The sequence below is a fragment of the Sminthopsis crassicaudata genome, chromosome 4 (assembly GCF_048593235.1).
Source record: "Sminthopsis crassicaudata isolate SCR6 chromosome 4, ASM4859323v1, whole genome shotgun sequence".
NCBI classification, from domain to species: Eukaryota; Metazoa; Chordata; class Mammalia; order Dasyuromorphia; family Dasyuridae; genus Sminthopsis; species Sminthopsis crassicaudata.
In genome coordinates this window covers 237,096,603-237,240,781 of record NC_133620.1, presented here as the reverse complement: position 1 = coordinate 237,240,781, position 144,179 = coordinate 237,096,603, and the positions used below count along the sequence as shown (strand labels likewise).

Here is a 144,179-nt window from a genome sequence, read left to right as displayed (position 1 = left end):
TCTTTAGCATTTAATATTTTGACCACTCTAATTTTTTAAATTCTCTTTCCTGTCTAGATTTTTTTAACATTGCTCTCTTAGTTGGCCTGTTTGGCCACTCTTTAGAGTCTGAGATTTTAAATGTATTCATATAGCATCACTGGGAAAATATTGAGAATATACATCAATAAATTAACAAATCAATTTTCCTTTTTGAAAAAAATCACCAACAAATGCAAAGATTTCAAGATAATTAACACAATAATAAAAATCATATATGTGTATGTTGGGAGTTTGTATTATTATAAAGGAGAAAGCTAGTCTTTGACTGCAGGAAGGATCAAAAATGTTTTAATTATGGTTTCTGCTTTAACAGGTTTTTTAGTACAAAAGAAGAAACAAGAAACAAATATGTTGAATGTTAAATTATTAAAATGAGATAAAGACAACAAATTGCGAAAAGTCACAAGGCAGTAAGTGGTAAATTGCTAAGTGAATTATGCAAATAGTAATTGCTCTAGGAATTCAGAGGGAGGAGAGATCAGAATTGGAATGATCAGAGGAGGGAATTTAAAGAATTGGGATTTGAACTGATCCTTGATGGAAGGAAGAGTAACAATTTAGATTGATGAGGGTATTCAGGGCAGAGGAAAGCACTTGAGCAAAAACATGCTATAAGAAGATAGGTGGTTTGGGGAATGGCACAGAAATTCATTGCTTTTTGTCTCTTCATTTTCAGTCCATCTTGTATACTGAAACTGCCAAAATATCTCCCCCAAAGTCCCTGTATTTTCCCTTGATCAAGTATTTGTCCCATTTTCCCATGATCAAGTATTTGCTTAATACTTTCCTTCTATATATAATGCCCTTTTCTCATCATCCATCTTAGAAAGATAGGAAAGAATCAGATTGTGAAGTACTTTGAATGACCAAAAAGATATTTTTATAATTTATCTTGGAGAAAATAGAGAGCTATTGAAGTTTATTTAATTGGAAAAGTGTGATATATGGACAGATCTATAAGTAAAGAACATTACCAACCAGTGCTTTACTGGATCTGTTTCAATTTCTCTTCCTCTTCCTATTTCTTTTTGCTTCTGCTTCGTTCCCTTGTGTCTTTCTCTGTATCTCTCTATGTCTCTTTCTATTTCTCTGTCTCTTTTCTGTCTCTCTCTGTCTCTATCTTTTTCCTTCTTTCTCTGTTTCTACATCCATCTGTTCCTGTCCCACTTCCACTTCTACCTATTTCACTATAATTGATAGAGGTATTGATCTTGCTTTCTCATGTCTCTGCAAAGAATTAGAATGCTACATAGTCTCATATGTAGGCTAGGCCCATTTGAGCTATAGAAATCAATTCATTGTAATCCTTTTTAGAGGAATAATTGCATATTTTAAAATCATTGTTAGATTTTTGTAACAAAATAGTATTTTTAATAGAATCAGGTTTTTTTTTTTTTTTACCATTTTACTCTAACTATATATTCATTAATATACCCTCTATCAATCCATGCACCTGATTATTAGATTTGTTTCTCTTTTAAACATTCCTTAGTTAGTCTAAATGTTTGCTTTGCTTCTTTTTGAAATGGGTGTTTTCATAATATTCTATTTTTCCTATTTGGCCTGAAAAATATTCTTTTCAAGCAAAGTTAGATATGTATTTTGTAGTTTTAAAGAATTTACACAAACAAGGTAGTACTAACTATTTTTCCTAGAGAATAGGAATTTGCCTATATTTTAACCACTTGACTATATTTTAATCTCACTACCTCTTGGCCTGGCTTTAGATTATGAGACACTGTGAGATAGTGAAATGAACATTGTACCACTCTTGTATCTTTCAGGAGCAAAGTTTCCCTTTCTGTCTACCACTCTCTATGCATTGTTTCTTCTATTAACATTGATATTTAAATTTGTATCCTCAGGTTTTACACAATGTTTGAAACATGAATGGTACTTAAATTGCATTCCTTTCTTTCTTTCCTTCACAGATCAAGTGGAAAAGAGTCTGATAAATAAATTATTTTCATGGGAATGAGAGGAACAAGCATTTTCCATCTCCATTCCAAAACTTCTAGGTGTATAGATTGTAGCGTGTTGGATAACAGGTAGTTTTCCATTCCCTTTCCCCTATTCTTCTGGTACCCATGAAAAGGAAACTTCAGCTCCCATATTCAAAACTTTTTAATCACTTAGACCATTTGCTCTTGGTGCATATAAATATACAAAGACCAAAAGTCAGGGAGTCTGTCCAATCTTCCAAAGCAAAGTTAGACAGTTCTTACCTAATTACCCTACCCTCTTGTGACCCTCTCTTTCAGACTTCTCCTTTCGCAGAGGTTGAGTGCTTGGATTTGATGATATGACCTTCTTTATAATACCCCCTCCAAACATCTAAAATGTAATGAGGTGCTAATTGCTAATTACAGCACTAATATATTCAATTGAAAATTAGAATTGGCAGTATTCTTGCTTGAGTGGTGTTCAGTGAAGGTTGACTATTTGCCAATTTGCATGAATAAGATTTAAAAGCAAAATAATGATTGAAGGGTAGGAATAAAATATTTGGTCAACTTGCCAAGTCAGCTATGTTTGGCAAGAAGTGAAACAGGGAATGTTTCAAGTAGCAATTATCATCATCCTTGAAATCAAACATACTTGTAATAACAACAGAATCAAGGTGATGTGGTTCAGTTGGGCAGCCAAAATGTGGAGTGTGGTTTTTTCTAAGCTATGAACTTTAAGAAGATCAATCCAAAGGACTGAGGGAAGAAGTGCAGTGAAAAGAGAATTGAATTTGAAGCCAGTAGAACTAGGTTTGAATAATGTCTTTATTGCTTATACCTAATACTACTTTGGGTAGGCCATTTACTTTCTACATATATAAAATAAAGGAGATGATCAAGATGATTTCACTTTTAATAGATTTTTAAAAAATCAGTCTTGATCTTAGATTATCCAGGCTTTTCTCCATATCCGTGTCCCCTTTCAAAGATCCATCCTTTATAAATAACTTTTTCTAAATTAAAAAAAAACAAAAGAGAAAAAGAAAAGAACAATCTGAACAATTTGTAAAATCAACCAACATACTGAAAAAAGTCTCATATTATATGTGGTGTTCCATATTTTACAGACTTCAAACTTGGTAAAGAAAGAGGAGCAGAACATACTTTTCTCTCTCTTCTTTGGCGCTGTGCTTAATCCAGATGTTTTCTAAGGTCCTTTTAAAGTACTGATTCTTATGATTGTATGATTCTGTGCAGTTAAATATGGGAGTATTCAAGCATAATCCATTTTTTTATCTTAAGGGACAATTATTGGGTCTGAAATCAGAATTCAAATCTGGGTACAAATCCTGGTTCTTCTCTGTGATTCTAGGCAAACATATCTGGACTCAGTTTTGTCACAACAATAATAGTGAACCTTATGACCACTTTCAGTTCTAAATCTACGATTTTGTGATTCTAAGAAGCAAAAGGTAGTCCAGAAAAGTACAGTGCTCTTCCTACTGGATCACAAAATCTCAAAATTGTCTACAGAAGGATTATAGGAGGTAATTCCTTTTTTTCCTAAAGATTGTTAAAGTATTTCCAGTCCTCATAAATTGCTTTCATCAGCCACTGATGAAAATCTTTCTTGATTTTATACTTTTGGCCTAGATACAAATCAGAATTCTATTTATGAAGCTATAAAGAGGTCCTTCAAACTCCAGTAGAGATGTGTTCCCTTTTAGAGTAACCCTTTCACCATGACTCAGTGTCCAGTGTTCCATTCACATTGTTTTGTACATTAGATTCTTTAAAAATATAGATTCTGGTAGGGGATAAGAAGATTATTGTACTGAATTGTACCTAAAGCTACTCTGCAGGAGATACCAGTTACTGTAAGATGTGATCTCTGAATGATATGAACACTTTAGGGAATCTAGCATCCTAGGATGTTCACCTTTCTCTGACATACTTTTTCTACATCATTGGGAAAGAAGAATATCTCCAGCCCCATCTTGCCCACTCAATTGCCCATATTAATACAAAGCCGATCAGAAGTGAGAAAAGTCAAAGCTTTCTTTATCCTTTATTTGAACTTCTATTTTGTGTTCAGTAGCAAAATAGGAGGTTTTATGTAATTGCATGCTGGAATCACAGTGCCTACCCATAAATTCTTGGCCTAGAAAGTGGTAGAATTTAAGTGGAACTGTGGTTAATGTGAAAGACTGTACCATGTTATCTGGGAAAAAAAAGGCTTCATTATTTACTTCTTACTTTTGAAGTAGCAATTGACTTCCCTTTGGCAATTTCAATTATGTATTCAATCAGTTCATTAAAAAATAATTGTTTAATTGGGAAAATATTTTTAAAGTTAAAGATTCTGACAAAGGTCTCATTTCCAAAATATATAGAGAACTGACTCTAATTTATAAGAAATCAAACCATTCTCCAATTGATAAATACTTAAAGGATATGAACAGACAATTCTCAGATGATGAAATTGAAACTATATCCACTCATATGAAAGAGTGTTCCAAATCACTACTGATCAAAGAAATGCAAATTAAGACAACTCTAAGATACCACTACACACCTATCAGATTGGTTAAGATGACAGGAATAAATAATGATGAATGTTGGAGGGGATGTGGGAAAACTGGGACACTAATACATTGCTGGTGGAGTTGTGAAAGAATCCAGCCATTCTGAGAGCAATTTGGAACTATGCCCAAAAAGTTATCTAACTGTGCATACCCTTTGATCCAGCATTGCTGCTATTGGGCTTATATCCCAAAGAAACACTGAGAAAGGGAAAGGGATCTGTATGTGCCAAAATGTTTGTGGCAGCTCTTTTTGTAGTAGGTAGAAACTGTAAGGTGAATGGATGTCCATCAATTGGAGAATGGTTGGGTAAATTATGGTATATGAATATTATGGAATATTATTGCTCTGTAAGAAATTACCAGCAGGAGGAATACAGAGAGGCTTGGAGAGACTTACATGAACTGATGCTGAGTGAAATGAGCAGAACTAGGAGATCACTGTGTACTTCAACAACAATACTGTATGAAGATATATTCTGATGGAAGTGGATATCTTCAACATAAAGAAGATCCAACTCACTTCCGGCTGATCAATGATGGACAGAAACAACTACACTCAGAGAAGGAACACTGGGAAGTGAATGTAAATTGTTAGCACTACTGTCTATCTACCCAGGTTACTTATACCTTCGGAATCTAATACTTAATGTGCAACAAGAAAATGGTATTTACACACATATATTATATCTAGGTTATATTGTAACATATGTAAAATATATGGGATTGCCTGTCATCAAGGGGAGGGAGTAGAGGGAGAGAGGGGATAATTTGTAAAAATGAATACAAGGGATAATATTATAAAAAAAATTACTCATGCATATATACTGTCAAAAATTATAAATAAAAAAAATAATTGCTTTGTGTCAAGAATTGTGCTAGGTGCTGATGATATAGAAACAAAAGTGAAAATAGTCTCTGTTTTCTTAAAGTTTACATATATATTTTGGTAAACAAGAAATGTATTAATATGGGTGTATATGTTATATATATGTATTGATAGGTCTGTTAAAATGAATGGAAATGCACATATACAAAATGCATTTGTATTAATATATGTATATATTTACTTATTCATATATTCTTTATGTATATGTGGATAAAAATATGTGTAAGTATATATACACAAGAGAGGTAGGACTGAATTCTGATTTCATTGGTATACAGAAATCCCAGGTGAGGAAATTATCTTTACCAAGTTAGGTCAGCACCTTCTCTGCCATTTATTATTTTAGAAAATTGTGAACTCTGAGAAATTATATAAATTGCCCAGAATCACACACCCAGTAAGTGTTAGGTCTTCTTAGTTCTGAGAATTGCTCTCTATTCAATATCCCAGTATACAATATACATAAAACTACTATATTGAAATTAGGGGAGAAGGCTAGCAGTTGGAAAGTTTAGGGATGAGTTTTGAATGTTGATAGTTCTACATGGTTATAGCATATAATATTTAAAATATAACCAAATATATTCAATCTATTTGCACCAATATCCACTAGAGATACTATATAATTTTATTTATCTGCTTTCTCTCTCTCTTTTTTAGGTATCAAAATTGTTTGTCTCACAGAATTGGATTGTTAGCATACCTTATTTCCACTTTTTGGTAAATAATTTAATATTAGAATTGATAATTCTTTGTTTAATGAAATTAACTTATATATTTTTTACTCTTTTGTTTTCCTCCTTGAGAGCTTTCTTTTATTTATTCATTTATTTATCAATCAATCAATCTATCTATTTATTTTTCTTCTTTTTGGCCTTGAGGCTTTTCTACAATTGAGTTATTTGAATTCTTTGTTTTTTGTTCTCTTAATTTAGATATTTCATATTTTGTAAGAGTTCAATACTTGAATTTAGTGAAAACTATTTTAAATGACTTGTCCAAAGTCACATGGTAATTGAATTTTAAAATGATTAGATGTAATCGGCAAAATTATTCCTAAATAATTATTTTATTTATCATTTGTTGTGAATTTTCCCTTTTCATTTTGACATTAGCCATCTGTTTTCCTTTACCAGATTATTTAATAGTTCATCTAGTTCAGTATTTTTTCTTCAATTAAAATATTTTTCTTTTTTTTGTTGTTGCTTTTCAATTTCATTTTTCTCTTTGATATTCAGAATTTTCATTGTTCTATCTTTTTAATTGCATGTCCAATAAATTGATGTTGCCCTTTATTTTCTAGGTTCAAATGTTTAGGAAGATGCATTTTCATATAATAATTGCTTTGCATATATCACTAAAGTTTTGGTATATTTCCTCATTTCTATGGTTTTCTTTAATTTATTGTTTTTTTGTGATTAGTTCTTTGACCCACCAATTCTTTTAGATCAAAATATTTACTTTATCTTTTAGTTTAAATCCTTTAATCTAAAGTTTTTTTGTGATTGTAATTTTAATTTTATTTTGCTTCAAAAATATATGTTTAATATTTATACTTTTCTGTTTTGTTAATAAAACTTTAATACCCTATTGAGTGGTCAACTTTTTAATAGTGCCACATAGAAGGGGAAAAATTGTCTCTATATATTTGTTTCTAGTTCCATCCAGTAATTACCATATTTTAATCTATATTCTAAATTTTTCTTCAGGCTCTTAATTTCTTTATCATTTTCTATTTGTTAATTTTTTCTAGATCTGACAGGGGTAGGTACATTGAGATCCTCAATTTTGTATATTTCTGTGTATAACACACACATACATATATATATGTCTCTCTATGATTCAGTTAACTTTCCTTTTAAATTCTTGTGCAAGTATATCTGTGGTATACATTCTAGTGTAACTCCTCTTTATTATATGAATAAAATGATATATTGTTGAATTAATCTTTCTAATCCATTTTATTACCCTATTCCACTTTATAGATGACTTCATTTCAATCACATTTACTGTTACAATTTGCTTTAAACAATATCTTGCTTTATTTACTCATTACTCTTGCAGCCTTTGTCAACATTATCTTTTTTCTCCTGATGCTATGTATGTCATTGTTGTGGGGTTACTCCTTTCTTCTGGATTTACAACCCTTGGGTTTCATTAGACTAGTAATTTTTGTTCATTGTATTTAACATTTTCTCCTGTTTAACCATATTTTTGGATTCAATTTTTGGTTTGACATTTTTTTTCTTAGGTTAACTCCCTCTTGCATTCTTGGATGAGTTGAATAGAGTTTGTTTGGTCCTATCCCTCTTGTAGTCTGGGTGCCATTACTACTGATAATCTAGATGGAATAGTTTACAATATGTTCCCCTTTCTTGCATCAATCTCTGATTTCTCTCTTAGACAATTAGTGATCTAGTGTACATTCTGTCCTTGTCTAATCTTTCTCTTTCTTTTCCTTATATGAAGTTTAATTTTTAATGGATCCCTTACTTTTGCTTTGGTTCAGACACAATCAAGTGGACTGCTAGAGAACACGTTAGTCCTATATCTCTTTTGGAGTTTCTCCTATCTCTAACTGTGCCTCCCAATGATATGGAGCATATAGTTGGATCTTGCCAATGTGGGCTACATTTGTTTTCATTTCTGGTCTTATAACAGAGGATTAGCACATGACTTCAAGTTACAGTTTATTGGAGTTTAGTCAGCTTTGCATTTTTCATGTTCAGAACATTAATTGGTTTTGTGTCTATTTGTGGGAGTTTTCATTGGCTTCTAGAGTGCTATTGCTCTCCTCACTTCTATGGGTTTCTAACCTGTTTATTGGTATTCATGCTAGCCTTTGTGATACAGTCTCTTTTACTGCTTTTAACTTCTCCAGATTGTTTTTTTTTTTTTTTTCTGACATTTATGCTTATTTCCTAGTGTGATTCTATTCTCTACCTACTTTTGATTCTGAATTGACTACATTGGAGCTGCCTCAATTCACTGTCTCAATTCCTCTACCCAGTTCTCATGGCTTCTGCCTCCTTTTTGTTTTGTTTTGGACTATATGGAAGAGCTTTTTTTCTTTTTCGTTGTCCATTTTTGTTTTCCATTTCCATTATTGTTTGTCTTTTTGTGTTAGTTTTTAGAACATTTCCTCGAGTCTCTATGGGAAATCTAGTTTTTGTAAAAGCTTTTGCATGTCCATTTTTTCTAAAAATCACTCGTATATTAATTTTTCCCTTAAACATGTAAAATAACTTCATTAAAATTTTCCTCCAAATGTGCATTAAGAGATACACTAGTATAATGGAAATTATGATATTTGAGTCAGAAATCCTCTATTTGAATTCTAACTATGTCATTTGCCTCCTTTGAAACAGAGAAATCACTCTGTCCTTCAATTTCTTTAACTATAAATTATTAAATGGAAGTTCTTTTTAATATGGGGTCCCACTAACTTATTTAAAAACATGTCTTGTTAACTATATTTCAATGTAATTAGCTTCTTTTGTAATCTTATGTATTTTGTTTTATTCAGAGAAGGTAATATAGGCTTTTCTAGCCTGCCAAAGGGTCTGTGAATCTAAAATGGTTAAAAACTGTTCTAAACTGTGGAGGGCTGAAACTCCAAAAAGGTATGCTTGAATAAGACAACCAAGCACTTAAGGCTAATTACCTATTTGATGTGAGATAATGGCTCTATATACATATTTAGATGAGTTGGTAATGTAATGGCTCTCCTCACCATTGGTGCTTGCTGAATGTTTGGTGTTGAGATAATAATAGGCAAGGATTGGAGGGCTGGGAGAGAAAAGTCAGAGTTACTTGGCAGTAGGATAAGGAGGAGAGAGGCTGGAGATTCTGGACTCCAGAATCCAGAATACATCTTTGGCAAGCCACATGGCAGCTTGCCTGCCTCCTTCACTTCTCCCCCTAAAGACCAAGGACTTTGATTTATCCTGATTCTGGCTGACCCTCAGGCCCTCCAGGTAGCCCATACTTTATACTAATTGATGCTCAAGGTCTCTTCTAGTTCTCCCATTCTCTCTGGTATGAACATTGCTTTAGCCTTTCCTAAGGCATACTGTTATAATTTAAACATGGGTATGTCTCAGCAACTTTAAAATATTTTGAATCTAGAGCACTTAAAATCTAGATGCTATAAGTTTGAAGAGTTTCCTTCCCAAAAGATTGGTCATCAGGTGGTGATCTACATGAATGGGTGTATGGCACTGGAAAGAGGGGGCAATCCATATGGGTGAAATCAGGTATTCATAGGTTCATAGTTTTAGAGCTAAGTCAATTTCAATTTATCTTTATAATGTATAAAACCTGAAAGTGCCTATAAAACATAAAATATGTTCCCTTCTTAGGATTTTCCTTAAGTTAGTTGATTGCTCTAATCTCCTGAAAGTTGGAATGAGGAATAAGGAGTATATAAACCAAGCCTATAGTTTAACCTTAGACCATGGAGAAGCTGTTTTCTAACATATAAATCTCATTCATCCTAAGCAGAGGGCTCTAAAGACCTCAGAGAAACTATAAGAGCAATTCACTATCCTGAGGAGGACACACCCAGTAGCAGCACTATTGTTTCCCAGATTCTCTCACCATGTAGATAGATAGCCTTCAAGTTTTGTAGCTCATAATTAGTTATTTATGGCCTTCCACTCTTGGAGATTTCATATGGACATCCAGCCAAGATAGCGGAAAGGAGGCAAGCAACTGTTTGCGCTCCGTGTTTTCTCTCAGATTTTACTTCATGACAGGCCTCAGAATTAATGCTTGACCAGGAAAGAAACTCACAAATAATCACCAACAGAAGACATCATTGAAATTCACCAGAAAAGGTCTATGTTTGCTCAGGGGAAGGGACAAACAGACTGGGCACAGACTGAGGGCAAACAGCAAGAGGGAGGCAGGCAGCTCACATAGCTCAGACCAGAGGGGGAAGGGGTGCGATCTCTTCTATTTCTGTGAAATGACTTTTACCTCAGTGTAGATATTCCGTCTTGGCAGCAAGCCAGGAGCAGCAGAGAAGGTGCAAACACCAGAGGTAAAGAATAAAACCCTGGAAAGCTAGCATCTCTCAGGACCTAGCCACCCCCACCCCCAACAAAAGTGACTCAGTGCATTCTCAGAGCCTCAGAGCTCAGATACAGCACAGCCATTGCTGTGCTGCTAGTGCCTCGCTGCTGTCTTCCTCAGTCTGTAGAGGAAGTCCAGTAACACTGTCCAGCCCCTCCCCCACAAGACACAGACAATTGTTTCTCTTGTCAATATGTTTTCTTCCATTCACGCTCTGACAAAATGAAAAATAAAATTTAAAAGAGCTCTAACCCATTGACACCTTCTATATGGAGAGAGAGCAGACTTCAAACCCTGAGGAGACTAAAAGCAGATTATCTCCAGAGGAATCCCCTAAGGGGGATATGATCTGCTCCTCAATACATAAGACTCTCATACAGGAAATCAAAAAAGCTCTCACAAGAGATCTAGAAGAGAAATGGGAAAAAGAAAGGAAAGCTAGGCAAGAGAGTCTGGAGAAGTCATTCAGAGTGGATAAAGAGGTCAAATCATTGAGAAATAAAATTAGTGAGTTGGAAAAAGAAAACAGCTCTCTAAAAAATAAAATGGATGAAATGGAAAAAATTCATAGAAGAAAAAATCTCACTTAAAAACTCAATTGGACAATTACAAAAAGATATTAAAAAAGTGAGTGAAGAAAATACATCATTGAAAATTAGAATTGAACAAGTAGAAATGAATGACTCAAAGAGAAACCAAGAGGTAATCAAGCAAAACCAGTAAAATGAAACAATTGAAAAGAATGTCAAGTACCTTATTGGAAAGACAACAGAGCTGGAAAACTGATGCAGAAGAGACAATTTGAGAATAATCAGACTCCCTGAAAAATGTGAGAAAAAAAGAGCCTGGACACTATTTTCCAGGAAATTATCAAAGAGAACTGCCCAGACATTTTAGAAACAGAGGGTAAAATAGACATTGAAAAAATTCATCGATCACCTACTGAAAAGGACCCTAAAATCAAAACACCAAGAAATCTAGTGGCCAAGTTCAAAAACCATCAGACAAAGGAAAAAAATATTGGAACCTGCTAGAAAAAAGCAATTCAGATATGGAGGAGCCACAATAAGGAAAACCCAGGATTTAGCAGCATCCACATTAAAAGAATGACGGGCCTGGAACACGATATTGAGAAAGGCTAAGGAACTTGGTATGCAGCCAAGAATAACTTATCCAGCAAAAATGAGCATACTTTTCCAGGGAAGAATATGGACATTTAATGAAATAAATGAATTCCATCTATTCTTGATGAAAAAAAAAAACAGATCTACACAAATGTTTGATCTATAAATACAGAACTCAATAGATTTCTAAAAAGGTAAAAAGAAATCTTGAGAACTATATTTCTGCCATAAAGATATGTAAAGAATATATGTATAATTTGTCCTAGAAACCAGAGGTGGAAAGGAAATTATATCATTAAAAAAGGGTAAAGTGGTGGTACTACATCTCTTGAAGAAGTAAAGGTAACCTATTATATCTGAGAGAAAGAAAGGAGGGGGATGAACATAGTGTGTATCAATAGACATATTTGATTTATGGTGAAACTTCTTTCACTTCATTGAAAACTGGGAGAGAAGGAGTAAGCTAAGGGAAAGGGAATACAGAAATTGTGAGGAAAAAGGGTAAAATAGGGGGAGGAACTGTAAAGTGGGGAAGAGATACTAAAAAGGGAGAGCTATGTAAAGCAAGTGGTATTCAGAAGTTTAATACTGGGTAGGCGGGTAAGAAGGAAGGAAAGGAGAAAAGCATAAGCAGGGGTTAACAAGATGGCAAGCAATATAGAATTAGTCATTCTAACCATAAATGTGAATGGGGGTAAACTACCCCATAAAGAGGAAGCAGTTAACAGACTGGATTAAAAGCCAGAATCCTACTATATGTTGTTTATAGGAAACACACCTGAAACAGGGTGATACATTCAGAATAAAAGTAAAAGGGTGGAGCAGAATCCATTATGGCTCAGTTGAAGTCAAAAAAGCTGGGGTAGCTATCCTCATCTCAGATCAAGCTAAAACAAAAATTGATCTAATTAAAAGAGATAAGGAAGGGCATTATATCCTGCTAAAAGGTAGCATCAATAATGAAGCAGTATCAATATTAAATATATACACACCAAGTGGTACAGCATCTAAATTCTTAAAAGAGAAATTAAGAGAGCTCCAACAAGAAATAGACAGCAAAACAATAATAGTGGGAGATCTCAACCTTGCACTCTCAGAATTAGATAAATCAAACCACAAAATAAAAAAGAAAGAAGTAAAAGAGGTAAATAGAATACTGGAAAAGTTTCATATGAAAGATCTTTGGAGAAAGCTAAAAGGACTACACTTTCTTCTCAGCAGTTCATGAAACCTATACAAAAAAATGATCATCTACTAGGACATAAAAACCTTAAAATCAAATGCTGTAATGCAGAAATAGTAAATCACATCCTTTTCAGACCACTATGCAATGAAAATTACATTCAATAAAAAGCCAGGGGAAAATAGACCAAAAAATAATTGTAAAGTAAATCATCTCATACTAAAGAATGATTGGGTAAAACAGCAAATCACAGACATAATTAATAACTTCACCCAAGAAAATGACAATAATGAGACATCATACCAAAATAAGTGAGATATAGCCAAAGCACTAATAAGGGGAAATTTTATCTCTAGTGGACTACTTGCATAAAATAGAGAAAGAGGTCAACAAATTGGGCTTACAACTAAAAGTCCTAGAAAAGGAACAAATTAAAAACCCCCAGACAAACACGAAACTTGAAATTCTAAAAATAAAAGGAGATATTAATAAAATTGAGAGTAAAAAAAAACTATTGAATTAATTGATAAAACTAAGAGTTGGTTCTATGAAAAAAACAACAAAATAAACAAACCCTTAGTAAACCTGATTTAAAAAAAGGATAGAGAAAAAGCAAATTGTTAGTCTTGAAAATGAAAAAGGAGAACTCACCACTAATGAGGAGGAAATTAGAACAATAGTTAGGAGCTACTTTGCTCAACTTTATGCCAATAAATTCGATAACTTAAATCAAATGGAAGAATACTTTCAAAAATATAGGTTGCCCAGATTAACAGAGGAAGAAGTAAGTAGTCTAAATAGTCCCATCTCAGAAAAAGAAATAGAACAAGCTATTAACCAACTCCCTAAGAAAAAATCCCCAGTACCAGATGGATTTACATGTGAATTCTACCAAACATTTAAAGAACAACTAACTCCTATGCTATATAAACTGTTTGAAAAAAAAGGGATTGAAGGAGTCCTATCAAATTCCTTTTATGACACAGACATGGTACTGATACCTAAACCAGGTAGGCTGAAAACAGAGAAAGAAAATTATAGACCAATCCCCCTAATGAATATTGATGCTAAAATCTTAAATAAAATATTAGCAAAAAGACTACAGAAAATCATCCCCAGAATAATACATTTTGAGCAAGTGGTATTTATACCAGGAATGCAGGGCTGATTCAATATTAGGAAAACTATTAACATAATTGACCATATCAATAACCAAATTAACAAATACCATATGATCATCTCAATAGATGCAGAAAAAACATTTGATAAAATCCAACATCCATTCCTACTAAAAACACTTGAGAGTATAGGAATAAATGGACTATTCCTTAAAATAATCAGGAGCATATATTTAAAACCATCAGTAAACATTATATGTAATGGTGATAAACTGGAACCTTTCCCAGTAAGATCAGGAATGAAACAAGGTTGCCCACTATCACCATTACTATTCAATATAGTACTAGAAAGGCTAGCCTTGGCAATAAGAGTCGAGAAAGAGATTCAAGGAATCAGAGTAGGAAATGAGGAAATCAAACTATCACTCTTGGCAGATGACATGATGGTATACTTAGAGAACCCCAAAGACTCTGCTAAAAAGCTATTAGAAATAATTCAGAATTTTAGCAAAGTTGCAGGATACAAAATAAATCCACTTAAATCCTCAGCATTTTTATACATTACCAACACAATCCAACAGCAAGAGATACAAAGAGAAATTCCATTCAAAATAGTATAAAATATTTGGGAATATATCTACCAAAGGAAAGTCAGAATTATATGAGCAAAATTATAAAACACTTGCCACAAAAATAAAGTCAGATTTAAATAATTGGAAAGACATTAAGTGCTCTTGGATAGGCAGAGCAAATATAATCAAGATGACAATACTCCCTAAACTAATCCATTTATTTAGTGGTATAACAGTCATACTACCAAGAAACTATTTTAATGAACTAGAAAAAATAACAACAAAATTCATATGGAAGAATAAAAGATCGAGAATTTCAAGGGAAGTAATAAAAAATAAATCAAATGAAGGTGGCCTAGCTGTACCTGATCTAGAACTATATTATAAAGCAGCAGTCACCAAAATCATTTGGTATTGGTTAAGAAATAGACTAGTTGATCAGTGGCATAGGTTAGGTTCACAGGACAAGATCGTGAATAAAAATAGCAATCTAGTGTTTGACAAACCCAAAGATCCCAACTTTTGGGATAAGAATTCATTATTTGACAAAAACTGCTGGGAAAACTGGAAATTAGTATGGCAGAAACTAGGCATGGACCCACATTTAACACTACATACTAAGATAAGATCAAATGGGTCCATGATTTAGGCATAAAGAATGAGATCATAAATAAATTAGAGAAATATAGGATAGTTTACCTCTCAAACTTGTGGAGGAGAAAGGAATTTGTGCCCAAAGGAGAACTAGAGATCATTACTAATCACAAAATAGAAAATTTTGATTACACCATATTAAGAAGCTTTTGTACAAACAAAACTAATGCAAACAAGATTAGAAGGGAAGTATCAAATTGGGAAAACATTTTTACAGTTAAAGGTTCTGATAAAGGCCTCATCTCCAAAATATACAGAGAATTGACTCTAATTTAAAAGAAATGAAGCCATTCTCCAATTGATAAATGGTCAAAGGATATGAACAGACAATTTTCAGATGATGAAATTAAAACTATTTCCACTCATATGAAAGAGTGTTCCAAATCACTATTGATCAGAGAAATGCAAATTAAGACAACTCTAAGATACCACTCCACACCTGTCAGATTGGCTAAGAAGATAGGAACAAATAATGATGAATGTTGGAGGGTATGTGGGAAAACTGGCACACTGATGCATTGTTGGTGGAGTTGTGAAAGAATCCAACCATTCTGGAGATAAATCTGGAATTATGCCCAAAAAGTTATCAAAATGTGCATACCCTTTGACCCAGCAGTGCTACTACTGGGCTTATATCGCATGGAAATACTAAAGAAGGGAAAAGGACCTCTATATGCCAAAAGGTTTGTGGTAGCCCTTTTTGTAGTGGCTCAAAACTGGAAAATGAATGGATGTCCATCAATTGAAGAATGATTGGGTAAATTATGGCATATGAATGTTATTTAATATTATTATTCTGTAAGAAATTATCAGCAGGATGAATACAGAGAGGTTTGGAGAGACTTACATCAACTGATGCTGAGTGAAATGAGCAGAACTAGGAGATCATTATGCGCTTCAACAATGATACTGTGTGAGGATGTATTCTGATGGAAGTGGATATCTTCAACATAGAGAAGAGCTAATCCAATTCTAATTGATCAATGACGGACAGAAACTGCTACACCCAGAAAAGGAACGCTGTGAAATGAGTGTAAACTGTTAGCATTTTTTTTTTCTTCCCAGATTATTTTTACCTTCCAAATCCAATTCTTCCTTTGCAACAACAACAACAATAAGAAAATTCAGTTCTGCACATATATATTGTACCTAGGATATACTATAAGATATTTAATATGTATGGGAATGCCTGCCATCTAGGGGAGGGGGTGGAGGGAAAGGGGAAAAATGTGCAGGAGAAGGAATACAAGGGATAACATTGTAAAAAATTACCTATACATATGTACTTTCAAAAAATGTTATAATTATAAAATTAATAACAAACAAAATAAAATAAAATAAAATAAAAAGAGATTCCATATGGCCTAGGTTAAGGTAGCCTTTGTTGTTTCCCTCCAAATTTGACAGTCTATCTGTACATTGGCTGTTGATTGAGAATGGCTTTTTACAAGGTCCAAGTGGATTTTACATTTTCTTTGGAGTTGTTAGAGAATCCTACATCAGGAATTGGTATAGCATAGCTTTTTCCCAATGAACTGAATTTGGAATGAAATGGCCCTACTCATCTAACATGAACAATCCTAGGATGTGATTCTCAATCTTTTTATAGTTTTGCAGCAATGTGTGCATGTTTTATTGTCTTTTTTCAGGCCAACATTATAGTGGAATCTACCCAGAGTCTGTTGAATAGTGGGGAAGAAGGAGTGAATGTATTCTTAAAATTGCTGGACCCATAATACCCCTACTTGTAGTAGTCCACTCAGGTAGGGAGTTACCCCTGAACAGACCTGCTTGTCATCATTGCCCGATGAATATAAAGGAATGCTTCTCAGCTATCATAAACCCACCAAACTATTTTATAGTATAGCCTATTTATTTCTGACAACTAAAATTGAAGTGTCAGATCCAGGGTTTTAAGAAATTCTAGTTATGATTGACATGGACTGTTCTATGATCATTATAGACTCAATTTTAATCTAGGAGAAAGTATTAAATAAAATTTGGTATTAAAATAATGTATGAGTACCCAATTTGATTTGGATCAATGAGGCAACCCAAGAGACCAAACTTTTGTGGAGTTGAGTGTGGAAAAAATATGAAATCATTCCATAAAATATAAACCACTTTTCCCATTAATTATGAAAACTGGTTGAGAAGGGAAGGGACGCAATTCATCTGGAGAAGACATATTTCTCCCATAACAATACCTATTTGCCTGTGGGCATTGAAAGGATAAGTTATTTGTCAAAGATCACACAGCCTTTTGTATTAGAAGTAGGACTTAATTCATGAAGTTATAAAGAGTTGGATACAATTGAACAAGAGCATCTTTATAACTCTAAAGTCAGTTTTTTTAGCCACTATATTAATAGATAGTTTAAAATAATTTTTATTTCATTGGCTTGCTTGGATATTCTTTTCCTAAATTTACTTATGTTGTTCCTTAAATTGAATTTCTAGAATTCTCTTCCTTCCCTTCCAAAAAATTATCATAGGAAGACTAGTATTCTAATTATAACCCTTTCTGGATTTATCCACGTTTGTCCTTGGAAAAAAAGATTCAGAGACTATTAACCTAATTATAAATAAAGCCATTTTTATTCTTATAGTAATATAGACTGTTTTCTATAGATAAAGCCTTCAAGATCCCAGGATAACCTTTATTTCACAAGAAGGCCTTAAATGACAACTTTGTTGGAAGAATTACTAGCCATTAATACTTGGATTTTACTTGTCAGTTTGGAGTGGGGGCAGTTTTCATTCTTCTTTTTGTGATCTCTCAGTTTCCATTTTAAAAATTGCAATTCTTTTTGCTGAATGAATAAAGTTTGGTGTTTGAGTACTGTATTATACAAAGTGCTTGAAGAGTGGTAAGCTATGGAAAAGGATTGCAGTTGCATCAAGGTCAACTTTTAAGCACTATGATCTACACTATGATATCTGGGTCCACTGAGCACAAATGTTCTCAAATCCCACTTGGACTTTGACTATTATCTTCTGTCAGTTGGAAATTTATTGCTGTGACAATGCCTCTTATGTAATTCAGAAGTAGTATATTTTTTAGATTATGATGACTTGCTGTGCATGGGTCTTGAACAGAATACAAAAATGGATTTTTCATCTGCACTGTATATGGTAGGATCTAACAATGGTAACACATACAAATTCAAATTCATATTTGATTCACTTACCAATCATTTGGTGCACACAAATGGCCTTGACAATGGGTTATTAACAGTTCTTTCTTGTGAATTATGGAACTTATCTCAAATTAATGTCTTTAAATAATTGGAGGAAAGATGTACTTTCAGCTAGAGGTTAGTGAAAATAATATTTTTTTTCTCATTAAAGTACACAAACACCTTAAAATCTAGACATGAATGTTTTGGTGATCTATAGTCTCCAGGTTGAGCACCCTTAATTTAGATTATTGCATTTAAAAATTACAGTTATATTAAATTTTCAGTTTTGCATAGAAATCTATAATTAGAGGTAGAAGAGCCCTGAGAGGTCACTGAGTCCAACATTTTCAACAGACAGTAAATGTCTATATTCTTAATTCAAAGGCCACAGTATCATTCTGCCTAATTATTAATAGTCTTCCGTGTATGTATCATATTTAAATTGGCAGCTTTATGAAGGTTGGAATTATTTAAACTTGTGTTTGTCCTAGAGTGCCATGTACAACACAGTGCACAAGTTACATGCTATGTTTTTCTGTCTCTGTCTCTGTCTCTCTCTCTTTTTACTGAAAAAGTGATTAGTGAGCCTAGCAGTGGCATACTATCTACATTGTTTAGGCTCTACTCAAAAATATAGTTTTGAGAGATCAACTCAGTGATATTAGAGACATGAATACAGCTGGATGGAATGTATTGTGCTAAAATGTGGGGGGTGGAGAACTACTAAAGAAACCAATTATTATTTAAATAAAAATTTCACTTAAGCACAGTTTTTGTTATTGTTCAATCATTTCAGTCATATTCAACTTTTTGTGATCTTATTTGGGATTTTCCTGGCAAAGATACTGGTTTAGTTTCCCATTTCCTTTTCCAGTTTATTTTACAGAAGAGTAAACTGAGGCAAACAAAGTTAAATGACTTACTTAAACTCACCCAGCTAGTAAATGTCTAAGTCCAGACTTCAATTCAGAAAAATGAATCGCCGTGACTCCAGGCTTGGCACTCTATTCACTATACTATCATCCCTCTTTAAACACAACACCATTGGTATTAGCAGGAGGTATATTCTGGAAAATCATTCTAATATTCAGTGTTATAATAGTATCCTGTCATTTATAGAATAATATAAAGCTATTATACATTATGACTGATGTTAAGTGATCATTAATATCCTTAGAGCCTTGCTTCCAATTCAGCATTGATATATTTCTGTTGATTCTTCTATTCTTTCTTGTCTTGTCATAATTGATCTGCATACATTTTCAAGACACAGGAAAAAAAATATTTAGATTGATAGAATCAATTACCTGAAAGAGACTTAAGAGATCATGCTACCCAACTCCCTTAATTTTTATAAAGGAGAACATTCAAGACTAGAGAGATAACTAAATTGTGAAACCTTTTGAGAGCTGGTAGGGACTGTCTTTTGCCTTTTCTTTGATCCCCAAACTTAGTACAATGCCTGGGAAATAGTAGATTCTCAATAATTTTTTTTTTGATTGCCTAACTTGTTCAAAGTCATATAGATGATAATAGAATTAAGAGCCCAATGTTACACAAACAATAGTCACAGAGCTAAGACTGGAACCATGTTTCTCTAACATTAAATTCAATGCTCATTCCAATATATGACATTGTCAGATTTTGAGTTTACAAGATGACAGTCTAGTAATAAAAGTAAATGACATTAACTGGGTGCATAATGGTCAAATCCATTGCTTTGACTTTTTTTCAGTAAGTGAAATGTAAAGGGCTGAAACTCTTAAAATGTGCGCTTGAATCAGACAACCAAGCACTTTGGGCTAATTACCTATTAGACAATAATTCCACTAGCATATGTTTGGAAAAAAATTGCCCTACTCACTATTCTGTGCTGGCTTGATTTTTTGGTATATACAGATAATCATAGGAGGGATTAGAGGGTGGAGTGAGAGAGAGGAGAGAACTTCACTTGGACCTAGGATGGAGGGGAGAAAAGTGTGGAGATTCTGGCCTCTAGATCCTTGGCAAAACTCCTGGCAGTTTTGTCTGGCACCTTCACTCCTCCCCCTAAAGAACAAGGATTTTTGCTTATCCTAAATCTGGCTGACCCTGAGGCCTCCAGGGAGCTAGTCTGGACTTCATAGTGAAAGGTCATTTTTGTAGATAATTATTTCTGAGAACTTTTGGTATAGTGTATAAAATGCTGAACATGTAATCAGAAAGACTGAATTTGAATTCTGCCTCAGATGCTTACTAGTTGTGTGATTGGATAAATCACTTTACCCTTTGGTGTTTCAAAGTTATTTTTCTGTAAAATGTAAAAAATGTTAAAAAAATTGTATTAAAAGCATTTACCTCACAAAGTTGTTCAGTATGTCAAATGAGATAACATTTTAAGATTTTGTAAACCTTAAGGTATTATATCTATCCTTATTATTATAACTCTTATTCATTCATTCATTGAATAGATTCAGCTAGTCTATTCATCCAATATTTATCTGCATCTATGATCTCACTGATGTAGGCACCTCCTAGTTGCCTATATCTCCATAAAAAGCACAAAATGACAGGATCATACAAGGCTGAGAGGGGTTTTAGAGCTAATTGAGACTAACATTCATTTTTACAGATGAAGAAATTGGAATTCAGACCAGACTACATAGGTAGTAAGTGTCTGATGTAGAATTCAAAAACCAAGTCTTCTTACTCTTAAGTCCCTCCAAAAATGCAGATTGGCAACTTGTCAATAATGTGTAGCTTTAAATATGTAGATTGACCTGTCCCTATTCACATAGCTAATATATATCTGAGACATAGTTTGAATTCTTATTCTCTTGACTTTAAGACTGGGCTTCTCCCCACTTCCCTGGGCTGCACATACCATATTAATTCATTTTAAATGATCTCCTTTTTCAAGTTTATTGATTTCTTTTGCTAGTGAGCTTTATAGACTATGTCACTTTGTATTCAAGTATTCAGAAGACTTTTGTGCCTGACAGTTTTTTAACTTGTTTCTTCTGATACATAATGACATATTTGGAAGACCAAAATTTCTTGTTCCTTCACAAAACCTTTCAGACTTGTTTCTATTTGTCAATCTTGAGACTAACAAACTTTTTAAAAAATACATAAAATACATTTAGAAACTTTTTCAATAGGCTATTTGATGGCCAGACTCTCTTTAAAAAACATTTGAAAAAACATGACAAAAAGTAATAAAATATTGTTCTTTTACAATATAGTTTTTTTTAATGGCAAAGACATATTTACTGATGTGAAAGATAGGGAAAATAAGGGAATTTGTGCAGCTGTCTTTTGTGGTAGAATAAACATATTAGAATAATTGGGTAAATAGAATGCTATGCTTTACTTTATGTGCTTTTGGAAGAGAATATTATGATATTATTTAAAAAGACAATACTCTTAAATTAAATTTAATGCCTTATCAGGGTGAATTATTTTATCATTATATTTATAGCTATTACCTTGGTGACCTTGGGAAAATATTTATGTCTGTGAGGCATCATTTTTCTTATTTATAAAATAAAAGGGTTGGATTTTATGACCTCTAAAATTATTATTATGATTCCAAATCTCTGATTCTCTGATTTAGAAGGTTTGTGTTATAAAAGATAAAATATAGATTTTGATTTAGGAAAGCCAGGGTTTAAAACTTAAGTCACTGAAACCCTGTGTCTCAGTTTCCACATTTGTAATATGGAGATAATCATACAAGTTGTAGCTTCCTTTCATGGTTGTTATGAAGCTTAAACACAATAGTATATGGAAAGCATTTTACAGGATTTAAAGTGACTTATAAATATCAATTTATTGTCATCATTCAGAAACATTTGTTAAAGGTCTTGTACTATGATTGTTAAGGATGACAATGTACTTTAAATTTTATTGCTTTAATGGTTAACATATCCTAGTCGTTTTCCTCTAAGGACCTATTAATATGTTCCTGAGGGAACTTCCCTGATTTTTACATTGTACTCCCTCTGGGAAGATTTGCATTGCACTCATTCTACAAATTAGAAAAATGGGATAGAAAGGTGAAGGAACATGTAGTGCTTGGTGGTAGTGCTGGAAATAGTATATCAAGCCCTTAGGCAGCACTTCAATCATAAGCCACCTAGTTTTCACTGATAAGATAATGATTCTTAATTTGGAATGTGATGGTGCCAGTCATAGTAAAATCTAAAATTTGCCTTATGATATGAATTTTGAGAGTTATTTCTATGTGCTCCATCTTTTTTATGCCATTTATTATAATTTTGCCAGGATAAAAGGTAAAATGAATAAAGACACATGTCCACATTTCTAACTCCTCTCCATTCTGCAGCTTTCCTCTTTTACATGCAGAATTAGATCCACTGTGGGTACATAGGATTCATAGCTGATGGTGAATTTTTATGGTATCTACTCTCCTTTTATTGATCAACAAACTGAGGTCTGCAGAGTTTAATTTACATCATCTTAGTATTTAGACCCGTGTTCCTGAAATGATTATATAGATATAGATTATGGATTAAAATTTAGAGGTCAGTTAGTCTAGAACATTTCTTTTCACAGAAAAGTTAACAGTAGTCCATAGATGTTCCTCACCTTGTCCAAGGTTACACAGCTAGGAATTAGCAAATATAGGGCTATGCAGGCCATACTAGTACTCTAGTGGTGGATTCTAAATATGACCTTCCTACTTTAGTAGGCAGCTAGATGATGCAGTAGGTAAAATAATAGAATAGGAATCAGGGAAGCCTGAGTTTTAATCTTGCCTCAGATTAAATTGTATGATCCTGGGAAAGTTGTTTACTTTCTCTGTGCCTTAGTTTTCTCATATGTAAAATGAGGATAGTAATAGCACCTACCTCACAGAATTGTTATGAAGATCAAATTAGTTAACATATTTTAAATGCTTTGTAAACCTCAAAGAGAAATATAAATGTTGCAGTGATGATGATAATTATGATGATGATGATAATGATGATGAAAATATAAGTAGGCATGGAGAATCATTTCTAGAATTCCAGAAAATAGTCATCTGAAACTTTGCCCACCAACATGCCACATCCCCTGTAATTTCCTGATTGGTGACTTACCTTGATAATGGGAATAGGATTGGGCAATCCTTTTGAAGCATGATCTTATTTTTTTTTCTTTAATGGAATTTTTTTATTACAACTTTTTTATTTACAAGATATATGCATAGGTAATTTTTCAGCATTGACAATTGAAAAACCTTTTGTTTCAACTTTTCTCCTCCTTCCCCCTACCCCTTCCCCCAAATGGCAAGTTGACCAATACAGGTTAAATATGTTAAAGTATAAGTTAAATATATGTATTCATGTCAAAACACTTATTTGCTTTACAAAAAGAATCAGACTTTGAAATAGTGTACAATTAGCCTGTGAAGGAAATAAAAAATGCAGGTGGACAAAAGTAGAGGGATTGGGAATTCTATGTAGTAATTCATAGTCATCTCCCAGAGTTCTTTCCCTGGGTATAGCTAGTTCAGTTCATTACTGCTTTATTGGAACTGATTTGCTTCATCTCATTGTGGAAGAGGCCCACGTCCATCAGAACTGATCATCATATAGTATTGTTGTTGAAGTATAATTATATACAATTATATACATATACATGTATATACAATGTATATACATATACAAATATATATATGATCTTCTGGTCCTGCTCATTTCACTCAGCATCAGTTCATGTAAGTCTCTCCAGGCCTTTCTGAAATCATCCTGCTGGTCATTTCTTACAGAACAATAATATTCCATAATATTCATATACCACAATTTATTCAGCCATTCTCCAATTGATGGGCATTCAGTCAGTTTCCAGTTTTTGGCCACTACAAAGAGGGCTGCTACAAGCATTCTTGCACGTACAGGTCCCTTTCCCTTCTTTAAAATCTCTTTGGGATATAAGCCCAGTAGTAATGCTGCTGGATCAAAGGGTATGCACAGTTTGATAACTTTTTGAGCATAGTTCCAAATTGCTCTCCAGAATGGCTGGATGTATTCACAATTCCACCAACAATGTATCAGTGAAGCATGATCTTATTGACAGAGGGTGCCTACTTTTAGTAAAAAAAGAACTGAAATGCTTTACTAGGCATTCCTGATAAAAGGAGATATCATGAAGTAAAAGGGGTAGGAGAAAAGATAGATGTGACAATTTTCCTTTCTTATATAAGCTTTATCATACTCATTATCTTGTCTCAGTTTAACTCTGGGCACAGTAATTACTGTTCACTTATTCAGTAATGTTCTTTGTGACTCTTTGTACCATAGCATGTGAATTCTGTTCATTAGGATTTCTTGGAAAAGATATTGGAATTGTTTGCTATTTTCTTCTCCAGTAGATTAAAACAAATAGAAAATAAGTTATTTTCTAAGTGTTACATAACTAGTAACTTAGGCCAGATTTGAACTCAGATTTTCCTGATTCCAGATGCAGCACGCAATTCATTGAGTAACATAATCTGCCTCATAGCTAGGCATAGTGGTACAATTGCTAAATGATCAGGAAGTTGAAGAGGAAAGACTGGAGTTGATTTTAAAGAGGGAAGGAAAACAAAGAATATGAAGTGTCAGACAAAGATACTGAGAAAAGAAAAAAAAATGCATTTAGAAATCCAGATTGAGACATCTGAAAGTGGAAATTGTAACCTAAACTAATAATATCTAGCATTTGTATAGCACTTAAATGTTTGCGGTATATTTTATGTATGGTATTTCATTGGGTTTTCATAAAATCCTTGCAAAATATATGTTTCAATTATCATTTTAATCTTACAAATGGGGACTTCCGGCCAAGATGGCGGCAGTGGAGGCAGACAGCTGCTTGAGCTCTGTGTTTTCTCTCAGGACTTACTTCATGACAAGCCTCGGAGTTAATGCTTAACCAGAAAAGAAACCCACAAATAATCACCAACAGGAATTGTGAGGAAAAGGGGTAAAATAAGGGGAGGAACTTTAAGGTGGGGGGGATACTAAAAAGGAGAGCTGTGAAAAGCAAGTGGTGTTCACAAGTTTAATACTGGGTAGGCGGGTAAGAGGGAAGGAAAGGAGAAAAGCATAAGCAAGAGTTAACAGGATGGCAAGCAATATAGAATTAGTCATTCTAACCATAAATATGAATGGGGTAAACTCCCTCATAAAGAGGAAGCAGTTAGTAGACTGGATTAAAAGTCAGAATCTTACTATATGTTGTTTACAGGAAACACACCTGAAACAGAGGGATACATTCAAACTAAAAGTAAAAGGGTGGAGCAGAATCTACTATGCTTCAGGTAAAGCCAAAAAATTAGGGGTCGCCATCCTCATCTCAGATCAAGCAAAAACAAAAATTGATCTAATTAAAAGAGATAAGGAAGGGCATTATATCCTGCTAAAAGGTAGCATCAATAATGAAGCAGTATCAATATTAAATATATACACACCAAGTGGTACAGCATCTAAATTCTTAAAAGAGAAATTAAAAGAACTGCAAGAAGAAATAGACAGCAAAACTATAATAGTGGGAGATCTCAACCTTTCACTCTCAGAATTAGATAAATCAAACCACAAAATAAATAGGAAAGAAGTCAAAGAGGTGAATAGAATTCTAGAAAAGTTTGATATGATAGATCTTTGTTGAAAGCTAAATGGAGACAGAAAGGAGTATACTTTCTTATCTCAGCAGTTCATGGAACGTATACAAAAATTTATCATATACTAGGGCATAAAAACCTGAAAATCAAATACAGTAAGGCAGAAATAGTAAATGCATCCTTTTCAGACAACAATGCAATTAAAATTACATTTAATAAAAAGCCAGTGGAAAATAGACCAAAAAATAATTGGAAACTAAATAATCTTATACTAAAGAATGATTGTTTAAAACAACAAATCATAGACATAACTTCACCCAAGAAAATGACAATAATGAGACATCATACCAAAATGTGTGAGATACAGCCAAAGTCGTATTAAAGGGAAGTTTTATATCTCTAGAGGCCTACTTGCATAAAATAGAGAAAGAGAGGGCCAATGAATTGGGCTTACAACTAAAATTTCTAGAAAAGGAACAAATTAAAAATCCCCAACAAACATGAAACTTGAAATTCTAAAAATAAAATGTGGGATTAATAAAATTGAAAGTAAAAAAAACTATTGAATTAATTAATAAAACTAAGAGTTGGGTTCTATGAAAAAAACCAACAAAAAAAAACCCCGTAGTAAACCTGATTTTAAAAAAGGAGAGAGAAAAAGCAAATTGTTGGTCTTGAAAATGAAAAAGGAGAACTCACCACTAATGAAGAGAAATTAGAACAATAGGAGCTACTTTGCTCAACTTTATGCCAATAAATTCGATAACTTAAATGAAATGGAAGCATACCTTAAAAAATATAGCTTGCCCAGATTAATAGAGGAAGAAGTAAGTGGTCTAAATAGTCCCATCTCAGAAAAAGAAATAGAACAAGCTATTAAACAACTCCCTAAGAAAAAATCCCCAGGACCAGATGGATTTACATGTGAATTCTACCAAACATTTAAAGAAAAACTAATTCCAATGCTATATAAACTATTTGAAAAAATAGGGATTGAAGGAGTCCTACCAAATTCCTTTTATGACACAGATATGGTACTGATACCTAAACCAGGTAGGTTGAAAACAGAGAAAGAAAACTATAGAGCAATCTCCTTAATGAATATCAATGCTAAAATCTTAAATAAGATATTAGCAAGTAGACTTCAGAAAATCATCCCCAGGATAATACACTATGATCAAGTAGGATTTATACCAGGAATGCAGGGCTGGTTTAATATTAGGAAAATTATTAATATAAATTACTATATTAATAATCAAATTAATAAAAACCATATGATCGTCTCAATAGATGCAGAAAAAGCATTTGATAAAATCCAACATCCATTCCTACTAAAAATGCTTGAGAGCATAGGAATAAATGGACTATTCCTTAAAATAATCAGGAGCATATATTTAAAACCATCAGTAAACATCATATGTAATGGCGATAAACTGGAACCTTTCCCTGTAAGATCAGGAGTGAAACAAGGTTGCCCATTATCACCATTACTATTCAATATAGTACTAGAAAGGCTAGCCTGGGCAATAGGAGCCAAGAAAGAGATTCAATGAATTAGAGTAGGAAATGAGGAAATCAAACTATCACTCTTTGCACATGACATGATGGTATACTTAGAGAACCCCAAAGACTCTGCTAAAAAGCTATTAGAAATAATTCTGAACTTTAGCAAAGTTGCAGGATACAAAATAAATCCACTTAAATCCTGAGCATTTTTATATATTACCAACACAATGCAACAGCAAGAGATACAAAGAGAAATTCCATTCAAAATACTGTTGATAGTATAAAATATTTGGGAATATATCTACCAAAGGAAAGTCAGGAATTATATGAGCAAAATTATAAAACACTTGCCACAAAAATAAAGTCATATTTCAATAATTGGAAAGACATTGAGTGCTCTTGGATAGGCCGAGCGAATATAATTAAGATGACAATACTCCCTAAACTAATCTATTTATTTTGTGCTATATCAATCAGACTCCCAAGAAACTATTTTAATGACCTAGAAAAAAATAACAACAGAATTCATATGGAAGAACAAAAGATTGAGAATTTCAAGGGAAGTAATAAAAAAAAAATTAAATGAAAGTGTTATAGCTGTACCTGATCTAGAACTATATTATAAAGCAGCAGTCACCAAAACCATTTGGTATTGGCTAAGAAATAGACTAGTTGATCAGTGGAATAGGTTAGGTTCATGGGGCAAGATAGTGAATAAAAATAGTAATCTAATGTTTGACAAACCCAAAGACCCCAACTTTTGGGATAAGAATTTATTATTTGACAAGAACTGCTGGGAAAACTGGAAATTAGTATGGCAGAAACTAGGCATGGTCCCACATTTAACACCACATAACTAAGATAAGATCAAAATGAGTCCAAGATTTGGGCATAAAGAATGAAATCATAAATAATTTAGAGGAACATAGGATAGTTTACCTCTCAGACTTGTGGAGGAGGAAGGAATTTGTGTCCAAAGGAGAACTAGAGACCATTATTAATCATAAAATAGAAAATTTTGATTACACCATATTAAAAAGTTTCTACACAAGCAAAACTAATGCAAACAAGATTAGAAGGGAAGTAACAAATTGGGAAAACATTTTTACAGTTAAAGGTTGTGATAAAGGCCTCATCTCCAAAATATACAGAGAATTGACTTTGATTTATAAGAAATCAAGCCATTCTCTAATTGATAAATGGTCAAAGGACATGAACAGACAATTTTCAGATGACGAAATTAAAACTATTTCCACTCATATGAAAGAGTGTTCCAAATCTCTATTGATCAGAGAAATGCAAATTAAGACAACTCTGAGATATTATTACACACCTGTCAGATTGGCTAAAATGACAGGAACAAATAACGATGAATGTTGGAGTGGCTGTGGGAAAACTGGGACACTGATGCATTGTTGGTGGAGTTGTGAAAGAATCCAACCATTCTGGAGATCAATCTGGAATTATGCCCAAAAAGTTATCAAAATGTGCATACCCTTTGACCCAGCAGTGCTACAACTGGGCTTACATCCCGAGGAAATACTAAAGAAGGGAAAGAGACCTGTATGTGCCAAAATCTTTGTGGCAGCCCTTTTTGTAGTGGCTACAAAGTGGAAAATGAATGGATGTCCATCAATTGGAGAATGGTTGGATAAATTATGGTATATTCATTTTATGGAATATTATTGTTCTGTAAGAAATGACCAACAGGAGGAATACAGAGAGGTTTGGAGAGATTTACATCAACTGATGCTGAGTGAAAAAAGCAGAACTAGGAGATCATTATGCACTTCAACAATGATACTGTATGAGAATGTATTCTGATGGAAGTGGATATCTTCAACATAGAGAAGAGCTAATCCAATTCCAATTGATCACTGATGGACAGAATCAGCTACACCCAGAAAAGCAACACTGGGAAATGAGTGTAAACTATGAACATTTTTTTCTTTTTTGTTTTTCTTCCCAGATTATTTTTACCTTCCGAATACAATTCTTCCTTTGCAACAACAACAACAAAATTTGGTTCTGCACATATATATTGTACCTAGGATATACTATAAGATATTTAATATGTATGGGAATGCCTGCCATCCAGGGGAGGGGGTGGAGGGAAGGAGGGGAAAAATTCAGAACAGAAGGGAGTACAAGGGATAAGGTTGTAAAAAATTACCTATGCATATGTACTGTCAAAAAAAGTTATAATTATAAAAATTAATAAAAATGAATGAAGTTCAAAAAAAATCTTACAGATGACTTAATGGTAACTCCAGTATCTGCCCACTATGCCACCTAAATTGTCTAAGAACAACTTCTAAGCTAATTTTTCTACCCTGATTAAAAGCATCTGTTTCTATCTAACATACTTACTTGTGGTACTTTGATCATTTGTTAGAATACAGAAAAATGTGCTATCTTAAGACAGTTGTCATAGAACTTGCACAAATTTATTCAGAAACTTGAATTGACTGGTATGGAAATTACTTCTAGATACTTCTAGTGTAGATAAAACTACTCCAAACATTCAATCAAGTCTCATTGTATATACTTTTATCCTGTTATGAGTCCTATTTCTTAGGAATCTCTAAATCTTATAAGTCAGAGAGTCAATATAGGCTCTGGAATACCTATATGTTGGGTTACATTCTTATTATATGATCAGCTTACCACCCTTTCAGGTCACACATAACTAGGGTATCTTTTAGCCCTTTACTTGCATACAAATCTTCAGAAGTAATATAGTACAATTTGCTAATATCTATACATATGTGTTATATATAATACTGTACTAATAGGGATATTATAAAACATATACAACAAAAATTAAAAAGGATAAAATAAAGATAAGACAAAGAAAATCTTATATTTTCATTAACAAAACTTTTTTGCTATCATTAAAATTTTTTCTTCACATTATTATATATTTTTGGAATAAAGCAAGAATTTCCATAGGCATAGTACAATACAAAAGATGATTGTACATGAAACTGCAAATCTACTAAGCAAAACTTGTTATTACTTTCAAATACATACCAAAATTTTCACACAAATTTCTTTTTAATTTTTTTCTATATTCACCCTACACTAGACATAACTATTATTAGACACTGATAGGTATACACATATATAGAAATTATTTTATACATATTTTTACTTATCAGCCTTCTTTCTGGATGAATATATAATTTTTCTTCATATGTCCTTTATAATTAGTTTAGGTATTTATAAAGGTCAAAGGATTATTCACTCAAAGTTCTTCTAATATTGCTGTTATTATCCACCGTTTTTTCTTAGTTCGGCTCATTTTTTTTTTTCATTATTTTATCCAAGTCTTTTCCTAAAATTAATCAGCCTATCATTTCTTATAGCACAGTATTATTTAGTCATAATCACATACCCCAACCTCTTCGGCCATTCTAGAATTGATGGACATTCTTGTAATTTTTAGTTGCCACCACAAAGAGAGGTGCTTTAAGTATTTTAGAACATATAAGTTCTTTTCCTTTTTTCCTAAATATCTTTGGAAATAGACTTAGAAATGACATGTCTGTGTCAAAGCTATATGTTGTTTAACATTACTACTTACAAAATATCTTTAGTGATAGTCAAGGCTTAAGTCTCTTTCCTCATACCCTTCCAATTTCTTTGTGTGACCTGGAGCATAGGGATGACTTGTAAATAATAATAATTTTGTTAGTAGTTTATAATTCAGTTAAATTGATTAATGCAGCTTGCCCAGCAGATAATTTTTATATAGAATTTTCAAATTTTAAAATGCATGACACAGTAATCAAATAAGAGGTCATAGTAGTTAATAGCCAGAAGAGCTTTTCAGCAAGAGTTATCTCTCTCTGTATGTATATAAATGTGTTTAGTGTAAAATAAATAAATAAAAGCAGATTCTCTTTGATTTCAATTCAGACGAAAGTTTTTTATATAAATCCATTTTTATTTCTTCACATGGTTCCATGGTTCTGTTTAATTCATGGTGTCATTCCTTAATTTCTTATTCGTGTCTAGAGCTTTGAATTTTTATATGAGTATGAAAAATAACAAGAAGGCCAATTTGTTTGACTTGAATGTGTAAGGAAGGAGAATATGGTTGCAAAAGTAAATTGTGATTAAGGTGTGATGACTTAAAATGCCAAGAGTAGTTTATTTTTGATGTTAGTTATTGGATTTGATTGAGTAGATAGAGAGATGACATGATGAGATCTGGGCCCTGAGAAAATTTGTTTGGCAACTTTGAGGAGGAGGCACTACAATTGGGAAAAAAAAAAGCCTGGTACAATGGAAGTGGAAAGACCACCTTATAATCAAATTATATAACCTCATTGACTCTTAGTTCCCTGATGTATAAATTGAAGTGTTTATAATGGCTGGCTTTTGAGTTTTCCCTAGCCTTAGATTTGTGATTCTTTGAACATCTGAGAATTAGGTCTGAGATCCTAATGATGAAACCTAATTTTTGAATGTCAGTGAATTCTAATCATGTAACCTTAACACAATTGATGTGGCTTTCCACTGAAGCTGATATATATACTTGCAAATCTGCTCTCCTCATAGAATTGCTATTCAAAAACAAAACAAACTACCAAATAACAATAGAACAAACATCTTGTTATTGTTGTTCCACTATTTTCAGTGAAGTCAGACTCTGTGACCTCATTTGGAGTTTTCTTGGCAATAACACTAAAGTGGTTTACCATTTCATTCTCCAGCTCATTTTTATATATGAGGAAACATAGGCAAACAGAATTAAGTGATTTGCCCAGGATCAAACAACTAGCAAATAACCAAATGGCAAAATTTTCCCAAGGCTGTTGTTGCTTCTGAATTATCAACCATTTGTTCTCATTGTTAAAAATGAAATAGAGTTTTCCTTCCCCCCCTTCTTTTTATGATAATGTAACAAATCCTCTGAAGTGGTAGCATTATTTGAATTCATATTGCATATTTCCATTGGGCTGAAACTGATTTCCACATTTTATATAATTATAACTTCAAATAATATAAGATTGAATACATGTAACCACTTCAAATTATTCATTATTTGCATCAATTGGGACCTAGCTTTAATTATAATTATAATAAGAATAAGAATAGGACACTTGCAAATATTATGTAGCCTTTAAAAATGATAAATACCAAAAATTTTTAAAGAATGGAGTTGTATTATTTTTACTAGTATATATGTGTACATATGTATCTACATATTTTTTGAAGTATACATATGATATATTTTCCTACTTAATAAAATTCAGTGGTTTCCTATTGTTCTCAGGATGAAATATAAGCTCTTCTATTTGACTTTTAAAATTCTTTGAAGTTTGAGTATAACTTTTTTTTTTTAAACTTACACATTATCCTACTTCCCTTACTCTGTAGTTCAGCCAAACCAATTTTCCTACCCTGACTTCCTTACTAACTAGGATACTCTATGTCTCTCTCTTCTCTGTGGGAGGACATCCTTCACGCATGGAAAGGACATCCATTTCCTCCCCAATTTCAGCTTAAATACTATATGTTTGCATGATGGATTTTCTTCCCAAACTCTCCCCCAGCTACTACTGACCTTCCCCAATTTACATTTCATTTAATATATATATATAGATAGATAGATAGATAGATGCATATATATATATATATATATATATATATATGCATCTATCTATCTATCTATCTATACACACACACACACACACACACACACACACACACACACACACACACACACACATATATATATATATATATATATATATATATATATATACTATATATAAATTTTATGTCTTCTCCAGAATGCTTTTAAATTTTTTTTGTCTTTGTGCATAGAATGTAATAGGTGTTAATAAATGCTCATTGTTTGATATACACAAAAATTCAAATTAAATCATCTCCCTGAGGTTAATCTTAGTCAACTACCCATAGTTATTATTTTTCTTTTGAGATTATCTTTCATTTACATGCACATATCTTTTCTGTTCATTTCATTTCACATTGTTCCATTTGTTAGAATACATTCCTAGGGTACTGGGACTTTGTTTTTACATTTTTCTATGTCCCTAACAAATTACATGGTGCTCAGTATATAGTAAGGATTAATTAGTGTTTGTTGATTGTTATTGAAAACCTTTTATCAGCAAAGGGTATGATTCAATATTTCCCACTAAGAGTTAATGAAATAAAAGACAATAGGTTTACTCATGAATTAAGAGTAATTCTTATATTTGGTCCTGAATCATAGGTCATGGCCCAAGACAATTATCTGATGTAAGACATAATCCCTTATTGGGCTTCTGGGTCCCATAGCTCACCTGACAATTTAGTGTTCTGTCAAGGAAACCTCTATAATATTAGTGTATAATTAGGATTAAATCACTATTAGTCTACTTCATTTCCAGAATCTTCTCAGAAATTTAATGGAAATGAATCTGAGAAAGCATAAAATAAGCTAAGAGGACAAGGTAATAGTTCTTCTCCTCTCATCCCTTTCCTCATCCTTATCCACTTCTTCCTGATCTCATATACACCTTGACCCCATTCACAGGTAAAATGTGATTGGTAAAAAAATCTTTCTGGTTTAAGCTCACTGGATAAATATAGATAGTTTCTTCCTTACCAGGAAATGGAATGTAAATGTTTCTAGAAGCATTCTATTCAGGGGCACTAGGGTAAAATCTGGCTATTTGGCAGTTTCTGATTCAAAATTCAAGAGCTCTTTAAGCTAAATGTCATGACATTTTTTTTTAAACCTGGGAAAACACCTTCCTTTGTCCCATCCTCTTCTATTTGAGATAACTGAAACTGTCATAAATTTTAGAAAATGCACTATTACCTAACTCTGTTAGATTTCAATGTCAGTGAATCCAGTATCAATGATCCCTTAGTAATGGGGTATGGGAGGAGAAGTACTGAACCACACAAAGTATATTGGGGTTTCAGGATTTTCTATATATGGTCCACCAAACTTTGGGGTTTGAGGGTTGAACTCTAAAAAGCTATTGTGGTTTCAGAGTGCTATTGCCAGATGTCTCAAAAGAATTTGTAGGCAGAACTTGAGCTTGGAGGAGTGGAACCAAGATGGCAGAGTGAAGGCAGGAACTGCTCCAGCTATCCCAGTTTCCCAGTTTGAAACTAAGCCTCTGAACAGAGTCTGATGAAATGAAACCACTCTCCAGCTCAGGGTACATTGGGAAAACTTTTAAAAAGGTCAGTCTCACTTGAGGTGAAAAAAAGGTGTTCAGCCCAGATCAAATGGAGTCTGGGAAAACCAATGAGAAGGTTTTAATCACAGCAGTTCAGCAGCTGAGATCCTTGGTCCTGACTCATTAGAGAGCAGACCAGTGGGGCATCCTCTAGTCTCAGCTCAGAAGTCAAATCCTTGGAAACCAGACTTTTCCTGGAAAGAGTAGCCAAGCTAACTCCTAAAAAAATAAGGGGATCCTGTGACCCAAACAAGGCTCAGACCTGCTTAGAAAAGTTGGAACAGTACCCTATTAACTGGATGAGCAAATCTTGAGCATAAAAGTTAAAAAAAAAGAGGTAATACCAAAAGAAAAGGAAAGAAATTGAGAAATAAACAGAAAAAAATTTGACCAAGAAAGCTACTAAAATTACAGGGAAGACCAAAACACCAACCCAGAGGAGAACAAAATGTCCATAGAGGAAATCTCAAAGAGTATTATGAATTGGTCTCAAGTCCAAAGAAGCTTCTTGGAAATGCTCATAAAAGAGAGAGAAAAGAAATGAGAGGTATGCAAACGAGAGTCAATAGCTTGGAAAAGGAAAACAATTTTTTAAAAAACACAATTGCCCAAATATTAAAAAAAAAATCACTGATGAAAATAGCACCTTCAAAAGTAGAATTAGTGAAATGGCAAAAGAGATACAAAAGCTAACTAAAAAACACACACACATTGAAATTAGAAGGGGACAAATGAAAGCTAATGACTCTCTGAGGCATCAAGAAACAGTCAAACACTAAAAAGAATGAAAAATATGAAGAAAATGTAAAATATTTCATTGGAAAAACAGCAGACCTGGACAAAAGATCTAGAAGAGACAATTTTAAAATTATTGGTCTACCTGAAAGCTATGACCAAAAAAAAAAAAAAAAAAAAAAAAGCCGGTATAACATCAAGAGATCATCAAGGAAATCTTCCCTGATGTTCTAGAAACAGAGGGGGTAATAGTCATTGAAAGAATCCATCTATCACCTTTGGAAAAAAGATGTCACAAAGAAAACCCCAAGGAACATTGTTGCAAAACTCCAGATTTATAATCTCAATGAAAAATGCTGCAAGCTGCCAGACAAAAGCAATTCAAGTATCAAGGAACAAAAGTCAGAATTATGTAGTATCTTGAAACATCTACAATAAAAATTTGGAAGACTTGGAATACCATATTCTGGAAGGCAAAGGACCTAGGGTTGCAACTAAAAATCAACTACCCAGTATTACTGAATATAATCTTTCAGGGAAGGTAATGGATCTTAACTAAAATAAGAGAGTTTCAATCATTTATATTACCAGAAACATATTTGACAAAGAAAGATATTTACAGAGTAAAGACAAAATTTTGGAGCAAAATTTATTATGCTTCAGCAGAAGGAATAAAAGGAAGGAGTAGTAATTTTGATCTAAGATAAAGCAAAAGTAAAACTAGATCTAATTAAAAGAGATAAGGAATTTATCTTGTTAAAGGGTTCTTTAAACAATGAATTAATAATTATATATTTATATATGCACAATGGTAAAGCACCCAAATTCCTAGAGAAGATATTAAGCCGGTTACAGGGAGGAATAGACAGCCAAACTATATTAAATGGGGACCTTAATCTTTCCATCTCTATCTAACCATAGTCTATCTAGCCAAATTTAACCACAAAATAAACAAAACAAAACAAAACAAAACAAAAAAAACTAGGGAGAATAATAGTCATAGAAAATACACTTTTGTTTTGTCAGTACATGGCACTATACAATAATTGATGATGTATTTAGGCTTAAAAACCTCACAATCAAATGCAGAAAGGGAGAAATAGTAAATGCTTCCTTTTCAGACTAGAATGCAAGCAAAATTATATTTACAAAGGGCCAGGGAAGGAGAGATTAAATCAATTGGAAATTAAATAGTCTAATTCTAAAGAATGAGTCGGTCAACAACAAATCACAGAAGTAATCCATAATTTCATCCAAGAGAATAACAACAATGAGATAACATATCAAAACCTACAGAATGCAGTGAAAGAAGTTCTGAGTGGAAATTTTATATCACTAAATAATTAACATGAATAAAATAGAGAAACAGGAGATCAATGAATTGGGCATGGAATTAAAAAAGCTAGAACTCCCAATTAAATACAAATTAGAAATTCTGAAACTTAAAGGAGACATTAATAAAATGAAAACTAAGAAAAGTATTGAAATAATACAAAAACTAAGAGTTTGTATTATGAAAACAACAACAAAATAGTTATACCTTTGGTTAATTTGATTAGAAAAAGAAAAGAAAAAAAAAACACATCACCAACATAAAAAAGTGAAAACAATCAATTTACCACCAATGAAAAAGAAATCAAAGCAATAATTAGGAGCTAATTTGCGTAACTATTGCAGCAAATCTAAGAATCTAATAGAAATGGATAAATATTTACAAAAATTATGAATTGCCCAGATTAACAGAAGGGGAAATAAATTACTTAAATAGTCACATTAAAAAAAAAAAAAAAAGAAAGAAAGAAAGAAATTAAAAAAGCCATCAATGAATTCACTAAGAAAAAATTCTCCAGAGTCAGATGAATTCACAAGTGAATTCTATCAAGCACTTAAAAAAACAATTAATTCAAATACTGTGTAAACTATTTGGAAAAATAGGAAAAGAAGGCATCCTGCCAAAGTATTTCTATGATACAAATACCTAAACCAGGAAGACCCAAGACAAAGAAAAATTATACAACAATCTCCCTAATGAATATTGATGCAAAAATTTTAAATAAAATATTAGTAAAAAGAGTATAGCAACTTATCATTAGAATAATGCCCTTTGACCAAGTGGGGTTTATACCAGGAATATAGTGCTGGTTCAATATTAGGAAGACTATTGCCATAATGGACCATATCTATAACAACAAGAATAAGAACAACAACAACAACAACAAGAACAATAAAATAAACCAGAAATTCTAAGATAATCTCAATATATGCAAAAAAAGCTTTTTTTTTTTTTCTATTAGAAACACTAGACAGCATAGGGATAAAGGGAGCTTTCCTTAAGACAATAAGCAGTATATATCTAAAACCAACAGCAAGAATTATTTGTAATGGAGAGAAATGATACATTTCCAATAAGAAAAGGATGAAACAAGGATGCCCATTATCACCATTGTTATTCAACAATGTTGGTTTTAGTAAAAAGAAAAGAAAAAAAGAAATTAAAGGAATTAGAATAGTCAAGAAGGACACAAAATTATCACTCTTTGCAGATGATATGATTATAAAGAATCCTAGAAAATCATCAAAAAACCTACTGGAAACAATTCAGAGCTTTAGCAAAGTTGTAGAATATAAAATAAATTCACACAAATCACCAGCATTTCTGTATATAACTGGCAAAAGCCCATTAGCAAGAGATAGAAAAATAAATTTCATTTAAAATAACTATAGACAAAATAAAATATTTGGGTGCCAAAATAATGCCAAGACAATCCAGGAACTATATGAAGACAATTATAAAACACTTCTCACACAAATAATGTCATATCTAAACAATTGAAAAAAGATCAAGTACTCATGGGTAGGCCAAGCTATTATAATAAAAATGACAATTCTACCTAATTTGGTCTACATCAGTGGTCCTCAAACTTTTTAAATAGGGGGCCAGTTCACTATCCCTCAGAGTGTTGGAGGGCTGGACTATAATAAAAACAAAAACTCACACTCTGTCTCTGCCCCTCAGCCCATTTGCCCATAACCCGGCAGGCCACATAAATGTCCACAGGGGGCCGCATTTGGCCTGTGGGCCATAGTTTGAGAACCCTGGTCTATGTGTTCAGTGCCAACTAATCAAACTACCAAAAAATTATTTTAAAGAGCTAGAGAAAAAACAACAACAACAACAACAACAACAACAACAACAACAAGAAAAATCAGCTGGAAGAAGCAAAAAGGTCAAGAATATCAAGTGAATTATTGAAAAAAAAAAAAAAAAAACAGAAGTTGGTGGCTTAGCAGAAGTAGACCTAAAACTTAATTAAAAAAATAATAGTTATCAAAATCATTGGTACTGGCTAGAAGATAGAATGGCACATCAGTGGAATAGTTTAGATCAATGCCTATAGTAATCTAGTATTTTAAAAAATTCCAACTCCTGCTTTTGGGATAAGAACTCACTATTTCACAAAAATTGCTGGGAAATCTGAACAATAATATGTCATAAATTCAGCATAGACTCACATTTCACACTACATACCAACATAAGGTCAAAATGGGTGCATGATTTGGGCATAAAGGGTGATATAAGCAAATTAGGAAAGCAAGGTTTATTTTGCCTATCAGATCTTTGGAAAAGGGAAGAATTTGTGACCAAAGGAGAACTAGAGACCATTATGAAATGCAAAATAGACAACTATGATCACGTTAAATTAAAAAAAAGTTTTTGCACAAACAAAAGCAAAATAAAGAAGATTCAAAGGGAAAATACAAAATGTTCACAGCCAGTGCTTTTGATAAAGATCTCATTTCTAAAATATATAAAAAAATTGTGTCAAATTTATAAGTCATTGCCCAATGGTAAAATGGTCAAAGTATGTTAGGATTCTTACAAGGTGCTAAGTCACTGAAATGGATAGAGATAATAATTATCTAATTTAGCATGGTTCACTATGATTGATCTGACCTTGCAAGGAGATGTTATGGGCCAGAACTTGAAACAAGGAACTGAGTGGATTTGAGGAGACAATGGTTAAATCCAATTTAGCATTGATTTAATCCTACAACAAATAATGGGTTCCTAGTGATGAAATGATTGATATGTATTCAGTGTGCAGCATATAAACAAGAAGCTCTCAGGGCCAGAGAGGACTTTGGAAGATTCAGGAAACTCTCAGGACTTTGGGAGGACTTCAGGGAAACTTTGGGAGATTCAGAGTCAAAATTCATTTCAATTTCCACCTTTGTGCTGACTGGAGACATTGGGAGTACGAGAGGCTGAAGCTGGCTGGAGAGATTCAGAGGGAGCTCTTGGAATCTTAGGCCTCTAAGAAAGCTAACTAGGCCCAGGAAAAGATTCATTCAGGACTTTGAAGGACACAATAAAGGATCTGGATTTTAACTCTTGGCTGGAATTATTGGGATTATTGAACTGAACTGAAACTAAGGCTGCCTCCAGAAGCTCTCCAAGAAACCTGCTCCAAGAGAATGATTACAAGTTAGAGAAAAGTACACTACAAAAGGATATGAGCAGACAATTTTCAGATAATGAAGTTAAAACCAGCTGTAATCACATGACAAAATGCTTTAAATCACTAATGATTTGAGAAATGCTAATGAAAACAATGCTGAGATACCATTTCAGATTGGCTAAAATGAACAGAAAAGATATAGATAAATGCTAGAGAAGATGAATATGGAAGCTACATATTTGAGGATAAAAACAACAAAGAATAGCATAATTCTGGAAAAATAACATCATGCATACTGAAATTTGAATGAGTTAAGCCTTATGATGATTGCTAAGGAAAGTACAAAAGACTTTGAGAATCATGTAGGGAGATGATTCTGTGAATTAAATAACATTTGTGAAAGTGATATAGGATGGACAGAATTACTAAATTCCTATTTTGCTTTTCTGTTCTTTAAAAAAAGGAACATGAGTTTAAGACTAATAGAACAATAACAAAAAAGTGAAACCCAATCAATCAAGCAATCAAAAAAGATTTAAGTCCTTACTATGTGTCATGCCCAAATGAGAGGGATAAAAAGAGAGTCTCTATTTGCCTATTTCTTCTAGTCACTAAGTCCAGATGAATTAGAGAAGGCCTTGGTTTCATCCTGTTTCAGACATCAGATCTAGGCATCCCTTAGCCTTCATTTCTCCATTTATGAATGGGATATAACAGCTCTTGGTTAGCTGAGATAACAGTTCTTAGTCCCTAGTCCTTATTGAGATAATGAAGGTATGAAGAACTTTTCAAACCTTAAGTGCTATATATAAGGGGCACCTGTAGCATGATGGATGGAGACCTGGCCTTGGAGTAAGGAACACCTGAATTTTACTTCTATACCTGACATTTACTGCCTGTGATATTCAGACATGATTTAACCTCTCAATATTCCCAGTGATTATTTAGAACTATCAACTGCAGAAAATGTATCCTCTGTTGGGGGAATTTTTCTTTAAGAACTCTTCAAATTGATGAAGGCAGCAGCTAGGTAGTAGAGTGAATAGACTACTAGGTTTACAATGATTAAGGCTTCCTGAATTAAAAACCATCCTTAGATACTTACTACCTATGTAAATCATTTAACTCTATTTGTTTCAGTTTTCTAATCTGTAAAAAAGGAAATGGCAAACCACACTAGTATCTTTGCTAAAAAACTTCCAAAAGAAGTCACGAAGAGTTGGACACAGCTGAAAATGGCTGAACAACAACATAAAAATAAAAACACGAAATCACAGATCTGTCCAGCAAAAAAGTAATATATAAAGGAGATTTCTATTATGTATTCTATAGGGATAGATTAGATCAAATTACTTCAAAGATGATTTTTATCAAATCAGAGGTTCTATGTTCTCTGATTTATTAATTATAGATATTGATAGATTTTTTAATCATTGCCCTCACATAAGTTTTCCTGCCCATAACAATTTTGAATGTGTACATTTAATATGTGTGTGTATCTATCCATCCATCCATCTATCTATCTATCTATCTATCTATCTATCTATCTATCTATCTATCTATCTATCTATCTATACATATCTACATGCACATATTCTGGCCTGGAAATATTTCCTGTATAAGAAATTTTAGTCCACAATCAAATACTGTGGCAAGTTTTGATTTAATATCAAAGAAGAATGGCAAGTATGTTGGAGCTTTCTGATCTTTGATATATTAGCCCCTCCCTCATTCAGCTTCTTTGTATTTTAATATCAGTCTCTTTGCTGTATAAAACATAGGCATCTGCAGGGGTTCCTATCCTGCTGACTTCTCTGCAGTAGCATAGAAAAGCTATTCTTCTATGCTATGTGATTAAAAAGACACATTTCATTTGAACTGGACCAAGGAAGCAACAGAGGGGGTAGGTACAATTTACCATGTCTCCAATTATGCCAGCAGTCTAACTCAGGGTGGCTTTTTCCATTCTCAGCAAATTTTTGCTCCAATTCTGAACAAAATGAATTTGATTTTCAAATTGTTATCATGCAAGACAGTCAGAAGCAAGCATGGCTGAGAGAGCAGAAGAGATACAGAATGCTTGCTTTCAGAAAAGATCTTTATAATAAATCTTTTCCATTTCATTTTATGTGGTTTCATAGTGATTGTGTTTCTATAACATAGTGTGAATTTTATGGAAAAATTCAGTGGGTTTTTTTAGAGATCTATTTAAAAATAACAGAAAAAAAAAACATTTTCTAAAGCATTGCCAAACACTTGCTGATCAGTATAATATGGCATATGGGGGTGAGGGAATACTTTGGTTGGGGGATTGGGAAGAGGAAAGCAGTGGGAAGATTATATAAAGGGTTGTGAAAATAACAAGGAGGTATAAAATAAGAGTTTTTGGAATATTGTATGACAAGCAAATTGTGGTAGAGTGGAAAGAACATTTGGATTTTTTTAAGGACCTTGATTCAAATCCTGACTCTGTCTGTCACTACTTTTGTGATTTGGGACAAATCATTTTAGTGCTATGGAAATCAGTTTGTTCAGTTATAAATAAGGTCATTGAATTGTTAATGTATCATTTCAATTGTCTGACTCTTTGTGGCCCCATTTTAGGTTTTCTTGGCAAAAGTTTTATATCACTTGTAGTGGTTTGCCATTTCCTTTTTCAGTCCATGTTATAGATGAGAAAATTGAGGCAGAGTTAAGTGACTTTCCCAGGATCACATATCTTGTGTCTGAGGCCTGCATTGAACTCAGGAAAATGAATATTTCTGATTCTAAGACCAATATCTACTGTGCTACCTAACTACCTTTAGGTTTTGAACCAGAAGTCACCTAAGGTTTCTTTGATTTAAAAGTCTATGATTTTGAGGTAGAATGCTATATTGGATAATATGTGGGACTTAAAGTGAGGTAATCTGGATCCAAATCCTATCTCAGATACTTAGAAACTGTGTCATTTTGGGCAAAATCTCTTTGAATTTCAATATATTTATTAGTTAAATGAGAGTAATATTAGCAACTACCTTATAATATTATTAGAAGGTTAAATTAGGTTAATGTATGTAAAATGCTTAACAAACCTTTATCTGATGAGTAGACATATATGTATATATGCACAAACACATGATGCATATATAAATATATGTAAATTTAATTTGTCATTTTCATAAATTCTCTTCCCTATCAACTTTTATGAAGCACTGTACCATCTCTCCCAAATACTACATCTCTGCCCCATCACTTAGGGCTTTTTAGGAAGCAAACCTGGAGTGAAAAGAGTCTTTATATGCAAAGTAATTTAAAATATCACAGGCATTGAGAAAATCTATTCCTGTGAAGAATTATCATTACAGTTTGTCTTAGTAATAGATAAATCAGGGTACTCTCCTTCCTTTGATTAGAAACTATCACCTCTATCACTGGAGTCAATGGAGTTTTCACAGACATTACCTCAACTGAACCACAACAGTTTTATGAACTGGACAAGACAAAGAATATAATTCCAATTTTGTAGATGAAGACCATGAGGTTAGGAGAAATTATATGACTTTCCTGGGCTATTGTGACTACTAAGGGGCAGAGCTGGGACTTGCAACAAGGCCTTATGATTTCAAATAACACTTGTTGCTTTGGAAGTTAAAAAACAAAATGAAAAATAAATTGATAAATATAAATAATTAACATTTGTTGACTCAAGTAACTAATCACTGAATTGCAATAGCTGAATTATGCATTGTAGGATTTGTTTTAAGTCAAGTATTGGAACTGCTGTAGGCTTGGTTTTAAAGCTTTCTCTTAGTTCAGTTGTGATGTTGGAATGAATTGAGATACTCATGAACCATTGAGCATTTAATAGAGAAGTTTTACTTTATTGAAACATATACAGGTAGGATAAATAGCAAAGATATAGTAGAACTTAACTTTTTATCAATGTACTCCCCTTCTCCACTTAGGAATAAATCTGGGATGTCATTCATTAGGATATAGTAGCATATGCAGTCTCCATGCAGTACTCTCCAAGTGTAAAAGGCTTTGAAGTCACATGACTTAGTCTATTTATAGATATTAGACAGGAACTTACGTCAGAGAGGCTGGGTGCAATGAGAATTTTTTTTCCCTTTAATTCTTTTTTTTTTGGTCTTTTATTTATTTAAAACAAATGCAAAAAGAAAAGAAAAAAAAAACATTGCCATGTGCACAGTAAAACTTGAGAGGATTCAAAATATAAAGTTATGAATTTTCTTTTCAAGAAAGCTATGTAAAAATTCTTATACATGATATTCAGAGGTGTTTTGCTTCCTTGTAAGTTTTTTTATTTTTGTTTTCTGTTGTATACTTTTTGCTTTATTCTCCTTTCCCCCCACCCCCTGCTTCATTCCTCTGCCCCAAGAAGGCTACAATTAAGCATGGATATATAAGACACATACATGCATATAAACACCTCTACATAAACACATCTCCATCCAAACACACAAACATATGCATATACACATAAATATACAGGGATATTTATAATCATATACCTATATAAACATAATATGTTCTTATATATTTACATGAGGGTACTATGCTTCTTTGTGTCCTGTTTTTTGAAGGTGGATAACATCTTCCTCCATAAGTCTGATTTTCCATATTTTTCTAAATACAACAACTTATCATTTCCTGCATCACAGCAATATTCCAACCTGATTCTGTCTAGTTATTTATTATTTCTTTCTGATTTTTGAATTTTTTTTTTCCTGAGGCAATTGGGATTAAGTGACTTGCTCAGAGTCACACAGCTAGGAAGTGTTAAGTGTCCAAGACCAGATTTGAACTCAGGTTCTCCTGACTTCAAGGCTGGTTCTCTATCTATTGCACCACCTAGCTGCCATGATTTTTGAAAAATTTTATACCCATATATATAGTTCCCTCTTCAATCCATTCTCATTGACAATAGGGTTCCAAATCTCCTCCTTTCCAATTCCTCTGTATCAGTTCTTTCTTTCATATCTCATATATATGAGATAATTACTCAACCTTTTCCTACAATTTTGCTTTTTAAAATCACATCATACTCAGCTCTATACCAATCTTTCTTCCAAGCTACTCCATTACTAATGACAACCTTACCATATGGTTTACATTTCCATTATCAAAAGTAAACAGTCTGTCCTTATTGAATCCCTTTTAATTAGCCTTTGATGTTTTCTTTTTATTTCTCTTGGATTGTATATACCACATTTTCCATTAAGCTCAGTGTTTTTCGTTGTTGTTGTTGTTGTTGTTGTTTTGTTTGTTTGTTTTTTGCAACAAAATCCTGAAAGTCTAGCAATTTATTGAATATCTATTTTCTTTTCTTGATTAGGATTAGTGAAATATTTTCAGCTGCAACTCTGGTTCTTTTGCACTTCAATAGATAGTGTTCCAAGATTTGCTATCTTTCTGTGCAGTTTCTAACAGATTTTGTGTGATTCTAATTATGGCTCTGCAATATTTGAATTGTTTTTTTTTTTCTTGTTGCTCATAATATTTTCTTGTGGAATTGGAGATTTTGGAATTTGGCTATGATATTCCTGTAAATTTGCCTAGTAGGTTCTCTTTCAAGTTCTGATTAGTGGATTTTTTTGTTGTTTCTACTTTTTCTTCTTGTTAGAACAAGATCCTAACACTTTAGAATAATTTCTTTAGTTATTTCTTGTATTATTGTAATAAGATTATTTTTGTGATCTTAACTTTTAGACAGTCTGATTATTCTCATGTGTTCTCTTGATATTTTCTCCACAGCAGTTGTTTTTCTTATGAGATGTTTTAAATTCTCTTCTAATTTTTTATTCCTTTTTTTTGTTGTTATTATCTTTTTAAAATTAATTTTATGATTATAACATTATTTGACAGTACATATGTATAGGTAATTTTTTACAACATTATCCCTTTTACTCCTTTCTTTTCTGAATTTTTTCCTTCCTTCCCTCCACCCCCTTCCCTAGATGGCAAGCATTCCAATATATATTAAATATGTTATAGCATATCCTAGGTACAATATATATGTGCAGAATCAAATTTTGTTGTTGTTGTTGTGGTTGTTGTTGTTGCAAAGGAAGAATTAGATTCAGAAGGTATAAATAACCTGGGGAGAAAAACAAAAGATGCTAACAGTTTACACTCATTTCCCAGTGTTTTTTCTCTGGGTGTAGCTGATTCTGTCCAATATTGATCAATTGGAATTGGATTAGCTCTTCTCTATGTTGAAGATATCCACTTCCATCAGAATACATCCTCACACAGTATCATTGTTGAAGTGCATAATGATCTCCTAGTTCTGCTCGTTTCATTCAGCATCAGTTGATGTAAGTCTCTCCAAGCCTCTCTGTATTCCTCCTGTTGGTCATTTTTTACAGAACAATAATATTCCATAACATTCATATACCAAAATTTATCCAACCATTCTCTAATTGATGGGCATCCATTCATTTTCCACTTTGCAGCCACTACAAAAAGGGCTGCCACAAACATTTTGGCACATACAGGTCCCTTTCCCTTCTTTAGTATTTCCTTGGGAAATAAACCCAGTACTAGCACTGCTGGGTCAAAGGGTATGCACAGTTTGATAACTTTTTGGGCATAATTCCAGATTGCTCTCCAGGATGTTTTTTTCTTTACCAACTCCACCAACAATGCATCAGTGTCCCAGTTTTCCCACATCCTCTCCAACATTCATCATTATTTGTTCCTGTCATCTTAGCCAATCTGACAGGTATGGAGTGGTATCTCAAAGTTGTCTTAATTTACATTTCACAGATCAATAGTGATTTGGAACACTCTTTCATATGAGTGGAAATAGTTTCAATTTCATCATCTGAAAATTATCTGTTCATATCCTTTGACCATTTATCAATTGGAGAATGGCTTAATTTCTTTTAAATTAGAGTCAAATCTGTATATTTTGGAGATGAGGCTTTTATCAGAAGCTTTAACTGTAAAAATGTTTTCCCAATTTGTTACTTCCCTTCTAATCTTGTTTGCATTAGTTTTGTTGGTACAAAAGCTTCTTAATTTGATGTAATCAAAATTTTCTATTTTGTGATTAGTAATGATCTCTAGTTCTCCTTTGGCTACAAATTCCTTCCTCCTGCACAAGTCTGAGAGGTAAACTATCCTATGTTACTCAAATTTATTTATGGTCTAGTTCTTTATGCCTAAATCATGGACCCATTTTGATCTTATCTTAGTATGTAGTGTTAAATGTAAGTCCATGCCTAGTTTCTGCCATACTAATTTCCAGTTTTCCCAGCAGTTTTTGTCAAATAATGAATTATTATCCCAAAAGTTGGGATCTTTGGGTTTCTCAAACACTAGACTGCTATTTTTATTCACTATCTTGTCCTATGAACCTAATCTATTCCACTGATCAACTAGTCTATTTCTTAGCCAATACCAAATGATTTTGGTGACTGCTGCTTTATAATATAGTTCTAAATCAGGTATAGCTAGGCTACCTTCATTTGATGTTTTGTTTTTTTTTTTTTCATTACTTCCTTTGAAATTCTCGACCTTTTGTTCTTCCATATGAATTTTGTTGTTATTTTTTCTAGGTCATTAAAATAGTTTCTTGGGAGTCTGATTGGTATAGCACTAAATAAATAGATTAGTTTAGGGAGTATTGTCATCTTGATTATATTCCCTTGCCCTATCCAAGAGAACTTAAAGTCTTTCCAATTATTTAAATCTGACTTTATTTTTGTGGCAACTGTTTCATAATTTTGCTCATATAATTCCTGGCTTTCCTTTGGTAGATATATTCCCAAATATTTTATACTATCGACAGTTATTTTGAATGGAATTTCTCTTTGTATCTCTTGCTGTTGGATTGTGTTGGTTATGTATAAAAATGCTGAGGATTTATGTGGATTTACTTTGTATCCTGCAACTTTACTAAAGTTCTGAATTATTTCTAATACCTTTTTAGTAGAGTCTTTGGGGTTCTCTAAGTATACCATCATGTCATCTGCAAAGAGTGATAGGTTAATTTCCTCATTTCCTACTCTAATTCCTTGAATCTCTTTCTGGGCTCTTATTGCCAAGGCTATCGTTTCTTGTACTATATTGAATAAGTAATGGTGATAATGGGCAACCTTGTTTCACTCCTCTTCTTACTGGGAAAGGTTCCAGTTTATCACCATTACATATGATGTTTACTGATGGTTTTAAATATATGCTCCTGGCTATTTTAAGGAATACTCCATTTATTCCTATACTCTCAAGTGTTTTAAGTAGGAATGGATGTTGGATTTTATCAAATGTTCTTCTGCATCTATTGAAATGATCATATGGTTTTTGTTAATTTGGTTATTGATATAGTCGATTATGCTAATAGTTTTCCTAATATTGAACCAGCTCTGCATTCCTGGTATAAATACCACTTGGTCAAAATGTATTATTCTGGGGATGACTCTAACTCTGAGAGTGCAAGGATGAGATCTCCCACTATTATAGTTTTGCTGTCTATTTATTCTTGAAGCTCTCTTAATTACTGTTTTAAGAATTTAGATGCTGCACCTCTTGGTGCGTATATGTTTAATATTGATGCTGCTTCATTAGCTGTGCTACCCTTTAGCAAGATATAATGCCCTTCCTTATCTCTCTTAATTAGATCAATTTTTGTTTTTGCTTGATCTGAGATGAGTATGGCTACCCCTACTTTTTTGGCTTCACCTGAGGCATAGTAGATTCTGCTCCACCCTTTTACTTTTATGTTGAATGTATCACCCTGTTTCAGGTGTGTTTCCTGTAAACAACATATAGTAGGATTCTGGCTTTTAATCCAGTCTGCTAACTGCTTCCTCTTTATGGGAGAGTTTACCCCTTCACATTTATGGTTAGAATGACTAATTCTATATTGCTTGCCATCCTGTTAACCCCTACTTATGTTTTTCTCCTTTCCTTCCCTCTTACCCCCCTCCCCAGTATTAAACTTGTGAGCACCACTTGCTTTTCACAGCCCTCCATTTTTAGTATCTCTCCCCCACGTTAAAGTTCCTCCCCCTGTTTTACCCCTTTTCCTCACAATTTCTGTATTCCCTTCCCGTTAGCTAACTCCTTCTCTCCCACTTTTCAATGAAGTGGAAGAAGTTTCACCATAAATCAAATATGTCTATTGATACACTCTATGTTCATCCCCCTCCTTTCTTTCTCTTAGATATAATAGGTTACCTTTGCCTCTTCATGAGATATGGTACAACCACTTTATCCTTTTTTATGATATAATTTCTTTTCCACTTCTGGTTTCTAGGACAAATTATACTTGTGTTCTTTACATATCTTTATGGCAGAAATAAAGTTCTCAAGATTTCTTTTTACCTTTTTAGAAATCTCTTGAGTTCTGTATTTGAAGAGCAAACATTTTGTGTAGATCTGATTTTTTCATCAAGAATAGATGGAATTCATTTATTTCGTTAAATGTTCATCTTCTTCCCTGGAAAATGATGCTCATTTTTGCTGGGTAAGTTATTCTTGGCTGCATACCAAGTTCCTTAGCCTTTCTGAATATCATATTCCAGGCCCTTTGTTCCTTTAATCTGGATGCTGCTAGATCTTGGGTTATCCTTATTGTGGCTCCTCTATATCTGAATTGCTTTTTTCTAGCAGCTTCCAATATTTTTTCTTATGTCTGATGGTTCTTGAACTTGGCCACTATTTTTCTTGGTATTTTGATTTTAGAGTCCATTTCAGTAGGTGATCGATGAATTTTTTCAATGTCTTTACCCTATTTCTAAAATGTCTGGGCAGTTCTCTTTGATAATTTCCTGGAAAATAGTGTCCAGGCTCTTTTTTTCTCACATTTTTCAGGGAGTCTGATTATTCTCAAATTGTCTTTCCTGGATCAGTTTTCTGGGTCTGTTGTCTTTCCAATAAGGTACTTGACATTCTTTTCAATTGTTTCATTTTACTGGTTTTGCTTGACTACTTCTTGGTTTCTCCTTGAGTCATTCATTTCTACTTGTTCAATTCTAATTTTCAATGATGTATTTTCTTCACTCACTTTTTTATATCTTTTTGTAATTGTCCAATTGAGTTTTTAAGTGAGATTTTTTCTTCTATGAATTTTTTTCCATTTCATCCATTTTATTTTTTAGAGAGCTATTTTCTTTTTCCAGCTCACTAATTTTATTTCTCAATGATTTGTTTTCTTTATCCACTCTGTCTTTAAATGCGTGGGATGACTTCTTCAGACTCTCTTGCCGAACTTCCCTTTCATTTTCTCATTTCTCTTCTACCTCTCTTGTGAGAGCCTTTTTTGATTTCCTCTATGAGAGTTTTGTGTATTGAGGAGCAGATCATATCCCCCTTAGGGGATTCCTCTGGAGACAGTCTGCTTTTAGTCTCCTCAGGGTTTGACGTCTGCTCTCTCTCCATACAGAAGCTATCAATGGTTAGAGTCCTTTTGAATTTTTTGTTCATTTTGTCAGAGCAAGAATTGGAAGACAACAAATTCACAAGAGAATCAATTGGTTTGTTTCTGGGTGGGGCGATGGGGCTGGATGGTGTTACTGGACTTCATCTACATACTATGGGAGACAGCAGTGAGGCACTAACAGGACAGGGATGACTGTGCTGCATCTGAGCTCTGAAGCTCGAAGAACCTGCTGAGTCCCTCTGGGTGGGGGTGGGGGTGGCTGGGTCCAGAGAGAAGCTAGCTTTCTGGGAGTTTTATTCTTTACCTCTGGTAATTACACCTTCTCTGCTGCTCCTGGCTTGCTGCCAAGATGGAATATTCACACTGGGTTAAAGGTCATTTAGCAGAAACAGAAGAGATCAAACCCCTCCCCCCTGAGGTCTTCACAGTGTGAGCTGCCTGCCTTGCTCTCACTGCTTGCCCTCGGTCTGTGCCCAGTCTGTTCGTCCCCTCCCCCGAGTGACACAGACCTTTTTTTGCGAATTTCAAGGATGTCTTCTGTTGGTGATTATTTGTCGGTTTCTTTTCCAGTCAAGCATTAATTCCAAGGCTTTTCATGAAGTAAATTCTGAGAGAAAACACGGAACTCAAGCAGCTGTCTGCCCCCCTGGTCGCCATCTTGGCTGGAAGTTGTTGTTCTTTTACTATTTCTTGATCTCTTATAACTACACTGGCTTTCTCTTGCCCAGTTCTAATTTTCCAGGAATCATTTTTTTTTTCAGATTCTGGATTTCCTCAGTTCCAATTGATCAGTAATGAACAGAACCAACTACACCCAGCAAAGAACACTGGGAAAGAAGTGTGAACCACAACATAGCATTTATACTCTTTCTGTTATTGTTTGCTTGTATTTTTGTTTTTCTTCCCAGGTTATTTTTACCTTCTTTCTAAATCAGATTTTTCTTATGTAGCAAGACAATTGTATAAATATGTATACATAGATTGTTTTAACATATACTTTAACATATTTAACATGTGTAGGAGTACCTGCCACCTAGGGGAGAGGGGGGAAGAAAGGAGGAGAAAAGTTGGATCAGAAGTTTTTGCAAGGGTCAGTGTTGAAAAATTACCTATGCATATGTTTTGTCAATAAAAAGTTATAATAAAAACATAAGTAAAACTCTTATTCCTACTGAAAAAAATTCTGGATTTCCTATTTGATTATCTTTTCAGAACCTTCTTGTTTTTCTTGATTTGTTCTTATTTTTTAAAAATAATCTTTCTTATTTGATTTTTAAAGTCATTTATTTTTTTTCTAGGAATTCTTTTTGGACAGGTGAACATTTGACTTTGCTCTTTGGGGTAGGAGAGGCTTTTTTTAACCTCCTTCTCTGAACATGAACCTTAGTTTTCTTTATTCCCATAGAAATCTTCCATAATTGGATTCTTTATCCTTTGCTTGCTTATTTTTCTTTAATTTTATAGCAGATAGTTACTAGTCCTGGGGTATGGGGGATGGTATCTCTGCCCTCAGGTCCTTCTTCAATTATGCCTTCTGGCCTAGAACTCAAACCAAGGAATCCACTCTCCAGTAAGTTTCCACAGCCAGCAGCATTCCTGCCTCATTGCTTTTGTACTCACCCAGTGCCAACAGCACAGGTAGGCCTGATGTCCCTTATTAGCAGAGGTTCCATCTATTTTCTTCCATTCAGACATTGCCTCTCCACATTGTGCCAGAGATAAAAATTACTGTGTCTGGTGTGGTGACCACCTATCTATCCAGCTAGCCTTAGGCTTTGCAGTTTGATGTTCAGGGTAACTATTTCAGAAGTATTTACACTTTATATTGGCCAAACCTCTGTCCCAGAGTGCCTCAATTCTTCTTATTTCTATTCACTCTGTTTCCTCTGAAGTGCTATTTTATCTTGTTTGTGGGGGAAATCTGAAGAGTTTGAAATTTTCTGACCTATTGTGCCATCTTCTCAGAATCCTTTCTACAATTAGATTTTCTGAGAGGAAGTCTTTTGCATTTCAATAGATAGTGTTCTGAGAAGGAACCCTAGGAAGTTGTGTGAGGGTTGTGTGTGGGAAGAAAGTTATGTTTGGATAAGAACTGCTGCATCAGGCAACTGTTGTCTTCCTATGCAGGTCATATTGAATTGATGACATCCTTTCTCCCCTTCACCTCACCACTTAATGCTGCCCTATGTTTCGTGCTTGGCTCATCCAAGATACAATTCAGCAGAATGGTCATATCAGCTGAAAACAATCAGTAGGGAATGCACTTGAGTTGGTGTCTGGTGATTTTGGGACTTTATTATCCATGAAGCTCAGTAACCTTGTAGTCCTATGTGTGGAAATAATTTTACCCTAGACTTTTTCTCTATTCCTTTTTCTCTCTCCTTCTCCTTGGGGAAATGGAACTTAAAAAGATTCAAATATATATTACATCTCTTGGAGACTGTCTCATTTGATATGCAGGGAGCATTATTATCATTTACCTCCTCTTGGCAGCTTTTAAAGTATTAGGCAATTGGCAGCCTATTGGGATGTTGCAAGGCTCTGAAAGTTGAATCTCATAGGGAGAACAAGGAAAACTTTCTAAGTATTCAGCAATGTGGTATGTAAATGAGTGAGATGCCTTTTCATTGAGCAGTAGTAGTCATTATTTATTATACAGTTTAGAGAGCAGAAATTCATACTGGAAATTGAAGTATCCCCAAATATCATGGACACATTTTGGATCTACAAAAGCCAAGCACTTATGTGAGATGTAGTCTAGGTAATATCATTCCAAAGACTGTAATAATGTGCACCCTCCACAATAACTTCATAAATTTTCACTCCTGTTATTAGATTGCAGAAGAATGTGATTAGTTAAGGTGAAATGTTACCTATTTAGCTAATATTTATTTGTCAATTTCTAGCTATTTGTAAGTAGTACCTGAGTCAGACTAGGATAAAGGTTCTCAATAGACCCCAGAAATTCAAGGGAAAACATGTTTCTAGAAGTTTTGATTTCTTAAAAATAATGTTGTATTTTGGGCTAGTTATTCATTTGCAAATATATCATATATTTATTATATCTGATGTATCATATACTCTGTTAGATAATCTCTATGCATCTAATAACCCCCAACAACAAGAGTTTTCCTGACATCAAATTAGAATGAAAAGCATATGCATAGTTGTCTAGTCTATCACACAGAGGACTAGGGAACAGAGGGATTAGGAAATTCTACGAGGAAAGGATAGAGAGACAATCAAGCAGAGAAAATATTGATTTGCAATTTGATAAAACTTGAATTACTTGATTTGTATTGATGTTATCATGCTTTCTTGAAAGCCAAGTTCATTAACTCATTCTTAGTATTTTTTGATATCTAGCAAGATGGAAAATTAGTTGCATTTTTTATCAGTGACCTTGATCATACCATTGCCATCTCTGTTCAGACTCCAGACCACTGTCTCATCCCACCAAATTTTCAATATTTATTTATATTACATCTCTCTTCCACTCACACTTATCCATAGCAATGTGAGAGGATGAAAAAGAAGACTCGATTTCTAGGTTCATTTTAGACATATAGCTGAGTCACTTAATGTCTATGAGCCTCAATATTCTTCATCTGTAAAATGAGACTGTTTTGGAGTTTGGGAGAGAAAGTAAATCACATCTTCTACCAATACAAAATTTCTCCAAATTTAATTTAAATACTAATGAGCCTAGTCATAGAGCAGTGAAGGACTTGATGGACTTGTTTCTAATGACAGCATAAAGATACTTCTCTTTTTTACTGCTTTTTGCTCTTTTTCTCTCAAGTTTTTTTATTAAGTCAGTGAACCTGCACTTTTCTTTTGGCTATTGAGCTAGTTCCTGACACCCTTTCTATTGTCTAGTTTGCCAGTAGATAGAAATTTTCAACTGGTTGATTGATGAGGCTGGGCTCACATCATTAACTTTGTATGTATGCTAATTAATTCAGCCAATAAGAACATACAGAGCTTCCCTCAAGTGGCTAAAACTTTACAATGAAATCCCTTCTCTTGAAAACACAGGTGAGATAATTGTAGCCTGAATACTAGTCCACATAAGTTTTTCAGAAGTGAGATATCAGCTAAAGAACGGAGAAACAGCAATCTAATAGAAGATCAGCCAAAAGCTGAAGTCATAGTACTCCTGAAAAGCTTGTTGGTCAAGTTACACAATCTGGAGTGGGTATTGAGGACCATAACCAGTGAATAAGAGGTTTCTTGATAGAACTATATATATATATAGAGAGAGAGTGCTATTTCCTGGATGTACAGCTCAAACTTTTGATAACCTCAGGCAGTTAGAAAAATTCCTTAGTTGGATGAGCCCATGCTGGGGGCATGTCATTAGGCACCAATATTGTGTTGTAGTGTTCTGAACATTGATAAGAAGTTTTGACATTTAATAAGAAATTGTTATAGATAAAAGAACTTGAAATTACTATGAGAAAATGCCCTGATCCCAATAAACTTCTTTACTCAGCAGTGAAGTTCATTTCCCTCACTTCTTCCCAATCCCAATTTTTAGCAATTGGCCTATTGCTAGATTTTAATTGACAGAAGTGACTCAATTTTTGACCGTAATTGATCAACTAATATATCAAGAAATACCTATGTAACTGATACAAGTTTAGTTAATTGAGAGAAGGAATGCAAAGTTCACCTGATAATAAGGTTATAAATTTTTGTCTAATGAAGTACACAAAGTTAGCAAACTTTTAAAATGATAGTGGAAGTGTCATATTTAAATTTTTATCTATGGGTATTTGAGAAAATTATAAGTTATAAATTTGGTTAGAGGAAGCAGGGGTCAGATAAAAGAACATGGCTTAGTCATATACTTCTGTTTGTTTTTGTTTGTTTGTTTGTTTGTTTGTTTGTTTTGTTTGGTTTTTATGTACTATAAAATATTTAAGTGAAAATTATGTTCTTTCTAGTTCATAATATTTGACTTAGAATTAGTAGTGACTTAAAGATACAAACAAACAAAACTGTGATTTTTTTTATATAACTAAAATTAAACTGAATGCAGATACTTAACTTACCTAAGGTCATATGGCTAACCAGCACTAGAACAAAGTTCTGCTAACCTTTAATACAGATATCTTTCTAAAATTGAACTTCTTAAACCTATGTAAACTACAACTACTATGGCTGCTACTGCTGCTATTCTTGAGGTAGGGATAGAACAAGTACTTATATAGCATCTATTACATGCCCAAAACATGTTAAGGACTTTACAAATATTAAATATAAGATTACTCAATTATAATAATTAGTATATTTGCTCTCTTTCCCTTATATAACAGGGTTTTTTAAAAGTTAAAATATTTCCAAAAATCATCTAGGCAGGTGAGGGAAATGATACGTATAAAGGCATACACCCTAAATGTGAATGAAGTATGCTTTTCAAAAAAAATAGCTAGATGATTCACTGGGTAAAGCACTGAGCCTGGGGTTTAGGAAGAACCAAGTTCAGTTCAGACCTCAGAATTTACTAGCTGTATTACCCTGGCCAAATAACTTAAGCATAGTTTGCCTTAATCCACTAGATGAGGAAATGGCAAATTACTCTAATATCGTTTTTTGGAGTAGTGGCATGCCATGGTCCACAAGATCATGAGGAGTTGGATACCACTGAACAAATGAATACCAATGTTCTACTTTTTCACTCTGTGAGCTCAGTGCATGCACCATTTGTTATGGCCATAGTTGACACTTCAGATATCAATAAATTTTATTTGTTTATTATGTTATATATTCTAACCCTGTCTTACACATTGCAAAAAATTTTAATCTAGTTATTAGTGTTATATATGCATAGAATAATAGAATCAAAGCTGAAAGCATGAGTTCATGTACACCAACCTTTCATTTTAGAGGTGAAAAATTGAGACCTGTAGGGGTTACCTTAATTGTCCAAGGTCACCTAGGTAGTAAGTACTAGAGCTAGGATCCAAAACCAATATTAGACAGTTGCTGATAGTTATTCAATGCATTACATTTTACCAAGTACTTTAAAATAATATCTCACTTCAACTGTATAAAAACCATGCGAAATAAGTGATGTTGTTAATCCTATTTTATAATTGAGGAAACTGAGGCAGATAAAGTTCAAATAATTTATATAGCATCACCAAGGTGGTAAGTATCTGTGATGGTTTTCTGGACTCCTGGACCAGAGCTCTATCCACTGCACCCCATAGTAGTTTTAACAAGGTAACGTAGATGGTGTCTATATTTGAACTTTTGACATAGTTTTGTAGTATCTATTCTACCAGGTATTTTGTCAATTTTTCCATCTTTAGTGGTCAAACATTATCCAGGTGGTATCAGAATTGTGTTGCAATGCTTTCTCCTGCATTGTTATCTTTGTACGTGATTTATGTCATTGTCTGTAGTTAGTAAAAATATTTTGTAGAGGGAATTTAGCAAACCCAACACATCAATTATTAATATTATTGGTAAAATTGACCTTGTCAGCTTTAATCTAGAAAACATGTTGGTTATTGGGAAACTTTAGGGAGTGAGCATAGATTGAAGATTACATACTGAGCTTCAAGGGATTTATAGTACTTGGTGCTTAGCATTAGCATTGTAAACAAATGTGTGTTTACAAATTAATGGGAATTGCAGGCTGAAAAGAAAATCATCTTTGTGAGTGGAATATTTAAATGCAAAAATAATAAAAATAAAATGCTTTAAAATAATTAGTCTAAATATGTGATTTTTTTCAGTTTTGAATTAAAATCCATATTTTAGTAGTTGAATTATAGTTTCCCAGTTTAATGAATCTAAAAAAAAAGAGGTAAGTATGGATTTTTCCACCAGAACTGCTCATACCGAGCAAATAGAGACTGCTGCTGACAAATAGAGGCTTTTCTAATGAGCTGATTTGAAATAGTGTGAATCTTTTTTCCTGGCTGGTCTTAGTCAGCTCTCATATGGAACTTCCTCTACCAATATAAGTTTGCACTTTCTTTGCAAAACACAATCTTAGAAAATTGTCCAGGGCAGAAAGAAGGGTAAATGATTTATCCAATATCACATAAATAGCATACTTTGAAAGTGGAACTTGAGCACGTCTTCCTAACTCTTAGACCAGATCCCAGACCAATATAACATGATGCCAGAAGTTCAATACTTGTTTACATTTTACTATAGTGCAAGACATTTCAAAATATCAAGCTTAAGAGACATAATTCAAATATATAGGAGATTATTTGATTGAAGTAAAGATAAAAATATCCTGATTGAAAGATCTTGAAACAATATATTACATTAAAGGTTATCCAGCTAAGTGGTTTTTATATCCAGGACAAATTTCTCCAAAGAAGATTGGATTTTAATTCAGATCACCTCTATTCAAATTCCAGTTCTAGAACTGATGGATATAGGACACTTGGCAATCTAGAAATTACTAAGCATTTATGAGAAGTCTACTATATGTGTCAATTACTATGGTAGGCCCTGGGCATAAAAAAGTCAAGAAATTTATATTTTATAAGGAGAACTATGTTCAAATATAAGTACATATATGATATAGGTGACAGTGAGTGGAGGTGTGATTCCATTGATATGTGAAATGATATATGGATGAAGAAATTCATTCAAGCAGTGTAACTGTCTAATCTACCACACTACTATTGTCTCTGAAAAATATTCTCATGTCTTTCAAGAAATTTTGAATGATTTTTATATCTTTATATATATATATATATATATATATATATATATATATATATATATATATATATATATATATGTAATGATCTATCTATCTATATATCTTGTATATATAATGTTGAAAAAGAGCTGGTAAAATTGACTTTTGCTCTGTTGAATCAAATGCATTTTTATAAACAACAGACAAGAAATCCAATAGAATATCACATTATCTATGTCTTTCTGTTAACTGTGAACTGGTAAGAAGTAGTTCCTAATTGAATATTGCTTGGGAAAGCTTGTCAGTAGTCTCCAATTTCCCTCACAGAGGATGATCTTGATTCATGTATAGATGACTCTCAAAATAATTTTGTATTAATGGAAAACCATGTATAGATGTCAGTAGCATATTCTTTGTGTCTCCTTTTATTGATAATAATGAAGTCTAAGATTTTTCCCTCTTCTCTTTTGTTGTATTCCTCTTCTTCAGATATCTTGTATATTGATCTCTTAATATCCTTGTTATTATGTTACTTTTAGTTTGGAACTACTTCATGGTATGCCTGCAAAAAAGAAAGTGCTATGATCTATATGAGCAAAGCAGAATTGCAACAGTTCAAAGAAATGTGAGATGCTCAAATTCAAGGAATCTACCCCAAATATCCCCATAGACTATTTGTACTGTGATAGAGCATTCCAAGATTGTAATGGTGTGATCAATCACAGTCAGACACACTGTAATTTGATTCGCTATGTCTTTTTGGTCCTCTCTGAGAATGAACAGCGTCTACTAACTTATGTTCAGTATTTGGAAAAAAACAAACAAAAAAGCAAAACAAAACACCATGGAAATAATTACAACTTGTGATCAACATTGTTTGCTGAGGATGAAAAGGTAGAGAAATTTTATGAAGAAATTGTGTGAAGAACTTGATAAAACTCTATGTTAAATTAACCTAGGATGTGACAGTACATTCAATGCAAAATAGGAAAAGGTGATGATGAGAAATATATGGGGGGAAACAAGGATTCCAGAAAGATAAGAACTGCATATACCAATGAAATCAATTTCCATTCTTCTTTTCTTTTTTTTTTTTTAACAGAGAGAAAAAATATAAAAACTCAGATCATTTAAATTATTTCCTAAAAGCATCAAATTATTAAGGGATGTTATTAGTTTTATAAGCAAAACATTCCATTTAATTACTTGTACTTCATGGATTAAGGCATTTTTTTTATGGAGATGTTTTTTGTGTTTAGAGGAGATCAATCATATGCTTATCTATGCTAATCAATCTGAATTTATTCTACTATTTAGTACCATGTCATTAGATTTTTAAAATAAAAGTTTTACTTGAGTGATTTCTATGCACACCTCATCACATTTTCATTACATAGTATTCCTAGAATTGTTAGTGAAAGGCAATGTTCATATTCTGATACAATATAGAAGTAAGTTAGAAGCTCAATAAGATAGACAAACCGAAAGGGAGATTGAAATTTTTTGATTTAATCTTCCCAATTGAGAAAAGATGGTCTGTGTTTGTAAGATGCCAAATCATCCAGAGGAAAAGTGAAAAGTTTAGCCAACTCATGGGAACCTTTATCTACCCAATGTCAAACTGGATTGCAAGTATTGAAAAAGAAAATGAAAATATATTGGGCAAGAAATTGGAATGTACATATATAATAAGAAATTTCCATGTCACTCTAATTGAAACAAGTAGCATGACCTGAAGTGGTTTAAAGTGGTTAAAAGTATCTAGCTCTTAAAGGACTTGGTTTTACTTTAGAAACCTTGTGCATATTGAAAAAATAAAATCGGAAATGCTACTAGAGATTAGATGAAAAGAGCACTGTAAGGCACTTGAATAGAAAACTAGAAATAGGGGTAGATAGAGCACCAGCCCTGACTTCAGGAGGACCTGAGTTTTAATATGGCCTCAGACCTTTAACACTTCCTATTCTTAGCTGTGTGACCCTGGGCAAATCACTTAACCCCAATTGCCTCAGCAAAAAACCAACAAAACAAAACAAAACAAAACAAAAAACTATAAATAAAGATCTAAAAACAAAGGTCCTCCTCTCTCACATAATGAAAATAGAAAAAAAAAACATTCAAAAGTATATTTTTTTGTAGTCTGGAAAACTCTCTGATATTTTGATCCATTCTCTGTCCAATGGTCTAAATAGCCTATCTATTGTCTGGTCAAATCCTTTATATCCTTTATTCCTTCTTGTATCCTTTATGGCTAATTCTGTCTCCAGAAACTCTTTCAGCGTCCCTCTCCCAAACACACATACATATCTGGAATATTTTTCTCTATAGGATCACAAGATCACATATTTAAAGGAGTAAGGGAATTTAGAATACTTCAAGTTCAGAGTAAGTGTCACAGCACAGGGTCACAGAGCTAATAGTGTCTGAGGCAGGTTTTGACCTCAGATCATCTTGATTCCTATATTATATATATCAAGCATTATACTATACAAACTATACCATTATAACAACTATACCATTATAACATTATAAATTATATTAACCAATTATAAATAATTATGACTAATTATTAAGTGCCTTCTTCTAGCATAGGTATTTCCAATTTCCTTGTTGACTAATTGTCCTTCTTCCCCCTCTACCCCATTATCTCATGGATGAGAAATAAATCTGATCTCTCTAAAGAAATTTTATGAAGAAATTAACCTAGGCCAATACCTTTGTGTTGTACCTCTTCTTTTTCAGTTTGTATTTATTTTATTCTTAAAATGGAATAAAACAAACATTTCTACAATATATTATATTAAAAAAAAGATGATTGCACAGGAAGATTTAATTAAGATCTAATTAAGTACAACTTGCTTGCTATTCTTTTTAAATGTGTAATAAATTTATAATTTAAATTTCTTTTTATCTTTTATTTTTCCCTCTTTTACTCCAGAGATGGCTACCATTAGATATAAACATTATATACACATATACATATATATTCATATATAATATCTATAAACATTCTATGCATAGATTTATTTGATCTTTCTCTGAATGTAGATAGCATTTTCTTTTATATGTGACTTGCAGATAATTTAGGTATTTATAATACTCAATTTTTTTGCTCAGTGTTGTTAAAACACTGTTGATGTTACTGAATACACCATTTTCTTGGTTCAGCTCATTTTGGCTTAGTCCCATTCTCTCCTCTGAGCTGCAGTCTCACATCACCAACTGACTATTGGATATTTAAAACTAAAGATAATTGACACATTTCAAATACTTGACCAAAACAGAATTCACTACCTTCCCTTCCATTCTTATCTCATTTTAAACTTCTCTATTTTTGTTGAAGGCAATATCATTATTTTAGTCTTCCAGATTTATAAGCTTGATGTTATCCTTGAGTGCTTCAGTGCTTACCCTTCCTTAACTATGATATTTCTCTTGCATCCAATCTCTTTTCTCTATGCTTATAGTTGTTACCTTCATCCAAATTCTCATAAAATCTTAAATAGACTATTAAGTAAATTAACAACTTTCTGATTGGTGTCCATATCTCAAGTATTCCTGTACTTCAATCCATCCTCTATGCTGTTGCCAAAGTGATTTTCCTTAAACACAGTTATGATGATGCCTTCTCTTCTCCATCAATTCAGTGAAGTTCATTACTTCCTATTGTCTCAAAGTTCATAAAGTCTTTAACTATTCCATCTATTTTTAGCCTCATTGAATATTGTTTCTTTTTCATTCTTTGATCTGGTTAAATCGGTCTTTTCTCGTTCTTCATGAACATGAAGCTTGACCCTCCTTCCTTGTATTTTTACACTGACTATTCTCCCATGTCTAGAATGAAACCCTTCTTTAACTCTAACTAAGAAAACCTCCTGTAAGATACAACTCAACTGTCACCATCCACATAAAACTTTTTCTAATCTTCTTTTCCAACTGTTAGTGCCTTTGCTACCTTTGTTTCTAACTACTGGGTATTTATTCTCTTTACCTTTATTCTATTATGTATTCATCTATGTATTAATTTTCCACCCTATTAGAATATAGTTATTGATACAATGAATTGTTTAATTTTTTGCATTTGTGTCCCTAGTATCTAGCACTGTCCTGGACACATACTTGATGCTAAATAAATGCTGGTAAATGGCCTGATTCTTTTTCAAAATCTTCCTAGTCTTAAAAATAGACACCCCCCCCCCAACAAAAGTACTTACTTTAATACTTCAAAACAGCCATGGTTTTAATAGAGGAGCTATTTTGGAACAGGCCCATGGAATTCTTAAAAAATGTATTTTTGAGTTGTCAAAAGATGTCATCTTATGGTAACTAATAAATTCTACTTAATTCAAATACTTCAGGATTTGTACTAGATTCTAGTGACACCCAGACAAAATCAAAACACTCTGATGAAGAGCCTTTCTGAAATTAGGTTGGTTGATTATTGGACCATAGACACATTGTTTATCATGATGCTTATATCCAGAAACATTTCAGCATGTATGCTGTTTTGTTATTCCTTTTCAGGTCCCATGTAGATGTACTAGAGTGAGAACCTAGAGGAGGGAAATAAGATTAAGTCAGAAGAGATCATAAAACCCTAAATATTAGGCATACAAATATGAGAATAGGGATTTTGAGGAACTGCTATTTTGAGAAAAAATACAAGAAATTTATTTTAAGATTTCAGATAAATATAAATGGTTACCTGATATTGTGTAGTATTTAGAACCAGCTACCCCTGATTTGAAGCTTCAAATGATGCTTCTTCTTCATTGCATCTCTATCCTAGGATGACAGAATTAGAGTGAGAAGAAACTTTGGAGGTTATCTAGTCTGTATATCTTATTTTATAGAGGAGAAAAATGGATCCTGAAGAGGTAAAGTCATTAAATAAAGGCATATGGATATATTGATTACAAATGGATGAGTTTAGACTTCAACCACTACACTCCCAGTTCAACATCCAATGCTTATTAAAATATCAAAGCAAGTACTGTGTCTAAAATTTTTTTTTAATTCCTGGAATTGCTGTCAGCATCCTTCTAGGATATCCTTCTCATTCTTTCTCAAATAAACTCTCATTCTTTTTCTCTTTCTCTCTCTCTGTCTTTGTGTGTGTGTGTGTGTCCGTCTCTGTCTGTCTGTATGTAAGTCTCAAATGATGTCAGTGTTATTAGTTATTATTATAATAATGCTAAGAAATAATATAGTGGATAGAGAATTAACAAGGTCAAGAATTGATCTTGTTATCAAGGGCCCCCCATGACATGTATTGAATAAGGCTGAGCAAATCATTTATTCTTCTAGGTAGCCAGGAAACTCTTTAAAATTATGTTACCAAAGAATTGCCAATCTCCAATAGTAAACAGAATAATCAAGAGTTAAAACAGATAAGTGGTGCAGTAGATAAGAGTGCCAGACCTGGAAGACCAGTATTCAATCTTGCTTCAGATATTCTCTAGCTGTTTGAGCCTGGCACTTAACCCTGTTTGTTTCAGTTTCCTCATCTATAAAAATGAGCTGGAGAAAGAAATTTTCAATGGAATGAAACAGTGCTTAATACTTGATATTTAAAAGCTAGAGGAAATGTAGTGTAGTAGCTACAGAGTCATCCAGAGTCAAAAACAAGTAGGCTCAGATCCTGACATATGGGCAGACTGTGTGACCTTAAGAAATTCACTTATTCTTTCAGTGTCCTAGATGCCCCTCTGAGATTTTAAATTGAATATTTCTATATGGACCTATAGAAATAATTTTCTAATAAAAGAATTACCTTTACCAATAATATGCCCTTGCCCCACATCACTCAATCAAGAGGTAATATAAGATTAATGTGCATTATTACCTATGTGATTCTGGGCAAATTATTGAATCTTTGCCTCAGTTTTTTTAAATTGCAAAATAGAGATAATACTAACACCTTCCTTCCAGGAGAGTTGCAAGGATCAAATGAGATAATATTTATAAAGTGAAGCTCTGGGCACATGTTGGTTTTTCATAAATGATTTTTCCCTTGCCCTTCTCACAAAATTAGGATTTCTTATGGATTTCTTTTAGGCAATTTTCATTAAACATATGCATTTTTTTCAAAAGTATCCATATAGTAGTATGAAAGCTAACTACCAAGGGGAGGTATAAAAAGGACAGCTAGATTGTGTAATAGATAGTATAGAAGCCTGTTGTCAGAAAGCCAGAGTTCAAAGCTAACTTCAGACACTTAGTAGAGTTGTAATGACCTTTGGCAAACCACCTATTCTCTGCCTTCCTAAAACTGCTTTAAAAATGGCAAACCACTCCAGTATCTTTGCAAGAAAATCCCAAGGTCAATATTAAAAAAAAAAAAAAAGATGAGTCTTATTGGTTTTGAGCCTGATTTGCTATGGTCGATGGAGTCACAAAGAATTGGACATGACTGATCAACAAAGAGCTATCTTCCCTTGCTTGCAATATGCATTTATCCAGTGGTATTTTTATAATAGTATTACAGGTATAGAGAACAAGACCTGAATTGTGAACTTTGTTCAAAGACAATAACCCCAGGTGAGGCAAAACTTTTTCTCATCTATAAAAGGAGCAGTTTGCGATGGCATCTAAGACTCCTTCCAGATCTAAATCTATGATTATATAAATGCAGATGACAATGATAAGATTTTGTATTACATCTGCCTAACTTCTATGGTGATAAGCCCATTGGAAAAAATTTTTCAAAATAACTTGAAAACAGAATATTCACAACCAATAAAACTTTTCTTCAGTGAGATCCAAAGAAGCTTCATCTTTTCATCTTCCCTTTATCTTTTTTCAATAGGTCTCAAGTCCTTTCAACCTACATTCTAGCAAGAGTCATATTTCTTGGGTTTGTTGAAAGATAAGTTATTTAAACCAGGAAAGGTCCTTCACAATTATTGTATACAACCCATTCATAGGATAGTGAAAAACATTTATAGAAGTTGAAGTGCCTTGCACAATACAATGTAGAGCCTGAATTTAATCCTAATTTGTCTGACTTGTAAATATTTTGTAGAATTCACTTGTGAATCCATCTGGCCTTAGAGATTTTTTTTTTTAGAGAGTACATTAATAATTTGTTCAATTTATTTTTCTAAAATGGAACTTTTAAGTAATTTATTTCCTCTTCAATTAACCTGGGCTATTTATATTTTTGTAAATATTCATCTATTTCAATTAGATTGTCAGACTTGCTGCCATACAGCAAAATAGCTCCTAAAATTGCTCTAATTTGTTTTTCATTGGTGGTAAGTTTACTTTTTTCATTTTTGATTCTGGTGAATTGGCTTTTTATCTTTATATTTTCTGATCAAATTAGCCAAAGGTTTATCTATTTTGTTGTTATTTCATAAAACCAACTCTTATTTTTATTTATTATTTATAATTTTATTTTATTTTTTAGTTTTTATTTTATTAATCTTTCCTTTGCATTTCAGCATTTCTAATTTACTATTTAATTGGGGGTTTTAAATATGTTCTTTTTCTAAATTTTAAAATTGTATGCCTAATTCATTGATTTCCTCTTTATTTTATTCATGTGTCTATTTAGAGATATAAATTGATCCCTAATAATTGTTTTGGCTGCATTGCATAGGTTTTGATATGTTATATAATTATTGTCATTCTCTTGAATGAAATTATGGATTGTTTCTGTGATTTGTTGTGTGATGCATTCATTCTTTAGAAGTAGATTATTTAATTTCCAATTTGTTTTTATTATCTTCCCTGCCCCCTAATTGAATATAATATTTATTTCATTGTGGTCTGAAAAGAAAGCATTTACTATTTCTGCCTTTCTGCATTTGATTGTGATATTTTATGCCCTAATGTGTAATCAAGTGTCATGTACAGCAGAGAAAAAAGGTTGTATTCTTTTCTATCCTTATTCAATTTTCTCTGGAGGTCTATCATTTTTCAGTTTTCTAGTATCCTATTAACCTCCCTAGTTTACTTATTGTTTATTTTGTGGTTAAATTTGTCTGATTCTGGGAAGGAAAGGTTGAGGTCTTCTACTAGAATAGTTTTGCTATCTATTTATTCTTGTAACTGGCTTAAAATCTTCTCCAGGAATTTGCTTGTTCTACTACTTGGTGCACACACATTTAGTATCATTACTACTTCTTTATCAAGATGTACTTTCCTTCCTTATCTCTTTTAATAAGATCTATTTTTACTTTTGCTTTATCTTAGATCAGAAGTGTTACCCCTGCAGTTTTTACTTCAGCTAAAGCATAATAAATTATGTTCCCGTCTTTTACCTTTACTCTGTATGTGTCTCTTTGTGTCAAATGTGTTTCTTCTAAACAACAAATGGTAGGAGTTTGCTTTTTTAATCTATTCTGATACTTGCTTTTGTTTATGGAAGAGTTCATATTCATAGTTATGATTACCAGCTCCGTATTTCCCTCCATTCTATTTTCTCTCTGTATATACTTTTGTTCTATATTTCGACCCTGTCCTCAATCCTTTGTTTTTTTTTAACCCACCTCACCTACAGCCTTATCTCCTATCAGCCCTCCCCTTCTCTTACTAGTGTTTTTTAACCACCTCACTAGCTATCTTATCTTCTATTAACTCTTCCCCCTTATCTTACCTTTCCCCCCCTAATTTTTCTATCTCTCCCTTCTATCCTGTTTCTCCCTTTTTATCTTTTCTCCTCCTGTTTCATTATAGGATTATATTAATTTCTATACCCAATTGAATGATAACATTATTCCTCTTAGAGCCCAAGTGATGAGATCAAGCTTCAGACAATGCTAATCCTCCTTCCTTTTCCTGGATTGTAATAGGTCTTTTGCACCTATTTATGTGAACTAATTTTCCCATTATACTTCACCTTTCTTTTTTCTCCAGTGCAGACCTTTTTCCACCCCTTAATGTCTTTTTCTTTGATATCATCGCATCAGAGTCCATTCACAACCACACCCTTAGTCCATGTGATGCCCCCCTCTGTCTGCCCCAGTGACAAATACAGTTCTCAAGAGTTATAGATATAGATTTCCCTTAGCGGAATGTAAACAGTTTAACTTTTAAATAATATATATTCCCCCCCCCATTTTCCCTTTCTATGCTTCTCTTGAGTCCTGTGTTTATAAAGTAAATTTTCTGTTTAGTTCTTTTTTTTTTTTCTCAATAGAAAGGATTGAAAGTCTCTAACTTAATAAAGTGATAGAATATAAGTGGAAAATAGAAATAGAAAAAAAAAGTCATTGTTACTACCTCAAAGTGATCCTATGTGGAAAACAATGGGAATATTATTGCCAAATTTTGAAATGCCCAGATCAAAAAGAAAAATTTGCAAGAAACAACAAAAACAGAATTCAAATCTGCTGGAGCTACAATAAAAATTGTATAAGACTTGGCAGCAGCTACAACAAAAGATCACAGGTTGTGGAATCATATCTACTGACAATCAAAAGAACTAGGTCTGCCACCAAAAATATCATATCCAGCAAAATTAACTATAATCCTGAATGAGAAAAAAATAGAAATTCAATGAATTTGGATATTTTCAAGACTTTCTATCAATTAAATCTGAACTTAACAGAAAATTTAACATATAAGGATCAATATGAAAAATCAATTTTAAGAAACTTAACATGGACAAAATATACAAAAATGGACAAATTATTTGTGTTTTTATACATAAATGTGATATATATACATATATATGTATATATATACATATATATGTATATATATATATATATATATATTTATATTTATATATATACATCCATACACGCGTCTTGATAAGATTCACATCAACAATAGGGTAGATCAAAAGAAAGATTGACAGAGTGAAGAAATAACAATCATGTTATACAAATGAGGTGCAGAGGAAGGAAAGGTACAAAAGCATTAGTGAGGAAGAAGGGCTTGTAGTTCTGAAAACCTACTCATATAATTAATGGTTTTAATAGGTAAAGCCACACATATGCCATGAAGAGTAGTATAGCGTCTTCGAAAATCTAAAGAAATAAGGGGGGGCAGGATGGATGGATAGAGAAGCAAAGAGTAAAAGAAAAAGACAAAGAAGGGAACCTTAGATGGGGAGAGTAAGTTATGGAACAGAATTTAATTAAAGAGGCAGCAATGATAGGAAAGACGTATTTGTATGTGGGATGTGTGTGTGAGAGAGAGTGTGTATGTATCTCTGTATCTATATATGTATAAATAAATATATCTATTCTGAAATGTAGCTTCCTTGGAAGTGGTGGGGGAGATGAAAGGGGTAAATACAATAAAATTTAAAAAGCTGAGCAGCAAAGAACCAAAGAACAATTTACAAGGAAGTAAAGAGAAAAATGGTCATTCATGAATATAATTTCTTCTACTAATATATTATATTCATGAATGACCATTTTTCTTGATCAAGACTTTCTTGATCAGAAAATTTGTTATATATTTTGAATCCTTCCTAATGTTCTTCTGGCACATGTCAACATGTCAAGGTTCTCTTTTGTTTTGCTTTATTTATTTTTTTTTTCTGCTTTCCTTTTTTTCTTACTATTTTTTTTTCAAATTAAAAAAAAATAAATAAAAAGGAAAAAAAATAGTGAGTTCTTATTCCAGAAGCTGGTGTCTTTGGATTTATCAAATACTAAGTTATTAAAGTTATTGATTATTGTATCTAATTAACCTAACGTATTCCACTGATCCACTACTCTTTCTTAGTACAAATGATTTGATGATACTGTTTTATAATATAATTTTAGGTCTATTATGGCTAGGCCATCTCCAAAAAGAAAAGAAAAAAACCATCTTTGCATGTATTTTCAAAATTAAAACCTATTATTAAAAAATAATTAGCAGAGCTAAAAGTCAAATCTCTATCTTCTAACTTCATTTGACCATTATAGGTTAAGTTGGAATACCAGGTCATGTCAACAAGGACTTGGTAGATATGTAGTTGTCACTTAATATCTAATTACTGTTGTATAGGATAGCATTTTTGTTCTGATGGTTTACAAGGTTTGCAAAAAGGAATCTGACCCAATTTGTGATGACATTTTATTAAGCATCATCTCTGCCTGTTTTTTTGGTCGTTAGGAAAGTCACATTGTATGTCTACAAGCACTATCCCCTCATTCTGTTCCATACATTTTTATTTCTCTGTCATATTACATAGTGTTACAATCAGGGAATGGTTGTAGTAACTGGCATTTTGGGGTAGGCAGCTAGGAAGTTGTCAAAAAACAGATGATTTTACTTATTTCTCTCTGCCTGGTCACACATTGGAAACTTTTAAAATCTTTTGGGGGAAAATACTTCAGGTGAAAGGTACAGCATAAATAAATGCTGAATTTCAGAAGTATGCCATTGTTGAAGGCAAAAGGAAATAACAAAAATCTTTGTGAGGGATCAAAATTGTTTTCAAATGTCAGTATCTTGGCAAGGTTGAAGCTGGATGAGGAATTAAAATAAAGAACCAAGTCATTTAATAGGTTTTTTTGTTACAATGTTATATATTTTCTATCTGGAGCGTACAGGAGCTGTTTAAATGCTTCTATGAGCTCAGTTTTAAATCTCTTGAGCTAGGACTGCCAATTGTGACAAATTATTTTCAATTATGTGACTACTAGTCACCAGAGACTGAAATAAATTGGATTTTTTTCTTGAATATTGGAACTGGTGTTTGACTAGGCCAAATTGCTACTATGGCATCTGAATTGTTTGGACTTTTGATGTGTTAAAGGGATGTATTTGCCAAATCCTTTACATAACACTTTTGATATAACAGACACCTAAAGTCACATACAAAAAGATGCAGCATATGTAGATATAAATATCAATAAGGTTCAATTCCTTCTTAAGGACCATTTGTCTCACCTATGAAATATAGCATTATGAAATAGATAAAATCAATTGTCACAGTAGTTCAGAATATATTAGTTCAAGCCTTGAGTCTGACACGTATTAATTGTGAAACTATGGGTAATCCTTACTCAACCTTTTGATTTTGTCAATTAATTTAAGACTATAAGTAAAAGATAAAGTTTTGATTTGTATTAATTGAAGGAATTTGCCTACCTGCAAAGATGGAATTCACAGGTCTGGACCAAAATAATTAAAAAAAAAAAGACAACAACAAAACATCCTTAAGCATGCTTGTAATACAAGAGGAAACTTTTTGTATCATTCTAAGTACCAAGTGAGTCAGTTCTGTGACTCTCCTTTTTGAGAGGCTGGATTTATGCTTTATTATCTGGAACTGTACATTTAAGTAAATGTATAGATAACTTCTTGGCAATTAGAGTGGTTCTGGAATGGAGGGAGAAGATTGAGGGGAAAACCATGCTGGTAATTCAACAGTAAATTGACATTTTGGCAGGTTTGGCTTCTAGCTCCATCTGGGTAGCCAAAGATAGGATGACAGCCAAAAGAGGATACTGTTCAGACTTGTGCTATCCCTGAGGGAAAGCTAATATTTCCCTGGAAAGGCCTTTTTGATGAAAAGAATATTTTAACAGCACAGAAGCCAGTCCCTCACGATTTGGACCTTGGTGATTAATTTAAGAGACACCTTTATTGCTATGTTGACTATACATTTCTGAAGTAGAAGCAACAGAATTGGGAATATAGCATAAGGAATTTAATTCCACAAATATTTAGCATATATACAAAGCATCAGGCTAAGTGTTGAGATACAAAGGTGAAAATTGCCCTGTAGCTTCCAACAAAGAGCTTACAGTCTAATGTAAGAGATAAAAATACCCATATAATTAGGTTATAAAGAGACTTCAATGAAGGTCAAATGGAGACAAAGAAAAAGTTCTCCAAAAATATGAAGAGACGGTTCTTTTCAGTGAGGAGAGGGGGGTACTCTGGAAAGGTTTTATGGAGGATTTGGCACCTGAGCTTGGTCTTGAAGAAAGAAATATTCCAACAGATGAAGATATGCAAAGGGACTGTATTTCAAACAACTTGTGTAAATACATGCAGGTGGAAGAGGGCAAGATGAAAATGGGAAATAGCTTATTAAACCAATTTGGCTAAAATATAAAATACACAGAATGGAGCAATATGGACTTGCTTTGGAAAGGAATTGGCATCAATCTTGCCAAGAATTTAAGGATAAATGTGGAAGACAGATTATTCTAATTAATGAAATCTTAAAAATTAGAACAAGTTTTCAGAAAAATATTGTTTTGACACATGACCTTGGAATGGGATTATTTGTTAAATATAAAAGTTTCTGACTAATATAGCTACTGACTAGTCCCTGTTCTTCAACAAAGTTGCATTATGTTCAATTTTTAAATATTTTAATACTATGATATCTGTTACATAACTGACTCAAGTCCTTCCTCCTCTACAGTAAACATCCACAAATCCTCAACCAGTTCTTATGTTGCATATCTTCTTTATTTGTTATTTTGATGAGTCATTATTCTTCATCTGCCCCTTTTAGGAAGGCTCCAGCTATAATTCACTTTATTCTCTAATGGCTATTTTCTCACCAACCATCTTGCCATCTTGAATATAGACCTAGGTGCTTGTAAACCTCCTTCCTCGGGGTAATCCTGATTGATGACTTATCTTTACTCCTTCCATTTCTGGAATCTTGATCAAATCAACTCTGCAAAGTATCTGTGAAGGATTTGTCAATCTATATTCTTACATCCCTGTTTACTATTGGACAAAAATGGTCCCTCCCTAGTTACCACTTCTTTATGTATATTGTCTTCCCCATTAGGCTCCTTGAGAGCTACTTGAAAGCAGGAACTGTTTTTACTTTTGTATTCATATCTCCATACTTACCAGAGTCATTGACCCATAATATTTTATTTAATAAATACTTTTAAATGAATCAATTCTTGTAAAGATCTCAGGTGTCCATGTTCTACTAAAATTAAGTATCCAAACTAGAGGATAATACTCAATATTTCCTTTGAGAAGAATTAGATACAGTGGAACCATCAACTTTCCAGATCCTGTTCTCTGCTCAAAAGAATAGTCAATGATTTTTTTAATTTAATTTTTGTTTTCTGCTACTCTTCATATTGTAGCTATTTAGCTATTTACCTTGAGAATATGGACTGGATAGGGTGAACTTTTGGGCAAGGTCAGAAATATCCTTGAAAGACTAGTTTTTGAATGAGAAAATAAGAAGGTAATTTTTGAGTTTGTTTTAATATAACAATAAAATAATTATTTTCTTAATTTGGAATATGTAAATAAATCTGAAACTTCATCAATATCTATATTTCCTATAAGAAAAGAAGGCATAGTACATATTCTTCATGACATGGCTAATGAGTATCAGAAGCATAGTTTCTTCTGACTATAGAATGCTCTTTCCATTACACCACACTATATTAATAAGTTTGCAATTTGTTCCTTTCTCCCTTCATAATTCTCCTTAAGTTCTAACTTAGATAAGAGCAAAAAAAATATCCAGTTGTAAAATCTGGAATATGATTTTGTTATGGTTGACATCAAAGGAAAAAGAAAATTATATAACAAATGTGTGAATAAATCAATTTCTGCAAATTGAGTTAATTTGCTATCTTAAAAGCAGGTTAATTATTTTCATCTGAAAGCAGGTCTTCTAGGGGAAAGGTCCTTACCATATAAAAGCAGAATTGAATCTTTTGCTGACAATCTATTTGACTCCCGCAGGCCCTGTCACTGAGTTCACAAGGTGCACAGCTCCTGAAAAGTGTGCCTTACTTCACCGACATCTTCCAAACATCTTCAAAAAACCCGAGAAGCTTCAGATCCTAAAAAATTGATGCTTGTGCTAATACAGTTACCTTTGAACAAAGACCTGACTCTTGCATGAAACAGCATATTGAGCAAGTTGACTGATGGCTATAGTCTGCTTTGATCATTCTAAGTTCTCAGTGAGTCTCCAAATTCCCCTCTTATGCATATAAACAATGCAATGTGTTTTATATATATATATATATATATATATATATATATATATATATATATATATATATATATATATATATATATGCACATATAAATGTAAATATATACATATGTATATACACATGTATATACACACATGATATATATATATATACAATATATATATATATATATATATATATATATTACATATGTGTATAAAGTCCTACTTATATTGATATTTGTAACACAGAGCATTGTCTCCTTAATTCCACTTAGTGCCTTATTTCAAGTTCTGGCCCATAACATCTCCTTGTAGGGTTACATCAATCATACTGAACCATGCTAAATTAGATAACTATTTGTCTCTTATCAATTCTACTGACTTAGTACCTTGTAAGAATCCTTTGTTTCAAGTTCAGAGTTCTGGCCCATAACACTTCTTTGAGATTTTAAAATGAAAGCTGAACCCTTCACTTATTTGGAAAAAATAGAATATAACTTTTTTGAGGTTGGATCATTTGTTTTGTTTTGTTTTTGTCTTGACATCCCTGGCAACTATCAAAATGTTTGGTACAGAGAAGGCACTTATAATGCTAACTATATGAATAACTGAATGGAGTAGAAGAAATTCTTAATTATGTATTGAGCTATATAATCTCTTCTCAGTTTAAATTTCTGTGATTCTCAATTCTTAACAATTGCTCCTAGAGTAAGAAATAAATGTCTTACTTAAATGTTATTAAGTTAAGGAATGATGGATTGAGTAAGAGAAAAGGAATAATACATATAGTTACTCAATTTATTCATCAAAAACATCAGAATTAAAGCTTAGTGTTTAGGCTGCAGGTGGTTGATTTTTTTCCTACTGGATCACCAATACTTTCCTGGAAATGAAATGATTAAATTATGTTAATCATTCCACTAAGTGTCAGGTCAAAATGGCAGAATCAAAAGAGCTTGACAATTAGCTACCCACATAATTTCAATGCCACTCATAATTATATTGAAGAAACTGGGAATCTATCTTAGTTACCCACTGAAATTTTATAAGATTCATAGCACAATGAGCTTAGAATAGTTGTTACAACTTGAATTTAAGTGCATACCTTTCTCACCAAGATATTATTTGTCCTCACAGAAGAAAACTATTTTCTGAAGTGGCATTAAAATTTGTTCTTAAAACTGTGGAGGAATCAAAACATTTGATATGTGAGAAAACTCTATAGTTTGTATTAAAGAACAGCTGTTTGGGGAAAACTATAAAATGAGTAAATTTCTGCTGGAGACTCTGATACTTAGGACCACAAATCTAGAACTGGAAGCAACCCCATAGACCATTTAGTCTAGATCTCTCATTTTGTAGATGATTGAATTGAAATTCAATAAAATTAATTTGCTTACTTAAGATCTTTCAGGTGATTGTAACAATATCAATAATAGCCAATATTTCTATGACATTTTAAATTCACAAATGTATTACATATATTATCTCATAAGATCCTTACAACAACCTCATGATGCGTATTATCCTGATCCCCATTTTACAGTTAAGTAAACTGATATAGACAGAGATTAAATAAGTGAAACAAGAATGTGGAGACCGTAATACAGAGGTGTTGTCAAGTACAGTATATTTGGTAATAGGATCAGGAGACAAGAGACTTAATACATAATATAGAATCTAAATGGTTCATCCGGGGGTTGAGATTGGGAAAGGAGGATATTGTAAAGGAATGTAATAAGTGAGATAAGGGTTGGAAACAAATCTATAGATTTAGAACAAGAAACAGCAGAGCCTGTATAAATTATAGTGGGGTTCTGAGCATTAACTTTTCTTTGTACAGGGTCATCTAGGAAATGTCTGAGGCAGCATTCAAACTCAGATCTATTGTCCAATGCTCTTCTTCACTATGACAACTACATGCCTTAAAAGTGAGAAGATGGAAACCAGATTCTTTTAATCTTTTTAATGCTCTTCCTACTCTGTTGTGTCTGTCTACTCTGTCTAGATTGTGGACAAATCCCTTGTACCACAAAACACTTCAGTTTCTTTAGTTGTAAAATGGAAATGAGAGATAGTTTAGAGAAGTAAATAGATGGCTGACCATGGGTATCAATTTTTGCCTTTGACATGGACAATCTTTGCAATACTAAATAAGTCATTTAAATGTTAGAGTGACTCTCTAGAATTAGACTGCCTATTCCCTCCTTGTAGAATTTGTCCATTCAGAAACTTAAATTTACTACTTGACTCTTTTGAGAATTACCCTCTTCCCTTCTCTTTTCCACTTCTCCATTTTTCATTTACATTGAGGAGGTGGCTCCATAGAATGTGTTATAGAAAGTGCAGAAATTCTTTGTGGTAATAGATTCAGGCTTGTCTATTTTATTCTTCTATGGAGTTGAGATAGATTTATAAAATCAATCCATAATTATAATTACTAATTTGGGCCCCAAAGACAAGATATAAGAAGGCATCCTTCTATCTTGTTTGTAGAAATGGGTTTCTATGAGTGTATAACAATGTTTATGTCAATTAAAAAAAATCTCAGTTTTGCTAGCCTGTTTTCCTCTCCTCCTTTCCCCATTCTCTCTCACCTTATTATAAGGGAAGAGGAGAAGGGAATTGAGAGGGGAAGAAAAGGGAATACTTTAGAATATGTAAGCAATGTAAAAACAAAAGATATCAATTAAATTCATTTATGAAAGAAGGAAAAAATGGAACCATTCCAGGAAGAAATAAAAAAATGAATTTCATTTTGATGCTATTTAAAATTGTGGAATGTTGCATACCAGACACAATTGAAGAGGTTTTTTTGGTTATCTTTTTTGAAATATGTACATGCTTATCCATGCATATACATAAGCATGTGAAATGTGTTTGTGTGTGTGTGTGTGTGTGTGTGTGTGTGTGTGTGTGTGTGTGTATCACAAAGAAGGTTCACTAAGTGGGGGAAGTAAGGAAACTTACGTTCAGAAACAAATATGATATGAAAACAAAAGGTGTTCAAACAAGTTATAGGAGAATGAGCAGCAAAAAGGTTGTAGTTGCTGAGTGAAATCTGCAGTTGTGATATAAGACCCACTAACAGGAAAGCAAGGGAATGAACAACTGTGAATTTAGGAACTGCTTGTTAGGAACTGAAAGCACATATCTTGTCTGGGCTTATCCCAATCTGAAAACCTAATACAAGTGAGAAGAAGTTGTTGAAAAAATTCTGAGACCACCCACTAGTTGGATATCAGTCTCAAGCAAACCTTTCTGTGAAAGTAGAAATAATTAAACTTTATTTTAAAAATAGACAACTTGGATTGAAAGATATGTGAAGTCTGATTTAAAAAAAACTGTTTACATTTGGAGTTAATTTTCAGGCATATTGATACAGTGGAAAGTTACTGAAATAGGTGTCAAGAAAGTTATTGAAATAGGAATCTAGATCCCGATTTTCTATTAAGCAGCTCTGTGATCTTGGTCATGATACTAGGCCTCCATTTTCTCATTTATAAAACGAAAGGTTATGACTAAATACCCTCTAGGGCACTTTCCCATCCCGCTTCAATCTCTGCAGGTTATGAAATTTCTTCTTGTTCTAAATCTATAGATTTATTCTCATCTCCTCCCCTATTGCATCCCTTTGCAATTTCTTCCCTGCTCAATCTCAGCCCCTATACTTTTTATAACTATTAAGTCTCTTGTCTTCTACCACCAAATATACCTTACTAGGTACCAGATTATTCCCATGCTTCTGACACAATATAGAGGAAAAATCTAAATTGTTAATTGGCTCCACTAAAATTTTATTTTCTTTTTTTAAACGTGCTTTGAAAACTTTATTATTTTTATTTTTAATACATACTGCTTTATGAATTATATTGGGAGAAAGAAATCAGAGCACAAGGGAATAACCATGGGAAAGAAAAAAATCATAAAAAGAAAGTGAACAAAGAATGTGCTGATTTAATTCGCCATCATTTTTTTTCTGGATGCAGATGGTATTTTCTTTCCAAAGTCTATTGGGATTGCTTTGCATCACTGAACCACTGAGAAGAACCAATCTTTTATAGATGATCATCACACATTCTTACTGTTATTGTGTACAATGTATTCCTGGTTCTGCTTGTTTCATTCTGTTTCAGTTCATGAGAATGTTTCCAGGCTTTTCTAAAATCAACTTGTTCATCATTTTTTATAGAACAATATTCCAATATCTGCACATACCATAACTTGTTCAGCCAATATGAACTGCTCTTACTTACCAATGATCTCTTTCTTTCCAGATATAACTATTGTGTCCCAAATTTGATCTTTCTTGATCTGTTGCAATTGGTACTGTTCTGTAAAGGACTGAAACTCTGAATAGGTGCATTGGAATCAGACAATGGAGCACTTAAGGCTAATTACCTATTGGACAGCATTCTATTAGCATATGCTTGGAAAATGGCCCTTCCCACTATTCTGTGCTGGCTGGATCTTTTGGTGTACATAGATAATTGTAGGAGGGATTAGGGGCTAGAGTAAACAAGCCAGAGTCACTTTTGAGGTGGACAAGGAGAAGGGAGGTTGTGGAGAACTTGTATCCATTCCCTTCATTTCTCCCCCTAAATACCTTTGCTTATCTTGACTCTGGCTGATTCTAAGGCATCCAGGGTGCTAACCCAGACTTCACATTGTTTATCATTTTTTTTTCCAGGTATTCTCCTCTCACCATTTTGTGCTCTCCTTTACCTTTTTCATTAACCTTGTTTTATACAAAGAAGTGCTCCTTGTCTTTGCTAAGGCAAACCCTCTACATACATAAGTGGTCCTATCCTGTCTTTTCTAGTAGAATGCCACTTTTGTAATCCCTATTCTCCTTAATCTTTAATATCCCTCATTAACGAATGCTTCCCTACTGTCTATGAAAATGCCTACTCCTCTGTCCTCAAAAATCCTTCAGTCAATCTACCCATTTCCACTAATTATCATCCTATATCTTTTCTCAATTTTTGGCTAAACTATTTGAGAATGCTGCCTCTAGCTATTAGTAATAGCTACCTCTACTTTTTTTGCTGTTCAGTTTCTTAGCCCTCTGACATCTGGCGTCTGATCTCAACATTCAATTGAAACTGATCTTTTCAAAGTTATCAATGGTCTTTTAATGGCCATATCCAAAATTGGGCTCATTATCTTTTCCTGAAAATTCTATTTTTAAATTTCCTATTATTTTGTTGAGGGTATCACCATCCCTCCAGTCACAGAGTTTTATAGCCTCAATGCCATTCTTAAGTATTTAGAATCACTACACATATGCAATAATTTAGCAAGACCTGTTGTTTCTACCCCTTTCCACCTCTTTTATCTCTGACTCTACTCTGGCACTGGTAGTAGGATGGTGCAATTTCTCATGCTTACATTACTAAAATAGTCTGCTGGTTGGTTTATCTGACTCATCTCTCCTCTTTGTTATCAAATTGATTTTTTTTATTTATAATTTTTTCACAGTATATATGCATGAGTAATTTTAAAAATAATATTATCCCTTATATTCATTTTTCCAAATTATCCCCTCCCTCCCTCTACTCCCTCCCCTCAATGACAGGCAATCCCATACATTTTACATATGTTACAATATAATATAGATACAATATATGTGTGTGTAAATGCCATTTTCTTGTTGTACATTAAGTATTAGATTCCAAAGGTATATGTAACCTGGGTAGATAGACAGTAGTGCTAACAATTTACATTCACTTCCCAGTGTTCCTTCTCTGGGTGTAGTTATTTCTGTCCATCATTGATCAACTGGAAGTGAGTTGGATCTTCTTTATGTTGAAGATATCAACTTCCATCAGAATACATCTTCATACAACATTAAAGTGTACAGCGATCTTCTGGCTCTATTCATTTCACTCAGCATCAGTTGATTTAAGTCTCTCCAAGCCTCTCTGTATTCCTCTGGCTGGTCATTTCTTACAGAGCAATAATATTCCATAACATTCATATACCATAATTTACCTAACCATTCTCCAGTTGATGGACATCCATTCATCTTCCAGTTTCTAGCTACTACAAAAAGAGCTGCCACAAACATTTTGGCACATACAGGTCCCTTTCTGCTCTTTAGTCAAATTGATCTTCTTAATGCATGGGTTTGACCAGGTTTTTTCCCTTCTCTTCTATCCCATTCAATAAACTCCAGTGAGTCCTTATTACCTTTAGAGTTAAATACAAATTTCTCTGTTTTGCATTCAAATCTCTTCAAAATCTTGCCCTTTCTTAACTTTATAGTCTTATCTTTTATTCCTCTCCATGTATTTTGAGAACCAATGACACTCTCTTTGTTGTTTCTTCCTTCCACAGAATAGTGCATACCTGGACTCTTGTTTTCTTTGTCTGTCTTCCATGTAGATATACTCTACCTCCTGACTTTTTTCAGTTATCAGCTAAAATATCATCTTCTGTTTACAAGGTACCTTTCTCCATCCTTCCTGATCTTAGTTCCTTCTCTGTGAGATTATCTTTTATTATTACTTATTAAGTGCTTACTGCTCAGTAGGCACTATGCTAAGTGCTTTGGAAATATTAACTCATTTTATCTTGATAAGAGGCATGGCAGAAGGAGGAAGGCACAAAGTATAAATAGTGAATAATGGAGCAAGTAGGAAAGAGAAAGAAGTAATGAGAGAAAGAATGAGAGTCATACAAGGAAGGAGGGAAATGGGGAAAAAAAAGTGAGAGAGATGTAGTACATAGAAGTTCAGCCTTGGGTTCAAGTCTCTTTTATGAAAGATATTAGCTCTATGTATCTCTGAAAAGAAGGTAATTAACCTTCCAATCCTTTGAGTGACTCTAACACTTTAAGTTTTATACATTTCAGAGAAGGTATTGATTGACCTAAATAGAGAAAATTTCCTTATTTCCAAGGAAGATCCTATACTAGTGAAATGGTATTTCTGATCTATCTATCAAAGATCATTTAAATTCTTACTTTAGCATATACTAAATATTGGGGATACAACTAAAAAAATGAGAAAGTATCATGTTTTCAAGAAACTTTGTTTATAATTAGAGAAGATATAATAAATAAAAAGTATAGATGAGGGGTGGATTGAAAAGTTCAGAAATCCTAAGGGTGCTTAGGTATGTCAGGTTTTCTTAGTTTACTAGAAGAGATGATTTAATAGTGCTGCACATGTAGAGTGTTAGAACTAGGGCTAATAAGTACTAGAAGATCTTAGTAGGAAGCAGTAGCAAAGCAGATAATAAGTCTAACTTGGATAGATTCTGAGCAGTTCAGGGTCTGGAAAAGGGGACAAGGTGGGGGGGAGTGTAACTCCAGTTATTTGGAGGACATATAGATAGCATAGAAAAACATGACTTGACCTTTCATGTATTCTCCATGTTCACGTGAATTATCTGCAGATAGGTCCTTCAATCATGTGATTTGGTCATATGTATATACTTTATACATGAGTTGTGATCAGTTTACAGACCCACCTTTCTCAATGAGAATATATATATATATATATATATATATATTGGAGAATGAGTTCAAGATTTATTGGGGCATGTCCTCATATTTTAATTACCATATTATTTTATTAAATGCATTTTTTCTTTAACTAGATGAATCTTTGTACTCTAAAAAATAAAAACATAGTTAGGTCACTTTACTTGTGATTTGGAGAGGATCTTGTCCTACAAAGTACATAACACTTAGGATAGTTTATTGAGAGCCCATGGATGAAAGGGTTTCTGAATTCTACATCATAGAAATGATAAATACTATGCAGGTTAGAGAAGACTAAAAATATTCTGGTATCTAAGTCTATATCTATCTAAAAGATATATCTAATATCACTATTTATGAATGTATACATATACAATAGCTACATACTTTATGAAAATATGTATTAAATACATATACATATTGTCATATATTTATATTATATGTAAATATTAAGTATGTCTATATATTAATACATATACATAAATATGTACACATTTTTTCAATGTAAACAAGAAAGATATGAACTAGTCTAAATGGATTATGAACCATATTTTGCAAGGAATATTCATGCAAATGAAATCATAGATGCATTGAAGTGCTTAAGTATCTTAGTGATAATAATGAATACTTTATCAAATTTAATTACTTTAGTAAATTCTTAAGAGACTCTTTATAGTATTTATACATAATTCTCTAGCCTGATGGAGTCTGGAGAGGGTAAGTGCTGCCTCTACTTATTAATTATACTCTATGCAGTAAAGTTCAGTTCATATATTCTCTTAATGCTAGTAGTTGGCATAGTGGGTGTGTCTATAAAATCAGCTCTTAACTGACTACAGAAGTGTTAATTGATGCCTTTATACCAAGAACAAAAGAAGAATTGTAGTAAAGTAACTAAGGTATGTCCTGATAGCGTGTTTCTTTATGGACTTTAATAGGTAGGGTTGTCAACTTTTTGGACTTTGTCTGGTTTATCTTAATACCTTAAAATTGTAATAAATGACATTTCTTTAATTTCTATAATTCTATATATCATAATAACCATCAATACATCTATTTTTCAGTAATGTTTAATGAAAAGAATTATTTTATTCTTTTGACAGTCAATAAAAATTATTGTTTGCATACATTTTATAGAAATTAGCATGGTAATTTTATATATTTATATAGAATTTTATGAAAATTAGCACAGTGAAAAAACTGCTGGATTTGCAAGCTGAGTGCAAAGGGCTAGAACTGAGCAGATGCACTTAAAGTAAGATAACCTAGCACTTAATGCTAATTAACAATTGGACAATTCTCTATTAACATATGCTTGGAGGATGACCCTACTCAACTCTGTGCTGGCTCAATCTGTGGATGTGGACAAAAAAAGGGGAAGAGAGATCAGAAGGTGGAGTAGGAGAAGCAGGATCATTCTTTGGCTTTGGCTGTGGAGAGAGAGAAAGGAGGTATGGAGATTCCTATATCTAATCCCCTGAGGGAGACTCCAAAAGACCAAGAATAAAGACTTTGGCTGATTCTAATATATCCAGGGTACTAATAAGGTCACAACAGCTGAGGACTTGAGTTCAAATCCTGAGTCTACCATTTACAATCTGTGTGGTTTTAAGCAAATGACTTTGGCTCTCAAGGCTACAATTTACTCATATCCAAAATAGGGGTATTGAGAATGGATAAGATATCCTCTTCCATTTTGAACCATTACCATTAAACATTGTCTTTCAGAGTAACTACCATTTCTTACAGGAACCAGTTTTTTCTTTCAATGTGCTGCATTGTGTTCTGTTTAGTTTATTTTTTTCATTTTTGATTATTTTGTTAAGTCTGTAAGGAGCACATACGGCAGTCCTTTTGATTTTGGCTAATATCTTTCCCTGCTGTCTTTTATTTACTCATTACCTTTTCTTATAACTCTGAACTCTCTTGCTATCTTCATGAAACTAAAGATAAAACAGTGATTACCTTTTAAACAAATAGCTCATCTCAAAGGTTTTCTCTTAAAATTCTAATCTTGATCATTAAATTAAAAAAAAAAAAAAGGTATGCTGTTACCTGTTATTTTCCTTGCCAAGAAAACTCCCAGCCTGTCTGATTGCTTTGGCAAATACTTGATGCTTTAGAAGATTTCATTTTCAAGATAGGAGGAGAGAATTTCAAAATACTGTGCTATGGTAAATCAATATCATAGCTGAGACTATTCATGTTGCACCTTACCTCATACCAGGTGCATTTCACAGAAAATAAATAATATATGCTATGGGAAGAAGATTTTGGGGAAAGTGTATCTCTGTGTTATGACATTGCTTTGATCTTTAGTGTGAGCATTGCATCTTTTAATGTACAACATTGTTTAACTCCCTTGATGTTCAGAAATATGGGAAGTCACTTCAGCTCAGTCTGCCTCAATTTCCTCAACTACAAAATGGGGATAATAATAACAGCAATCTCATAGAATATTATGAGGATCAAATATGCATATTTCTATAGCATTTAGTAGCACTATACTAAGCAATTGCAGATACTGCACACTCACATACATACACACATACACAGTATTGTTGTTGTTAGTTACTCTAGAGATATTACCATAATGAAGTGGAAAATGAGCTCAGAGACTAAACTGGGGCTTTGCAGTATGTAGTAGGATAGCATGAGATCCCAGATCCAGCATGGAAAGACCTAATTCTATGTAAGGATCTATGTATGGTGATTCTATCACTCATAGTCCAGAGCTGAAGCACAGATGTAATGTGAAATTAGGAGACATGCATCTAGGAGTTATGGACCAGTGGAAGGAATAGCTTTGGCTTTATTCTAGGCAAGGTTCAGGAAAGAAATTATTAGTAACAATGTGGCTCCATTGAAGCAAAGCAGACTTTTCAAATTAAGCCTTTAGACCAGTCTGTAATCAGTAGAATAGCCCAGTCAAAGAACTCATACAAATTTTGCTATTGCATCACTCTGAATCTGTACAAACTTTAAGCTAACTTACAGAGGTTTAGGCCAGTGAAAGCATACTAGAGTTCTAACTAGAACCAATCCACAGTTGTATTGTTTAGCATCATCCTTAGATTAAGGACTTGCAAAACTGAGACCATGAAGACAGAAATCAGACTTTACCCTATATCAGACAATTTTGGACACTAAAAGTTTGCAGGTCCTCAGTCTGAGATGTTGAAAAAGATTAACCATATTGCCCCTGAATCCAAAGGAGCTTTAAGAGGTTGGGACTTTGGAACTTCCCTTTCCCTTATTGCTATAAGTAATTTAGAAAGTACTGGTAATTTGAGAAGGTAGAAGTTTTCCCAATAGCTCCAATTTGTTTGCTTCTGGACAATCTTCAAAACAAAAAGGCCTTTTGGTCAAAACTATACTGGACTGGCAACACTGAGTTCATTTTCCTTCTCAGAGGGATGTATGACTTTTTGTGGATGATTTAAGTATTTTCTGTTTCTATGGTTTTTTTGTCTTTACATTTTAAGAAATAAAAAAACTGTTCTCTAATGCTATGTATTTGTAACCTTGAATGCATTTATAGGATTTGGAGATTCTGTTGCTCATATTTATAGAAACTATAAGCCTGGAGATTTTTTCAGAATGGAGGCATGGATTTCTGGATGGGGACTTCAAGAAAATATTGATCCTTTAGATTAGGCACTTTTGTTGCGTCAGTATAAGCTTAGTATAAGACCATAATTTGCTGAAATCTGAACCATATTTAATATATTAGTAGTATTAAGAGTAGAATGGTCACTGTTTTCTAGGAACCTACACTTTAGACAGGTAAAGAATTTAAATAACAGAAAAGCCACTATTGCCAACAGTAAATTGTTGTCCATATTTGCTAGGCCTATGGCATAAGGATGCTTTTTTATTACTGTCCACTTAAAGATACATCAGCATCACAGCCTTTTGACCAGAACTGGCCAGGGGATACTATAGAATAGATTATTCAGACCCACAATAGGTCCAGGTTAGCTTGATTAGAATACCAATCTTAAGTGAATGCTTTGAATTGTTTTTTATCTGCAATATATTAATATCTTAAACAGATTAAAGCACCTTTATCTCTTGTTATTGAATTAGTTTATCAGATTCAGTCCTGCTACCTGGTAATATTTAACAATGTGAACTTAAAGGGGTTTGGAATGTTTTTAAGACCTTGGGTTCTAGCTTAAGATGAGATATCATAATTGTAGACTCAAGATGATTATATGGGAGCATATAAACTCTAAATACGTGAGGAAAATTAGTCATATTCCTTTCTGGTTATACCTCAGTCAAGACCTATTACAAAGTATAGAATTGTGAATTGCTTGTTAGCAACCAGGTACCAGTCTAATTTCAGTGCTACAAATGTCTCTAGGAAGATTTAATTTGCATGATCTGAGTCCAAATTTTATGCATATAATTTGTTTTTCTTATTGAATGAACTTCCCCCCAATATTGTGGTAAAGTTTAGTTTGTAAAATCAGCAATTGACTAAATCAAAAGTGTTTACACAGGCATCATAGGGGACATTAGACCGTTGTCATTGGTGCTATATTATTCATGAGTATGAATGCCTATTTCCTCCTTCTTTCCTCTTCTTTTCTTTTCTTTTTAACTCCTTTTTCTTTCCTTATATTTGTATTCCTTTCTCTGCTTATGTCTGTTGGCCACACATTGACACTGCTTCACTTTGATATTAGAGCTAAAAATTGAGGACTGTCATAGTAAACAATATTGTGGTAAATGAAGATGCCTGTGAACTTAATTGAATTTCACAAAATCAGTTTCATTTTAAATATTATGCACTGCATTTAAAAACATATTTTGAGAAGGTGCCTACAGGCCTTTCTTGAATGTCAAAAAGGATCAATGGAACCAAAATGGTTAGGGTTCTCTGCTAAAAGAATGAAAGAATTATTGCCTTTTGGAGTAGTAAGTTGTGAAAGAGAAGGACTATTCTTTTACTCTACTCTACTGTTGAAAGTGTCCCCATATTTAGAAGTAATCAAAGTTAAGTTTAGAGACTTTTGGGGTAAGAGATTTAAAAACCAAATTGACAAAGTATCAGCTTTGATACTAAGAATTCTAACAAGACTGAGGGTTTTTATTTTTTATTTTTTGTTTTTTATAAAACTGTGAATTTCATCTCCCTTTTTGATTTCTAGAATAATTCTGAGATGTTTTATCTAAGTTATGGAATTTTAACTCCAAGACTAGTTTGGTTAATTGAGATCTTGTAGTATCCTCCCTCTTTAAATCATCCCTATCATCAAACACTGAGGACTAAACAAAATTGCAGTGGCCTTCAGATATGGAACCGTGACTTGAGGTAGAAGTCAATAGTTATTACTCATAATGCATTTTATTCCATGTCATCTTTCTGAAGAAATGGGAAATAAAAGGCAAATACACAGATTTTATTTATTATCACATCTTGAAGAAGTTTAACTGATAATAGTTACTACAATGGGCCTCAATGCACTAGCAAATGTAAATTCATGATGAATGACATTTTAGTGGATGAGCTCATTTGTGAAGCACTAAAGAATAAACCAAATATAAAATAATTATGGATAGTTTTGCTTTACAAAATAGCAAAATAAATGGAAAGTAAAACAAATTCTGCAGAGGGCTAGGTGTGAGATAAATATGAAGAAAACCATAATAAAAGCACTTGTATGGCATGAAATATGATCTGGTGTGTCTAGTCTCACAAGTAATGACATTAAATCCACTTTTGAGCTCCATAATTTAACATCCAGCATAATATTTGGGAAAATAGAAAAGGCTATTAAGAGAAGTTAGAAAGAACAATTTTAACAATATTTGTATCTAACTGTATTCATAAATATTCATACCCAAGAAATCCATTCTGGATTCATTACAATTTTTAGAAGTTATTGGGTATGAATTTTTAAGACATGTTAGAGAAGAAAATTCAAAAAGATATAAGAAAGAATATGCCAGACATAGAATAAGTATTAGAGACAGAGACAAAAATGAAACAATTCCTACCATCAGAGACTTTACATTCTATCGAAGGAAACATTTTATACACAAGTGAATAAATAGAAAATATTCTCAAATTCTTAGATGGATTAGTGTTCTTATCAATTTGGATATACTCTCCAGTGATAATGATTGCAACATATCTATGCTTACTCATTCTAGATAATCTTTGTCCATATATTTCCATATGTTCAGGTATTATATTGTATCAGTAGAATACTAACACCATTTATCTGTCATCTCTTGGCATAATCAGTTCATATTTTTCCTTGCCATATATTTCTTTGATGACATTCCCTTATTGTTTTGTAATTATTCAGAATTCCTAATTGTATACACAAGTTCTTATGCATACATAATGTTTATTCTCATGTACCACACACCTATTTCTTTTGAAACTATGTGTACCATTTGTTGCTGCCATATGATATTGTATTAAAGAGATGAATTTTTCTTTTCTATTGAAACATGAAGTTGTTTAATTTTTTTAAAGTATCCAAAAGATAAAACAGTTCACTTTTTCCCTCTTGACTAATATCATCAACAATATAATTATCTCTTTGTATTTTCTGCACTATGTAGTAATACATACATATATATGCTTATTAAAACACTCATTCTATAGTCGTTTTCTATTCAAATGAATATCATATGTTTAACAATAGATATTTTTCCCACTTAGTCTTTTATTTGTAAAATTCATGTGAGTCTATATAGATCCCTTCAAGGAGACCTTGCAGTATCTTAAAGTTGATACAAACATGACACTTTTGGAAGACCTTACAACTTACCAGGAATCTCCAAGATATTTGGACTTTACCCTGGAATACTTTCCACAACTGTGGATATTTGTGATGATTTTATAATTTTCAAGGAGAACAGCTAGATGAGGCAGTGGATTTACTAGGCCTTGGGTCAGGTAGATTCGTTTCCTGACTTCAATCTGGCCTCAGACCTTAGGAAAGTCACTTAACTCTGTTTCCTTCAGGTTCCTTGTCTGTAAAATGAGGTGAAAAAAGGATACGGCAAATCATTCCCTTGTCTTTGCCAAGAAAATCCTAAATTTGGTCACAGAGTCAGACATAACTCAAAAAAAAATGACAACAACAAGGAATCGTAAATGATTTTGACAGATATGTGAGGCAACTTATTGGAAGAGCCCTTTAATGTATTTTTTAATAATTTACAAAATTAGTTTTTTATAATCAACAGATAATTAGTAAATTGAGGATATATGTTATTTACTTCTTTTAGTCAGTTGCTTCATGATGGAGATGATCCATTGTAGAAAACAGCTTGTAGTATTTTACCTGTTTCCTAATAATACCATCATGTATTCTCAGTTCATGTATAAATTATCCTCATATAGAATTTTGTATAAATTAGAAAGCAAATAGAACAGTAGTTTTTGATGATCTTATCATTTTTTAATATTAATAAGATCTGAGATTCCATCAAATAAATTGTCAACTATTTCACTCCATTTATAATTGTATCACTTTTGGAAAGGATCTTCCCTATATTCACTTGGTCAGATAAAGCTGCTTTCCCCATCTTTGTTTCCCTTAAATCCATTGATCTCTCTTGTATAAACAAATTTGTGACTCTATATTGGAGAATATAACTGTGGCAGCCACACATTTCTCCATGAAGAATACAGTTAATAAAATATATTTGCAAGTCATACTTTTTCTTCTTTGTTTTCATTTTATCTTTAACATTAGATGTCCTTGGGATGACTTTGCCTTTTTAAATCTCTTGCTAGGCTTACTTTAAATTGCCTTTACTGCTTCTTTCTGGTTTATCTACAATTCTATTCATTTATTTGTTACACAAAGTTCTACTCTAATAATTCATATTATTGAGGGCACCATGCAGATGATTCTGGATTTTTAAAAATCATACCAATAGAGTATAAATTCTGTCAGATTCTGCAATGCTGGAAATTCTCAAAGGCTAGCTTCATTGCACCTGCTCTCTGAGGATCAATATCTGGGCAGAGAAGAGTAGTCAATAATGTTCAATTAGGCAAAGAAATCAACCACGCAATGATTTGAAAAAAGGTCACTGGCAATTAAGAGATCATTGCTAATATATAGAGAATAGTTTAAAATGAGTAATAAAGCAGGAAGTCTGTTTGCATGGAGTTGAGAAGATAAAACAAGTTACTTTATAAGGTGGGCTGTGAGGTAGTTACTAAGGTCCCTTATTTTATAATAAAATATTCTATACTCAAAGACTCTAGCTTCTGGGATAAGAACTCAATATTTAACAAACATTTCTGGAGAAATTGGAAAATAGTATGGTAGAAACTAAGCAGTTAATGCTCTATACCAAGATTAGATTAAAGGGCGTTTGCTATAAGCAAATCAGTACAACAAGAGATAGTCTACTTGCTGAATCTATGGAGAATGGAGAAATTTATGGCCAAAGAAGAACTAGAGAACATTATAAAATGCAAAATGGATAAGTTTTATTACATTATGCAGTCAAAATAAAAAGGGAAGCAGAAAGCTGGGGGAAAAATTTTTACAGTCAGTATTTCTGATAAAAGCCTCATTTCTAAAATATATAGATAACCAACTCAAATTTAGAAGAAGACAAGTCATTCCTCAACTGATAAATGCTCAAAGGATATGAACAGAGAATTTTCAGATGAAGAAACTAAAGCCATCTATAGCCCTTTGAAAAAAATGCTCCAAATCACTATTGATTAGAGAAATCTTAATTAAGATAACTCTAAAGTATCACCTTTCAGGTTGGCCATCTTCCTATGGAAGGACAGGACAGGAAAAATAATGATAAATGTTGTAGGAGTTGTGTGAAAATTGGAATACTAATATATTATTGGTAGAGTTGTGAAATGATCCAACTATTCTGGAGAATAATTTGGAACTGTGCTCAAAATACTATAAAATTTTGTATACCCCAGCAGTCTTACTACTGGGTCTATAAAAAAGGAAAAAGGACTAGTATGGGCAAAAAATGTTTGTAGCAGCTTTTTTTAGTGGCAAGGAACTGAAACTTGAGTGGATGACCATAAGTTAGGAAATAGCTGAATAAAGATATGGTATTTGGATGTTATGGAATATTATTGTTCTTTAAGTAATGATGAACAGGTTGATTTCAGAAAAAATTGGAAAGACCTAAATGAACTGATCTTGAGTAAATTGAGCAGAACTGGGAGAACACTGTATACAATAATCACATTATGTGATGATCAACTGTGATACACTTAGCTCTTCTCAGCAATGTATTGATTCAAGGAAATTCCAATAGGCTTGGGATGGAAATGCCATCTAGAGAGATGAATGATGATGACTGAATGTGAACTGAAGCATAGTAGTTTTTACCTTTTTTATTTGTTTGTTTTGTGTCATATATATATATATATATAATATTTTTTCTTTTGGTGTGATTTTTCTTGCACAATATGACAAATATGGAAATATGTTTAAAATATACCAGAAATAAAAGAGCTTTAAAGAAAGTGTTACAAGATCAATTTTTTTTTTGTCCTAGGTGTTCTCTTTGGATTCTGGATTTCAAATATTTGCTACTTTCTCTTTCATTGTGGAATGATTGTTGGGTTATAGGAAGTGGGTACAGAATAACATGGAACTCTAGAGTATTACTAGATGGGGTTGCTATAGAAAATAACTATGGTATCTTCTCTATACAAATCCAGTGATCCTGTCAGAATCATAATGATACTTCTGAATCCCACTTCAGACATTTAGCATCTGTATAATCCTGGGTAATTCATTTAATTTATCTGAACTCTGTTATCCTATTGTGAAAAAATGCTTGCCTCACAGGGTTTTCAAAACAGTGAATATTCAATCAGCAAGGGCATTTTCCAGGCATTATGTTAGGTGCTGGAGATACTAAGATAAAAAAGTTCCTGGTTTCAAGGAATTTACTTACTTCACTTGGAGTTCTTAGCACATACAATTTAGGAATCTGCAGAACATAGGAAAACAAAAAAATATAGAATAATATCAAGGAGTGGTATTGGCAGCTGAATGTGGGGGGATCAAGAAAGATTTCATGTAAAAGTTGATACTTAATATAAGCTTTGAAGGAAGACAGGAATTCTCAGAAGCAAAGATTAGGAGTATCTCCACTTAATAGCTTGTGTAAAGTCAGAGTTTTGAATGAATTGTCATGTGCAAACATCAGCAAGTAGTCCAGTTTATGTGAAGAGGATTACTATATGACTTTGGAGAGATAAGAAGGATCTATGATTTGAAAAGTTTTAAATCTTCAGAGATATTAACATATTATTGTTGGGGCAATATTGGAGCTTACTGAACAGGATGGTGAAATGGTAAGATTTCATTTGAAATTTTAAAAACATACTTCAGCAGCTCTTTGGAAGATGAATTGGAAAAGGAAAAATGGAAATCAACTGGGAAACTTATTGCCATAGGTCAAGAGATAGATGATTAGGGATTGAACTAGGCTGGTGGCCTTCTGATGAGAGAAGGCTTTGGTGAAGGTAGAATATTCAAAATTATATGGCTTTGTGAATGGAGGGAGAATGAGGAGTCAAAAGTGACTCTGCCAACTTGGAGGACCAGAAGGATGACAACATCTTTAAACTATTTCCACAATTGTAAAGCTAATTTAAATGTCAGATGCTGTCATTATCTTTCTCCAGATCAGCAGTGAGACTTATCCATTTTAGAGTCCTAGTATTGAAATGAGTTTCAAATGGAAGGTTTCTTGTTAGGTGTTTGGTCATTCTTGAAATATTGGAAGTAGCAAGGGAACGTTGAAGGCTTCCCACTGTTATCCTGAATCACAAAATGCAAAACCAAATAGGAAAGTAATGGGCAGATTCCTCACACAGTAGCAAGATACTTCTGCATTCTGGGAAAATTATTAGCATTCCATTAATGGCAGGTATTGCCAATCAAAAAGCTAGTAAAGAAAAAAAAATTAAATTGGCTTTTTTGTCTTACAATCAGAACTTTATGAAAGTAGTGGGTTGATACTTAAAAGTTCAATATATAAATGAACGTGAGAGTTGGACAAGAAGGTAGTAAACATGAGTCAAACTTGAAATCTTTTTTTTTTTTTTTTTTTTTTTTTGGCCAGGAAAAGACTGAGGTGGAACTTTAGGGTACTCAAGTACTAATATTATGATGAAACCTCTAAAGAACTAGATAAGGGGTTCCCTGAGTGTGGTCTAAGGACATCCCAAAGGCCCTTTCAAAAGATCTGTGAAGTCAAAAGTATTTTCATAATAATCCTAAAACAACATTTCTAATAGAATATAATAATATAAATATAACCAGCATTAAGAAAAGCTCTTTTGGAGGGAATAAGTTGTCATCTTCTGTGAATAAGGTATTTAGTGCTGGACCAGAAAAGTCAATGTAAATATCAAGTGATATATTTTTTGTTTTTGTTTTTGCTTTTCAAAATCTCCCCAACAGAAGAGGAATTCCTTCAAAAGAGGATATTTTTTTTTCATTTTTGTAGAGGGCTGAAACTCTAAAAAGGTATGCTTGAATTAGATAACAGAGCACTTAACGCTCATTGCCTATTTGATGTGAGACAATGACTCTATTAGCATTGTTTGGATAAATGGTTCTTCTCACAGTTGATGCTTGCTGAATGTTTGGTGTTAAAATAATCCTAGGTAAGAATTAGAGGACAGGGTTAGAGAGGCCAGAGTCATTAGGTGGGAGGAAAAGGAGGAGAGAGGCTGGAGATTCTGGACTCCAGAATCCAGGAAAGATCTTTTGCAAGCCTCTGGCAGCTTGCCTACATCCTTTACTTCTTCCTCTAAAGACAAAGGACTTTAATTCATCTTGACTCTGGTTGACCCCGAGGCCTCCAGTGATTACACACTTTTGTCTTCAGATTCCAATTCCTAACACAGTACCTGGCATATAGTAGATGTTTAATAAATACTAATATTTAGATGGTAGAAAATATAAAATTCTTTTAATAAATATGACAATAGGAATAGAGACTGGATCTGTTATTTCATAATGTAGGCAATTCCCTGATGAATAAATTCTATCAAGGCAGTTTGGGACCTACTAATCAACTTATAGAGTTAGTTGCCTGGAATACTGAGGATTTAAACGACTAGATGAACATCATACAGTCAGTATATGTCAAAGGTGAGGCTGTATCTCGGCCTACTTCTGAGACTAGCTGTCTATCCATTTTGCTATGCTGGCTTTCTTGAGTACAATTATGAGATTCCAATTAATAGGAATTATTTAAAGGAAAAGGAAAGAGGAACATTTGATACATCTTAGAAAGAGGATTCTTTGTGTTTCTGAAGGATTTTTAAAAAGTTTTATTTCTACAAAATACAACAGAAAAACACCCCATTGTAGCCATGTTTTGATGTCAATAATCACAGAATTTATTCAAAGAGTTGCTTTTAAGATAACCTCTCCTCCATGACAAACATTAATCTTGATTAATTGACTAATTGATTGAGATTAACACTAAATTTTGCAAACTCTAGACAGAGTTTCCAAGGGAAGTTCCATCTTCTGGAAAATCCTTGCTTTCATAACTGCCTCCCCCCAAACAACAACAACAACAACAACAACAACAACAACAACAACAACAACAACAACAACAACAAAAACAAATAAACAAACAAATTTATTTCCTTACAGATGGAGAAAGTACTTTTTTATCTTCCAAACTACTTTCTTCAAAAATACTTTTTCCCTTCTTTTTCTTCCTCCTCTTCTTCCTCCTTGTTTCTTTTTTCTCCCTCTTTCTCTTCCTCCTCTTCCTTTTCTTCCTGCTCCTCTTCCTCTCTCCCAGCCCCTTCCTTCTTTCTAACCTTAATTTTTGGGGATTTGTTAAATGCATAATTGTAGTTATTCACATGGTATGCAAATCTATACTAGTTTTATCCAATCCAGTAAACATTCAAGAAGTATTTTATACTGGGGATTCAAAAACAGATATGAAAAACAGCCTTTGCACTCAACAAACTTTCATTCCAATGAAACAAAGATTAGTAATTGAAAATGAACCACACCAAAGTATGAGCTTTTACTATATACTACAGAACTTTAATCACTTCATTGTATAGTACCTTATGAAACTGAAGTCCTCCATTATTTTGGATGAATGACTTAACTTTATTAGCCCTCTTATTTAAATATCAAACTTTTAGTGCTTTAAAAAATTATGAAAGACATTGCTTCTTTCTAGGAATCTAAAAATGGAATCTAAAAGAGAGTTTCCTGTTACCCAAGGTTATCAAAGAATCTTTAAAAATTCTTGTTCCTGCAGATTTCTTCATATTTCCCCCTTGTGCTTTTTGAAGTTTTCTCCCCATTTGATCATTCATTGTGTTGATTTATAATCAGAATTGCTTTGTATAATTTAAATGTGTTTTCATATGATCCACTAAAGACTGACAACTAAGTTACAAACATGATGATCTTCATATCCATGGTTAGTTAGGGCTGAAAATTTATGTACCATCAGCTTTGTAAAGCCCTTGATGATTTTGGAAGGTAAAATTGTTGCAATATGAATTACACAAATGTTTACATGGCAACCCTCATGTGAAAATACAAACAAATCACAACCCTAAAAATAAAGGACTCTTTTCCAATGTTTCACTATTCAAATATGCAGAAATACAATCCAGGATTTTATTTTTCAGACAAAAGTCTATGTGGAGATTATTTTAAAAAGGATAATTTCTTGGTTCCTAACTACATTTCCAAATATTGACTTAGAATTTTTCACTAATTCAATTGTGTTTCTTAAATACAGTGAGTGCTCAGTTAGACAATAGAGTAAGGAAAAGACACAAATGTGGTCTTCCTCTTCCAGAAGCATACTATTCAACAAAGGACAAAGATGTGCCTTTTGTAAGCTTTAACCTTTAAAGAAAGAAAATTCAGTAGACCTTGCTAATGACATTATGAAATAGGTCGGAGATATCACTTAATTAATTTTGCAAGAAAGATGGTTCAGATCATTCTGCTACGAACCAAGTGTTTTTTAAAATCAAATCTTGTGATAATTCTGAATTTGAGAAAAAAGAATATTGTTTTATAATTAAAAGTCATACATTCTGTTAACCAAATGCCATTCCTTTCTTCCATGGTGCTAATTGATCCTTTCAAGCACATAGTTTAATAACTTGATTTTGAAGGACTGAAATGTCAAAAACTATTATAAATTCAAACATGCATCATGATTTTTGATAATTTTTTTTACTAATCAAGTCCTGTAATATTGGAATGAATATAAATACTGATTCTCCCTTCCCCCCTTTTAAAAATTCATTTCTAAATTGTATGTATATTAAGAATAGGTTATTTATTTTTAATGGAAGCAATTACTGGACCAACTAAACTTATACTGTACAGCTTCTAAGGAAATCATATGTTTTAATCAGAAGAGTTTAGAGATAGAAATTTTTCAAATAATTATGATTTCCTCTTTCTGAATTGAATTTTTCTCAGTATTCTGCATGTAAAGTTCTGATCGTCTCTCAGTTCTAATCCTTCTCTGGGAGAAGGTTTCTTTTCTCTGTGAATCATTTTCTCTGTGTTCACGTTTCTCGGGAGGTTTCTGGAGCTTCCAGCCAGCCTCTTCTTCTTCCTGAATCCTGGCTCTGAATCTCTTCCAGCTCTTGTCCTTCCCCAATCCAGACTGCTTGTCCCAACTCAATCTCTCTTCCAAACTCAATGTCTCAGTCTAGACTGTTCTTCAGACTCAATGCTGCCTTCTTTTATTCCCGAAGAGAATGGGCTTGTGAGAACTCAGGGGCTTGTGGGAAATACTTCAACCAATGAACTTGCTCCTTTTAAAGGTGTAAACTCCTTTAAATATGTAAAATCCTTTTCAGAAGTCTAAAGAAGCTCCTTTTAAAGGTTTGAACTAAAGGTATGAACTCTGAGCTAGAGAATTGCTTAGACAACCTGAGTTATCACCTTGCAATCCTAACACTGCAGACTTTCAACAATTTAGATTTGAATCAACTTTTCTCACATAATTAGAATAGTTATAAACAAAAGAAAAGGACAATTTGATACTTTAAATAATTACTAATTTGAAACTAGAAAAGTAAGATTAAAGCTATTAAGATATTTTCATTAAGAATTGAGGATATTTTACTATCATAGATTTATATGTGTTAAATTAATTTGAATCACATGATAAGTTTGTATTTTATTTATTTATTATTTTGATTCTGACTTTTATTTACCTTAAGGAATTAGCGATATTATTAAAATGAATATTTCCCTTGGGATGAATATCCAAATCCATCTTAGGATAAGTATTCAAATTCTGTTCGGTGGCAGATTACAATGTGTCCATTGCTTCTTATGTCCTCCACAAAGAAGCTAAAAATATAGTAGTTATAACTCTAGATGATAGTTGACTACTTTATGAATATCAATGAGGTGCTTAGACTGTCCATATGCTATTTGTTACTTGTGAAGACTGGGGAACATCTGTGTCTAGCCCTGTTCCTATTCTATTTTTTCCTTGAAAAATCTCCCCACCATGTCTACATATGCATCTGTTGGCATATTTAATTTAGTTTTGCTTTTGATTTGGTAATACGTTGTAATTTACTCAAACTTATACATTGCAATCTTTCAATGGCCATTTGAATTTTATAAAAAATTGCCTTTGTTTTTTTTAATATACTCCATAATTATATACTTCATAATATGCTCCATGATTTTTAGTTATATGTCATTACTGAGGGAAAATTTATATAAAAAGGATGGACTTTTTTAGTAATGAATCACTTAGAAATACTAAAAACTAAAGAGTTTCTCAAGTTGGCTTCATAATATCCTCTTGGTCCTCTAAGTGTAAGTGGTAAAGAAAGTTCCAATCTTCATTGCTTCAGTATGTTAGAAGTTCTTTACCAATGAGGACACAGTTGGACCACCTATATATATGTATAAATATGTCTGCTAACTGGATCTATGATTTCATCAATATAACAAATTTCTAGTAGAGAAAACTTTATTTATTATTACAGGTTGACATCTCTGCAGCTTTTAGTTTTAGAGGATGATAGCTTTAAGAGCTTAAGTAACTTTCCCTGGGGTTACACAGTCAGGTCTTCCTGGCATCAAAATCTCTCTAGCCACAATGCCAGACGGTCTATATGTATAAATATGTACACACCCATGTTCATTTTATACATATAATATTTTGGAATAATGGACACCTGGTTTTAGAGTCATAAAGATTTAGTATTAATTTTTGGTTCTGAAACATATTAGCAAAGGGAGATTTTTTTCAATGTGAATTAAGATTTAAATAACTTAGATGTTTTGCTATTTCCAGTTTCACATTTAGTACTAGATACGTTCTATTCTGTTTATCTATTTCTTTTCTTGTGTTTGTTTACTTCTGTTTCTGTCTCTGTTTATCTCTGTATATCTGTTTGCTTTTCTACCTCTCCTTGACATTTTGTCTCTGTCTCTGAACTTGTAATGTCATGTTAGAGAATTCTTGATAAAGAGCTCATTATATACATATACATAAGTGTTGGGATACGGGAGCAACCTGCCAGTGGCTGCTGGAGGTCTAACTCAGAATTGTAGAATGGACCTCTTCATGTGAGAGGATGATGATGATGATAAAATGAGACAGAGAGGCAGTTGTTGTTCTCTGACCTCTTGACTGAGAGGCTGTTGCATTGTGTGACCTCTCTCCTCTTTCCTTTTGCCTTCAATTTATTTCATTCCCCATCCACAAGGAACATCTGCATCAACAAAGGCTGCTTTGCAACTCCTTCAGATGTTAAGATTCATAGCTGTGGAAGCTCTTGGAGAATTGACCTGCCCCTTTTTCACTCAGGCATGGTCCTTAACACATAAATAACTACTCTGAAGCTTATAGTTTTATAATTATCTGAGACAAAAATTGAATAACTTTCTTAAGGAGCAATTTCTGTCAGAGGCTAAACAAATATAAATATTCTTATATTTCTTACTTCAACATTGACACTACCCACTATGTTGTATTACTGGTGTGTGTGTGTATGTGTGTGTGTGTGTGTGTGTGTGTGTGTGTGTGTGTGAGCATAGCCACAATTACAAATTCACACACAAATACCTATACAAATGCATGAATGTTTAGACATCTACTACACATAAGACTTTTCTGTCTTATGATTGTGTCAATTTCATTTGTTATATATTCTTCAGTCTCCAACACTGTCACTGATTTTCTTCTTGAAGAAATTGTTGTTGCTGCATAGATTTGAAGCACCTAAGTGATCTCTTAGTTTTTGGGTCTTCTCATTTCTTAATTCTAACTCATATTTCTCAATACAGCTGTTGCTATCCTTCACTGAAGAACTCACTTTTGCTTTCAAGTCACTGGGCATCAGAATTTATGGTCGTTTAGATTGTAGAATCTTGTTAAGTTCTTTAATAGGATTCCTCTCCTTCATCCTTTGTAAAAAGAAGCTAGCATATATGCAGCAATTATATTTGAGTTTTGTGCTTATCATGAACTTTGTGAGACAAGATGGCAAAGTATTGAAAGGAATATTTTTTTCATACTGGTTTGGGGAGTATGATGAAACTGATTCTGCCCAGCACTTTGTTCCACTCTCTATGGAAAATAGACAGAGCTGACTTCTGTTGTTGTTTATAGAAAAATATAAATTTTGCTGTCGTTCAATCACTCAAGAAAGATTATATATTAAGAGTAACAATAGTTAAATTTTTTGTCATGAGTTTGGGGGATTTTTCATAACTCTTTTCTTTTAAACTCCCTGCCTCTCCCTGCAGAAGAAGAAAGCTGAAAAATAAAGCAAGATTGTCTTTTCATTCCTTTCAGGGTTTACCATAGCAAAAACAAAACAAAACAAACCCCAAAGCAAAAACAAAAACCTGGTGATAATCCTTTTTATGCTTCATTAAGCTTTTCCTCAAACAGCAGGCACTTTGTGCCTCCTGGGCCAACTTTCCAGTTTGGTAAACTTATAGGATCATAGTTAAGAAGCTGAAAGGAACCAAAGAGGGCATCTAGTACAAGTCTCTCATTTTACAGTTGAAGAAACTGAGACTCCAGGAAGGGTAGGGGCTAATACAAATTCATGCAGGTAGGAAGTTTCAGAGACAAGATTTAAAGTCATGTTTTTGAGTCCAAAGCTAATGATTTTTCAGAGTACTCATATTAGAACTTTTGGTTCCCTGGTTCCTTTTTTTTTTTTTTTTCTAGACAATTAGGATTAAGTGACTTGCCCAATGCCATACAGCTAGGAAGTGTTAGTTAGGTGTCTGAAGTCAAATTTGAACTCAACTCCTCATGACTCTGATAGTAGATAGTATATAGGGCTGGTGCTCTATCTACTTCACCATTTAAATGCCCTCCTGGATGCAGGCTTTAAGAACTGGAGGTTACCTTTTCATAAGATAATAGCACTTTTGGTGAAGATTGATGTTTTAAAAAGGAAAATTTGCACGTTTTCATTTCTCAGGTTTGTTACTGTGACATATTTACAAATTATTTCTTCTTGGAATATTGGCAGGGTTTTACATTTTAACTTCCTCTTCCAGTAGGAATTTTTTCACTCTCCCTACACATCTACCAGATTTCTCAGCTTTCAATACAGTAATTTTGGGAGGATCAGATAAAGGGAAAACTTTCATTTTATATTTCACAGTCTCTCTTCATTCTCTCACTTAAATCCTATCACTCCTCCTGGAACATTTCCCTTCTTTTTGGGGTTGGTGATAGTGGCAAATGTATTCCAGATGGTTGGCATGAGTTTTCAAATACATAAGTTTTATAGTTTAATTGCAGACTCATTCTAAATATTTGACTTTCTTGATTATTATGATAACTCCACAATTCATTTGCATCCTTTCCCAACCTCTATTTTTATCATGTTCAAGAAAGGAAATATATAGCAACCTTAAATATTGTTCCCATTTTTTTTAGAAACTATCTTTATATGTAACAGGGAAAGAAAATGATAGGAAAAATGCTCAATTTCTTTCTCTATTATACTCCTTTCTTCTCTCCACTTCATATAATGTATTTTCAATCCAGCTCTAATATATCTGCATTTTGTCAAAGTAAAACCTCACTTCTAAATGGCTCTCTTTATCATTGATTAGTAAGAAGAATTGAAAATTTAAATCCTTTGTGATATTTTCCTTTTTTATGCATCATTTCTTGTACTAAAATTATACAGTTCCTATTATAGACAAATGTGTACAAAAGTCCTCTATAAATTTTATGTGAGGCATAAAAGAGAGACATTGAGGGTTGTTAAAAGTGATGCTCATTGTTTTGAAGGTGGTCCAGCAAAGAGTCCAAATAGAAGTAGATTCTTTAAAGATGATGAGATTATTCAGGTATTATTGTTTGTGGATGATAATAATATTCTCATTTTATCAAATCCCAGAATACAATGGAACTTTCTTAATAAGACTGACAAACAAACATGAGGTCAATTGAATACTCAATCAATTAATACAGAATTAGATAGATGATTCCCATTGTTGAGTGTGTGATCTACTGATGAATGGAGGTCTTGCTGACTTATTCAATCTATATATTTATTTTGAACAATGAGCCAGGCTAGAATATTGTGCTTTCTTTTAAGAGGAAGAGGGTTACTGAAATGTACTTGAGGAATCAAGTAACCCTGTACCTATCTTGATTTCAAAACCAACAAATCTTTAAATGAAAAACCTGATATTCTCTCAATAGTGTTATATGGGTGAAAACTATAGAATATCAAAATCTCTGTAGAATCAAGATTATTAATAACCTAAAGGATAGGAAATAGAGAAACAATGTGAACATGAATAGGCTATGCTCTACTAGCAAAGAGTCAAGGAAATGACATTATACAGAACATGTATGATCAGGAAAAATAAGTTGAATAAGGCTAAAAATTCCATTGCATGAAAGCTGCATTCCAAGTTTTTTGGTGGTACCATTATGGAGGATATGGACAAGATATCTCTAGAACAGAAAGGGAAATCAAAGACCATTTTGTCTAATCTTTTTTTTTTTTTTTTTTTTGAGGCTGGGGTTAAGTGACTTGCCCAGGGTCACACAGCTAGGAGGTGTTAAGTGTCTGAGACCAGATTTGAACTCCAGTCCTCCTGAATTCAAGGCTGGTGCTCTATCCACTGTGCCACCTAGCTGCCCCTTTTTGTCTAATCTTTATTGAGAAAGAAACTAATACCTAAAACGGTCACTGTAATTTACTCAAAGTGCATACAACTTGTGAACCCCAGAGACAGAAATCTAATTCAATCCATAGGATTATTGGATCATTGAGTTAGAGATAGTTCCTTAGTGGTTATCTAGTCCAACTCCTTTTTACAGAAAAAGAAATTAAAACCTGGTAATGCCAAATAGCTTGCCAAGGCTCACATTGGTAGAAAATAATAGAAGTGGGATTTGAACCCAGGTTCTATGTATGTATCATGTTGCCTAGATTGTTATTATCTGTAACTGTGAAGAGAGTATATGCATTAATAAACACATGGTCCAATTGAAGTTCTAAATGAAATAGCGTACTCTTGGTATTTAGACTTTTGTCTTCATATAACATTTACATTGCAAGTTTCTTTCATATATTTAAGTATTTTTTTCTCTTTATCTTCCTCTGAATATTCTCATTTCCTCTTAACTTTCTGAATGTCTTGCTAAAGCTTCCATTTATTTGGTTTCTATGTTATTCCATGCTCTGGGCTCCAAAATTATCATATATCTCACTTCTTCCTATATTGAAACTGAGCCTCGGATATGCCTCTGAGTGTATCTTTCAGAGGATTAGCCACAGAGTCAGAAAGATGTGGATTCAAGTTCTTCCTCCAATATATACTGAGTATATGATCTTGTATAAATTACCTAATATCTCCTGTTTTAGGCAATCATTCCAGACAATGATTTGTGGAAACTGTGTGAATCTATATTGGTACAGGGAGTTTCCTCAATTGGGAATTCCCTATTCCAATAAAACCAATGGTTGGGTAGAGCTCTGGATTTGGCCTAAAGACTAGTTCAAATCCAGCCTCAGATAATTACTGTGTTTGACTCTTACCTAGATAATTAACCTCAATCTACTTCAGTGTCTTCATCAGGAAAGTGGGGATAATAACAGTATCTACTTTCCAGTGTTATTGTGAGGATAAAATGAATACTTGCAAAGTGCTTTGCAAACCTTAGGGCTCTAAACAAATGCTTATCCTCCTCTTTTTCTGCTCCCTCTTCTTCCTCTTCACCACACTATTCTTATTCTTATTCTTATTATTGTTATCTTTGGCTTTTTTTCTTAACTTAACTTCTTGATTTCATCAACTATAGAATGGAACCAATACTCTTTCTAACTACTTCAGAATTGTTACAAGGAAAAAGGACTTTGGATATAATAATTTAGTAAATAAGAGTTCTTGTTAACATTAACTAATATTATTTAACAATAATTTCCCAAACTGATCTATGAACTTTTCTCCTTGTATAGATATCAGGCAAAGCTTGCTCTTTCTCTCTTTTTTTTTCTGAAGTAGTTCTACCTTATCTCATTTCCTAAGATACAATTTTTTTTTGTCTATACCTCCTATTTATTTTCTAGTTGTCATTTGTGTCTCCATAGTATTCTTACATCTTGTCTTTTTTTATGTTACATGAAGCATCCAGGTTACCTTTGCAGAGTTTCATACCTGTTTTGCCTCAAGGCTGTCTACAAACCTTAGGAAATAATTTAACTCGAAATCCTGGTCAGCTAGCATTAAATCCCCACTTATAAGACTTCTGGCTAAATACCAGCCAAAGAATGTTTGAATAAATTATTTTGGACTAAATCTCCTATTCATTAATTGGTGCAGGTTTCATGGTTTTAAAAATAGGTTAGAATTGTTAAGAAGCACTTTATAATTTTATAATCAATGAACTTAAATCCTGAGCTTCATTACATTCCAAAATTTGCTTATTATCTAGTATCTTTTGCACTCTCAATATGACAAAACCTTTCATATTGTCATTATTTACAAATGACAGAATGGATGCTACATTGAATTTGAGCCCAGGAAAACTTAGGTTTTAAATTCCATTTCATATACTCACTAGCTATTTGGTTCTGGTTAAATCACTTAATCTTTTTGTGTTAATAGATTCCTTATTCAAAAATGATGGAGTTGACTTGATGGCTTGTAAGGTCCCTCCCTTCTCATTCTCAATCTATCATCCTATATTAAATTGCCTCTGGAGAGCTGACTACACTATTTAAGAGTTTCTTTCATGATCTATGGTGCCTAAGCTTTTTGATGCTAACTGGGAAGTCTTTTGTGTTTTTTCTGTGTTGTGCATTGTCTCACCCATACTCTCTTTGTTTCTGTCTCTTATCTACAGCTCTGAAGCATCTTGTTCCTTCTAGATCTCTATCAATATTGCTTTTACTTAGATTTTGAGTCTGTTTCACCAATTTCATTGTCAATTTCTGTTAGTGCTATCTGCCCTCATTGTCTATATTGCCTTCTCTTGGGCATTGTGGGAAACTTCTGATTTCTTTTGGTACCTTAATTTTAATATAAGGATCTTAAGGCTTCACACAATGAAAAGAACAATGGATTTAGAGTCAGAGCACATGGATTAGAATCAAAGGTTTGTGACTTACAAGCTAGGTGACCTTTGGGAAGTGCCTTTGGGCAATCCTCATTGCCTGACATCTATACAAGGAGAAAAGTTCATAGATCAGTTTGGGAAATTGTTGTTAAATAATATTAGTTAATGTTAACAAGAACTTTTATTTACTAAATTATTATATCCAAAGTCCTTTTTCCTTGTAACAATCCTGAAGTAGTTAGAAAGAGTATTGGTTCCATTCTATAGTTGAGGAAATCAAGAAGTTAAAATGAAGGTGTTAGAATTAATGACTTTAAATATCTCTTCTATCTCTAAAACTATTATTCTGTAATTACCTCCTAGTCAGGAGTGAGAGTATTGCAGTTCTCATAGTTAACAATTCTTCCCTGTGGATACCACATGTTTTTGGCAATGTGAGAAAGCAGTAGGTGGCAGTAGAGAGTTAGGCAGCCTGAGCTGTCCAACAAATCGAGTCAAAAACAAAAATAAAAACCGGTAAAGCGTGCCTGAACTATTCAATCCTTTTCCCTTAGTGCAGACAGTGCTTCTCTATGAGGCATCCTTTCAGGGGTGTAATTTTTCTCATACTGAAGCAACTCCTGCCCTCTTCTTTTGTGTAAAGTGGTGTCTTCCTTTTCAAGCATTTTGAACTAAATGGCAGCTTCCAGTTAAAATGGAAAGCAAAAAATGATTATACCTTTCTTCTTCATAGTTTAGACTTCTTATACATCTTGAAGTTTTATTTCTAAGAATATCTGTGTCAGAATCTAGGCCCTTTTTCCCTTAAGTTCTACAAAGAATGATTGCCAAACATGTGATAGCCAAACTCATTTCAGCGAGATAATCTCATTTCTAGAAATGAGACCCCTTTGATTTTCTTTCTTCTGCTTTATATCTACAAGCATTAGTTATGATGTAATAGACAACCCTCTTTGTTTATTGATCAGCAGCTTTATCACACTGACTAATGTCAAAAAAAAAAAAAATGGAAACTTCCCAAACCCACCGGAAAGCAAATGACATTAATGTGCTTCTCATCAGAGAAAAAGAGGAAGGGAGAGGAGGAAAGTTCTTTTGTACCTCTCTCTCACCTCAAACTGGAGAAGTAATATAGGTTTTGCCCAGGACACGGCATGTGCATGAATGGCCTTCACTGTCTGGGCTTAGGAATTATTATAGCTGCTTGCCACCAGTTTCCACTCCTAGCTTCTCACCTATTTCAATCTTACTCCCTCTACTACTTTCTATCTGTATAAATAGTTCTAATAAAATGATTAAATCAGTTCTACCATTGTCCATGGAAAAAATATATCAATCTATTATACTTTTTAGCTATTTAACAAACTGACCATCCTTAACCATTACCCTCCATGTGTACTATCTCCTTGTATTAGTCAGTCAGTAGCATTTTATTAGCAATAAGAATTTATTAAATTCTTACCACATGCTGGGCACTATGGCTAGCATGATTAATTTCTTGAGGACAAAGTTTGTATTTTCTGTTGTACTTCTACTGGATCATTTAGAATAATATCAGGGTTAAGGAAAAAGGGAAGATGATAAGCATTTATATAGCATCTACTATGTGTCAGGCATTGTGCTAAGCACTTTACTAAAATTATCTCATTTGGTTCTCACAACAACCCTGGAGAATAGAACAATAACCTGGAGTAGGTGTTGTCATTATTCTATTTTACAGATAAGGCTAACATAGTTTAAGTGACCTCCACAGGGTCACATAACTTGCCTTCTTCCTTTCTTATTGTTTATATTTCTCCTGCATTCTCTTGCATTCTCCTGTAGACAAGCCCCTTCCTCTAAGTCAGGGTCAGCAGTACTCTGAGTAATCTGTTCCTAAGTCAAGACTCAATTTTTTTTTTTTTGCAGATTTAAGAATCATAAGATTAAAACTGCACATCAAAAAAGCCTTAGTCTTATCTTCCTTTTCTCCATGTTCAGGCCTTTTGGAACAACCTAAAAGATGAATTTTATCTATTTGACGAGGTATTCTGCTTTGTTGGAGGTGATCATTTTTATACACAATGATTGGAATCCAAACTCTAATGAAAGGTTCTAAACTTAACACTTGATTGAGGATGATTGCAACTTGCTTTAAACGCTTCAATATTATCCTCTCTCTTACTCTATGATTGATTGTCTCACCCCATAAAGATAATTTCCTATTGGTTAGGGAGTTACAATATGTGCCAAATCTTTTCTATTTTCTTCTAGCTGCTAGATAAAGCTCACCTGGTAAGTAAGACTCTTATTTCTTTGCTGCAACTAGAACACATTTATTTTAGCTGACTAGAACTTTTCAAATTTGTTTTGGGGAAAAGGAGAGGATCCCAGAATAGCTTATATTTCTTGGTTTCAATTTGTTCTTGCAGTTACTGTTTGCTCATTTGGTTTTCTTCAACATAATTTCCCTGCATGCATTTAAAAAGATGATTCTAACTAATCATCACTATTCCAAAAAGTTTGTCAATTGGTCTTCCTGCCTTCAGTCTTTCTCCTCTCCAGCCCATCCTCCAAAGTGATATTCCTAACATTCCTAAATCACAGGTCTAATGGTGAAAATTTTTGCTCAAAACAAAAACAAAAATAACATACTAAAGGGGTTCTTTGTTGCTTCTAGAACAAATGTTTGACTTTGAAAGATTTTTGTGAATTGCCTCTAGTCTTCATTCCCAGGTTCATCTCATGCCTTTGTATGAGCTGTCTCCAAATATTTGAAATGTTTTTTCCTTCTGGCTTCTTCCTCTAAAGTCCCATCAAAACAGCTCAGGTGCCACCTCATACATGAGGCCATTCCCAGATTCCCACTTCAGATGATAGTACCTTTTAATTTTTGTATCTATTTTGCATCTTTTTGTTATAGATAAAAAAAATTAGTCATTAAATATTTTATTATGTGTCAAATACTATGCTAAGCATTGGGGATATGAATCATGGTTATAAGGACGTGTTCCACTGTCAATTATCCTTTGTAATATCTCTTGCATCAATTTACTTTTCTCCAATAATATGGTCAGTCCCTATCCTAGTCCATACTCTCATTTCCTCTCATAGAGACTACTGTAATAACAAGACAGTGTCCATACCCTCCAGGAAGTTAAGATGATAATGAGAGAGAAAGATACAACATATAAGGGAGCTGGGAAGTGGTGAGGGGAGCAAAGGGTATATATAAACTCAAGGTCGGTTAGTTTTTGTATTTTGTTTTTAAAGAGGACTAAAATGACATCGCTATATTAGAATCAAGGTTCAGTGGGTCTATCTGTAGTTTATCAGATTAATAGAAGTTCAGAAGATTTTACCACAGGTCAGGTAATAGAAATAGCAATAAGGCAGGAGAGGAGAAGGGTATGGAGAGTGATCCCAGGCATGTATATATTTGCATTTACTTAGAATCACAGAATTAAATAATTTCAGGATTATTGTTCATCTTGTTCAACCTATCATGATTAAAGAGACCCAGACTTATGAAGTTCTCTCTTTCAAATGAGGGTCAAAGAAAGATTCTAGACAGATACAATATTAGAATACTTTAGTTATTTTTGTATGTTTTACCCCATTAAAATTATTTATTTTATTTGAGGGAATGATCAACTTGTATTTTACTAGCACTTCTCATGGTATCTGGCCACATAATAGGAACTTAATAAATGCCTGTTGTCTGATTTTGTTTACTCTTTATGTAAACTGGCCATTATTCAGTCAACCAACAAGTTTTTATTAAGTGTCTATTATATTTTAGGAATTGAGCTAAGAACTAGGAATGACAAAGATAAAACTGAATTAATCCTTGTCTTAATTTTTTTTTTCATTCTATTGAAGAGATAACATTAAAATATGCAAACATATACATGATGTATAACAGGTAATTTACAAGGTTGTCTCTTTCCTTCCCTTCTCCCTCTTACCCCCCCTTTTAGGTGTTAGTAATTGAGGTATCAGGAAAGGCCTTATGAGGTAGAGGCTCAGTTGGAGACTGGCTAGTGCGAAGCAGTAGTATACAACAAGGGCCTTTGAGGAATGGGAAACAGCCAATGCAAAATCAGAGTGAGAGATGAAAGGTTATTTGTGAGGAAGAAGGACCTGGTTGATTGTGTTGACTCATAGACTACATGAAAGGCAAACTAAGTGGAGGTTATAAAGGAGGGCAAATGAAGAAGCAGACATTTATATAGTTCCTGTTGTATGCTAGGCACTGTGCCAAATATTTTACAAATATTATCTCGTATACTCAAAATAACTCTCCAAGGTAGATATTGTTATCTCCTTTTTACACTTGAGGAAACTGAGGTAAACAGGGTAAATGAGTTGCTTGGAGTCACCCAGCTAAGCTAGTAAATGTTTTGAGGCCAGATTGATATTCAGTTCTTTCTGACAGTGGATCCTGACTTCTAGACATTCTATCCACTGTGCTACCTAGCTTCTCAAATACTTTAAATGCTAAACCAAAAAGTTTCTTTTTGATCCTAATTGCTATAGTGAGTCACAGGAATTTCTGCAGTTGGGAAGTGAGACGGCCATATCAATCTTTTAGGAATTTAACTATGGCATCTATATAGAGATTGGCTTGGAAAAGGGAGAGACTTTCGACTAGGAAATCAATTAAGAAGTTAATGCAGTAGTCTCACTGAGAGAAGATGAGAGTAAGGACTAGAATAGGGATGAACCATTTATGGTTGTAGAAAAGGGAATTAATGCAAGAGATATTGTAAAAGATAATTGACAGTTGAACATATCCCTATAACCATGAGTTGCTGTTGAGTCAGTTGCATTGATTTGCCTATCTCCCAAAAATGATTTTGCATAATAATAAAAAAATTTCCAACATGCATATTGTAGCCTTCTCTTAGTCCTTAACATAGTAATTACCTTTCCGAGATACACACCACAATGTGATTACTTTCTTAAGTACCCTTTAAATGTTTTATTTAAGTTGTTTTCTGTTTTAAGTCACCCGTATTCTATCACAATGCCACCAACTCCAACTTTCTCCTAACAAAGAAAAATAATGAAGCATAGAAATCTGAGAGTGGCTTATAGTCTATACTATTCTCAAAATCCATAGTCCCCACATTTCTAACAAGAAATAGATGTTTCATTTTTATTAGCTATTTAGGATTAAGTTTGTTCATTATATTTTAAAATTCAATAGTTTACTTGTATTGTTTATATTACTGTATTAATTAGCATATTGTTCTTTAGATGTACTCAGACATTTTCCTATTGTTTAATTAATCACTAAATTAGTCATGACTCTACACTGCCCCAATTAAAAATATCTGATTGGTGGTTAACCTCATTCTCTTTCCCATACTTTCCCACCAGAATCTTAGATTCCACTTCTTAGTCCCTGATAGGTGCTATTCTGCATTTCTTGTAAAGGCCTTGTTCTGTTTACTATTCACTACTTATCTCTTCACTATACTCTATTTCTCTTAATTCTCTAGGTGTTTATTTTTCCTCATTAGACTCTAGGGTAGAGAGTGTCTTGTTCATTTGTCTTTGTATCCTCAGTATAGTACCTTTCTTATAGTAAACACTTAATCTTTTTCTCATCACTTTCCTAATTCACATATTTTCTATAGTCTATCCCAAGTAGTCTGCTGTTTTCATTGGAATGCTTAAAATATTAGAGCCTATTTAACCAGTCGTCTCTGTTTCTTTCCTAGTAAGAATGAGATTTATTTTTCTTCTTCAGTTAGAATTATCACAAAATTCTTCTTGAAGGCCTCTGTTCCTTTCATCTTCTAAAATGTTTTCTAAATTAAGTCTAGTTTTTCTTCTGATCTGATTCCTACCCAATACTTAGATTTCAGATATTTGAATTGCTGTTTCAATTTCAAAATTTGTGTGGTAACAGGAAGTGACAGAGTACAAGTTAGAACCATGAGACTGGTTAGACCACACAGAAAGAACTGACATGTCTATCCCTAGTCTGATTTAGAAAGAATCATGGCTAGACAAGAGGAGAATAGAAATCACTGAGTACCAGAAGTCCAGGGAGAAAGTAGATTCTTGATTTTAGAGCATCAGTTCTGTCAGGAGAAGCCGATAGACAGACCTGCACTTTATGTTTGTTGGAAGGTTAAGTTAGAGCCTGGGATAGGTAGATAGAACAATCAGAAACAAAAAAAAAACAAAGTAACAGTAGGCCAAGAGAAACATGGGAACATGAGTCAGAATGCAAGTACAAAGCAATATTTTATATAAGCATAAAATGAATATATAGCAATATTTCTTTATTTTGTAATTATCATTTTTATTAACCAAGTATTTAATCATATTCCATTTAATAAGAATATTTATGTTCCCATTATAAGCCTGGTGCTGGGATAAGTACCAGGAATACAAAGACAACAAATAAGTTCCTGCCCTCAAAGTGTTGGTAGGAGCACCATGCAGTTTATTTATAGACATGTGCAAAAAAAAAAATAAAATAAAAAGTGATTCAATACAGCAGGAAAGCAATAATAGTTGTGGAGAGCATGATATGACCAGGAAAGGCCTTTTTTAGAAGATAGTAATTGATCAGTACATTGAAAGATACTTAGAAATTTTGAAAAACCATTGTAGGGAGAGATTGCTTTGCAGCTATAGGAAACAGGCAAAAATACTAAGACAGTAAGAGTGTCATATATGAGAAACATCAAGAAGGCCAATTAGGTTGGACCACTATAGTGGAGTGAGAGTGACACTGAAACACAATCCAGTGGTGGTGAACATATGGACTCTTGTAGGACGTTCCTGAAATATTGCGTATCTGTCCTTTCTTAGGTTTTTCTTTTTCTTCCTTCCCTCCTCCCTCCTTCCCTCCCTTCCCTCTTTTCCCTTCCTTCCTTCTTTCCCTCCCTCCCTTCCTCCCTTCCTTCTTTTCCTTCCTTCCTTCCTTCCTTCCTTCCTTCCTTCCTTCCTTCCTTCCTTCCTTCCTTCCTTCCTTCCTTCCTTCCTTCCTTCCTTCCTTCCTTCCTTCCTTCCTTCCTTCCTTTTTTCCATTTCCATGAGTAATATTTCCATGATATCATTGTAGTTTTTTTTTTCCTGATTTTTATACTATTTTAATATGATATGCTATGAAGAATATTAGATTGAGTCATGAGATCTGAGTTCTTGTCCTGGATCCAACATTAATTAACTATTTATACTTATATTCAAATCAATTTAATAGACACTTAAGAAATACCTACTATGTACAGAGTAACATTTTTTCTTCTAGGTACACAAAGGCACCCAGTAGATGTTAATGACATAAAGAAAGGAAACACTTGAAAAGACTAAGGAGAGCTAATGTCAGGAATAGCAAGGGAAAGTTCTTAGGGCAGGACAATGAGTCCATCATACTTGGGCCAGAACTTATACTTCCAAAGGAGAACTTGACAGGACCACAAAAGGTATACAACTAGGGATATTGCCAGGAACTTTTGGATATGATGACAATCTCTGAAGTCTATGGTTCAGAGTAATTCAGACACCTGAGAAATGATAGGTCTTGCATCAGAGTTGTTCAGGTACTTTATAGGGAGAGAGAAAAAATGAGGAAGACTGAGAAACAAGCCTTAGAGATGGCCATTTACTCTAGGAAGATCATAAAACGAGTCAGTGAAGGATACTGAGGAAAAAGGGAAGAGAACAAAAACAGTGCAGTGAGGCAAACAAAGACTGGGGAAAAAATTAAGGAAGATAGTATGGTAACCATTCTGACAAATATGTCAGCTCGAAAGACTATTATAAGATTTGATAAGTAAGATGTCTTGTGTGTTAGCTAAGATAATAGTTTCAGACATGCTGACTGTGAAAGCCATATTGCAGGATATTAAAGAATGGGTTGTTTGTGAATAAATGTAGACATTAAGGATAGACTTTTTTGATCTTAAAAGTATTACAATGAAAAAAAGAACAGAGCTTGGAGAGTAGCTTAAGGGAATAATAATGTTATGGAAAGGGATTTTTTTAAGGAGAAGGGAAGATTAGATTATTTTGAAATCTCAGAGAAGGCTCTAACACAGAAGAAGATGCAGCATTTGAATAAAAAAAACAATTAATGGAGAAAATTTCTAAAGAAAATGGGAGAAAATAGGGTCAAATGGTCAAATGGAGGAAGTGAATCATCTTAAAAGGTAGATGCATTCACTGTTTTGTTTTTTTTAATAACTTTATACCTCTTTCTGCTTTATTTGGTTAATGTTCAAAAAGGCTAGTTGCATTTGTGGGTTTGATTTTTTTAAGAGGTACCGTGTGTTCTGGTTTTCTTTTTTTCTGATTATACATGTACAACATTTCTTTTTAATATACATTTCTTTATGAAATATGTTGGGAGAGAAAAATCATAACAAAAGGAAAAAAACACAAAAGAAAATAAAACAGAAGAAAAAAGTGGGGGGGGAGTGAGCACAGCATATATTGATTTACATTCAGTTTCTATAATTCTCTATCTGGATTTAAGTGGTGTTTTCTATCCAAAGTTTGTTGGGATTGTATTGCATCACTCAACTGCTGAGAACAAGTGTTTGATAGTTATCATTGGCACAATTTTGCTATTACTGTGTACAATTTATTCCTGGTTCTACTTGTTTCACTCAGCATCAGTCTGTAGAAATTTTTCCAGGCCTTTCTAAAATCACCTTGTTCATCATTTTTTATAGAATAACAATATTCCTTTACTTTCATATATCATAACTTATTCAGCCATTTCCCAATTGATGGACATTTACTCGTTTTCCAATTCTTTGTCACCATAAAAAGAACCGTTACAAACATTTTGGCACATGTATGTCCCTTTCTCTCCTTTAGGATTTCCTTGTGATACAGACCCAGTATTAGCACTGCTGGATCAAAAGGTATGTAAAGTTTTATAACTTTTTAGGCATAGTTCCAAATTGTTTCTCACAACTCCACCAACAATGCATTAGCATCCTAGTTTTCCCACATTCCCTCCAACATTATGTTTTCCTTTCATCTTAGCCAATATAAGAGGTCTGAGTGGTACTTCAAATTTATTTTATTTTGTAGGTTTCTACTTAATAGTTATTTAGAACATTTTTTCTTTATGACTATAGATGGCATAAAGATTTAGGCATAAAGAATGAGATCATAAATAGTTTAGAGGAATATGGGATAGTTTACCTCTCAGACTTGTGGAGGAGGAAGGAATTTATGACCAAAGGAGAACTAGAAATCATTATGGATCACAAAATAGAAGATTTTAATTACATCAAACTAAAAAGCTTTTGTACAAACAAAACTAATGCAAACACGATTAGAAGGGAAGTAACAAATTGGGAAAATATTTTTACAGTTAAAGGCCTAATTTTTACAGATAAAGGCCTCATTTCCAAAATATATAGAGAACTGACTCTAATTTATAAGAAATCAAACTATTCTCCAATTGATAAATGGTCAAAGGATATAAACAGACAATTTTCAGATGATGAAATTGAAACTATTTCCACTCATATGAAAGAATGTTCCAAATCACTACTGATCAGAGAAATGCAAATTAAGACAACTCTGAGATACCACTACACACCTGTCAGATTGGCTAGCATGACAGGTAAAGATAATGTAGAATGTTGGAGGGAACATAGGAAAACTGGGACACTGATGCATTGTTGATGGAATTGTGAATACATTCAGCCAGTCTGGAGAGCAATTTGGAACTATGCCCAAAAAGTTATCAAACTGTGCATACCCTTTGATCCAGCAGTGCTACCACTGGGCTTATATTCCAAAGAAATACTAAAGAAGGGAAAGGGACCTGTATGTGCCAAAATGTAATGGCTACAAACTGGAAAATGAATGGATGGATGCCCATCAATTGGAGAATGGTTGGGTAAATTATGGTATATGAATGTTATGGAATATTATTGCTCTGTAAGAAATGAACAACAGAGAGGCTTAGAAAGACTTACATGAACTGATGTTGAGTGAAATGAGCAGAACCAGGAGATCATTATACATTTCAACAACAATACTGTATGAAGAAATATTCTGATTGAAGTAGATATCTTCAACATAGAAAAGATCTAATTCAGCTCTAGTTGATCAATGATGGACAGAAACAGCTACACCCAGAGAAGGAACACTGGGAATTGAGTGTAAACTGTTTGCACTGTTGTCTTTCTACCCAGGTTACTTATACCTTTGGAACCCAATTCTTATTGTGCAACAAGAAATTTGGTTTTACACACATATATTGTATCTAGGATATAATGTAACACATTTAACATGTATGGGATTGCCTGTCATCTAGGGGTGGGAGGGAAAATTTTGGAAAAGTGAATACAAGGGATAATGTTGTAAAAAATTATCCATACATATGTACTTTCAAAAAATTATAATTATACAATTAATTAAAAAAATAAAAAAAGGTTTTTGATGCTTAATGCATTTACTTTGGAAGTGAGAAGGGACAGATTATTTTGCAAAAAAAGGGAGAAGGAAAGAATTATGGGAAGATGGCTGAGGTCAGCAAATATGAAACTCTCCAGATTTAACCAATAAATTGAACAAATTTGTACCTCAGGGCAAACATAAACTGGCAAAATATTAGAAAGACTTGGGACAAAACAGGGTTCCTCCACCTATAACCTAAAACTATCTGAAGAAAGACCCCAGGCCAGGAATTAATTACTGTGAAGGGCTAACAAGTCTTGGCTGGCTCTACAGAAGCATCAAATGGGGAACCCTAGGGCTAACTGAGTTTGGCTCAGTTCTCAGCAGGAACAATAGAAACTTTCACTTCCTGCTTACATTAATGCTTATCAAAAAAAAAGAAGAAGAAGAAGAAGAAGAAGAAGAAGAAGAAGAAGAAAAGAAAAGAAAAAAGAAACTGTAAAGAAGAAAGAATTTAACCATAGAAACTTACTAGGAATAGGCCAGACTGGGATTCATCTTCAGAATACTCTGAAGTAAATAAAAGGTCTTTTACCCCAAAGAGTATTGTAAAATTGTTCGCTACCTTGAGATAATTTATAGAAGAACTCAACAAAGAATTTAAATATCAAATAAAATACTTTGAGGAAAAGTAGAAAAAAGTAAAGAAAACAAAACAAAAATATTATAAAAAATGTTAACCAACTAGAAAAGAAGATACAGGGTGTTAATAAAAATCACTCTTTGACAATTAGAAAGAGGTATGGGAAACCAGTGAAATTATAAAATATGAAATAAGAAAGCGGAATCTAAAAAAATGAAAAATAGAACAAACTATGAAGCATGCTATAAGAAAATGTAACAGAGCTGGAGAATAGATCAAGAAGACAAAACATAAGAATAAGTGAACTACCTGAAAATTGTGACCAGAAAAAGAGCCTTGATACAATAATGCAAGAAATAATCCAAGAAAATTATCCTGGGGTGATAGAAAATGTAGGGAAAATACAAAAAGAAAAAAGCTATTGATCCTTATCTCAGAGATATTGATGAGGTTAGATTCAGGGAGCCAAAATGATGAGATTAGGGTTTCTGGTAGTCTGGGAGTGAAATGATGAAGTTAGTGGCAGGTTTGGGGTTTAGAGAACCAAATGAAGATGTTTGGCTCTCCTAAACTCTCTGTAGGGTCCAGCACATGGATAGGGAGTTGTGGGAACCCCCTTCTGGCAGCACAGGCATCCTTTGTAAAGGAATTTATGAACCCAAAAAACTAGACTTAAAAAAAGAAGGTTATTATTGGCATTGGGAAGTCAGCATTTGTTATGCATAGAAAGACTGAATTCCTTAATGGCAAGGTCCCGGCAGAGAAGTAAAGTTTCTAGTAGAGAGACCCCGACAGAGAGAGATGTAAAGTCTCATTAGAGAAATAGGTGAGGATAAAGAGAGGGTAGCACTGAAAGAGAATATTATTCCAGCAGGCAAAGGCTTACTGCTCTGCTCTGCAAGGAGTGAGTTTAAAATTTCCATTTTTATAAGAAATCTGAGACAGAAGTTTCAATTGAATGAAATTCCCTCAATGCTGTCACTGCCCCCAGGCTTAGATGAGACTATTTACTGGAAGTAGTTTTGACATTCAACAAACTTGTAGATTTTCAAGACTTTCAACCGAACTTGAACTCAATAAAAAAAATAATAATAATAACATTTAAAGCCAATATCAAAGATCAATTTCAAGGAACTTAATATGGACAGTTTTTTTTAATATTCTTTTACATGGACAGGTAAATCATATGTTTAAGATTGATATCAGCAATTAGGTAGCTCAAAAAAAAAGATGGGGGGCAGAGCTAAATATGATCAGACTCTAAAAAATCAAAGCTGCCTAGGAAAATATAAAAATAGTAATTACGCTATACAAATGAGCTGCAGAGAAAGAATACAGAGGCATTAAAAAGGTGGAGGAGGGCTCGTAGTTTTGAAAATCCACTAACATTGGGAATGGGTTTAATATATTTTTATTTTAAATATTTCAATTTTTAATATTTTATATATTTTATATTTTAAATAAATATTTGGAGGGCATAGTAGTACCCTCCAAAATCTATAAAGAGGGAGGGAGGGAGGGATGGGTGGATGGAGAAGCAAAGGGTGGGAGAAGAAGACAAGGGAGTGATCCATGAGTCTGGGGTAGTGAAGTAATAGCAAAACAAATTAAGGAGCAGAATTAAAATAGAGTTATCAGGGATAGAAAAAAAGAGATGTGCACAGAGTACCACAAGGATCAGGAGTAGAATTTATTAGAAAAAAAAGTATGACTAATCATCGATCTTAGACAAAGTCAAACTTAAAGATTCAATCAGTTCCAATGATCTTAGATGAAGAGAGCCAGAGAGAGGACAGTGGGAACTGAGTGTGGATCACAACATAGCATTTTCACTCTTTTTGTTATTATTTTCTTGCATTTTGTTTTCTTTCTAATTTTTTTCCTTTTTTATCTTATTTTTGTGTGTGTGTGCAGTACAATAATTGTGGAAATATGTATGGAAGAATTGCAAATTTAACATATATTGGATTGCTTCCTATCTAGGGGAGAGAGTGGGAGAGAAGGGGAAGAAGATTTGGAACACAAGATTTTGCAAGGATCAATGCTGAAAAATTTTACATGCATATGTTTTGAAAATAAAAAAGCTTTAATAAAAAAGTTTCAATCAAGAGAGAAACCTAAATTATGTCAGCGATATTTATATTGTTTTAGATGCATGTTTACATATGGATAAATGTGTGTATATATGTATGTGTGTATGTTTGATTGTATGTAAATACTTATGTAATTGCTCTATGTGTGTGTAGTTTGTGAGGGGGTGTGATTGTGTGTATATATTTGTATATGTGTGTGTATATATACATACATACATATATATGTATATATATATACATATATATGTATTTATAAGATATCTGTGCTTAACTAAAGCTTGCTTGGGAAAGCTGGGGGGGATAAAAGGGAAGGAAAAGAATAAAGTAATAAAAGTGCACAGAAGAGAACAAAAGTACAACCTACAAGAAAGCCCCCCTCCTCCCCCCAAAAAAGATTTATACTTATGAACATAATTTCTCCTACTATTATATATCCTTTCTTGAACTGGTCATTTATTGTTATGTATTTTTAATCCTTTCTGATGTTCTGCTGAGCATGTGGCAATGTTCAGTTCTGTTTTATTTTGTTTTACTATTGTTATTTTTTTTAAATAAACAGAAAATTTAAAAAAATGAATTAAAGATGTTTAAAAATCCCTCAAAAGAAACCCTAGAGAATGAAAAAAGGGCTGGGGAAGAAGTTGGATAACATGAATGCATTTTTAGGGCATCAAAAGTATATGGCTACATAGAAATTTAATGCAGTTATATACTGATACAGAGAAAAGTTGAGACTAACAATAGTTGGCACTAAACTCAGACAGACTGTCTTTCATTTTTCACTGGAAAGTATTCCAGCAGGTAATCTAGGGCAAAATGTGTTGCAATGTTTGATTTCATAGGGATTGGTTGGACTAACAGAGTAAATAGTTGATTGGAAATGCCATGACCATTTGAACAGAGGTCATTATCTATACATCAAGATATTTGTGGTAGAAGCATCAAGTTCACATGTACTGAATTGATTTATTTTTGGTTTGATGAATTTATGCTTTGAGATTTGAATGCTACAGAGAACTATGGCTGAAATTAATGGCATTGCTTCTTGTAGTATAAAACCCCCAATATGTAGGGAATAGTTGCTACTTGGGTTTCATGGAATCCCTGTGGTTAAGCTACTTTTATAGTTTTCTGACTAAAATGCTATTCATGTGGCAAATAATGCGGCATTCATCAAAATCAGCAATTGTATCCATTTAAAATATTTTGCCTTTATGTAAATCTTTTTATTGAATTTTTTTATGGTCCATGAATGTTTTATTGTATTTCAACCTTGTACCTCAATCACCAGACCAGCCAAATTTAGAACTGGAGTAGAATTAGATCTTTTCCACTAATTTCTTTATTTCTGTGAAAGACACAACCATCTTTCTAGTCATTTGTGTTAACAATGTATAGGAATAATCAACATTTTATTCTCTTTCACTCTCCTTGCCTTATAACTAGTTATAAAATCTTCAATTCTATCTACATTTTTATCTCTTGTTTCTGTCTGCTTCTTTCTACTCATATGGATACTATTCTTGTTCAGGCCCTTATGCTGTCTCACCTGCTAACTGTTTTTCCTGCTTCCATTTCTCTATTGCCCATTCTTCACAAAATGATTAAATTGATATTTCTAAAAAATAGATATATCCATATTTCTCTTTCTCAAGGAATTTCTGTGGCTCCTTCTTGAGTCTAGGAAAGAATATAAACTCCTTCACTTAACATTTTAAACCCTTTATAATCTGACTCAATGCTAATTCTATAGGCATATTTTACATTATTTCTTTATCAGTACTCTACATTCAAACATCATTACACTTGCTATTCCCTGATCCCAGTATTCTAGTTCCCATTTCTATACCTTTCTAAAGAAACCTGAAAAACATTATTTTTTTGTCTTTTGGAACCTTGAGCTATCCTCAAGGATTAGTTTTGATGCTACTTCTTAGATATAATCTTTCTTTTTCACCCGCTTTAACACCCATCTCTCTGTAAATATATATATATATATATATATATATATATATATATATATATTAGCATAGTTCAGGGATATGCTAAAATAATGAATAACACATAGAAGACAATGAATGGAAAGGTGCATAGTCATCGTGAGCATAACAAATAAAGAGCTTTGAAGACTAGGAATGAAAATTGCCATTAACTAAATATATAACAGGAAGAAAAGAGGGAGAGGGTGAGAGATGGCTAGGTAGACAGCATTAGGTATCTTGAATTATAAGGATAAATGAGAAAAAGCATCCAAAATGTTGGTTGGATGCTTCTGTGGGGAGCTTAGAGGAAGAGAAATGCAAGAGCTACAGAGGACAGCTAGGCATAGATAGACTATGGTCTGCTTCACTGGAGGGAACATCTAAATTGTTGAGATCACAGATCCTTTAGAGCAGTGGTCCTCAAACTTTTCAAATAGGGGGCCAGTTCACTGTCCCTCAGTCTGTTGGAGGGCCGGACTATAGTTAAAACAAAAATTATGAACAAATTCCTATGCATGTTGCATATATCTTATTTTGAAGTGAAGAAACAAAATGGAAACAAATACAGTATTTAAAATGAAATAAAGTTAAATCAACAAACTTACCAGTATTTCAATGGGAACTGTGGGCCTGCTTTTGGCTAATGAGATGGTCAATATCTGGTTCCATATTTATCACTGCTAGTTGTAACAAGTGATTCAAGTGTGCATCCGTTAGTCTTGATCTGGTTGGAGATTTCAAATGTTTCATTCTACAAAAAGTCTGTTCACAGACATAAGTGCTACCAAAGATGGTTGCCATTTTGAGTGCATGGTTCCTGAGATGAGGATATGTCTCAGAGGGGAGAGATACATAGAAATTACGAAGGCTGCTTGACTTGAATGCATCTTTCAGAGAGTCACAATTCTGCAGTTCATCCAGTTCCATTTGGTAAATTGTATCCACATTTTCAATGTCAATAGAAAATGGGTTATGGAAAAGCTGTATGTCTTGTTCATGGAGATGAATCTCTTTAAATCTAAATTGGAATTCCTTTTGCAATTTTTCCAATGAATCCACACATGTTTTGTTTGGGAATGCAATCAGTGGTTTTTCTGCTAACAGATTCTGAGTTGTGGGGAGATGGCAGAAGTTTTCCTCCTTCACTTGTTTGATGAGGAGGCCTAATTTTACTTCAAATTCTTTGACATGTGATTGCATATGGCAGATAAGCTTCCCCTTTCCTTGAAGTTGCATATTGAAATTGCTGAGTTACTCTGTTACATCTGTCAGAAAGGCAAAGTGCCATTTCCATTCTGCATCATTGAGCTCTTGAACTTCTTTGTTTTTTGAGAGTAGAAAAGTTGTAATCTGTGGAAGTAAGTCATAGAAACATTTCAAAAGTCTCCTTCGACTCAGCCAATGGACTTCTGTGAGATATAGAACATCATCATACTCAACATTTAGCTCAGACAGAAATTCCTGAAATTGTCTGTGATTTATTGCATTAGCTCTAATGAAGTTAACACAAGATAACCACAATTTTCATAAGAGTCCCACTTCAGTGATTTACTACACAGTGCTTGCTGGTGGATGAGGCAGTGTATGGCTATTGGATGAGAATGGTTATGTTTGTCCATCTCTTGGTTAATGTGAGCAATTACTCCTTTCTTAGACCCCACCATGCTAGGGGCACTATCAGTTGTCATGATGGCTAGTTTAGCCCAGTCCAGCTCCAAACCATTCATAGTTTGGCAATCCTTTTCTCCTGTAGTTGTTCCTTTGATGCTTTGCAGTGCAACAAGCTCTTCTATTGACTTCAAAATAATCATTCATCCCATGAATAAAAATTAGAAGTTGTGCAGAATCACAAACATCATTGCTTTCTTTGAGTGCCAAGGAAAAATATGATTTTTTTTGTGGAGTTTTGCAAATGCTGATGCAGATTGTCTCCCATTTCTTCAATTCTCCGTGTAATTGTAGGTCCTGAAAGACTCACTGTACTAAATAAATCAGCCTTCTCTGGACACATCTTTTTGGCAACAGAAAGAAGGCATTCTTTAACAAATTCTCTCTCCACAAATGGTCTGCCAGTGCTATTAGTTTGGCAACTTGAAAACTTGCTCACAGTGATGAAATATTTAGCTGCTTTTGCTTCACAAAAATATTTTGCTGAGTTGTCAATGTATTTTTCAGTTTTAATATTTTACATTTTCTCCCTTCTCCCACCAATCATATTTATCTTTATGTTGAATTTCATAGTATTGATGCAAATTATATTCTTTGAACACAGACACTATATTCTGGCATATCAGACATACACCTCTTTCCTTCTACTGCATGAAAAAGTAATCATAAGCCTACTCTTCTTTGAATATCCTGTACTCCAAGTCAATTTTTCTTTTTCTTGACATCATTATTTCTAAGGGATTCCAAATTGCTATTAGTAAAGTACATATATATATATGTATATATATATATATATTTATATCTATATACAGCGCTACAAAAAGCAATATACCAGCAATAATTTTGCCCACATAGAGACATACAGTCTGCAAGGCCCAACTTCCTCCAAGCTGCCTCTGCACTGTGATGCCTCCATTTCCCTCACTCTCTCTCCCTCTTCAGACCTTCACTGCACACAAGTCACTGCTCAGGCAGCCCTCCCAAATGCCCTGGCTTCCTCTGAATCCTGGGATCATTTATCATGATCCAGCGCTGCATGATCGTATGTGCTGCACTCATAATTTATCACAATCGCAGGCAAGACTGTGCATACATGTATATAACTGTGCAATATATTGTATGTGCAGAATGAGCTGCAGTGACAAATCGTACATTGGGGCTTCTAGGGGAGGTCATCATGTGACTTGAAGCTGCACAAGTGTAAGGGGACCTTAAGAATCTGGAGGGGGATGAAGCAGTACATCAGCTCTGCACCCCCTCATACTCAGGATAAGTGGGGGTACACTAAGATCAGACCCCCAGTGATTATAAGATGATGACACATGTTAGCAATATTCCATCTCTTTATGAAACTACAGAACATACACACAATGATAAAACTGATGACCACAACAGCCAGACATGAGGTCACTATGGATACAGGGCCACGGCCTGGTACCAGGAGCCTCTCTCTGGGCAACAATAGCAGTCAGTACCACAACATGCCTTAGAGAGGAAGCTGTTACATTGTTATTACAGCATAATGACAATGACAGAGTCAAGCTGGGACTTGTAGTACGAACTGTTATTATACCCGTGCACCAGACACAGCCCATATATTCCCCCTGCAGCAGCCATGACATGCGCAGCATGCACTGTACATCCCTCGCGCCTGTCTGTTGTAGTGGCTTCCGTTACTTTACAAGGCCGCCGGCCGTCAGTTCTCCTTCTTCTGCATCTCTGCTGGAAGTGTGCATTGCTAATGCGAGTTTAGGTCAAACACCACTTCTGGTCTGATTTTGTCATAACCCAGCGGGCCGCATAAACATCCTCAGCGGGCCGCAACTGGCCCATGGCCGTAGTTTGAGGACCCCTGCTTTAGAGCATTTGAATATTTGCTTATTTGTGGGCTTATTGTAATTCCTCAGAAGAAAGAAAGCTACTTCAGGTTAAGGACTTTTTCATTTTGTTTCTATATTCTCATTGCCTAGCAGAGCACTTTATAAATATCTGGATTATATGTAATTTTGGAGAATTGTCATTATCCCTTCAATATTTCTCATTCTTATAGAAATGAGCTGATAGCATGTGGCTTTGTGTTTTTCTTCCCAAGGATTTGTATATTTGGGTTATTTCTGTATGGTGGTATTTAATGTATTGTATTATAGTGGAACAGATTCAACATATGTTGGTATTTTTTTCTCTGAAAGATATTACTTGAAGGAAGAGGCTATTTCTTTTATCTTCCTGTCCCTAATACTTATTGTTGATGTACCACTAACTTTCCAGTAATATGTGTTCACAATTTTTATGTTATCCTCAACTCTTTACTCTCATTCACTTCACATAATCAGTCTGTTGCTTACCCTTGACATTTCTATCTTCCTTATATCCATTCATCACATATTACCATTGAGAGAGCCAAACCAACTCCATTCTGTATCATCACTAACATTTTGTAACAATAATGAAGTTGTCTTATTTTATTGACTTTAGTTTTTCTGTCATTGACAAGATTTGGGGAGAAATCAATCATTAAACCAATAACTTTTTAGTAGAATGCAACTAATCCATCCTCAAACTCTGGAAAGTCCCTAAATCTTAAAACCAGAGTAAAAACAGTCATTACATTTTACTATAAAAATCCTAGTAAATATCTTAAGGATTCTTTTACCTGAGAAGGCAGTGAATCTTTTTTTTTAATTCTTTATTGAAATTGCATGGTTACTAATAAATCACATTGTACAGACTTTGTTTCCTCGAGACATGCTCACATCAAAGAAGGCACTTTGTGAGCAAAGTAGAATTGCAATAGCCCAAAGGAAAAGTGTGATGTCTGGATTTAGAGATATCTTTACTTCAATTTTTTATATGGAGTATTTGTGCCTTACCTGTATTAAAGTCTTCTGTGATTGTATTGGTCTGACAGTCACAATTGACCTTGACACCAACATAGTGATGTCATTTCTGTTCTCTTTGAGAATGTAGGACAGGAAGAATCAAAATGGTGGAGTACAAGTACAGTTAGGAAACTTGAGCAGTTTCCCTCAGTTTCCCTAGAAAACCCACATGAAACCAAGTCTCTGAACAGAGTTGAAAGGAATGAAGCCACTCTCCAGCTCAAAATAAACTGAAAAAAAACTTCAAGAAAGGTTAGTCTCATGGGGATGAAAAGGGTGTTCAGATAAACTCTGGGAAAGTCTGTGAGAGGGTCTTAACCATAGAAAGTCAGCAATTAAGACCCTCAGTCCTGGCTCATTAGAGATGCAGATCAGTAGGGCAACTTATAGTCCCAACTCAGAAGGCAAACTCTGGGAAACCAGGCCATTTCCTGAAAAGAGCACCCAAGCTAACTTCTAGAAATATAGGGGGCCCTTGTGCTCAAAGCCAAGGCTCAGAGCTGCACAGGAAGCTTGAAACAGTGCCACCTTTACCCTAAGAGCAGAGTTCCACCTTAAAAGTAAAAATAGAGGAAACACCAAAAGAAAAGAAAATCAGCAAGAAAAAGAAAAGAAACGATTATAGAAAGATATTGTAGTGAAAGGGCAGGCCAAAACACAAATTCAGAGGACGACAGAATGTCTTCACACGAAATCTCAAAGAGTGAAATAAATTGGTCTCAAGTCCAAAGAGGCTTTTTGGAAATGCTCATAAAAGACTTCAAAAGTCAAATAAGAGAGATAGAAGAAAATGTGAGAAAATAAATGATAAGAATGTATGAGAGAGTCAACAGTTTGAAAAAGGAAGGGAAAACATTGCTGACCATACAAAAAGTTGAAAGGGGATCCTGCCCCCCCTCAGTAGCATTTCTGAGATGCTCCTTACAGCCCTTTGGTTAATTTTCTCATTAAAGAATTGTTCTGCAGAAAGCTACTCAGAGGTCAGACTGCCCCCCATCTGAATTTTAGAGCTAAGGTAAACTTCCACATTGTTGGTGAAGTCACTTTAAGGGAATAACAGGATCCAGTAATACATAGCAGAAGGAGCCCCTTGGAAAATTTTGGTATAGCATGGGATGAGAAAAGACTTTCATCTACAACTGCAAGAGATTGATATGTTTTGTTTTGGCGTCTATTTGGTACCCTTGAGTATTGTAAATTAAGACTTAACTAAACATGAAAAAACAAATATCTTTTGTTCAGCTCCCTTTGCTGATAGTATTTGTATGACATGCCTGTGGCTATCTTCCTTCCATCCTATCTTGCTTCCTTTCTCAGTCCTTTGCAATCCCTACTACAGTGTCCCCATGAAATTGAAGTCCTCTTACTTTACCAACAACTAAGCCTTATCTCCAGGATCAAATTATAGAGTGAAAAGGCCAGTGATCTGTAATATACTGCCTCTTCTGTCTTTTTTATGGATTTCTCACAGTCTGATTTGTAGTTGTATATAAGAATTTGCAGAGGTATTTCCTCCTAATAGAAATATGTGTACTGGAAAAAGCTGGATTTCTCTTGTCCATTGCTCACAAGAAAATTAGAAAAGACCATGGAATCAGCAATATTGATGGAGAAGCATGCCATGAATTCTGCTTGTGTCATCACATGTATCAGGGAGACTTAGATCAAAGGCTCATCCTCTCTATTTATAAAAATGAGACCATTCCAAAACCCATCCAGGTCAAAGGGCAGAGTAGGGATTTAAGAAAGTAACAACATACCCCCTTTGGCTTGAAGAGCATTTCCCCCCATTTCTGCAATTAAGGTGTTATATAATTGAAAAGAATTTTAAAAAATTAAGTGAACACCCTAGAGGCATTGCCTTAGCTGATATAGGAAAGAGCCATTTCTTTGCAGCAATTAATGACTCCACCATTGCTCACAAAATTAGAAGTATTTCATTACTAATACTATCACCTTTCCCCATTTTCCTATTGTCTATTAAAAGGAAATTAATGCTTCTCTAAATTTGAATACTGTTTTGAATTGTGCTAAGACTATGCTGTTCCCACATATTTCTAACAGAGAGCCTTTAATTTGTGCCACTCTACCTGTGTGCAGCACTACTTCTGACAATCAGAAAACTCCACATTATGTTTTTCTTGCTAGCTTAACTCACAATGACACAGCAGCTGGTATTTTTAGTGGTATTGGCTATTATCCAACAACTAACACAATAGGATATAAGGGACCTCTTGAGCTTGCCACAAAATGGTTGTCCCTCCTATCTGAAGATCCTTGGGAACCTGCGATCCCTAGACAGATTTATTTTTCCTTTGGAAATAAGTTGTATTCTTGCACTAGCACCAAAAAAGAGGAAAGAGCTTTTGTAGTGGGAAGATAGTAACCATTCAAAATCCTGTAAAAGAACATGGGAATAGAATTCAATTCTTTTGTTGTTTTATTGCATATATAGAGATTATTGAGCTAGAATAGGCAACTAGAAATCTTTCCCTTGAGAATGACAGTTTATCCCAGGTTACAAATGAACCTATCAACTTCCTTCAAATCAAGGTAGATTCATTATCCACCTCAGATCCTATAAAACTGTATGGTTCCAGATCTCATCACTGCCCCATAGGAAAAAAATCTTGTGCTGTGATTAATCAATCATGTTGTTCTTATATAAGTCAATTAGATTAAATAGAAAAAAAACCTTTGTAAAATGCAGCAAGTTATAGTAGAAACACAACTACACACTCCTGAAAACTCTATGTGAAGTCCTCCTTAGTTCACTTGAGGTCAGGGAAATGATCTGGTAGATACCTTTAGTAAATGAACCCTTATTGTCCTTTGTCGTTTAATTCTTTTTATACTTTGCTTTAGTTTCTGCATTAAAGCCTGTGCTCAACTAGTCCTAAAGTGGCTCATGTTAGTGTGCTTGGCTGACCATGAACATATTAAAAATCTTATAGAATTAACATGTATCAGTGATCCTTGAAAGGTTAAGCCTCTCAGGGATCAAAGAGGGGAGCTGAGAAAACCAAAGTACTCCATTTTGTATCATTGCTGACATTTTATACTGCTGCTGGAGGTAAATCTTGTTTTTTGAATTTAGTTTTTCTGTGAATCGTATGATTTAAGGAAAATAATTTACTATTGTATCACTAACTGTTTTGCAGGTTGCAAGTAGATGCAACTAATCAGAGCCCCTGAACTCTTAAAATTTATTAAATCTTAAATCTTAACTAGATTTTATTGTAAAATCACTTGTAAATCTCTCTTTAGATTCCTGTGTCTATTAAGGGAGCCCTGGTTCTGATTTGTTTTTCAACTACATGCCTTGTTAATAAATCACATAACTCGAGACACTTTGTTTTCTCATTATTATAAAACTATTTGTGACACATCTTGAACAATGTTTTTTTCTTCATTCATATAACTATTAATTCAGGTGGAATATTCCAGTAACCTCTTATTAGTTTTCTCTGCCTTGAGAATTTCCTCATATTAATCTCTCCATGAATGAATAGCCACCAAAGTCATTTTCTGATTGTGTCAACTTCCCCCTCTCACAAAATAAACTCAGAATGCATATTGAGACTAAATCAGAAAGAGTAGAAGTTCACAGTAAGCTATATACAAAGCCTCTCCAAAAACTTCCTGACAAATAAGGAGCCCTTCTGAGAAGTATTAGTGGAAAATGTTTTGGAGGCTGTCTGGTCAGATTTTATAGCAAAGATGACAGACAAAAGATGAACCACTGTACTGAATTCCATGGGGTCATGAACTCAGGGGGCTGAAGGCTATTTTTTTTTTTATATTTTAGCTTATTTTCTTTTCTAAATAACTCTCTGCTCCACACAGAGAATTATCTTTTAAAATCAATCAGTAATCCAAACCTGTATCAAGAATTACTGGTTATTTGTAGTAGAAACTGTGCTGGGTAATGGAGATTCAAATATGAAGAATTAAACAATCCCCATTTTCAAAGATAATAGTAAGTTATTGGGAAAAAGTATGTATGCGCACACACACAAAAACATATATACATACTACCATAATCAAAATATAAGAGAAATCAATTTACATAATGTATGAAGAGCCACAAGAGAAGTCAATGGTTTATTCTTTTTAGTTAAATTTCATTATCCTCATCAATAGCACTAGCATTTCTACAATGTTAAAATTTGAAAGATGCTTTTCAAAAATTTAATTCTTTAACTTAATTCTTTTAATTCTTTCAGCAACCTTGTGAAATACATACTATTAGTTCATTTTACAAATAGGGAAGCAAAGGTAGATAGAAATTGAGTGACTTGTTCAGAATCACGTAGTTTTTAAGTGTCAGAGGCAGAATTTGAACTCAGACTTTCCTTACCCCATTTCCAGAGCTCAAGAACATTTAGAATGAGTAAACATTAGCAGTGTTCTGTCATAAGTAATGATTTTTTGTGTTTTGTAAAAAACGACTTGAAATATAAACACGATTCAGGCAGTACTTAAAAATAAACAGAATACATTTCCTTGCAGGGTGGATGGGAAATAGAGAACATCTGAACGTTCCAATACATTGGAATTAGAATGAGAGGACTTGAGCTTTCAGCTTTGCAGTTATGTTACTATGGAGAAATTACTTTAAAACTCAGCCTCAATTTTTTCATGTATGAAATGAATATAACAATATACTATCTATCTTATTTTTGGAAAAAGCAATTTATAAATTTCAAAGTAATATGAATTTTTAAACTTTAATAAAATTGGTCTTATATATTACTTATATCTTATTTTCACACATACATGATGTTGGTGCTATTGACATTTTTCAAAAAATATTTACAAGTATCTTTTGATTTTGTATCACCTTGAAAAAGATTATTAATAAGCAATAATTTGGAGGGATTCCATTTTCTCCCTTTTTCTTTTAACCTTATTTGAAGATCTCAATCTTTAAAGGCTGAACTTTCTCCTCTATTTAGGCAGTCATTGTGTTCTGTTCAGATTTAGGTGGGTATAAATTTTTGAATAATCCCAAGACTGGGTTAATTTAAGAAGTAAAGGACAAAATCAAAGTTCACGTCTAACTTCTCACAGTAATATTCAATATCTCATTAATTGTTAACTAATTAGAATTAATTGCCATCCTGGGGAATACCTACTCTTTGTAGGACATGTCATGATTGTCTTTAAGAGAAAGATGGTCAAGTGAAAATCTTTTATTAAGTCTGGTATTATTAATAAAATGACTAAATTAGCTCAAAATTATATTTCTGGAGAATTTTTTTGCCCTTTTAAACACCACCCACTCTTTCCTAAATGTATACCTCCCCTAACCAGAGAATAATTCCTTTTAGTTAATCAACAATCCTACTATGTATCAAGAATAAACATATACTGTGTACTAGATTCTGTTGATTCAAATATGAATAATTAAATAATCCCCACTCTCTAAGATCTTCCATACACACAATACAATATTTAATATGTATATATGTATAAATATACATATTTATGCATATGGATATATAATATACAAATTAGATGATGATAATGTGTGTGTGTATAGAACAGATACAGAATAAAGACAGACAATTAGTACCAAATAAATACATGGTAGTTAGAAGACTAGCAGTTCAATAGCAATTATAACAAAGAATTACAAAGGTGGGGAGAAGCAGTCCAGTGAATCTAATCATCACATGTTACTGTCTTTTCCCATCTGCCTAGGGCACTAATGTAAGACCAGTTTCTTCCACACTGATTGCAATGTACATTTTATTCTGTAGCTTATACCTCTCAGTAGCTACTTAGGGAGTATGGCCCTATTTATGACCCCTATAAAAAGCTTTTGTCCCAGAAATATTTTTTTAAGTTTCTTTCCTGATTGTTTTGTTTCAGATCTGGATGTCTAATTGTGTTGTTTTCCAGTTTTTCTATAGTGTTTCAGCTTGTGCTTAGCTTCTTTGTAATATTCTAATGAACCTGTGCAAGCCTAAGTCTAATACCTAGTCTTTCCAGAACTGCTACAGACTGATATCCTTGTTTTTAACACACTTCCATTTGGTAGAATGTAAAACATGATGATTCATTCCATAAACATTATAGACTGAAAGCAAGTGAGAAAAAGGCAAATGTTATATAGCTACCTAAATACAAAGAAATGCAAGGTCAAAAATATCTATAAGCAGTGTAAGCATGAAAGTTGTTATAGCATTGCTGTTCTGTGTTAGGTACAGGATTTTGTGAAACAGAAACCAATTCATTTGATCTAACTACAGTTATTAGTAAACAGGCCACTTGAACATAATCTTGCAAGGATATAAGAAGCTCCATGAATATTTGCTACTAAAACTATTGTTTGAGGAATGACAGATCATCTGAGATGGAGGCACTTATGGTAGATTCCAGGAACATAGTTTTTGTACTGTATTATAATTCTAATGTGTTTTAATAATTGTAATATTTCTGCTATAGGTTGCTATATTGAGCTCAATCATATATGAAAGTATGTATATATGCAGATACATGTACATACTTTTTGTTCAGCTTTGAATATAGAATACTAACACATTTGTGTGTGATATGTATCTTTATATACATATGTATACAAACATACATTCCTGTGTATATTCTCTAGGTGTGTATTATTTATATAAAAATATTATTTTTGTGATTAAATACATGATACATATTCTTATTTATGGCAGACAGAAGATGTACAAAAGAGGAAATAGGGGAGTTTAGTAAATAAAGAGGTGGCTTTGGAGCCAAGAAATCTTGGGCTCAACAGTCTTGAATACAAAATCTTTCTATAACCAGCAAATATCAATGCCCCGAGAAACTCACTGAGACTTTAAATTGCAGAACAGATTCAGATCTGCATTTGTAAAGGGCAGTTTCCTCTCCAGAAAGTTCTTCTTAGTGATGAAATCTCCTGTCTGGAACAAAACAAAGCAAAACAAAAGAAACCAAAAAACAACACCCCTCCAAAAAAAATTCCTCCAAACAAACTTTTAGAAATTTCAGAAAATTGTGGTGTTTCTTTGTGTGTCTATATCATTCTTGTTGCCCAATTGGGATGCATATTATGATAAATTCATACTAATCATATTAATCTAAATGTATCAAATTTTAATGCAATCCTCCCAGGCAAGGTATTTTAAATTTCTCAACAGTTTTTACATAATGTTTTTCATTTCTTTAATTAACTTTCTGAAGTTATGAGCCAACCATCATTATGTTGGAACTATGCTATACCACTATTAAAGTTATGCTCCTCTTAGAAGAATTTCCTTCCTGATCTAATTTTGGGTTCATTTTATTGCTTTGTAGCATTCCTTCCGTTATTTTGGAGGTTGTTCTATCCTAACTACCAATCCCTACATTTAGTCCAATATTTAAAAAGAAGCAGCTTTAGAAAAAGCCCTGATTTGGAGATCAGAAGATCAGGTCAAATTCCAGATGTCAGTTTTTTTACCTTCCTGATTGATGACCATGTCATTTAATCTCTCTGAACCTCAGTTTCCATATTTGTAAAAAAAGGTGTTGACCTTTAAAATCTCTTTCAGCTCTAAGTCTGTGGTCCCTGGCCTGTCACGTTAAAGTTTTGGATGGCATTTTGACAAAAATACAGCATAAGAAGGAAAATATATCTTAAATACTCAAAGGACCCCAAACTAAAAAACCTCTTCAAATCATATTGTTGAAGTGACAGCTGGTGTCAGGCAGAACAGATTCCCTAAGTTGTAACTGCTGCTGGTTACAGCTGTTGTTGCTTCTGTGATTATAGATAGGTAATACTCAGGGAGATAAGCACTAGAGATGCCTGGTAGTGAGATTAGATCCTTATTCATTTCTATTTTCCTGGGTGTCCTGAACATCAGATTGCTTTAGGGCCTCTATTAAGTCACAGAAGGCAGTCTGAATGACAGTTATCTGAATGACAGTGATAGAGGATCTTCGTTTTAAATAACTGAAGTATTATAATCAGGGTTATATTTTTGTTGGATAAGTGTTCTCAAGAACTCCTCCCATTTCAAGTAAGTGATGAGACCAGAACTTCAGGGACAATGTCCAAGGAATGAAATGTCTTTCTAATCCAAATCTCATAAGTTGGATTTGTTGATTTATGCATTGTTGGAGGAAAATAAATTTATAAAGTTAACTTATTCCCTTTAGGGTCTTCTTATTGCTATTCTTTATCATTTTAAATTACTTTGAAATGTTAATTAAATTGATTATATAAATCATACCTTGAGATTATCACACTGTGGATAGAAAGCCAGCTTTGGATTCAGGGACACATATGTAAGTGTCTCTCCTGTCACATATTGTCAATGTGACCCTGGGGAAGTCCTTTAACCTATATAAACAAGCTGTTATTGTTTAAGAAAATTTCTTAAATTTTTACACCATACTTTCCTCATATATAAAGATAATAATCAATGTGCTGCCTTACTTTTTAGTATTTTTTACTTCTACCTTTTTTAGGATAGAATATGAAATATAGGTGATCACATTTTATAAATTATAAATCAACACATAAATCATACAATTCCCTTACTCTGTAAATTTAAAAAAAAAATAGGTACTAATATGCATAGGAAAAGGGAGTTTTCTTATTGGCGATCCCCTATCCAAAGAAATCATAAGTATGGCCCATTTCATCCATCTTGATTCCACATGTTTATTTACATAATTTACATAATGTGTTCACCTATATTGTTATATTCTATCTTAACAATAACCCAGTGGGAAAGGTAGTACTGTGCTTATTCTCTGTATTTTATACAGAGGAAAATGTAGTGTAGAAGACTTGTGATTTGCCTAAATAATAATAGTTTGCATTTACACAGTATTTAAGATTAGCCAGGATCTTTGCCTATATTATTACTTTTTATCCTCATAAAAACTCTGTAAGGTTGTTGACATTTTCTTTTTTTTCCCCAATGAAAACTAATTTAGTAATTGAAATATAATAGTAGTATAAGTAGAACAAATAAGTGCAAAAACCCAAATCTAAATCTCATCAATACCACTACAGAATTTTTATTTTTTTTTTAATTAAATTTATTTTGAACTGAAATAAAACAGACATTTTCTTAACATTAGTTGTTCAATTATAATTCTTTGGGACCTTTATTTGGCGTATTTTTGGAAAAAAGTTATTGGAATAATTTGCCATTTGCTTATCCAGCTCTTTTACAGATGGGGAAACTTAGGAAAACAGAATTAAGTGTCTTGAGCAAGGTCACAATAGCTAGTAAGTGTCTGAGGCTACATTTGAACTCAGGAAGTTGAGTCTTCCTGATTCCAGGTACAATGCCCTGTTCCCTGAGCCAGCTAGCTACCCCTACTTGGTGAGGTAGATACAATATTTATTGGTACTTGTATTTTACAGATGAGGAAACCAAGGCTCTGAAGAATTTCAACTTTCTCTTGTTGCAAAGGAAACAGGAGTGGGATTTTATGTTAGACTTTGCTGACTTAATGTCTACTACTTTACGCCCCACTGTCTCATCAAGGAGGCCTCAAGCTTAGAAGTGTTTTGACTCCATGCTTTTTCAGAAGAGAGTACCATGCATTCAAATTACCACTTTGTCATTATCTGCCTGACACAAGAAAAGTCAACCTTTCTGGGCTCAGTTTCCTCATCTGTAAAAACAGAGAAAATGTAGTTATTATTTTACCTGCCTCACAGATGTGTTGTGAGGATCTTAATCTAAAGATGCTGTGTCATATGTAAGCAAATATTACTGATGAAGCAAACTAAGGTATACTAAGAGCTCTATATTAGTTATTGGATCTAGGGTTTAATTTCTACTTTCTAATTATGCAAAACATTTAATCTCTCCAGACCTCAATTTTGTTCTATGTAAAATAGGAATCATGGTATTGGTGACTTTCTCTCAATGTTTTCATTTTTGGGAGGGACTTAGGTCAGCCAATCTTTACTTCTCTCCCAGCTATACTGACTTTTCTGCTTCAATATCATTCCCTTCTATAAGTGCTTTCATTTCTTTCCTGACTTCACTGCTTTCTCTCTTTTTTGTCTTGTCTTTTGGTATGTAAGCTCTTTGAAGGTAGTGACTGTCTTTTTGCTTGTATTTATATCTCTGGTATTTTGCATTGCTCCTGGCTAAAGTAGGCACTTTATAAATGTTTATTGCTTTCCTTCTTTCATCATTTAAATGTTGTAGGAAATACTTTGCAGATCCTATTGTGCTATATAATTGTGAATTATTAGCATCTTCTAACTTCAATTTTCTATATAGTCATAATCATAACACCTATGCTACAGGACTATTGTGAGGTTCAAATAGATAAACATTATAAGTGCTTAATGAGCCTTAAAGAAATGTGAGCTATTATAATAATGATAATATTATTATTACTGGCAGCGATACAGCTGGTACAGAAATAAATATGTATGAGGTAGAGGTGTTATTGTTGTCCTTCATTTTCAAAAAGGACCAATGAAATGGAGTACATGAATTGGATTTAAGTGAGGTGGAATTGCACAAAAGTCATCAGCCTCACTCTCTCTTCCATCAAAGTACAATGACAAGACAAAGATTCCTGGTGATGTCCTGGGATACAGTACATAATGTTGGCTTCTACATCTGATCAAGCTCTAAGAGCTCCACAGTGCTTGTGTCAGCCACAACTGGAACAAATTGTTCTCATCTGCCCATTTTTCAGAAGTCTTCCCATGCTTGAGGTAGACATCTCTCTAACTCATTACTGAGTTTGAAGTCTGTTGATTATCCTCAACCTGGTTTACCAGGATGTGGCTGCTGCTTAGGCTCTAGCTTCTTGGAGCCACAAGTAAGATTTGGGTAAATCAGGTAGACACCAGAGATGGGTGAGGGCTGAAAAGGGCTCAGCAATTCTTGTACTAGAGGTGTTGGTATGCCTCAAGGACCCCCTAAAACTTCATAAGGTATGATTGAGACATTGAAGATAGGCAGATAAAATGCCCTAGGAAAAGCTAAGTGGAGTTGAAAATCTTTCTCAGACACTTCCTAAATATAACTTTATGATCCTGGACAAATTGCTTAATTTCACTATTTCAGTTTCATTATATATAAAATGGGTATGATAATAGTACATCTCAGGGTTGTTACGAAGATTAAAAGAGATATATAAAGCACTTTGTAAACTTCAAAGCACTATGTAAATGCTAGCTATGATGATGATGATGATGGTGATGATTACTGTGATGCATAAAAAGCATATTCTCAGGAGGGGGACAATGTCCCTGTCATGTAGTTGACCAATATGAACCAGGTAGGTTTCTTTAAATAATTACATTTATAGTTAGATATAGATAATATTATTCCTGGTTACTTAAGAAAATGGCATGTGTCCAAAATGCTATTTTTCTTTTAAGGGATTTGAAACTCCAAAAATGCTTGAAAATTGTTTCCTTAGCTAATTTCTCCTATGCAGATTAGGATGTAGATTGTTGTTTGAAATTTACATATAGGAAAGAAAAGAGCCATAATTCAGCAACACAGATGTCAACTCTAGGTAAAAGGAAGGCCAACTCTCCACAAGAAGAGTCAGGGATTCTGACAAATGGTATAATTAAAAGAAGAAACTATGAATCTTATCTGTGTAGCCCAAATGGTGAATGAGGCCTTTGTTATTGAAAGCCTTGCTGGGGCATTGAATTCAAAAAGTATTCATTTACTTTGCAGAAAAAAGTTATGCCCAGAAATGGAATACTTTCAGTAGAAATGGTATGTCTATAGCAGCAGTAGCAGTCTTTCTTGGGCCATCCCTGCTTAGTATTAACCAATGAAAAGTAGTGATACCATTATCAGGTAAAATTCACCATTGTTCATTGGGAAGGCTGTGCAGGCATATAATTATTATTATGTTCACAAACATTGTGTTCACAATGTATAATTATCCCCAGCTCCCTAGACAAATAGACATCACAGTATTTTAAAGTTGCATAATGAATACTTCCTGAAGTATACAGAATGCAGCAAAAAATGGGAACAAATACCTCACATATTTTTAGCTCCTATAAGGAATCTTTTGATGTGGAGAAGAAAGGCAGAGTACTGAATCTCTGCCTTAGTTTCCAAAGGAAATGTGCATCCCCAGAGAATTAGGATCCTCTATTCTAAATCTATCTTACTAATAATGCTCATAAAATGAAAAGCATGTCTATATAATAGACCCGAAGCACAGGCTCATTTTTTTATCTTAATATTTTTAAAGTGTCATTGTATTAACTATCAGCTATGGAATACTAGATTTGAAGGAATCATTTTAAAAATCACCCATATAGCAAAATAGAGGGATACATAGTAGGCACAGAGCAAACTACAATATATTATTCATCAAACACTATTGGGGTGAGATGGGCTATTCTAGTGAGCACAGTTGTCAGTCCGCTGTTATTACTCTCTACTTTTTTTGTGTGTGATGTGGGCCACTCTTCCCCATCAGGTGTAACTTTCTCATCAGACATTCCTTGGATTTACTGCAGAAACTGTTTCCCTATCCAATCTAGCCACAGGATTAATGGAAGAGAGCCCATCTCCTGTTAGCCCAGTTAATTAAAGTTCTTTAAAGATGTGCTTGATTCATTCACAGTATCACCTAGGACATAAGGAATACAGGTATAAATATTATTTCCTGGCTCTAGGAAATTGTAAAGTGAGAAGTGATTCTTTTCTTCATCTCTTAGCCCTTTACTGAGCAGAATGAAGAGTATTGAAGGTTCAAAATTCTCTCTCTCTCTCTCTCTCTCTCTCTCTCTCTCTCTCTCTCTCTCTCTCTCTCTCTCTCTCTCTCTGTTTCTCTCTCTCTCTCTCATTCTAGGAATTGTGAATTATGACTTATTACCAGTAAATATTTTATTTGTATACATATTTATAGGTGTGTACATCTGGGGTCACATAAATTTTCTTCAGCAAAAGGGTCTCAAATGAAAAAAAAATAAAGAAGTCCTGCTTTATAAAAGCATTTGAAGGCATTTATCATTGTTGGACTGCTGGAGAACAATAGAAATTAAAATCTTAGTTTGTATGAAGCTGCAACTGGAACTCTGTGTGAAGGATTAAACTTTACTTCCTCTTTCTTCTCACATAGAACATTTGGAGTCCTTTGTTCTGGGATTTGGAAAGAGCAAACATTTCTTCTGGACCAGGAGTCAACAATTTGACACTTTTCTCTTAAAGACCGATGACCACTGTTTCATAAAGAAACATTCTAAATATAGCTGTCTTATTGTTTCCCATATATATTAAATGAAATCAAACATTTGTTTCTGTCCTCATGAGTCTGGTTCTATAATATATTTTAAAATGAATCCATAATGTCTAAGCAGAGTGAAAGGGCTTTTTTACCACCAAAAAAAATAGGAGAATTTTTTCAAAAAGTGCAATTAAAAAAAGAATAATCAGAGAAGTAAGAAATGTGCTTTCTTCTTTATAATTTGCTTTAAATTAAGGTAAGGGACTACTATTGTTTACTTTTGAATTTATATTAGTTATCTCTTGTTGTGTCCTACTTTTTAGAGCCCCCAAGTTGGGGTGAATAAAATATTGAGTACTGTTTTCTAGAACCTTCAAGTGGTGGTGACAAAACATACCTTTGCTTTTTAGAGCCCCTACACCAGGATGATTAAAATATAGCTTCCTAGTGGAGAAATAATGAGGCAGTACTCCCGAGGATGGTGGGAAAATGGAGTCCATTTATTCCAAGTACTTTCCCCTTTATATAATATAACAAAAACAACACTGTGCACATGGGACCACATAACAACTTGCTATTGTATGTAGTTTGCCACATGGTCTCACTCTTCCACCTGGTATCACTCTGCTTCAAACTCAACACAGGTTGTAACTGCCCCTGACTTCTCAGGAAGGCTGAAAGCCCCTTAGGGGAGATGAGAAGCTGAATCAGACATTATTAGCAGATTCTCTGTGCGCTGACGGGTCTTATACCTCAGTTTCCCCAGTGACTGTGACCCTCTACAATCTCTGGATATACTCCTGTACCTAGCTCATGAGTGATCTCTCTTCACTCAAGATGCACTATTACATTTTTTGTGCTTAGATATTCCAGCTCCTCTACTCAAAGGAGGAAGATACATTTTACCATTTGCTGCTTATAGCCAAGTCTGGTCATTATAATTGTTCATATTCAATCTTTGTTTTATGGATATTTTATTTTATATTTTGATAATCATTGTGCATTTTAACTTTCTATAGTTGCTCTGTTCATTTTATTTTGTTTCATACAAGTCTTTCCATGTTTCCTTGAATTCTTCATACTTGTTTCTTGTAGGAAAAAAAAAATCCATTATATTTCTATGCCAAAGACTTTTTTCTCCTTAACATTCTTCAGTTGATAGACACTGATCTTCCAGTTCTTGCTGTCATGAAAATGATTTTATGAATAATGTAGTATATATAGGACCTTTCTGTGTTGGGGGATATGTATATCCAGAAGCAGGTTTTCTGGATGAAAGTATATGCTTAGTTTAACTAATTGTTGACATAACTTTGTATTTTTTTTCCAAAATTTTCAGATTCATTCATGGGTCATACCAACAATGGGTTAATTTGATTCTTAATCCTTACTCCTTCCAATAATGACTATTCCTATCTTTTGTGATCTTAAGTATTTTATTAGACATGGATGAAACCTAAGTTGTTTTAATTTGCATGTCTTTTATTATTAATGACATTTCTTAAAGATAGTTATTTAAAAATATTGTTCATATCTTTTGTTATATATTTAACATGGGACTCTATTATATATATATATATATATATCTCCATATACATATGTACACACATACACATATATATATATATATTCCATTCTACTATATATGACATATAGTATATATAGTATATATATATATACATATATGTGTATATATATGATACATGTAGTCCATTCATGTATATAATGCATACATGTATGTATACAACACATAAAGGTATATTTTTCATATACTAATTATTATAAAAATCAGTGTAGCTTTAAACTAAGTGTAATTAAACATTGTTTTATGAAGCAGAACACTAAACACTGTTTTCAAACTATACCAATGTGTTTGTGGTAATACTTTGTATAGTGATTATGAGATATTTCCCCATTCAACATCAATTTCTTATTTAAATACATTGGTTTTGTTCATTCAAAATATTGTATATAGTCAAAATAATCTATTTTCATTTTTATGCTAATATCTATCCCATTTAGTTTAGAAACTTTTCTTGTATCAACTGATTTAATGACTATTCCTAGCATCATTTCTTTTACTACATTTCATTATTTTACAATTATTTTTATGATTTATTAATTATCTTAATCATGATTCAAAATGGATTGACAGTCTCCATTCAGATCTTAATCTTATGTATGTGAATAATCTTTAAATTCTTAAAATATTATGTTTTATCACAGCTAATGACTAAAGATTTTTTTTCTTATTGGTTGCTTCTAATGATAATAATGTATCATCATTCATTCAATAAGCATTAGGCACCCATTGTGTGTCAGATACTGATCAAGTATCTGATACAAAGCTGGAAAATTAAACAATCCATTGCCTTCAAGAAACTTACATTGTATTGGGGGTAGGAGAACAGAAAGGTCATAACATATACAAATATGAGAAAATTTAAAAAGCATATAAGTTAAGTAAATAGAAATCAATTCCATGGCTTGAAAGAATATTCTTAACTTGGAAGTATTGTGACTCAATGGGACTTGTACCAAATTTAAAATGCTGAAATTTATATCAAAGGATTAGAGTGTGTGGTTCTGATATTCTTGGTATGACTTTGGCAAATTGCTGATTTTTTTCATCCAGAAATGAAAGGCCTTAAGGCCTTTTTATGTGTTAAAGCTATGATATCATAAACTAAAGGTATCTGTATAAGCCTTTTTATAAGATATATATATATATATATATATATATATATATATATATATATATATATATATATATCCATCTCTATCTCTATATATTGTTATGCCAAGAGTATACTAAGCTGGAATATTCTAAATGCAAGAAAGTGAATATAACAGTAATGCTAAAGTGCATGATGCAGATTACTGTATAATAAACTTGGAAAATATGTTAAAAAAAGACTGAGAAAAAAAATCTCAAAAAAAGGAGGCAGTGTTTTATTCAAAAGCCAAGAGAAAATGATTGGATTACATTAAGAAACAGAGTAACATGATCACATGTGTGCATTAAGAAAGCCATCCCATCAGAGTAGCTTCTCCATTGGACAGTTTCTGTCACATGTTTTCTTTCTTTCTTTTTTTTATTAAAGCTTCTTATTTTCAAAACATATGCACGGATAGTTTTTAACATTGACCCTTGCATAGCCTTGTGCTTCAGATTTTCCCTTTCTTCCCCCCATCCACTCTGCTAGATGGGAAAATCCAATATATATTATAAAGGTTAAAATATATGTTAAATCCAATATATAGATAAACATATTTATACAATTCTCTTGCTGTACAAGAAAAATGAGATCACAAAGGAAAAAAAATGAGTAAGAAAACAAAATGCAAGTGAACAAATTCAAATAAAGTGAGATTATGTTGTTAACCACATTCAGTTGCCACAGTCCTCTCAGCATAGATGGCTCTCTTCATCATAAGATTGCTGGAACTGGCATCAATCTTCTTATTGTTGGAAAGAGAAAGTCCATCAGAATTGATTATCATATAATCTTCTTGTTGCTGTGTATAATAATGTCCTGGTTTTGCTCATTTCACTTAGCATCAGTTCATGTAGGTCTCTCCAAGCCTCTTTGAAATCATCCTGCTGGTTGTTTCTTACAGAACAATAGCATTCATATACCATAATTTATTCAGCCATTCTCCAATTGATGGGCATACACATAGTTTCCCGTTTCTTGCCACTACAAAGGGGGCTACCACAAACATTTTTGCACATGTGAGTCCCTTTCCCTTTTTTAAGATTTCTTTGGGATATAATCCCAGTGGAAACACTGTTGGATCAAAGAGTATGCTCAATTTGATAACTTTTGGAGCATAGGAGAGAATAAACTGCTCTCCAGGATGGCTGGATCTATTGACAGTTTCACCAACAATATATCAGTGTCCCATTTTTCCCACATCCTCTCCAACATTCATCATGATATTTTCTTGTCATTTTAGCTAATCTGAAAGGTGTGTGCTATTGTCTCAGAGTTGTCTTAATTTGCATTTCTCTGAACAACAGTGATTTAGCTCACCTTTTCACATGATTAGAAATGGTTTTAATTTCTTCATCTGAAAACTGTCTATTTTTGACCATTTATCAATTGGAGAATGGCTTGAATTCTAATAAATTTGATACAATTATATATTTTAGAAAAGAGACCTTTATCAGAACCCTTAAATGTAAAAATATTTTCCCAATTCATTGCTTCCCTGCTTGTTTGTACAAAAACTGTTTAACTTAATATGATCAAAATTGTATATTTGGTCTTCAATAATGACTTATAGTTTTTTCTTTGGATACAAACTCATTTCTTCTCCATAGACCTGAGAGGTAAACTATACTATCTTCTTTGAATTTGCTTATAAAATCACTATGTTTAAATCATGAATCCATTTCAATTTTATCTTAGTATATGATGTTAGGTATGGTCAATGCCTAGTTTCTGTCATCCCAGTTTCCAATTTTCCCAGCAGTTTTTGTCAAATAGTGAATTATTATCCCAAAAGCTGGGGTTTTGGGGTTTGTCAAACACTAAATTGCTGTAGTTATTGACTACTTCGTCCTGTTATCCTAACTTATTCCACTGATCGACTACTCTACTTCTTAGCCAGTACCAAATGATTTTGATGACCACTGCTTTATAATATAGTGACACACCTAATTGGCATCTTTTTTATTAATTCTCTTGATATTCTTGACCTTTTGTTCTTCCAGATGAACTTTGTTATTATTTTTCTAGATATGAAAAATAATTTCTTGGGATTTTAATTAGTATGGCACTAAATAAGTAGATTAATTTAGGTAGTATTGGCATTTAAATAATATTTGTTTGGCCTACCCTTGAGCACTTGATATTTTTCCAATTCATTAGATCTGACTTTATTTGTATGGAAAGTGTTTTGTTCTTGTGTTCATATTAATCCCTGACTGGATTCCTTTGGCAAATAATTTATACTATCAACAGTTATTTTGAATGGAATTTCTTTGTGTATCTCTTACTGCTGGACTTTGTTGGTCATTTTAAAAAAATGCTGATTATTTATGTGGACTTATTTTGCATTCTTCAAGTTTGCTAAATTTGTGAATTGTTTCTAGAAGTTTTTTAGATGATTCTCTAAGAATATCATCACATTGATGGGAGAACCCCAACATGTCCCCTGACTTGGGGGGGATCATGAGGTAAATGCTTGAGAACTTGAAGGGGAGAAATTCTCCTTGAACTCTCCTGACAGAGACCTGCCTCAGGGAATCAAAATAAAGTGATTTCATTCTATTACCTTGGTGGGACTAATTGAGTCCAGGACCATTTCCTACTTAGCTCAAATTTAAGTAATCTCATTTAGCTGGAGATCTGGATTTCTATCTACCCCAGTTGAGCTGAAGATTGGCTCAGGAACACTTCAGTAAATGGTCCCATTCTTTTGGAAATCTAGGCCTGGTGGCATTAATCTCATTCAATTGAAACTTCAGCCTCAAATCTCTTTTAAAAGAACAACTTTGGGACTTTTCTGTCTGGACATTGCTACTGAGGAAGTCAGCCTCCTTTCAAAAATTGACTTCTCAGTGCCAATAAAATTCTTTTTGCCAGTCTAAATTTTCAGGTTTGTAAATTCTTTTACAAAGGACCTGCTACAACCAGAAGGGGTTCTCACAACTCTCTGCACTGCATGGACTCTGGAACCTCATCAACTTCATCTGCAAAGAGTCATAATTTGGTTTTCACATTACCTATTCTAATTCCTTTAATCTCTTTTTCTTCTCTTATTGCCAAACTAACATTTCTAATACAATATTGAAGAGTAAAGATGACAGTGGGCAACCTTGCTTCACTCTTGATCTTATTGGCACTGGTTCTAGTTTGTTCCCATTACACATGATGCTTGCTTATGGTTTTAAATAGGTACTACTGATCATTTTAAGGAAAACTCCATTTAGTCCTATACTCACTAGTATTTTTTTTTTAATGAGAATGGGTGTTGAAGTTTATCAAATGCTTTTTCTATATCTATTGAGATAATCGTATGATTTTTGTTAGTTTGGTTATTGATATAGACAATTATGCTAATAGTTTTCTTAATACTGAACTAGCCTTGCATTATTGGTATAAATTCTACTTGGTCATAGTATATTATTCTGGGAATGAATTTCTGTAATCTCTTTGCTAATATTCTATTTAAGATTTTTGCATCAATATTCACTAGGGAAATTAGTCTATACTTTTCTTTCTCTGTTTTCACCCTACTTGGTATAGCTATCAGCATCATATCTGTGTCATAAAAAGAATTTGGCAGAACACTTTCCCCCCCCCCTTTTTTTAAATGTTTATATAGTATTGGAATAATTGTTCTTTAAATGTTTGGTAGAATTCACATGTAAATCTTCTGGCCCTGGAGATTTTTTCTTAAGGAGTTGATTAATAGCTTGTTCTATTTCTATTTCTAAAATGGGACAATTAAAATAATTTATTTCTTCTTCTGTTAACCTGGGAAACCTATATTTTTGTAGGTATTCCTCTATTTCACTTAGATTATCAAATTTATTGACATACAGTTGGGCAAAATAATTCCTCATGATTATTCTAATTTCCTATTCATTAGTGGAAAGTTCTTCCTTTTTATTTTTGAGACTAACAATTTGATTTTCTTCTTTCCTTTTTCTGTTTACTTTTTTAATTTCTTATTTATTTTGTGGTTCTATTTATCTAGTTCTGAGAGAGCAAGGTTGAAATTCCCCCAATAGTATTTTTTGGCTGTCTATTTTTTCTTGCATCTCTTTTAACTTCTCTTCTAGGAATTTGGATTCTATACTACTTGGTGCATGTATGTTTAATATTGATATTTCTTCATTAGCTTTGGTATCCTTTAGTAAGATGTAGTTTCCTTCCTTATCTCTTTAATTAGATCTATTTTGCTTTTACTTGATTTGAGATCCAGGATTATTACTCCTGCTTTTTTTTTTTTAACATCTTCTATAAAGCAAAATAGTTTCTGCTGCAGCCCTGTATCTTCACTCTATATATAATAATTACTTTGCTTTAAATATGTATTTTTGTAAACAACATATTGTAGACTTCTGGCTTTTAATCTAGCCTATTATCCACTTCTGTTTTATGAGAGAATTCATCCCATTCACATTTACAGCTAAAAATACTAATTTTGCATTTCTTGCCATCTTGTTTACCCTAAATTATGTTTTTTTTTCTTTCCTTTCCCCCTTCTACCTTCCCTAGTATTTTGCTTCTAATCACCACCTCCCTCAAACAGCTCTCTCCATTTACAGCTCCTCCCCCTTTCTTACACCTTTTTCCCACTATTTCTGTTTTCCTTTCTATTAGGCTTCTCCTTTCTTTTCCCCTTTCTCCTCCCACTTAAGGTGAAAGAAGTTTCTCTGTGAAACAAATTATGTCTGACATGTTCTCTTTGAGCCAAATTTGATGAAAGTAAGATTCATCTAATATTCACCCCCCTCCCTTCTTTCCCTTAATTATAATAGGTAGGTCTTCTTTGTCTTTTTGTTAGATGTAAGTTCCCTTATTTTATGTCCTTTTTCCTCCTTTCCAGTACAATTCTCTTTCCACCTCTAGTTTCTTATTTCTTTTATCATAATAAAATCAAATTAAACTGCACTCTCTAAGTATACCCATAACAGAAATATAATTCTCAAGAGGTATTTTCTTTTTACCTTTTTATGGCTCTCTTAACTTCTATATTTGGCTTTATCTGGAGTTTATTTGCCTTTAGGAACTTCACTATTTGAGTTCTGTTCTGTTCTTCTCTCTCTCCATAAAAGCTATCTATCGTGAGAGTTCTTTTTTTTTTTTTTTTTTTTTTTTTTAAGGCTTGTGGTCTGCTCTTAACACAAAGGAGAAACGCTTGCTTTAGTTTGCCTTGGTGCAGTTTTGCTGATTGACTTCCAAGGACTGAATTCCTTGCTGGGGAATAGTGACTAGGTCTCATGTTTCCTCTGGAGCTCAATGGCTTACAATTTGCCTTTTAATAGCATATTTTCTAGATCATCTACTTGCAACTAAGACAGAGTATCTTAGGAGGGTCACAGATGATTTCTAGGTGCATATAAGCTGCAACTCTCTGACTCCCTGCTCCACGTCCTTGTTCCAGGCTCCCTATATTGTGGTTTGGGCTCAGCAGATTATCATCCTGCCTGTTAAAACAGATTTGTGTGTTCTGTGACTCCAAAACCCAGTTTAGAGGCTTAATCCAGTAGTTTTTTTGAGATAAAGTCAGAGGAGGTCGCAGAAAGTCATGTCTGCTCTCTGCCATCTTGGCTCCACCCCTCCCCACATATGCTTTCCTAATATTAATTTTTCAACAAAGAGTAATTGGATTGCAGAAGGGAGAGTCAGGATGAGGAAATGTCATATTTCAAAGTTACAGGTAAGAGGTAATGAAGGACCTGAATTAAGGCAGTAAGGACCTGAATTAAGGCAGTAACTGTGAAAGCT

General features: G+C 33.3%; 1 long non-coding RNA gene across 1 annotated transcript; it reads right to left on the bottom strand.

The window, feature by feature from the left end:
- Positions 1–58,340: 58,340 nt before the first annotated feature.
- LOC141541250 (uncharacterized) lies at positions 58,341–122,541 on the bottom strand. Its single transcript, XR_012481707.1, has 5 exons — positions 122,509–122,541; positions 73,605–73,694; positions 62,642–62,721; positions 62,151–62,489; positions 58,341–58,498 (listed from the first exon to the last, which is right to left on the bottom strand). It is a non-coding gene; the product is annotated as an uncharacterized LOC141541250 (long non-coding RNA).
- Between the last annotated feature and the right edge of the window lie 21,638 nt (positions 122,542–144,179).